This window comes from Balaenoptera musculus, chromosome X (assembly GCF_009873245.2).
Source record: "Balaenoptera musculus isolate JJ_BM4_2016_0621 chromosome X, mBalMus1.pri.v3, whole genome shotgun sequence".
In the NCBI taxonomy this organism is placed as follows: Eukaryota; Metazoa; Chordata; class Mammalia; order Artiodactyla; family Balaenopteridae; genus Balaenoptera; species Balaenoptera musculus.
The window spans coordinates 11,576,597-11,720,775 of NC_045806.1; the positions used below are offsets into that span (position 1 = coordinate 11,576,597).

At 38.9% G+C, this 144,179-nt stretch overlaps 2 protein-coding genes across 4 annotated transcripts; one reads left to right on the plus strand and one right to left on the minus strand.

Moving 5' to 3' along the window:
* Positions 1-22,879: 22,879 nt before the first annotated feature.
* On the minus strand, positions 22,880-44,738 carry FANCB (FA complementation group B). Of its 2 annotated transcripts, none has more exons than XM_036840035.1 (9): positions 44,628-44,738; positions 37,051-38,100; positions 34,286-34,438; positions 33,349-33,435; positions 27,912-28,040; positions 25,383-25,549; positions 24,472-24,914; positions 24,114-24,351; positions 22,880-23,414 (listed from the first exon to the last, which is right to left on the minus strand). In XM_036840035.1, exons 2-9 carry the CDS (start codon positions 37,981-37,983, stop codon positions 23,000-23,002), a joined length of 2,565 nt encoding a protein of 854 aa, XP_036695930.1. In that variant the 5' UTR covers positions 37,984-38,100; positions 44,628-44,738; the 3' UTR covers positions 22,880-22,999. The 2 variants fall into 2 exon arrangements, with proteins under 2 accessions (XP_036695930.1, XP_036695931.1); XM_036840036.1 differs by having other exon boundaries at positions 22,881-23,247; positions 44,628-44,730.
* Positions 44,739-45,066: 328 nt separating this feature from the next.
* On the plus strand, positions 45,067-107,616 carry MOSPD2 (motile sperm domain containing 2). Of its 2 annotated transcripts, none has more exons than XM_036840212.1 (15): positions 45,067-45,204; positions 45,364-45,433; positions 59,770-59,925; positions 61,557-61,643; positions 63,571-63,725; positions 67,147-67,207; positions 69,488-69,526; positions 74,785-74,909; positions 89,372-89,548; positions 90,350-90,462; positions 92,858-92,954; positions 93,739-93,835; positions 94,227-94,356; positions 104,382-104,484; positions 105,088-107,616. In XM_036840212.1, exons 1-15 carry the CDS (start codon positions 45,196-45,198, stop codon positions 105,223-105,225), a joined length of 1,557 nt encoding a protein of 518 aa, XP_036696107.1. In that variant the 5' UTR covers positions 45,067-45,195; the 3' UTR covers positions 105,226-107,616. The 2 variants fall into 2 exon arrangements, with proteins under 2 accessions (XP_036696107.1, XP_036696108.1); XM_036840213.1 differs by having other exon boundaries at positions 45,088-45,204; positions 106,693-107,548.
* The last annotated feature ends 36,563 nt before the right edge of the window (positions 107,617-144,179 follow it).

Sequence of the window (144,179 nt, forward strand, 5' to 3'; positions counted from 1 at the left end):
AAATTGACAGGAACACAATCATAGTAGGGGACTTTAACACCCCACTTTCACCAATGGACAGATCATCCAAAATGAAAATAAATAAGGAAACACAAGCTTTAAATGATACATTAAGCAAGATGGACTTAATTGATATTTATAGGACATTCCACCCAAAAACAACAGAAATACACTTTCTTCTCAAGTGCTCATGGAACATTCTCCAGGATAGATCATATCTTGGGTCACAAATCAAGCCTTGGTAAATTTAAGAAAATTGAAATCGTATCAAGTATCTTTTCCGACCACAATGCTATGAGACTAGATATCAATTACAGGAAAAGGTCTGTAAAAAACACAAACACATGGAGGCTAAACAATACACTACTTAATAACGAAGTGATCACTGAAGAAATCAAAGGGGAAATCAAAAAATACCTAGAAACAAATGACAATGGAGACACGACAACCCAAAACCTATGGGATGCAGCAAAAGCAGTTCTAAGAGGGAAGTTTATAGCAATACAACCCTACCTTAAGAACAGGAAACATCTCAAATAAACAACCTAACCTTGAACCTAAAGCAATTAGAGAAAGAAGAACAAAAAGAACCCAAAGTTAGCAGAAGGAAAGAAATCATAAAGATCAGATCAGAAATAAATGAAAAAGAAATGAAGGAAATGATAGCAAAGATCAATAAAACTAAAAGCTGGTTCTTTGAGAAGATAAACAAAATTGATAAACCATTAGCCAGACTCATCAAGAAAAAAAGCAAGAAGACTCAAATCAATAGAATTAGAAATGAAAAAGGAGAAGTAACAACTGACACTGCAGAAATACAAACGATCATGAGAGATTACTACAAGCAACTCTACGCCAATAAAATGGACACCCTGGAAGAAATGGACAAATTTTTAGAAATGCACAACCTTCCGAGACCGAACCAGGAAGAAATAGAAAATATGAACAGACCAATCAAAAGCACTGAAATTGAAACTGTGGTTAAAAATCTTCCAACAAACAAAAGTCCAGGACCAGATGGCTTCACAGGTGAATTCTATCAAACATTTAGAGAAGAGCTAACGCCTATCCTTCTCAAACGCTTCCAAAATACTGCAGAGGGAGGAACACTCCCCAACTCATTCTACGAGGCCACCATCACCCTGATACCAAAACCAGACAAAGATGTCGCAAAGAAAGAAGACTACAGGCCAATATCACTGATGAACATAGATGCAAAAATCCTCAACAGAATACTAGCAAACAGAATCCAAAAGCACATTAAAAGGATCATACACCATGATCAAGTGGGGTTTATTCCAGGAATGCAAGGATTCTTCAATATATGCAAATCAATCAACGTGATACACCTTATTAACAAATTGAAGGAGAAAAACCATATGATCATCTCAAGAGATGCAGAGAAAGCTTTCGACAAAATTCAACACCCATTTATGATAAAAGCCGTGCAGAAAGTAGGCATAGAGGGAACTTTCCTCAACATAATAAAGGCCATATATGACAAACCCACAGCCAACATCGTCCTCAATGGTGAAAAACTGAAACCATTTCCACTAAGATCAGGAACAAGACAAGGTTGCCCACTCTCACCACTATTATTCAACATGGTTTTGGAAGTTTTAGCCACAGCAATCAGAGAAGAAAAAGAAATTAAAGGAATCCAAATGGGAAAAGAAGAAGTAAAGCTGTCACCATTTCCAGATGACATGATACTATACATAGAGAATCCTAAAGATGCTACCAGAAAACTACTAGAGCTAATCAATGAATTTGGTAAAGTAGCAGGATACAAAATTAATGCACAGAAATCTCTTGCATTCCTATACACTAATGATGAAAAATCTGAAAGTGAAATTAAGAAAACACTCCCATTTACCACTGCAACAAAAAGAATAAAATATCTAGGAATAAACCTACCTAAGGAGACAAAAGACCTGTATGCAGAAAATTATAAGACACTGATGAAGGAAATTAAAGATGATACAAAGAGATGGAGAGATATACCATGTTCTTGGATTGGAAGAATCAACATTGTGAAAATAACTCTACTACCCAAAGCAATCTACAGATTCAATGCAATCTCTATCAAACTACCACTGGCATTTTTCACAGAACTAGAACAAAAAATTTCACAATTTGTATGGAAACACAAAAGACCCCGAATAGCCAAAGCAATCTTGAGAAAGAAACACGGAGCTGGAGGAATCAGGCTCCCTGACTTCAGACTATACTACAAAGTTACAGTAATCAAGACAGTATGGTAGTGGCACAAAAACAGAAATATAGATCAATGGAACAGGATAGAAAGTCCAGAGATAAACCCATGCACATATGGTCACCTTGTCTTTGATAAAGGAGGCAAGCATATACAGTGGAGAAAAGACAGCCTCTTCAATAAGTGGTGCTGGGAAAACTGGACAGCTACATATAAGAGTATGAAATTAGAAAACTCCCTAACACCATACACAAAAAGAAACTCAAAATAGATTAGAGACCTAAATGTAAGGCCAGACACTATAAAACTCTTAGAGGAAAACATGGGAAGAACAGTCTTTAACATAAATCACAGCAAGATCTTTTTTGATCCACCTCATAGAGTATTGGAAATAAAAACAAAAATAAACAAATGGGACCTAATGAAACTTAAAAGCTTTTGCACAGCAAAGGAAACCATAAACAAGACCAAAAGACAACCCTCAGAATGGGAGAAAATATTTGCAAATGAAGCAACTCACAAAGGATTAATCTCCAAAATATACAAGCAGCTCATGCAGCTCAATAACAAAAAAACAAACAACCCAATCCAAAAATGGGCAGAAGAGCTAAATAGACATTTCTCCAAAGAAGATATACAGATTGCCAACAAACACATAAAAGAATGCTCAACATCATTAATCATTAGAGAAATGCAAATCAAAACTACAATGACATATCATCTCACACCGGTCAGAATGGCCATCATCAAAAAATCTAGAAACAATAAATGCTGGAGAGGGTGTGGAGAAAAGGGAACACTCTTGCACTGTTGGTGGGAATGTAAATTGATACAGCCACTATGGAGAACAGTATGGAGGTTCCTTAAAAAACTAAAAATAGAACTACCATACGACCCAGCAATCCCACTACTGGGCATATTCCCTGAGAAAACCATAATTCAAAAAGAGTCATGTACCAAAATGTTCATTGCAGCTCTATTTACAATAGCCAGGACATGGAACCAACCTAAATGTCCATCGACAGATGAATGGATAAAGAAGATGTGGCACATATATACAATGGAATGTTACTCAGCCATAAAAAGAAACGAAATTGAGTTATTTGTAGTGAGGTGGATGGACCTAGAGTCTGTCATACAGAGTGAAGTAAGTCAGAAGGAGAAAAACAAATACAGTATGCTAACACATATATACGGAATCTAAGGAAAAAAAAAAGGTCATGAAGAACCTAGTGGCAAGACGGGAATGAAGATACAGACCTACTATTGAATGGACTTGAGGACACAGGGAGGGGGAAGGGTAAGCTGGGACGAAGTGAGAGAGTGGCATGGACGTATATACACTACCAAATGTAAAACAGATAGCTAGTGGGAAGCAGCCACATAGCACAGGGAGATCAGCTCGGTGCTTTGTGACCACGTAGAGGGGTGGGATAGGGAGGGTGAGAGGAAGGGAGATGCAAGAGGGTGGAGACATGGGGATATATGTATAGGTACAGCTGATTTACTTTGTTATAAAGCAGAAAGTAACACACCATTGTAAAGCAATTATATTCCAATAAAGATGTTAAAAAAAAAAAGCAAAGAGGAAAAAAAAATAAAATAAAATAAAAATACATACAGCCAGGTTCTACCCTTGACCATTCTGATTCAGGTCTAGGGCAAGTCTAGGCATGTGTGTGTGTGTGCACACGACTCCAGTGATTTTGATTCCCCACCTTTTAAGAATCATTAAAAAATCAAAACCTAAGTCCTGTTGACCATACATCCTAAATATCTCTGCAATATACTTCTTCATTTTTACCTTTGCCAATTTAAAGCAATACTTCATCATCTCATGCCTAGACCACTCTAGCAATCTCCTTGTTGCTCTTCTTAAATCTACTCTTTGTCCCTTACAATCCAGCCTCCAAACAGCTAACAAGGCTATATATGTAAAATAAAAATCAGACTGTGCCACATGCCAACATAAATTCCTTCAAAACTTCCCGTCTATGATTCCTGAACACTGATGCACTGACGAGTGCCAGTCCCTACGTTTCCATTGGTGTGTTGCACAATGAGACTGAGAAAAAATAAGCATGGTGATTTTTTTATGAAACCAAATTTATTCAGTTTAAATTATCTGCATTCTATGATTATATATTTAGCACCAATATGTTATGTTTTATGAAATGATGGTGGCATGGGTGCCATCTCTTAACATTAATTTTACGTGGTAAAACAAAAAGATGTCAAATCTATGCTGGTCTCCTCAATTGTAAAAATTACACCCGCTCACATGATCAAAGCCTGGGAACCACTGATTGAAGAATTAAGTACAAGCTTCCTAATGTGATCTGTGATATGGAAATCCCCTAGTACCACACAAACACACCAAGGTTGGCTCTTTACTTGAATTTGTTAAAACTACATTTCATTCATTAACATTTTCTTTTTAAAAAATTTACACTAATATTAGTTAAGTACCAGTTATGTGCAAAGTACTATGCCAGATGGGATAAAAAGGTGATCAAGACAGAAAATGGGCCCTGCCCATAAGGAAGTTAAGCGTACTGGGGCTTTTAAGTTTTGGAGTCAACAGCCCTGATTTCAAACTGGAGTTAACTATAGTACCTGCCTATAATTAGTTAGCTATTAAATTACAATTATAGTCACTGGAAAGAAGTACGGTGTGCTACAAATCTACACACCAGGGGAACTTGGCCTGGTCCTCGAAGGTGAGAGGTTTCCATGAGGAAGTGAATTAAGAACTGAGATCTGAAGGATGAATGGGCATGAAACTAGGTGAATGAAGAGCAGGAATGAAGAGACAGCAGCACAGATAATGGGAAGAGCATGTGCAGAATATGAGATGGGAAGCACAAGGCTGTGCTTGAAGAACTGATGGGCTGTCGGTGACTAGCGCCCACGGGGACAGGAGCAGAATCCTAGCTAGGTTCATGAGGAAGACCAGGCGACACCGGACCTCACATGTCACATATGGATTCTGATCTTTATTCTAAAAGTAATGGGAAGTCGCTGAAGGGACACTGAAACAATGGAAAGATGATGACAGAATCTTATATTGGATTGGCCAAAAAGGGTCATTCGGGTTTTCCTGTAACATCTTATGGAAAAACCCGAATGAACTTTTGGGCCAACCCAATACTTTAACACTAACAACCATCGGCTTACAGTCCTATGCAAACATCATGCTGTTGTACTTTTCACTGCCTTTATAATAACCTACCCTCCTTCCTCCAATACACTCTTGATTTTTCAATATTTAAAACTAACGTAATGGATAAGTGTTGCATTAGTTTCCTAGGGCTGCTGAAACAAAATGCCACAAACTCAGTGGTTTAAAACAACAGAAATCTGTTTCACAGTTCTGGACGTTAGAAGTCGGAAATCGAGGTGTAGGCAGCGTCATGCTCCCTCTGAAATCTGTAGGGGAATCCTTCCTTGCGCCCTCCTAGTTTCTGGTGGCTTGCTGGTAACCTGTGGCATTCCTCAGCTTGCAGCTATGTAACTCCAATCTCTGCCTACATTGTCACACTGCAGTCTCCCTGTCTCTGCCTTCACATCTTCTTATAAGGACACCAGTCATACTGGAGTAGGGGTCCACCCTACTCCCGTATGACCTCATCTCAACTGATCACATCTGTAACAACTCTATTTCCAAACTAAGTCACATTCTGAGGTACTAAGGATTAGGACCTCAACGTATCTTGGGGGGGATGGGGGGAGGACACAATTCAACCCATAACAAATACCTATGTAAAAACATTTAGGTAGTAGTAAACAGGAAGCAGTGAGGTCTCCCTCTCATAACCCAGGCCTAAGCCAATCACTACAGGATATTCGGTGACCACAGACCATTTCAGGACTGAATGTGGGTAGTAAGACATGAGGGGAGATGTTCCTCACTCTTCTGTAAGCTTTCTCCCTCTGGACTGAGTGGTGTGTAGACGTGTACACCTTAATATCCTGCTGAGCTGCCTAATTAAACCATCTCAAGCTTGCACACCTCCCACCAGTTACAATAACCATGACATCTCCTTCACCGGTACGTTTGTTTTGAGTTGGATGTTCCTTTAATATAAGTCCTAATGGATAAAGGGTGTCATCTGACATTGTACAATCATTATCTTTCCATTGTTTCAGTATTCGGAGTAATTCTTCATGGTTACAAATTAAAGAAAAGACACCTTTCCACAATGATTATGGACATAAGATATCGAAGATAACCTAAAGTGGGAAATGTCAAAGAAGAAAGTAAGATTAAGCTTATGTATTCCTTGGTTTTCCTTTCATCACCAAAGATGTTGGGATAATGCAGGGCAATATACTTCTGGGTAGGATTTATATCAATGGAAGCACAATGCCAGCAGAGATGGATGACCTTGTAGTTAGCCATCCAGAAAACACATCAGACTGTAAGGATTTTATGGAATGGCAACAAGATGATATTTGGAAACTTGAATTTTCCCCAACACAAAAGTCTTGACTTTGACAATACCATAAAGTTGCTTATCACCTTGCCTTTCAGAGTGTGGTCCATGAACCAGCAGCATCAATATCACCTGTGAGCTTGTTAGACATGCAGTCTCAGGCCCCACTCTAGACCTGCTAAATCAGAATGTAGAGTTGAACAAGATCCTCAGGTGATTTGTATATACATGAAAGCTTGGGAAATAACGGCATTATTACATTGTGAACAGAAAGATGACAAAGAGAAGTCTGTGAAGACATGTCCCCTGGAATGGCCAAGCTGATTTGCTGCTTGTTGTAATGCACTGGCTCTAGCTATACATCAGAATAACCGCGGGAGCTTTTACACTGATGCTAAGGCCCAAGGCAGAACCTAGACCAACTGGATCAGAATCTTTGGGGTGAGGCTTAGGATCAGCAAAGCCCTTTAAGAAGTCCTCAAGTAATTCTTATCAAAAACCATGGCTGAGAATTATTAGTGTAAAGCAAGGGCTAGGGAGAGGAGGACTGAGAATTCATGTTTAATGAATATAGAGTTTTGGTTTCACAAGATGAAAAAGTTCTAGAGATCTATTGCACAACAATGTGAATATACTTAACACTACTGAACTGTACACTTAAAAATGATTAAGACGTAAATTTAATATTATGTGTTTACCAGAATAGGCAAAATCATTCAGATAATCAATTTTAAATTATTTGCTTTACTATACACAGATATGTTATTTGAATTTTTAGAATAAATTTGGTTTTCTAAAAGGGTTTTGAATGTAATTATAGTATGGGTTCACCAATACAGTAAAACCAATTTTTCGATCAATAAATATTTCAAAATTGCATGATTTAAATGCTTTAGACCACTTTTTACTGTCCCAAGTGCTCTGGTTTGAACATCTTTCTTTGTGTATACGTATCTCTCTGGGTCTTTCTTCATGGGGCAGCAACAGGTCTGGTGGAGGATCCCTGAATCATCAGGCAAAATTCCAGTATAATACCACTTAATCCACAACCGCCCCAACATGAATATCCTTAGAGTTTATCAGATCCCCGAAGAGTCCTCTTATGCAAAATTAAGAACTCTTGCTTTCAGATGGTGTCCCTACTGGGTACAGTGCCCCATAAGGGTATTCCCATGGGACCCCAGGAATACTTTTATGAATTAGTATAGCATATAGCTCTGTGCCACTGTCTCTCCCATTAAGACTGCAAGCTTTCTGAAAGCTGTGGAGAGTCATATTTATCTTTAGATCTCTAGCACCTACTTATATATTTGGGTATGACAACGTATTCAATGAAACATCAATAAACACATGACTGGATGAAAGATCTCCATATCCTCTTCCACTTCATACACTATTGATATTTTGAAAAAGACAAAATGTTTTCTATAGGCACATCATTTGGAAGGATTAGAGCACACAAAGGATGAAAAAGGAAAACAGAATTCCACTCCTTTTCTTCTCAAGTGTTGTACTCATGTGGAATAAAGACGTAAGTTTTCTAAAAGGGCTAACTTTTCCTGGAATTCCAAGCTCTACTGCAGTGACTCCCAGCCAATGACAAACACTTCAGAGAATCTTAAGACTTCCTAGAGATGTCTCAAAGACAAGTTACTTAAGGGTTATTTAAAGAACTGACACTTTCATTTAAGAAACCCCAAAATATAAATGAGCAATGGTAAATGCAATAATTCTGGAGAGTGATAGTTCTAACAAAGACAACTGAAAGGAAATAAGAAAGAGAGACTCAGGTATTTAGATATAGTTGGAGGCAGGAGTCAAGAGATAAAACTCAGCTGGGGCCAGCAATCACCTCTAAGAACTCGCTCATTATAGGATTTAAGACAACATGGCGCACAGCAAAGGAAACCATAACAAAATGAAAAGACAACCTACTGAATGGAAGAAAATATTTGCAAATGATATCATCAATAAGGGATTAATATCCAAAATATATAAACAGCTCATACAACTCAATAACAAAAAAAACAAAAAACCTGGTTAAAAAAAAATAGGCAGAAAACCTGTATAGACATTTCTCCAAAGAGGACGTGCAGACGGCCAACAGGCACGTGAAAAGATGCTCAACAACGCTAATCATCAGGAAAATGCAAATCAAAACCACAATGAGATTTCACCTCACATGTGTCAGAATGACTACCATCAAAAAGAACACAAATAACAAATGTTGGTGAGGATGTGAAGAAAAGAGAACCCTAGTACACCATTGTTGAGAATGTAAATTGGTACAGCCACTGTGGAAAACATTATGGAGGTGCCTCAAAAAATTAAAAATAGAACTACCATATGACCCAGCAATTCCATTCCTGGGTATATATCAAAAAAAAACCCAAAAACACTAATTCGAAAAGATACATGCACCATTATTCATAACAGCATTACTTATAATTGCCAAGATATGGAAGCAACCCAAGTGTCCATCAACAGATAAATGGATAAAGAGGATATGGTGTGTGTGTGTGTGTGTGTGTGTGTGTGTGTGTGTGTGTATACATACACATAATGGAACATTACTTAGCCATAAAAAAGAATGAAATTTTTCCATTTGCAACAGCATGGATGGACTTGGAGGGCATTATTCTAAGTGAAGTAAGTCAGACAAAGACAAATACTGTATGATATCACTTATATGTGGAATCCAAAATAATACAGCAAACTAGTAAATATAACAAAAAAGCAGCAGACTCACAGATATAGAGAACAAACTAGTGGTTACCAGTGGGGAGAGGAAAGGGGGGGAGGGACAATATAAGAGTAGGGAATTAAGAGGTACAAACTATTATGTGTAAAACAAGCTACAAGGATATACTGTACAACACAGGGAATGTAGCCAATACTGTATAACTATAAATGGAATATAACCTTTAAAAATTGTGAATCACTAAATTGTACACCCATAACCTACATAATATTGTACATTAACTATACTTCAATAAAAAATATTAAAAAAAAAATAACATGGCCCAGATCATATAAATCTTTCACCTTTTAAAAAAAAAAAAAAAAAAAAAAGGCCCACATTTCCCGATATCTCAATATTAATAAATTTATACTTTTATTGAACTATACATTTTTTGTAAATTTTTAAAACAGTAAGTGCATTTTATATAAAAAGTGCATTTAATATAAAACTGTCAGAAGACATGGCACTATATTATTACAAATTGACTTTATTACAAACTGACCTTTGCTCTTTCACCACAAAGAGCATAGTGGTGAAAAAGCAAAGGTTCTGGAGCTACAATGGATGTCAATCTTGGCTCTGTTCCTTACTATAGCTATATGACCCTGGGTGTAGTATTAAACCTGTGTGGGTCTCAGTTTCTTGATTTGTAAACAAGAGATAGTTAATAGAGCACATCTTATAGAAGCATTGTCTAATAAAACTTTCTGAGACTAAGGAAATGTTCTATTCTGTACTGTCCAAATAGTAGCCACTAGCCACATGTAGCTATTGAGCATTTGAAATGTGGCTAATGCAAGTAAGAAACTGAATTTTTAATTTAGTTTTAATTCAGTTAAATGTAAATAGCCACACAAGACTACTGGCCATGTCCTGGAAAGCACAGTTTCAGAGAGTTGTAAGGATCATATGGGGTAAGCATTCAAATCAATGTCTGACACACAAAAATCAATGTTAGCTACTGCTATTGCCCAGCACATCACATTATAGAAAACTAGTACCCAAGTGCAGATTAGTTTTCTTCAACTCTTTCCCTAAATTTTATGTAATCATTTTTCCTACTACTTATAGTTCCAGACTAACTCTTTCCCCTTCCAGGTGGCACTGGCTTCAGGAAACACAGACCAGTCTGCACACCAAGCCCCATCTCCCCTTGTTAGGCTCAACACATGTACTATATGGTCACTTTCTCTGAAGGTTTTGAAGACTGTCAGAACACATTTGGTCCTGGCTCCCTTCGGATGGTACCCGCTGCCTCCACTCCCAATGTTTTGACTACACTTACCAGAATCTTTCAAGTGTTAGAGCATATTCATTTCCTTTTTGGATAACGTATAAGAGGATTTTATTGTCACACTTGACATAACCAAATTAGTCATTCTACACCTTAAAACATTTTATCAGACTTATAAAAACTACACTAAATATTTCCATCATCTTGTTTTTTGTATGAGGCTACAGTGAAGTTTAGAAAGGTTATCTTTTGCTCCCTGGTATATATTAAAATGCAACTACTCATGTTCTAGCACATATTTGTTACCTTTAAAAAGGCTGCAAGCTCTAAATCAATAAGGCTGCTCATCTCTTTTGATATAGCAATACTACTCTATTTCTAAAACAGTCCCATAATATCACATTTGTTTTTCCTAGCACAAAGACTCCTAGAACAATCAAAATTGGTAAAGATTCCTTTCTCTTCCCATTGGAGAAGATATAGCTGAGAATATGAGAACAGCTGTCAGAAGAGAATTACAAGACTGAATTCTCCTGCTATCTAAGTAACACAATAGATGTGGTCCTTACATTTATAATTTTATATTCTAAAACAGGAAATATGGAGAAATAGGTTAAATAATCTGACATATATCTCTAACCCAATGAGGAAGGCATCATTAAACAAGTGCCCTGGTGTAATACCAGAGGAAAGCTAAGGAAGACAGAAAAGATAAAGAATTTTAAAAAAAATACAGCTTATCTCAGATATAAACTACTATCAGGTATGAATTAATTTGAGTTGTAAACTTAAAAAAAAAAAAAAAGGAAAAGACAAAACAGGAAAGAAGCCTAGCAAGCCACTGCCCAGAAATGAACTGTGGGGAGTGGGGGCAGGGAGGGGCAGCTTTTGCCTACACGGCTTTTAGCAGGTACAAGCACCCTGCTTCTGTAGGAAACTCTTCCTGTCCTGGGACTGCACATGTATGGACAGTCAGCTTGGTTCTCTGGGATTCTTTATCCCATTTCAAGCAGTGAGAAATGATTTCAGCTGCAAGTAACAGAAACCTTGACTTCTGTCACAAGGAATTTTTTTTTTTTTTCCTGAAGTAATGGTCAGTCCCAGGAAAGGGTGAGCTTACATTCGATTCAGTGACACCATAAAACAATTTTTCAGTCTACAGTGTCAGATTCATTCTAAAGCCTAATTTCCTGTGATTCTAACTCTCAACTTCTCAAGTTAGGGCCAGCTACTTCCAGCGGGACAGGAAAAACCTCTTCCTAATTGGACTGAGGGGAAGAACCAAGCCCTTCCCCTCAGTCTGATTCGGCCCAATTTAGGTTTTGTGCCCAGCCCAGTAACGGCTGCCTGGGAAATGGGAAATGGGAAATGTCCTGGGAATGCCTGGGAAACGTCCTGCACTAACTGGCTTAGACTAGTCAGGACTAACCTCTGGAACTGGGGATGGAGTCCACTTACCCAGTCACATGAATGGTGGGAAGGAAGTTTCCTGAGCAAAATGAGAATTCTGGTATGAGAAAAGGAGGAAATCGATGTGGACCAGGCAATCAACCGATTGCATCACACTTACCTCCCACTCCTGGCGGACTTGGTATCTAGCGCTAAATGCTTTGGCTGGTTACTAAGAGTATGTTTTACTGGCCCATAACACTGCTTATACTTTGTGGGTAAGTGACTGCTGCTGTGGGGAAATGGATAATCCAAGATGAAGTTAAAGATGCCAAAGAAGTTTCCTAGCTGAACTCAGGACTATTATGTTGACCTCCAGTTAGGCACACAGGCACTTGTCCAGTATAGCTGCTCACAAGTGTAGCACAGGAAAAATCTGCATAGTGAGGGCACAGCAGGTGTCTGATTTTCTGCCCTTATGAACATTCACTACCTGAATAGTGCCTGCTACCCTACTGAACAAAAAGGCAACACAGGATTATTGAAATAAGGTCCTAGGAAATGGCCATACTATTAGCACTGTGAAGATACTCAACACAGTAGGATTTTACAGGATAGGGCTATTTTGTAGAGGCGGTAAGCAATTCAAGTCAAAAACTGAAAACAGAACAAAGCTTTGAAGGATTCAATTAAATACACTGTTTACAGATCAGCATTCTTTCCATTGCACCATACTGTCTTTAGCAGTAAAAGCCTCAAGTTCTCCAGAGGACATTACCCAAGAAAGAGCTCTCACTCTCAAATTCTTAGGATGTTAAGTAATGTTTTCACATTTTGAATACAAGAAAAAGGATACCTTTCAACATCTGGTATTAGCCAAGTTTTGGGGGGGGGAAAAAAAAAGAAAGGATACAAAGCTTTGCTTTTATTGGGAAGGGCAGGCAAAGAAGTTAATTGGATCTTTTCCTTCCTGAGACAGGGAGAAAACTGAGTGGTCAATTCTATGTAGTACAAAGAGATGTTATCAGGACAATAGAAGATTCATTTGTACATTATTAGAATTCTTAAAGGGTCTGCTGATTTCAAAAAAATGTCTAACAAGGTTACAGGATCAAGTTGCTTACATGCACCCCCTTAATTTGGTTTAACTTTTTTTTTTTTCATACTGGGGACAACATTAATGAGCTGCTATGAAGGATTAAACCATATATATGTATAGGTATGAATATTACTGTGGGGGGGGTTTGTGTGTGTTTTCAAGCTGTTTGGTATATAGTTGATAGTCAATAAATGAATGTTACATTTCTTCTTCCTTCCCTCAACCTAGTCACAAAACTGAATAATGTCCTGCCAAAGCTGGCTGGCACACATTCCTTACTCAAGGGATCAGGAGGCCAATGCAAAGTTTTGTGTCTGAAAACCGTGGTGGGCTCTGTTCCAAAACAAAACTCATTTCTACTTCAGCAGGGTGGATTTGAGAGGACAGGATTTCTGTTTTTCTTTTTTTTTAATTGAAGTATAGTTAATTTACAATGTTGTTTTAGTTTCTGGTATATAGCAAGGGGATTCAGTTATACATATATATATATATCCTTTTTCATGCTCTTTTCCATTATAGGTTATTACAAGATATTGAATATAGTTCCTTGTTCTAAACAGTAGGATCTTGTTGTTTATCTATTTTATATATAATATTTTGTATCTGCTAATCCCAAACTCCTAATTTATCCCTCCCCCACGTTCCCCTTTGGTAACCATAGTTTGTTTTCTATATCTGTGGGTCTATTTCTGTTTTGTAGATAAGTTCATTTGTATCATATTTTATATTCTACATATAAGTGGTATCATATGGTACTTGTCTCTCTCTGTCTGGCTTACTTCACTTAGTATGATCATATCTAGGTCCATCCATGTTGCTGCAAATGGCATTATTCCATTCTTATTTATGGCTGAGTAGTATTCCATTGTGTATATGTACCACATCTTCTTTATCCATTCCCCTGTTGATGGACATTTAGGTTGCTTCCATGTCTTGGCTATTGTAAACAGTGCTATGAACTTTGGGGTTCATGTATCTTTTCTTTTTTTTTAAATTAAAAAAAAATATTTATTTGGTTGTGCTGGGTCTTAGTTGTGGCAGGCAGCCTCCTTAGTTGTGGCATGCGAACTCTTACTTGCAGCATGCATGTGGGAATCTAGTTCCTTGACCAGGAATCGAACCCGGGCCCCCTCCATTGGGAGCATGGAGTCTTAACCACTGCGCCACCAGGGAAGGCACCAGGTAGGCACCCTGGGGTGCATGTATCTTTTCAAATTAGAGTTTTCTCCAGATATATGCCCAGAAGTGGGATTGCTGGATTATATGGTAGCTCTATTTTTAGTTTTTTAAGGAACCTCCATACTTTTCTCTGTAGTGGCTGCACCAATTTACATTCCCACCACAGTGTAAGAGGGTTTCCTTTTGGGAACACAGGTTTTTGAGGACAGTCTCAGATCGTTTATGAAGTGGTCAAATGAATATGATTAAAGAGGCAAACACAATTGAATCATGAGAGCATGGCAAGGGCATCATTTCCTCAAACTCTGACTTTTCTACTCTGTAGTAAGTAGAAAAATTATACTGGAGGAGAGGAACCAAGATGGCGGAGTAGAAGGACGTGCTCTCACTCCCTCTTGTGAGAACACCAGAATCACAACTAGCTGCTGGACAATCATCAACAGGAAGAAACTGGAACTCACCAAAAAAGATACCCCACATGCAAAGACAAAGGAGAAGCCACAATGAGATGGTAGGAGGGGCGCAATCACAGTAAAATCAAATCCCGTAACTGCTAGGTGGGTGACTCACAGACTGGAGAACACTTATACCACAGAAGTCCACCCACTGGAGTGAAGGTTCTGAGCCCCACGTCAGGCTTCCCAACCCGGGGGTCCGGCAACAGGAGGAGGAATTCCTAGAGAATCAGACTTTGAAGCCTAGTGGGAATCAATTGCAGGACTTTGACAGGACTGGGGGAAACAGAGACTCCACTCTTGGAGGGCACACACAAAGTACTGTGCGCATCGGGACGCAGGGGAAGGAGCAGTGACCCCAGGGGAGACTGAACCAGACCTACTTGCTAGTGTTGGAGGGTCTCCTGCAGAGGCGGGGGGTGGGGGCTGTGGCTCACCGTGGGGACAAGGACACTGGCAGCAGAAGTTCTGGGAAGTACTCCTTGGCGTGAGCCCTCCCAGAGTCTGCCATTAGCCCCACCAAAGAGCCCAGGTAGGCTCCAGTGTTGGGTCGCCTCAGGCCAAACAACCAATAGGGAGGGAACCCAGCCCTACCCATCAGCAGTTAAGTGGATTAAAGTTTCACTGAGCTCTGCCCACCAGAGCAACAGTCAGCTCTACCCACCACCAGTCCCTCCCATCAAGCCTCTTAGATAGCCTCATCCACCAGAGGGCAGACAGCAGAAGCAAAAAGAACTACAATCCTGCAGCCTGTGGAACAAAAACCACATTCACAGAAAGACAGACAAGATGAAAAGGCAGAGGGCTATGTACCAGATGAAGGAACAAGATAAAACTCCAGAAAAACAACTAAATGAAGTGGAGATAGGCAACCTTCCAGAAAAAGAATTCAGAATAATGATAGTGAAGATGATCCAGGACCTCGGAAAAAGAATGGAGGCAAAGATCGAGAAGATGCAAGAAATGTTTAACAAAGACCTAGAAGAATTAAAGAACAAACAAACAGAGATGACCAATACAAAAGCTGAAATGAAAACTACACTAGAAGGAATCAATAGCAGAATAACTGAGGCAGAAGAACGGATAAGTGACCTGGAAGACAGAATGGTGGAATTCACTGCTGCGGAACAGACTAAAGAAAAAAGAATGAAAAGAAATGAAGACAGCCTAAGAGACCTCTGGGACAACATTAAACGCAACAACATTCGCATTATAGGGGTCCCAGAAGGAGAAGAGAGAGAGAAAGGACCAGAGAAAATATTTGAAGAGATTATAGTCGAAAACTTCCCTAACATGGGAAAGGAAATAGCCACCCAAGTCCAGGAAGCGCAGAGAGTCCCATACAGGATAAACACAAAGAGAAACACGCCGAGACACATAGTAATCAAATTGGCGAAAAATTATTGAAATCAGCAAGGGAAAAACGACAAATAACATACGAGGGAACTCCCATAAGGTTAACAGCTGATTTCTCAGCAGAAACTCTACAAGCCAGAAGGGAGTGGCATGATATACTTCAAGTGATGAAAGGGAAGAACCTACAGCCAAGATTACTCTACCCGGCAAGGATCTCATTCAGATTCGACGGAGAAATCAAAAGCTTTACAGACAAGCAAAAGCTAAGAGAATTCAGCACAACCAAACCAGCTCTACAACAAATGCTAAAGAAACTTCTCTAAGTGGGAAACACAACAGAAGAAAAGGACCTACAAAAACAAACCCAAAACAATTAAGAAAATGGTCATAGGAACATACATATCGATAATTACCTTAAACGTGAATGGATTAAATGCTCCAACCAAAAGACACAGGCTTGCTGAATGGATACAAAAACAAGACCCATATATATGCTGTCTACAAGAGACCCACTCTAGACCTAGGGACACATACAGACTGAAAGTGAGGGGATGGAAAAAGATATTCCATGCAAATGGAAATCAAAAGAAAGCTGGAGTAGCTATACTCATATCAGATAAAATAGACTTTAAAATAAAGAATGTTATAAGAGACAAGGAAGGACACTACATAATGATCAAGGGATCAATCCAAGAAGAAGCTATAACAATTAAAAATATATATGCACCCAACATAGGAGCACCTCAATACATAAGGCAACTGCTAACAGCTATAAAAGAGGAAATCGACAGTAACACAATAATAGTGGGGGAGTTTAACACCTCACTTACACCAATGGACAAATCATCCAAAATGAAAATAAGGAAACAGAAGCTTTAAATGACACAATAGACCAGATAGATTTAATTGATATTTATAGGACATTCCATCCAAAAACAGCAGATTACACTTTCTTCTCAAGTGCACACGGAACACTCCAGGATAGATCACATCTTGGGTCACAGATCAAGCCTCAGTAAATTTAGAGAAAATTGAAATCACATCAAGAATCTTTTCTGACCACAACGCTATCAGATTACAAATGAATTACAGGGAAAAATACGTAAAAAAAAAAACACATGGAGGCTAAACAAGACGTTACTAAATAACCAAGAGATCACTGAAGAAATCAAAGAGGAAATCAAAAAATACCTAGAGACAAATGACAATGAAAACACGATGATCCAAAACCTATGGTATGCAGCAAAAGCAGTTCTAAGAGGGAAGTTTATAGCTATACAAGCCTACCTCAAGAAATAAGAAAAATCTCAACTAAACAATCTAACCTTACACCTAAAGGAACTAGAGAAAGAAGAACAAACAAAACCCAAAGTTAGCAGAAGGAAAGAAATCATAAAGATCAGAGCAGAAATAAATGAAATAGAAACAAAGAAAACAATAGCAAAGATCAATAAAACTAAAAGCTGCTTCTTTGAGAAGATAAACAAAATTGATAAACCATTAGCCAGACTCATCAAGAAAAAGAGGGAGAGGACTCAAATCAATAAAATTAGAAATGAAAAAGGAGAAGTTACAACAGACACTGCAGAAATACAAAGGATCATGAGAGATTACTACAAGCAAGTCTATGCCAATAAAATGGACAACCTGGAAGAAATGGACAAATTCTTAGAAAGGTATAATCTTCCAAGACTGAACCAGGAAGAAACAGAAAATATGAACAGACCAGTCACAAGTAATGAAATTGAAACTGTGATTAAAAATCTTCCAACAAACAAAAGTCCAGGACCAGATGGCTTCACAGGTGAATTCTATCAAACATTTAGAGAAGAGCTAACACCCATCCTTCTCAAACTCTTCCAAAAAATTGCAGAGGAAGGAACACTCCCAAACTCATTCTATGAGGCCACCATCACCCTGATACCAAAACCAGACAAAGATACTACAAAAAAAGAAAATTACAGACCAATATCACTGATGAATATAGATGCAAAAATCCTCAACAACATACTAGCAAACAGAATCCAACAACACATTAAAAGGATCATACACCACGATCAAGTGGGATTTATCCCAGGGATGCAAGGATTCTTCAGTATATGCAAATCAATCAATGTGATACACCATATTAACAAATTGAAGAAGAAAAACCATATGATCATCTCAATAGATGCAGAAAAAGCTTTTGACAAAATTCAACACCCATTTATGATAAAAACTCTCCAGAAAGTGGGCATAGAGGGAACCTACCTCAACATAATAAAGGCCATATACGACAAACCCACAGCAAACATCATTCTCAATGGTGAAAAACTGAAAGCATTTCCTCTAAGATCAGGAACAAGACAAGGATGTCCACTCTCACCGCTATCATTCAACATAGTTTTGCAAGTCCTAGCCACGGCAATCAGAGAAGAAAAAGAAATAAAAGCAATACAAATTGGAAAAGAAGAAGTAAAACTGTCACTGTTTGCAGATGACATGATACTATACATAGAGAATCCTAAAAATGCCAGCAGAAAACTACTAGAGCTAATCAATGAATCTGGTAAAGTTGCGGGATACAAAATTAATGCACAGAAATCTCTTGCATTCCTGTACACTGATGATGAAAAATCTGAAACAGAAATTATGGAAACACTCCCATGTACCACTGCAACAAAAAGAATAAAATACCTAGGAATAAACCTACCTAGGGAGACAAAAGACCTGTATGCAGAAAACTATAAGACACTGATGAAAGAAATTAAAGATGATACCAACAGATGGAGAGATATACCATGTTCTTGGATTGGAAGAATCAACATTGTGAAAATGACTATACTACCCAAAGCAATCTACAGATTGCAATCCCTATCAAATTACCAATGGCATTTTTTACGGAACTAGAACAAATCATCTTAAAATTTGTATGGAGACACAAAAGACCCCGAATAGCCAAAGCAGTCTTGAGGGAAAAAAACGGAGCTGGAGGAATCAGACTCCCTGACTTCAGACTATACTACAAAGCTACAGTAATCAAGACAATACGGTACTGGCACAAAAACAGAAACATAGATCAATGGAACAAGATAGAAAGCCCAGAGATAAACCCACGCACCTATGGTCAACTACTCTATGACAAAGGAGGCAAAAATATACAATGGAGAAAAGACAGTCTCTTCAATAAGTGGTGCTGGGAAAACTGGACAGCTACATGTAAAAGAATGAAATTAGAACACTCCCTAACACCATACACAAAAATAAACTCAACATGGATTCGAGACCTAAATGTAAGACCAGACACTATAAAACTCTTAGAGGAAAACATAGGAAGAACACTCTTTGACATAAATCACAGCAAGATCTTATTTGATCCACCTCCTAGAGTAATGGAAATAAAAACAGAAATAAACAAATGGGACCTAATGAAACTTCAAAGCTTTTGCACAGCAAAGGAAACCATAAACAAGACGAAAAGACAACCCTCAGAATGGGAGAAAATATTTGCAAACGAATCAACGGACAAAGGATTAATCTCCAAAATATATAAAGAGCTCAGGCAGCTCAATATTAAAAAAGCAAACAACCCAATCCATAAATGGGCAGAAGACCCAAATAGACATTTCTCCAAAGAAGACATACAGATGGCCAAGAAGCATATGAAAAGCTGCTCAACATCACTAATTATTAGAGAAATGCAAATGAAAACCACAATGAGGTATCACCTCACACCAGTTAGAATGGGCATCATCAGAAAATCTACAAACAACAAATGCTGGAGAGGGTGTGGAGAAAAGGGAACCTTCTTGCACTGTTGGTGGGAATGTAAATTGATACAGCCACTGTGGAGAACGGTATGGAGGTTCCTTAAAAAACTAAAAATAGAATTACCATATGATCCAGCAATCCCACTACTGGGCATATACCCAGAGAAAACCATAATTCAAAGAGACACATGCACCCCAATGTTCACTGCAGCACTATTTACAATAGCCAGGTCATGGAAGCAACCTAAATGCCCATCGACAGACGAATGGATAAAGAAGTTGTGATACATATACACAATGGAATATCACTCAGCCATAAAAAGGAACGAAATTGAGTCATTTGTTGAGGCGTGGATGAATCTAGAGACTGTCATACAGAGTGAAGTAAGTCAGAAAGAGAAAAAGAAACATCGTATATTAACGCATATATGTGGAACCTAGAAAAATGGTACAGATGAGCCGGTTTGCAGGGCAGAAGTTGAGACACAGATGTAGAGAACAAACATATGGATACCAAGGGGGGAAAATCACGGTGGGGTGGGGATGGTGGTGTGCTGAATTGGGTGATTGGGATTGACATGTATACACTGATGTGCATAAAATTAATGACTAATAAGAACCTACAGTATAAAAAAACAAACAAAAAAACAACTAACACTAAACTTTCTTTGGGTTATTTGTATGGAAATATGTTAATATAAATGTTTCAGACATTACATGAAATTTCTAAAAATCTTATATGTTCTGGTATAATGTTATAAGTCATAATTCTAGTTATTACTTTAAAATGTGTATCTCAGAAATAACTAAATTTCCTTGTCAACTGCATTATTACGAACTTTCATCAGATCTTTAACCGTGGTCATTTTTAAGTCTTTTGTCATTTACAGACAGTTCTGGGTGTACTGTGATGCTTTTGCAAAAATGTTCCTATAAAAGGGTTTCATCTTCAGGGAATTCATGGAAAAGACTCTGACAAGTACAGGTTTCTGGTAACTGACTGTACTGCTGAACTGAATGAATAAGCATTTTCAGAACTCTAATGAAAAACTGATGAATTCATAAAAGTGCTAACAAAAGATCAAGATGAAAAAAAAATTAATTACATGGATCTGAGTGAACTGATGAGGATGATTATAATTTTGTGACTTTCTGTTTGAATTAAAAAAAAAAATCCCACAAGGACTCAGAGGCAAAAAATATACAAATCAATTTTCACTGCAGAGTAAAGGAGCTGTTACAGTGGAGGATTACTGGACTGAATGTCAATATTATGACATAGTATGAGTGTGTTTCGTGTTCGGTAACTGCAATCACTGTTGCTTTTGTTGTAGTCATCCATTTACAATGCTTGGTGTCAGTGTATTTATCTCTTGTAAAAATAAAATACAGTGTGTGTGTGAAAAAATAAAAAGAAAAAAAAGAAAAAAAAATTATACTGGAGTACAAAGCTCACTTGTAAAGAGGTTATTTGGTACATACAGATTAATACCTTTTGGTTGCTTTTATAAATAAAAAATAAGCAATATGCTGTTTTTTTTTTTTACTATCCTAGCTTTTCTATAGATAAACTATTAAACTATTACAATTATATTCTGTTTAGTGTTTTGACAGCCTCCATTTTACAATTTAGTTCCTATATTTTCTACCTGGTTGTTCTTTCAGAACATGTCATGGGAAGTTTCACTACATCTACTGACACACATTGCTTTCAGACTTCCACAATTAATCCTGAAATTATCACATTTTCATTTCCAGAAAGTCTGAAATATTTTTCATTGAGATTTCATAGAAATCGAGCTATAGAGTTATAGAACTCAATTTGCAATGGATTACTAAAAAAAGAGGTAGCATATTATATGGACAACCATAAAAACCGAGACAAGACAGTAATAACCTAGCTTCTCAAAAACCCACTTGCATCACCAGATCATTAGGGACAAGCACTTCTGAGGCACGGGGTGGGGGGGATTAGCACTTCACTGCTGCAAGTGTGAAATACCGCTTTCTATAATCATCTTTATGTCTTTCAACTGAGACAGAAACTTCCATCTCACTTACGGATTTTAGAGCAAAAAGGATCAGAAACATTCTTTTTGGCCCATATCCTTTTGTGTCTTTTCCCTTCTCCTGACATTCTCTTATTACTTCAGAATTCTTATTTTTTCCAAAAAGAAAAGAGAATAGGTTGAATTTTTATCCCTTTGAAATGCCTCATTGGACCCCTTAAAAATCACTTAACTGAAGTGAATTTTCACTTATTTTTAAACTTCTCAGTCCCTAAGGAGTGCCATATTCTTTAAGTTACTTTAGTTAGGATTTTACATTTTAGCTTTGCCTAGAGTTGGAATTTCAGATGGCTTAAAGGCAATTTCAATTTTTTAAAAATAGTGGCCTGTGAGGTATGCTTAGCCTTTTGAAAGAGAGATGCTTTTCAAAGAAATGCCCCCAAATTTTCACATGCCTATAGACTTACGCAATTTCATAGAGGCTTTCTAAGAAAATTTAATTTAATAAGGGTTTCCACCATAATGGTCTCACCTAGACACTCTGCCATTTAAATTTCCACAGGGGCTTGATGTTTACAGAAACTTCTGAATCGTGACAACCTTGTTTATCTGTTTGAAGCTCATTTTTATATGCTAGGTTTTACTAAGCAGAGTATAATAAAAGGGCTATTTAAGGTTTTTTGAAGATTTAGAACAAAATATGGTTCCATCACCTATGTCTTAAGTGGAAACACTAAGGCAGGATTTCTCCACCCCGGGCATTACTCACATTTGGGCTGGACCCTCCCTTGTCGGGGGCTGCGCTGTGCTGTGTAGGAAGTTTAGCCACATCCCTCACCTCAACCCACTAGATCTGAATAGCACCCCTCTCTTGCCCTCCCCACCTGCCACTACTTCTGACAACCAAAAAATATCTCCAGACATAGCCAAACACCCCTGGGAGGCAAAATGAGCCCAGGTGAGAAGTGCTGCTCTAAGGCATGCTATTTTGTGCATCTTCAAAACCAAAGATTCTACAGTAAGCCTCAATCTTTATTTTTACAGAGAAGGCATACAATGTAAGATGAAAACAAGTAGGACCAAAACACTCTGGCAGGGAAAAGTATTCTAAAATATAACCAAGCTGAGATTGTAATTATAAATCAGTCACTTTCTGGGCAGCAAGGTCTGATTTCAGCTGAACCTCAGCTAATTTCAAAGTCTTTTCTCTGTAAAGGGCACCACTCACTTTTAGGTTCGTCCCCAACATTTGCTCCTTTTCTCTCTGAAGTTCTTTTCTGTAGGGATGGATGCTTTCCTCTATGTCTGATAAGGCAGCCACATCACCACTACTCTTTTCTTTGCTTGCTTCACAACTCTGCACCAAGTTGCTTTCAACCTTAACTAAGGCAGAAGAAAAAGAACCAAGGGTAACCAACTCCTTCTCCAAAGCTAATGCCAAATGACCAATTAGGAAATCCTCACTTCCTAATTTTAGATATTTGAAGAAACTGTTTATAGGGAGAACTCTGCTGAGATTATGAAGGCACTGGAACAAAACTGTTTGATTCCTGGAATAAAAAACCAAACACAATATTACACAACTTAGGACAGTGCAAAATGGTCATGTACAACATACTGTAGTAATCAATTAATATTCATTTCTAAACTCTCTAGTAATCATCAGAACCAATAATGCATTCATGTGGTCACTGACATAATTCAGACTGTAGCAATCAAATACAGTCAGCCCCCTGGTTGGTTGAATTGCAGATGTGGAACCCATGGGTATGGAGGGCGGACCATACTATGCCGTCTTCTAGGACTTGAGCATCCGTGGATTTTTGTGTCCACTGGGGTCCTGGAACCAATCCTCCATGGATACAGAGGAACAGCCGTATACATATCCTAAACCAACTCAGTATTAATCAGGTTGCTTCCTGATTAAAGTTCTTTCTCTGAGTAATACGATCAAAATTATATTTTTAAAACTTCATTGTGGGGGAGCAGTAAGGGGAAATCTTAAAGTCATTATTAGGCCCTAATCAACCCCACCAAAAAGCCAAAAACAAACATAAAATCAAAACGGCTTCAGTTTCTAAATGAGACCACCTGTTCATTCATGTTGTACCAGGCGATGACCTGGACATGTCCCACAATGGTATAGAACACTACCACGGGGATCCCTGTTGACACACACACACACACACACACGCACACGCACACACACACACACTTCCCTGGACCAATTCCAATTTGATGTGCATTACCTGGAATAGACTATTAAAATCCCTTCAAATGGTGTTCTTTGTTTCCAGTTGAAGAGTGTCCCATAGAAACTTCCTGGCCTTTTGCAAAAGCAAATTTCTGGAAATTCTTTGATAACTTCACATTCCATGTGTTCTAAGAGCCACACCTTCATTGAAGTCAGAGCATAGCTGGGTGATATGATTTGAAAACAAGCTCTCTGCCAGGCCGCAAGAAGCGCAAAGAGATCTTCCATGTGTTCTATGGCAAAAACATGTCACAAGTGCTGTCATTAAACTCCGCCCATTATCACATAAAGGGAATTCTTAACATTTTCTGATTCAATTAGGTATATGATTAAAAAGGACCCACAAAAATTACCTATAGGTTTCTTCTTTGGAAATGTCAGCAGGTATTTCCCACTTGAAAGATCTTCTAGACTTAAAAAAATTCTGCCACACTGAACATAACGAGTTGCAGAATGGTTACCATTCTCTCTCTCTCTAATTTGTAGCAGCACAATGCAACAAAAATTACTGAATGCTAAAAGTGGTGAAAGAGATGTTACAGCAGTAATCATCTGCACATACTCTTTCTCAGATGGTTGTACACAAACAATGCTTTCCTCTTTCTCTTCCTCTTTCTCACTCTCAACACTCAACTTGATTTTTTTTACCGCTGATCCTATTTCATATGGCACTGAGCCTGGTACTGGGGAAGATATCCTACTCAACTTGATCACCCTATTTTGACACTTAATGAGCGGAAAGCTGGAGTTAGGGGCTTGATCCATTGACAGCGATAAAGTCACATGATTCAGGGACCTGTAAAAAATACAGAGCTCTGTTTACTCTAAAAGCTCATTCTTTAAAATCAAACAGATGATTAAATGCCATACAAACAACAACCAAAAAGTTTTATTCTCTCCTTTCCTAGGAAACATCATTTCAAATGTAAAATATATCAGAAAATGAAGTGTAAAAGCCAAACACATTTTTAAAGATTCTGTAATAGCACTTCTCTTGAAATAGGAAAGCAAAGACATTATAAATATGCTGGACTTAAGGAAGTAATTTTTTTAGGAGAAAGGAAAGGTAAAGTAATGCCTGTATTTTATTTTTGAGGTAGATTTTTCTCCTTTCCTCTTAAACAAGAAAAAAAAAACTACTAAGTTTTTAAAAGAGTCGATTTTGGTAATTATTTAGAATGAAATACCTCCATGCACTATATTTCTGTTGGACAGTGCTGTTGTAGAGCATCAAGATAATGTTATCATGTTAGAATTTACTTACACCTTCAAAGAAGATGTGGTTTTCACTCCAACAACCAAGCTATCCTCTATTACACGATACCATATCTTCTCTACCAGCTGTTCTGAATCTTGAAAATTATCTGATAACTTTTCATCAAAGGTATAGACAGGATTTTCTTCTTCACCACAAAGAGTGACAAGACATTCCTTATGGAAAAATGTTTAAATAACTGATTACAAAAAAAACAAAACAAAACAACCTGCCAAATGCAGCAAAACTAAAAAAAATAATGTAAACCAGCTTTTGGCTGGGCCTTACGGCTTACATATTTTAAAATAAATTATCATCAATAATATACTATAGATTATATATAATTCACTAAAATAAAACTTATAAAACATACAATTAACCATCTACTTGGATCAAGAAGCATGGCCTGACTGTAAACAGGGCTCTGGGTACCCAACACAGAGCCAGCAGGGATGTAAACCTGGAGTCCATTTTGAAAAATAATCTCACAATACGTGCTCAAGGCATGCTGAGAACAATCCAATCTTTATTTTAGCAGTGACAACTCTAAAATGTAACTGGAAACTTTTGTATGAATAACAGTGATTAAACTATCTTAGGACAGCTGATCGATTATTGCTAAAATTTTCTTCTTTTATTTATCCTTTTTTAAAAAAAATTCTAGTAGAGTTGATGCTAAAATTTTCTTCTTTAAAGTCCAGGCCACACTCACTTATTTCCGCACACATATGGATTTATAATAGAAATGGAAATAGGAGGAGGAGTAATGATAATAATAATACACAACACTTACTGAATGCTTGCTATATGTTAGGCACTGTTCTAAATGCCATTCATGCGTCAATTTGTTTAACCATCACAGTAACTCTAGTACCCTAGGTCGGTAGTATTATTATCTACATTTTCCAGATAAGGAAACTTGAGGCATAGGGAGGTTAGGTACCTCGCCCCAGGTCACACAGTTAGCAAGACTCAGCTGGAATCTGAACCAGAGGCAACTGCTTCCAGAGCCCATGTTGCATATTAACCATTACTCTATACTGCCCCTCTATGTGGTAATTACTGAAAAAAGATATGGGCACTTACATTACAGTGAACGAAACATGTTCCTAGGAATCTGACACTTCTGCCAGTAGCTGTCAGATTTGAGGCAGGCTATTCACCTGAAACCCGCAGAAATTTTTATTACCTGCCAGAAATGCTCTTAAAGTTAACAATGTAAAGGGCCCAAAACAGTGTCTTGCACGCAGTGGCTTCAATGCATTAATTTCTAACATTTCTTCCCCTTTTCTAACACCAGCAAAATCACCGGGGTCAAGTGGGGAAGGGAAATGGGAAGACTTTGAACAGTGACTTTCTACAAGGACTCGCATTAGGTTTCCCAGGAGATGAGAACAGTAATACAGAAATGCAAGACGATGTGCTTTTGTTTTTTATGTTAATGGAATAATATTTTGGGCCAAAATCATCATATGGCTAAGACCGAAGTACAGACACAAGGCAAAGAGCATTACAAGAACAGTAAATCTTAAAGGAAGTCAAAGCAAGGCACTAGAGTGACTTGAGGGAAGAAAATGTAACTTCAAGTGTGTCTATGTCCAGTTTTTCTTGATTTATCTGTAACTCTGTTATGCTATCTTTCTCTGTAGGGAACAAATGTGCATAAATCCTATTTTTTATGAAGTCAAAGCAGTTTTTGCTCACTTTCTACATTACTATACTGGCATAAGTAACTGCAAGGTACCTGAAGAGGTTCTTACGATGGTCAACCACAAAGGAAACGAGAGTAAAATTATAAAAAGCAGATATGAGGACTAGAAGAGCATAGCAATTTAGGGACATTAAGTAGAGGAATAAATATCCTTAGAAATGAACCATGCAACAGACTAAAAGAATAATTATATTAATGATGAAATTATGTCACCATTAATACAAGGTAAAATAATACTCAGTATATTCTGTTTAAGAAGTCAGAAAACATATACAATTGCCCCTTGAACAAAAGGAGTTTGAACTGTGCAGGTCCACTTACATGCGGATTTTCTTCAATAGTAAACACTACAGTACTACTTGATCCCCAGTTGGTTGAATCTGCAGATGGGGAACCAGGGATACAGATGGCCCACAGTAAAGTTACTTGTGGATTTTCACTGCGTGTAGGGTCGGCGCCCCTGACCCCCATGTTGTTCAAGGGTTATCTGTAGTTCACTTAGGAGTAATTTCTATTCAAACTATACAAATAAAACAGTTTAATATTTAAACCTTGTTTAAACAAAAGGACTTGTTCCCCGAGGTTCCTGATAACTGAGATTTTAATATCCTACAGAATAATCCGCAAATTGGTAAAATATTGGCTTTTTAACCAAATAGTTTTCAATGTCATAAAAGCCCACCATTACATAATCCCTGCCACTTTGCTTCTTGATCCATTGTGCAGCATTTTCTAATATATTCCAATATTCTAATTTAAAGAACTCTTCAATAGCTTGTAGGTTTTCAATTCATAAAATGATAAAATGGTCACATGATCAACTTTACCTCCTCTGCACTTGATGTACTATCATCTTTCCCTTGAAACACGTTCATTAAAGCCTTGTAAGATTTTGAAATAATTTTTTCCTTAAGCAAGAGATGCTGCTGTAATTCCTGAACAGAAACCAAACCAACCTGTAGAGTATAAAGAAAAATCATTGCCAGAGATATAATTTCAAATGAAACCGAACGTACCAATAATACGTAAGTATTTTCTCCAAATTTGCTTATTAATTCATTTTTCTATAGACAAGTAAAGAATACATCTCAAAGCAAAACTATTTTATTTACAAATTTTGAGTCTCTAATTACAAAGGAAAATAAACACAGCAAATAATTACAATAGTTTACATATCAAATTGAGAGAATGCCAATGTATTTGCATCTGTTTCACTACTGAGTTAAGTAATGAATCAATATGAATATGAATAAGTCCAATCAACATTAATAAAAAGCAAGGCCTACCAACACTCCTACTCCAACAAGAAAACTGTTTTTCTTGTTGAAATAATTTCTGCTTCAAAAAGCAAGATGTATCATTATGAACAGAAATGCTTACTTTTGATTTGATACTGCTTGAAATCCTCTGTTCATATGACCTTCATAGCAAAATTTTAAAGGTAACATGTAACAGATCCCAAACTGTCACACGTTAATTGTTGTGCAAATAAACTCAGTGCTCGGGTCCAGTCTTAACTACCGGGGGTAAAAATTGGCTCTGAACTGGGCATACAGCAAACCGTTCCTCTTATTATACCAGGTAAATAGATTTCAGCACTAAGGATGAAACATTCATGAAATATATTTTACTCCTGAAAATTTAAAAAGAGTCGCGTCACTGAACATTTAGAAGCTGTTTCATTTCAGATGGATATCTGAGACTGTTTAAGTATTAATCCAGCTTTTAATATAACATGTTTTTCTAGACTGAAAAAAAACAAGATGCAACCTCTATTTGCCTTTCTTTTAAATTACATTTTAAGGCAGATAAATTCTTTTTCCTTTTATCAATGAATAGAAGTTGGAGAGTAAAGACTGAATTCTATCTTCCCTCGGTGCACAAAGTATGTAAAGTGTCTACCTAACATTTTAAAACTTCATCTGTTAGCCTAGTTCTGAGGGCTCCACGTCATTCACGTTCCATCATTCATTAGTCGAGTAACTCATGACTGTGGGGCCGTGAGATGTACCTGTCTGGGGTAGAGAGCCAAGTCTGAGGCTGCTGGAGGGGCAGGGAGTGGAAGAGAAGGATACCCGGGCAGACTGACAATGAGGGCACCCTCAGAAATTATCTGTGGTCTCTCTTCCCTACTCTCTTCAATGTGACCCCCACTCCAGGAATAAATCGTGTGTCATTAGACTACTTAAATATTCTATGTTGTTACAAGTTTTGTTATAAAATTATGAAAATAAGCCCAAGATAACAAATTTAAACAACATAAAAAGACATCTCACCTTCCCTTCCTAGACCCTCAATCCCATTTGCACAGCCAAAAGATTGCTTACCTTTCCAGAACTTTTCCATGTATATGTTAAGGTATGCTTTCATTCTCCTCCCCGTAAACAAAACCTACCCCAAACCAAATACAGGAGCACACTGCACTGCGTGACACCGAATCTTGCTTTCCTGTTCTTATTGTGATCTCTTTCATATGTGCAGAAGAGTGTGCAAGACAAAAAAGCAGTTCATAGACTAATGATGAAGTAGACACCCCTGGAACCACACCCAGGTCAAAAAAGCAGCACTTTAGGAGCAGCCCATGGGCCCTCCCCGATGGAGAACCTCTCTCTGCCGGAGGCAACACTACCCTGGCCTTTCAGGATAACTTCCTTGTTGGTCCTCATCATTTTACCACCATCATATGAACTCCTAAAGAATATGTTTAGTGTGTGTGTGTGTTGTGCTTCTGAGCTTTTGTAAGTGGAATCGTTCTGTATGTAATCGCTTTTCGAGTCGTCTATTTGTCGCTAGTAGCTGTAGCTCGTGCCTTGCACTGCTCTGTAGCACCCCATCGACTCACTACACCAGTTCCCCTCTCCTTCCTCCCGCTGATGGACAGTTGGGTTATACCCAGCTGTGGAGCATTACAAATAATGCTGCTGTGAACATTCCTGTACATATGCACAAGTGTCTCCAAGGTCCTGGCCTCTCCTTATCCCCTCCAACAAGTGGCTGGAAAATAAACTGCATGGGGAAAGAACAGTGAGCCGAACTCTAGTTCTAACTCTGCAAGCCACCTCACATTTCTGGCTCTCCATCTGCTTCCTCGTATGCAAAATGGCGGAGAGGGTAGATTTGTTCATCTCTAAAAGGCCTTCCAGCGCTTAGAAATGTTTTGAGCCACATTGAGAGCTAGTGGTAACATGTGGATACTTGAAACAACATGGACGCTCAGCTATCTCTTAGTCCCTGCCTTCGTATGTCCCTGCCTTCCCTCTCTGTTTCTTTCATATTTTCCTTCTTTGTCTCTGTTGATACCTTCTAGATAATTTTTCTAACAGTCCAGTTTGCTTATTTGCTCCACATCTCTTTGAGTCAACTGTTAAACTCATCTGTTGTTTTTTTTTAATTTCAATTTATTTTTAGTTTATAGAAATGGTTATTTTCTGTGAATAATTAATCATGATGCCTTGTTTCTTCATGTGCTTAGTTATTCTGTAGGTGGCTCATTTTCCTTAAAAAATTACTTGTGAGATTTAGATATGGGAACATATGTATATGTATAACTGATTCACTTTGTTATAAAGCAGAAACTAACACACCATTGTAAAGCAATTATACTCCAATAAAGATGTTAAAAAAAAAATTACTTGTGAGATTCAGAAGAGACCTAGGATAAATGTGTATTCCTAGAGAGGATTTTATGTTGTTTCTGCCAGGTGACTAGGGCACTCTTGCTTTATGTTAAATACAAACGCTCCCAGGGCAATAGTAGCATCAGTGTTCTGCTTGTCTCCCTGGGTTCCAGACTTTAGAGTTTGGCCCGCTAATTTATTCTCATATTTTCAGCTTTTTGAAGCCTTTAAGAAGATTTTAAAAACATATTTCATCTATCATTTTAAGTTGTTTTTATCATCAGAGTTGATCCAAATAAATTAAGTGACATGTTACCAGAAGTGGAATTTCTAAAAGTCATGCTTTCATAAATTAAATTATTTTGGCATCATTTAAAAATCAGTATAAAGAGGTACCTTATTCTTTCTGACAGCTGCATAGTATTCCATGGTTCAGTTATATCATAATTTATTTACCATACTCCTAATGATGGATATTTAGATTTTGATTGAACTTTATTAATACTACTTAAACGTTCCTGTAAAATCAGCTTTGCTTACATGTATAAGTATATGTTTAGAACAGATTTCTAGAAGTGAAACTGCAAGAGTAAAAAGATATGTGCAATTCACATTTTAATAGCTATAACAAGTTTCCTTCTGAGGAGGTTGGACCACTTTACATACTCAACAATACTGTTTTAGAATGCCTATTTATATTAAGAAAATTAATCCTTTGTCAAATATGTTCCAATTTCTTTTTATATAATTTGTCTTTTTATTTTACTTTGTTTGCAGCACAAAAGTTTTTAATGTAATCAATCTTTTCCTTTATGGTTCTATGTCCATTATGTTTTATTTATCTACTGTTCACATTCACATCTAATATGTGTTCACTAAGCATTTACTGAATTCACTTTAATATTAAAATACTTGCAAAAAAAACTTTTAAAGGGCCTGCAAAGTACAAATATTTACTATCTGGCCCTTCACCAAAAAAGTTTGCCAGGGATAAAGGAAAAAGATAAATGACAACACAAGGAAACAGACAAATCAGAAAGGAGGGACAACTGGCCTGGCCTCCTCATTAGTGTCACTTTTTTCAAAAGGGGGAGAGGGCATAATTCTAGATAAAAAGACCAATGAGACATATAATAATCAAGTGCAAGTGTAAACTGATTGGATCCTGAAAAAAGCAGCCATATAAAACACTTTTGTGGCAACTGAAGCCACCGGAATATGAACTGAATAGTAAATAAGATTAAGAGATTATTATACTAACTTTCTAAGTGAATAATGGTATCGGGGTTACATAGGAGAACGTCTTTATTTTTAGGAGATTCCTGCTAAAACACATAGGAGTGAAGTATTAGAATATATGCAACTTTCAAATGGTTCTGCAAAAATGTACAAATACATGTACATACACACACACACACAAGCAGAAACAGATGAGGCAAATGTGATTTTTTATAAAATAACAATAGTTGAATCTACATGGGGACTAGAGATAATCACTGTTTTAGTCTATGAATTTTCTGTATATTGGAAAATTTTTATAAATGAAAAAAGGCAGGTTACATAAGAACAGGCATCGTATAATCACATTTCCATGTAAACTTGCATATATTCATTAAAAACATCAACAAGAATATGCAAGTCAAAGTGTTAAAATTGGCTATATCACAGTAGTGGAATCATAGGTAATTGTTAGTGTCTCTTGAATATTTCTTGGCATAGTCTGAGTATTTTGCAGGGAATGTGTGTTACCTTTGTACATTTGGAAAAAAATCAAAAACTTTTTTAGAGAGCTTTGTATGGAAAACTTGAAGGTAAACTGATCATGTTTAGAGCATGTCATGATTCATCATATTTGCTGCTCCTTTAAGAGTTATGGTATATTGATCCTAAAAACTAGGAAGAATGTGTTTTCACAAGTCAGCCTCTATTTTATCTTATAAGGCTTATTAAATTTACATAATCTTACGACAAAAAGGTATCATGTTTAGATGACACATTTATAAGTAATGTCATAATAGCTTTTACAGAGGTACCAAAAAAGGAAATAGATCCTTTGAAATAAAGGTTTCCCCACTACCCAAAAGTAGATCATGCCTATGAAACCTTTTGAAAGCCATTATGAAATGATGTAAAGCAAAGAAGCAATTACCTTAGGACACATCTTGCTAAGGGATGCACAAGATAAATGAGAGATAAAGCACAGGTGCTCACAGACACAGGTCAGAGCTATGGCGGCTGGATGCTGAGATGCCGAGCGCAGTTCCCAGGAAGGAGCTTGGTGGGGCCATTCTCGCTTCTCGGGACGCGCGCTGCCTCTGTAACCAGCTTCTTGCAAAACAAATGCTGAGTGCTATTTTCACTTTCGCCTGTTTTCATAAAAGCGAGTCCTCTTTGGATTTCTTTCGGTTAGCAAAAACAGGTGCTAACGTAGGTCTTTCGTAAAAGCAAAGTGGCATAAAGCAAAGCGGCATAAAGCAAAGTGGCGTAAAGCGAACTTTCAAAAAGCAGGGGATATCTGTACCATATTTTTCCCTCCCAATCACTCAGTTTCTTATACTTCAAGGACCTTTCTTTCAATGTTCTTTCCTTCATTTAGAACAGCACTAATCCAAAAAAGCAAAAGCAAAAACCAAACAAAGACACTAACTTTCAATCTTCTTTCCAGAGGTGGAACCACCAAATAATTCTTTTTGTTGTCAAGTAAGTCATCTTCATTGTAATCCAATGTTTCACTCTAATAAATAAAACAATACACTACAACTGAAATTTTGAAATAAATTGAAAATTCTTAAGATTAACAAAATACAATTAAAGTTTATCCAAAAGGCAGTGTGCCACAATACACATTGTTATATAAAAGACAAGATACATATTTTCCCCCTCATCTTCTCATAACTAGAAAAAAGAAATTATTATTTCCACTATTACCACCCACCTAACATTTGTATACTGCTTCAAAAGTATCAGCTTACTAGGCTTTTATAAAATCCCTTAACTAGAGAAAATAAGAATTATCCTCATTTTACTAATGGGAAAAAAAAAACAGAAAAAAAAAAACTGAGGCTCAGAGATGTTTTATATAGATCTGAAACTTCCAGAGTATTATTTTCCTTATGCTCAAAATCTTAAGATATTATGAACTGTTACTTCTTTTAGTAAAGCAGTTTCGCTTTATTTTGTTCCTTAATTAATCCAATATTATCATGTTTATTGGTATAAAATGTGCTTTTCAGAAGCAATGATAAAGTTAATTTACAGTATTATTGTCACTTGAGTGAATACCAGATATACTATATTCCAAATTTATAACAAAAACACCTACACTAATATGTATAAAAGAGATAACTAATAAGAACCTGCTGTATAAAAATAAATAAATATTTTTAAAAAGTCAATTTGTATAACATTTGTTGAAAGAAGAGTCACTGTACTATTTAAAAGATTCAATGTATGTATTTTTAAAGTTCTAAAAGCTTACTTTAAGTATGAAATCAAAAATATTTAAAGGGTAAGTCAAAAACTTTAAAGTGCTCAAATTTTCTAAAATGTTCTTAAGTAATGCATAAAAAGTAAACAGAACTTACTGAATAGTTTAAGTTGTCCAGGTCTGTTATTTTAAAGGAACTGAGGCAATCTGAATTCAAGGGGTCCTTAAAAAGTAGCAGTACTTGTTCAGTTCCAGTTCCAAGAAAGTCATCTATCAGTACTGAGCTAACTTTCTCCCACTTAGCAGCAACCTGAAAGAGAGTGGTAAAGAAGGAATAGAGAAAGAAAAAAATCAGATGAGAAGTAAGCTAAAGCCTTTTGTTGCACGTAGTTCTAATTTGTCATCTACAATCTTACAAACAAGCAATGAAAATGGTAGGGTAAACACTGAAAACGAAACTAAAATAAAGATATTGGGAGATGAGAAGACATAAGGAGTCATCAATTTATAAACAGCAAGGTACTGAAATTTCTTTATCAACATTTGTCCAGGGACTGTCACGTTCCTGATTTCTATATTAAAATTTTATAATTTATAAATTCTAACACTTCTCATGACTAATTCTAGTGAAGATTCTTTCTCTAACTGGTTAATTTAAGGATGACCCTCACTCCCATAAGCCTTAGTGGATATGTATTTATAATCAAACCAATTAAACAAAGAATTCAGTGGCATTAGGTAACTAGACGGTACTAGCAAACACTTTAAGAGCTCTCAAAGCAGAATAACGTTTAAGAGTCCATATGAAATTAATTAATACCCTAAACTCTGGTAGGACAGAACATAGTCATTATGAGGGGCACAGAAAGGGAGGGATCCTAATAGTGGGGCACCTAGAATCATCCTAGCCTAATGAAATGATTTCTTAAGTTTATACAAGAACGTGAGACCCCAAGTTTAAAACAGAAGACGACTTCTTAAAGATCCATAAAGCTGAAAGCTTCCAGATTGGTCCCCTAGAAAACTAACACCGTGGGGATCAGAAACCCCTTCTCCCTCAGGCAGAAAAGCTGAAACTCCCACTTAGAATCCCGCACGGATACATCCTCCCCTAGGTGGAGGGTAGCCGGCATTAGAGCAAGAACATAAGACTCTCAATCTATATAATGAAATATCAATCTTTCCCCTATAAGGTTAATTCCAAAGCAGTGATTTTTCACTCTTGCAGGGAGAAAGCTGTAAACTCATATCCTCCCTTCCTCCCACTGCCCCGCCATGAATAGCATAGACTATAATGAACCATGTGAAGAGACACTGGTAATAAGAATGTGCTCAGCACGCAAACACCATAGAGCTGTGCACGCATGCATGCACACACACGCTTGCAATCTCTAGCTCTACAATAGCGCCATCCAAAAGAAATATACGTGAGCCACAAATGCAAGGCACATATATAACTTTAAATTTTCCAGTAGCCAATAAAAGAAAGTTCTCTAGTAGCAGTAAAAAGGTGAAACTTATTTTATTTAATCTATCTAAAATATTATTTCAATGCAATATAATCAATAAAAATTATTAAAGAGATATTTTATTTCCATTTTTTACTAAGCCTTTGAAATCTGGTGTGTATTTGACATGGACAGCACGTTCTAATTCACACCAGCCACATTTCAAATGTTGAATCGCCACCTGGGGCTAGTGGCTACCGTATCAGACATCGCACCTCTAGAACATATTAGCCTCTTTCTATCTACAACACACCACTATCTGTTTCACATATACTTGACAATGATCTCAATTTTGAAATGTCTGCTACATAGATACTTGTCAAAACTTGCAGAGACAATTTCTTACTTGTGGCATGTGGGATCTTTAGTTGCAGCACACGGGATCTAGTTCCCTGACCAGGGATCCAACCCGGGCCCCCCCGCATTGGGAGCACGGAGTCTTACCCACTGGACCACCAGGGAAGTCCTGTGATAGAAATTTTAATTGAGCTTCTAATTAAATGGACAGGGCACATCAAGTAAGGCAGTATCTGCTTTTTTTCCCAAAGCAGCACAAGAACTTAAAAGGTTGTATAATGTACTAAAAAAACTACTTTGGAAGATCTTAAACTATAAACACTTCATATCACATAACTGAATGTGCTGATAAACATCTTAAGCCAGGAGGACGCAATGTTAACAAAACACCAGGGTCAGAGAAATATTATCGTTACAATCCTCCAGTTGCCTTTTCGTTTTCTGCACCTTTTTACTCGTGATTGAACGCTCAATACCATTGAGTATTTTAAAGCAATTTCCCAACCTTACATTAAAAGACATGAGTACATGTAGATAAAATGTGAATGCTTGCTCAAAGGACAACTCTGAGTTTCAAAATGTAACATAATGAAATTCTCTAAGCAACGGTTTTTAGAAAAATTAACACATCACTTTTCTCTGGAGAACAATTATTTGTCTCTAAAGGGACAATGACAGCTTTCAAGGAATTCCTCTAGATTTTATTTTAAGTTTAAAACGATAATGACCAACTTTTAAAAAGCTCAACGACTGATTTGAGTTTTCTAGAAAGGTTTATGATCTTATTCTAAGTAAAAATACAAAGCCAATTATTACCAATTAATGAAAATTAGAAAGTTATAGTAAAAGACAAATAAATAGATAATAATTGTAGTTATGTATTTATGTATTTCCAAAAACTCAAGGGTTTTATGACTCAAAATCGCAAGGCAAAATCTTTATCAAGTAATATTCAGATAATTTTAAGAAAAAAGAATGATGTAACATATATGATTTTCTTTTTAGTGCAGCACCAAAAATTGATTTGGATAATAAGACTCCAGGATGAATCCTCTGAAGCACAGGGATGCTTAGTTGGTCTAAGACTATGCCAACTGAATGATTAAAAGTACCATACCTGAAAGTTCTTTTCCCAAACAGCACAAGCATCACTGGACCTAAAGGATATGACGAAAAGGAGGTCTCCTCCACCTGAATCCATAAGTTGAACTGCACAAGGATCTCCAAATGGAAGCTGGCACACACTTTTAGGAGTCCCATTTTGGAATGAAATCAGCTGATTCTTTTGAGTAAGAGCAATCAGAGACACTCTTAACTGGTTGTTGACAATCTCAGTTGCACAGACATGCACACATGCTATCACACTGGTATAAACAGGAGGGATAATGTATGTATCATTTATTACTTCTCCCCTTTCAAGGGAGTATACACAAAATTGAGTATTCCAAGTTGCATAATCTGATTTTGAAGGCTGTGGGGTACATCCTTCCTCAGATAAGTAACATGTCTTTCGTCCTAACAAAACCATACCTACATTTTCAATCTCCCCTGCCCACTCAATAGAGGAAAACTTAATGGACACAGTAACAACTTTGCCAGTTTGGGAAGAGATATAAAATAATGTTTGGACATGTCTCCATAAAACTAAAGGGCCATTAAGGACCCTTATGCTGTCCTTCAACTCATAGAGTAGTCTAAAACTCAAACGCTTTTCAAATTTATTGGTACTGTGAAGAAATAGTAGAAAATATCTGAAAATGTTAGTCTCTTTAATGCACTGTATCATAATATAAGGCAGATTAATTCCAGTTCTGAAATCTGAAACACAGTCGCAACCCATAATTTTTAAATGAGAGTATTCTTCTTTTATGCTAAAGAATCCAGTGGATTTCTGAACAAATACTCCTGTTCCTCTGTCAAATACCATTCTTCTGACATGTAACACAGGTGTTTTTGTAGGCCCTTCATCTACAAAATTTCCTTTAGACAAACGAAAAACAAGGACTTCTCCATTATAACAGAAGAGCCTTTCTTGTTCATTAGATGACATTGCTTGTTTGCTAGTAAAGCCAGAGTATCAAGTCCAATTTTCGAATGTAAATCGATTCCAGTTGATGCTTCTAAACCTAAAAATGAAATGAGGGAAACTGCCATCCAGTAGGCAGAGCTGAAAAGAAAACACATGTTTTTGTTAGAGAACTATCACATAGGTAACTATAAACTTTGACATTTTTAAGCTTTTCATGCTATTTTAACAATGTCACGCTTATCAAAAAACTGTATCCCAAATATTATTTCTGTACAGCCCTTAAAAAACACAGTTTGCAAATAATCGCACCACAAAAGATAACCGAATGTGTTAACAGCATCTATTAAAAGGTGTGGGTGCTCTATTATAAGGAACTGCACACATTCTCTCTGGCTCAGGGAATTTCTTAAGGGTTCTACTTCTGTCTCTCAAACCTACCGACCTAATCTGGTTTCTCCCTCTCGGCCTCAGCTCCTCTACAATGACAACTCAGTCAGTCAAGGATTCAAATTAGAGCACTCCCACAGCCCAGGCGCTTGGGCTCCTGCTTCCCTGAGAAAGGAGTTCGAACGGACTCGATGGCCAAAATGAAAGCCCAGAAAGAAAAACAGGAGATGCTGTAACATGGCTTTAAAAAATCTCCATAAGAGTAACAGAAATAAATCTTAAATCTTACTTTGCAAAAACTGCAGTTTTACACCCTAAGGAAGTGACTATCCTCATTCAAAGTAGAAGAAAATAGAGATTATAGAGGATCTATAAAATAGAGGATCCTCTATAAAACAGAGGATTAAAATAGAGTATCATTATTATAATGAACACAAGAATTAAATAATATCTATCAATTATTCATGCTTATTATATGCCAGGTACAATACATGCATTATTTCACTTAAAGCTCACAACTAACTCTTTTAAAGTAAGTATTCTTATTATCCCATCTTATAAACAAGAAAACCGTATTTTAACAAAGGTCAGAAAATTCTTCCAAGCTGACAAAGCTAATCAGCAATGGCACTAGATTTGGAAGAGGGGCCCATGGCTCCTGAACCTACACTTTTAACCACTACAGTGTCCTGGCACACATTCCCTTACTCTGAACACTGGTTATAAGAAAGGCAACTTGAGAGAATTAGTAAAGTAGAATACAGAACAAAGGAACACCCCCTCCACTGAACACATGTAAGAAAACATGTAAGAAAAAGATGTTGATGTCTCTTTATCCAGTGGCTATATATGCTGAGTCACTCCTGTAACAGTTACCAAATGCTTAGCATATGCTAAGAACCGTGCACCTTTAGAGCACCCTCTGAACGTTGGGCCTGCCTTTTACTAGATGTGTGATCTATGGCAAGTTACTTAACCCCTTCGTGCCTCACATCCACATCTATGTAATGGGGTGTAGTAACAGTATCTACCCCACAAGGTGCTGGAATTAGCTAATACAACTCACTTGAAACAGAAGCTGGCACACAGAAAGTGCTAATAAAGTGCTACTATCATTCTCATCATCATGGCCGGCTCTGGCTCATACAGTACCTAATCTTAGAAACATCAGAATAGTTGCATACTTAATGGTCTGTGAATGCTGAAATCTCTCTCATCACTCACTATAAGTAACTCTAACTCATGCTCTCTCTTTTCTCTTATTTGTGGATCACTTACACCAGGAAAATAAAGTACTTTAGAAATAAATGAAAACTAGGTCATATACAAGGAAGTAATATTGTTTTCCTGTTTCAAATGAGAAGCAAACTCCAAAGGCTTAGGTTCTGTTCTTTTAATATAAAAATCTACCAATAGTCGAATTAGAAAAAAAATCACTGAACCATAATCTATAAATTTAACTTAATATAGCCTGCATTTTATTGAAATGACTTGATTTAGAGGCAATTCTACTTAAAAGCAGACTAGATTAGTCAGCATCTACATTCGAATTGGAGATGCTGCACCTTATTGTCTAACTTCCAAATACATGTGGTTTTAAAATACGCTCACAGCAACTAAGCCCATGCGCCACAACTACTGAGCCTGCGCTCTAGAGCCCACGTGCTGCAACTACTGAAGCCCACACACCTAGAGCCCGTGCTCCGCAACAAGAGAAGCCACCGCAATGAGAAGCCCATGCACCGCAAAGAAGAGTAGCCCCCGCTCGCAGCAACTAGAGAAAACCCGCGTGCAGCGACGAAGACCCAATGCAGCCAAAAAAATAATAATAAAATAAAATATGCTCACAAATTTATTTGAAATTCCTTCCATCAAGAAGGAATTCTCCTCCCCTTGAGTGAGGCCTGGTCATTATGACTCACTTCCAGCCAACAGAATACAGCAGAAGACTGAGTGACAGAGCATGGGGGTTTCCTCAGTGACCTCTTCCTTGGCTCACTTGCACAGGGGAAAGCCACCTGCCGTATCATTAAGACACTCGGGCAGCCCCGCGGAGATGTACACATGGCAAGGAACTGTGGCTTCCTGCCAACAGCCAGCAACGGACTGAGGCCTTTTGCCAAGACATGTGAGTGAGCCTTCCAGAGATCCCATCTCCCAGCTCCAGTCAAGCCTTTCTGAGCAGAACCACCCCGCTAAGCGGCTCCCAAATTCCTGGTCCTCAGAAATTTTAAGTTAATAAATGTTTGTTGTTTTATGCTGCTCAATTTGGGAGTAATTTGTTATGCAGCAACAGATAAATACATTCCTCTATGGCATTTGGGGTTTTTTTTTCAAATCGATAATATTGTTTTTGAGAATTTCAAGAAGTATTAGTGAAGTAACTGGAGATACTAGATCATAATACAAACTAGCAGAAGCCAGTTTCCTGGCTTGTTGTTAAGCAATTCATGCAAAGATCTGGGACAATAGGTACCCCAGAGTAGTTTCAGCTTCATCAGTAAAGAAGATAGGCAGGGTAACCAAAGGTGTGGCTTTTACTTATGAAACTACGTTTTACTTGAAAGGAAATACACATATTGGTTATATTACATCAAAATGTATGACTACTAATTTATTTCAAATTTCCCACAGACATCTCAGACCTCTTAGAGGACTTCTAAGAAAGTTTCCTTTTTTAGCACTAAATGATATATTCTTTTTTTAGCATTATATATTGTAAATATAAATTATATATTCTGAGGTAAAGATCTAAGAACTCATTGTCTTTTACTACCTACTCACTTCAAAAGGTGTTCAGATTTCTTAATACTAAAAACAACCAAAAATACCTTCTGTCCAGGAAAGGATTTTGTTATTTTAATAGTAAATGTCACAACTAATGTGTCATCAACACAATGCTCTTGTTCACCAACACCCAAGTGTGACAGGAGTAAGGAGGATCTTAGTGGTAAGACCACTAAGTAAAAGGTTACAGAACCGCCCCCTTCAAAAAACTTTGGAGTATGTATTGTTGCACCTTCATAAAGTAGTGAGTTAGGAAAATCAGGCCCCTTACATTCTATTCTTTTAATGCTATCACCAAGTTCCTTAACTTAGAAACTTCTTTCTTCCAATTCTCTGATCCAACTGCCACTACGATGAATCAGGCTTTCATCTCTCATTTACGTTGCGATAAAAGAAGCCCTTTAATCAGTCTTCCTTAATCTAGTCTCTCTCCCCTCTAATATATCCATTCATTTATGCTACCTCAGTTATTGTTCTAAAACACAAACTTGACTGGGTAACTGTCCCCTAATTTAAAAGCTTTGCATGCACTTACCGCCACTCCCTGCCACCGCCCAGATCTACGATCTATGATCCCTAAACTACTACCTGGAAAGACAGATGCGAAACAGTGTATTGAACGTATGAATGACATAGAGATAAACGGGTGCAAGCCACTGCTAAAAAGCTTGGCATGGCATTCAAAGCCCTATTATAATCCTAACCCAACATGCTTTTAGCATGAGCTGTAGGCAAAAAGCAAAGTTCTTCTCATGGACTTAGACTCAAATAGATTTAAAAAACATAACTGTTACATAAAAGGTCATTTTTTTTTATTTTTAAATACTACTGCAAAAACATGCACATTTTTAAGATAAGTTACTCTAAATGGACCATCTTCAGGGTTAAAAATTAGAAACTTTAATATATTTATAAAGATAAATTTTTTCCTCAAACTTTCTGTAATCTCAAGGCTTACTGAATTCACGTATCTGTGAACACCTGTTTTATTTTATACTATGCAACATCTTTTTTAAAAGTAAAAGTTCTGAGTATATGTTCATAAGACAAATCTTTAAGGCTATGGAATAAGTGATAATGTTCTTTTTTCAGATAGAAATAATCTGGAAACAAACCCAGGTTCAATTTAGAGGTTCTTAAACCAATATAAACAAGCCTTGATTAATCAAATCAGGACACCAGGCTTAGTATTCCAGCCTATTAGTCACTTGACTTTTTACTTGGTACTCTTATAACAGTGGCTGCAGAATAAAACAGGTAACTCAAACCAGTTAAGTTTTACCTCCTGTTTCAGCTCTGGAGGAGGGTGGGGGAGGGAGGGAGGGAGGGAGGGAGGGGAGATTTGGGTGCAGATTATTTGCAAAATACTAGGTAGTTAATTTGAGCTTTTCCTGTTCTGTATTACCACACATCAAAGTTGACTGTATATATTTTACATACAAAATGAAAACAGATGTGTGAGTATACTAGAAAAACAATACATGCTAACCTAAATATAGTAGATGGGCAACGAATTATCACCCTTCTCTCCCAGCCTCCCACCAAGTAAACAATGTTCCTGTTCAATGCTAATAATAACATTTGGCATTATAAATTTCAGAACTCTTAAATAAACTACAAGTCTGGTTCAGGAAGATCCTAAAAGACACTATATTACCTGCAAATGAAAGCTATAAAACTCTAAGAAACCAATCGATAGATTGCGACCAATGGAAAGTGTCTTTGGAATCCTACCTTTGGAAAAAAGATAGAATTAAGACTCCCAAAGAAAAACTTCACCTAATAATATTAAACATAAACTTATGAGCGTAATACCCATAGATATCATTTTTCCAACATATAGGACATTGTTTACCTAAGTAAATTAACTTGGCTACAGAATGGGTCCACTGTTAAAACTTTTTCTACCTATATACCTAGGTCATTTGTTGGGGCTTGCCCAGAATCAATCTCCCCTTTCCCAACAACACTTAGTGTACCTGAAATGTAGATGAATGTGGGGGGATGGTGATCCACTAAGAGAATCAGGAAAGATGAAATTAAAGGTTATTGATACCATACTAAGGAATTCTAGCTTTCTCTAAGCAATGATAAATCACTGAAAGATTTCAAAAATAGAAATCACAGGATTGTACTTCTGAATAATAAAGATCCTGGTGACAGTGTTGAAGATGGGGGAGTGAATTGAGATTGGAGGAGGAGCCATCTGTTAGAAAATCATTACAAGTACTTAATTAAAGGGAGACTTTGGGAGGCAATTTGGCAGTAAACAGAAATGCATATACTCAGCAATTTCATTTCTAGATATGAACCCAGAGAAATAATCCTACATAATAGTGCACAAAGACATTGCTCTAGAATGTTCACTTTGCTGTTATTTGCATTTTTTTTTAAAAAGCAAAAACTTCAATGACCAATAGGGGAATGAATAAATACAGATGGAATATCATACTACAGTTAAAAGGAATGAATTAGATGTGTATCATTGTGGCTAGACTTCAAAAGTCAAATGAAAAAAATTAAGTTGAAGAAAAATGTATACCGTAGCACATTATGTATCAAAATCAAAACACATAAAACAGCATGATATATTTTGTTTACCTGCAATGGCTGTATTCCCTGACTGCTTTCTCTATGCCAGGCACTGTTCTAAGCACTTTGGACTAACTCATTCCTCATGACGTCCTTATGCTGTAGGCAGTATTATCCCATTCTACAGATGGGGAAACTGAGGCATGGAGTTTAAGGCCTACAGATAGGAAGTGACAGAGCCAGGATTCAAACCTAGGCAGCCTGGTCCAAAACAAAAAAAGCAAAGGTGCAAAGATTCATGCCAAATCCCAATGACTGTTGATTTTGGAGAAGAGGAATATCAGAGTAGGCGAGTGGAGCCAGAGAGAGACTTTAGCCATATCTTAAATACTATTTCAAGGACGTATTCAAATACTTATTAAACAGTGTTCATTTTTCCCCCATAAAAAAAAGTGAAGATATAAACAAAATTTGGGGCAAAAGAGTGTCCATCGTGGTTGACTACGGCTGGTGGGAATATGGGGGCCGTTCTTAAAATTTCTTGGTAGTCTTCTGTTGCAAAAACCAAAAATGTCTCCAGACATTGTCAAATGTCCCCCGGGGGGGCAAAATTGCCCCGGCTGAGAACTACCTTACTTAAACCGTAAGACGCTTTACATCTTTTAACTCTATATACCTGTCTTAAAGATGTCAAAGATATATCCTCTGTTAAGTATTTCACCCTCCAAGTGAGAAAGATGCTGCAGAGGTGAAGAAAGTGTCAAGCGAAATAATCCCCGAATAGAGTAAGCACTTGGAGTAATCTAGTTATCCTTCCAGAGAAGGGTGGGCACAGGCCCCGGGAAGCCCACTTCCTTCGCGCTCTTCCGCAATAAAGGGACTTAGGGGAGCAAAACCCTGCGCCGCCGTCGCCACCCCCTCGGCGAAGGCTGGGTCAGGGAACACGCCACCGGCCCTACCTCAGCGTGTGAGGCTCTAGCACACCGCGGCCGCCACGTCCCCGACGCCGAAAACCCGCTCAGCACCAGACGGCTCCAAACCTCCCGCCCGCGCGCTGCATCTTGGGAGGCCCAGGCCGGAGGCTGCGTCCAGCGCAGAGGAGGCGGAGCCTGCCTAGCCGGCCAGGACTCGGTTGCCAAGGGAGGCTGAGGAGGCGGGGCCTCCGGGGAATGTTGTGAAAGCGAATGGCAGGAGGAGCTAGCCCGGGCTGAGCTTGAAGAGGGAAGCGCCCGCGATCCGCCGGCTGGCGGGGGCGGGTCCGCAGTGCAGGAGACGTCGGGGGGCGGCGTCCGAACGGGAAGTGAATGGGAAGCCAGGTTGAGGGCCTGGTCCCGCCTCCATTCCCAGGCGGCCGCGCCGGATTGGGCGGCGTGGCGGCGCTGCTGCCCGCCTTCCATTGTCACGCGACCGCCTCCACCTCCCGCCCTTCCCTCTTTAGCTCCGGGCCGGCTTGGCCTGTGATGAGATAGTCGGACTGCAGTCGTGGAAGTGGCGACGGCAACTGCAATCACGTCCACGACCGCGACCATGGCCGAGGTGAGGAGCGGACCGCACCGCTGCCGAGCCCCTCCAACTCGGACCCCGAAGCCGCCTCTGAGGCCCGGGGGCCGCGCGCCCAGGTGCAGGTGGGCTGGGCTGCGGGGAAGTGGGATGGTGCGCGTAATGTCTAAGCGTCCCTTCGTGTCTTCCTTATAGTATCAAGCCCAGAATAAAGCCAAGCTCATCTCTGACGTGCGACGGAGGTTCGAAGCTGAGTATGTGACAGGTGGGTACCGCAATCTCGGTGTTGAGGCAGGTGTGCAATGAGCGTCCCCAACTTTGCTGGGGTGTTTGCGGGAGTCTCTGTGGGAGGCGTTAGGGACCATTTCGATCCTCACGGGGTTAGGGACCGTGCCCTCCACGTTTCCCAGGTTTTACTTTCCGTAATATGGCAAGGACACTGCTCCAATTGGGCAAGTGATGCGTCCATTGCTTCCTAAAGGGTTAACGTAAGTTGGAAGTGTTTTGAGCGTCTCGAGTTTATGGAACTTGCAGGACACTTGTTAGGCCCTCGGCTCAGGTGACACTGTTCCTCTGATGACCTTTCACCAGCAACAATCGAGAAAATGAACCTGGAAACAGCTGTAATACTACTCACGTGTGCTTAATTGGGGATCTGAATTCCTCGGCCATTTTGCCTAATTCCACTTCCTACAACCCAGCAGGCTCCCCACGAAGTAGGCCCTCTCGTGCTGGAGCAAGTTCTTATCTTTTCATCCCACACTGTACGTAGCAAAGTACCTGTGAGTCCAGAATTGATTTATTGGGTGAACGTTCTGTGTCCAGATGTCACAGATAACTTGAGTAGTCCAGTATTTAACTGATGATTTAATCTTTGTAATTAAAGATTACAGTAATTTTCAGAAGCCTGCAGGATAATGTATTATAAATATGGAATAAGTAGTCTAATCCAGATCCTGCCACTTACTAGCTTGCTTGTCTTCTCTGAGCCCCTGATTCCATAAGTGTGAAATGTGAATAATTAGGTTAGGAGAATTAAATGAAAAGGCATATATCAAACTGTGTAGCATGGGGTTAGCATATAGTAGGCTCTCAGTATTTTTGCTCAGTAGTCTTTTTGGTTATGTGAAAGTTCAGCTTCTACATCTTGACTTTAGTGCTGAGCGGAGGTTCCCTACAGCTTTAGACTGCCCTAAATGGTATGTCAGTTAATAATCTAGAACAAATAAAGAAATCTGTTCGGAATAACCTAGTCAGTAAGTCTTTTCATCCCTCCCTGTCAGTTTTCTTCACATTCCAAACTTTGTACCAGAGAGTTGCAAAAGCACTTGATTCACTTTTAGCCCAGAGATCTCATTTCTAATAAGACAGCTGGTTCCAGTAAAGAGAGAATTCTAAAATTGCTTTCTGTAGAAATGTAACTCTTAGAGCTACATGGTTTATAACATTGTAAGAAGTAACCCAGAACTTGACCTAATGAGCTAGTGCTCCCTAATGGTCATTTACTTAGGCCCAAGGGAGGAAGCAGGATATAGTCATGGAATTTAGCGATAGATAAGATCTTGAAGGTCATCTTGGTCCAACCTTCTCATTTTTACAGTGAAGAAAGTGAGCTCTAGAGAGATGAAGTGATTTGCTCAAACGCCCTAATGTTAGTAGCTAGGCCGGGGCTGGTGCTCAGGTCTTCTGAATTCACTCTAGTAATCTTTTTATGCACGAGCTGGATGAGCTCCATCCTCATCTGTTACTACTCCTCTTGCTTAGTACAGATTTCACCACTGCCCACAGTAAGAAACGTATTATACGTTGTAACTTAGTACACACATGCACACACATAACTGAAGCAAAAGTTCATTAAAGAATACTTATGCTGAAAACCTATGACTCCCTGATACAATGACCCACAAAGTTGACATCTCAACCTACAAATGTGACCCACAGTTTGAATAACATGACCAGCCACACTGCTGCTTTTATGCACTTCAGATGGACTGAGTCTGTTTCCATCTCGGGACCTTTCCACTTCTCTCTGCCTGGAAGGCTCTTTATAGGGAGTGAGCATGGCTACGTTCTTTTCTTTTCCGTCTTGGTTTACATGTATCTGAGAGGCCTTTGCCAATTATTAAGTAGCCTCTCTGTCTTGTCTCCTTTACGGCTCTTAACCATAACCTGTAATTCCCTGTTCATTTGTTTCCTTATTGTTCATTTCCTTCAGTAGAATGTCTGTGGGTCTGGGGCAGCCTGTGGTCCTTGAGGGCAGGGTCTGACTCACCTCTGTATACTTAGCTCTGAATACATAGTCATTGATTGAATATAGCAATGCTTAAATACATACATATGAAGATGAGTCCAAGTCTAGATTAAGAGCTGTTCTGACCGTCTCCCCCCCCCCCACCAAAATCTGGCAAAGAGCAGCCCTCACAAAATGTCTCCTGAAGACTAGTGTTACTTCAAAGTAAAGCACTGTCTGGCATTAAATATAGGGAGGGTTTTGTCACACCTGGGTATGTGTGAATGTATGTGGGTCAGTTATCTGCATAGCCATTGCAAATATTAATTTAATTAATTTAAAGACTTGCATTGGAAAGGAAAATAAAAATTCTTTAAAGACTTTCTCCCCTTAAAGTTTCAGTTGTTTCCTGAAATACAGCACTGGGTAAAGGTAGAGTAGGAAAGTGGTGAAAAGGGTTTTTTGACTTGCCTGTGTTCTCCCTTTCAAGTTTACTTTTTAGAAATTAGGTGTTGAGAAACATCCACTTTCCTCCTTCCTCTGTCTTTCATTTTCCCCTTTCTCTTACTGTTAACAATATTTTGTTTCAGACGAGGCTTAAGGCAGACTTAAGCAAACATGATGTTTTTCCTAAAGGAAAATATTTATTATTTGCAAGTATGTCGCCTTACACACTGGCTGTACTCCAACACCTCTTTGGGGAGTAGGTTCTTGGGAATTCCGAACATGTTTTTGTTTCCACAGAAATTAAGTTACCAATTATGGATAGATTTGTAGCTGCAAAAAGAATAAAATCTAAGTCCATAATTGTTGTAGCACTACTACTGTTTCTGTCCTCATTGTTTCTGTAAGAAATTTCATGCTGAGTCTCGACTGAGAAACATTTTCCCTTCTCTGTTCCTCCTTCTTGTGGCCAAGGAAAGAGACTAATCCCTTGTGACAATAATGTATTCAGTTCCTCACATACTTACTATGTGCTTAATTCTGGGAAGCTGTGTCAATATTAGAGAAAGAGCCGAAGAAGGATAGAGCCCCTTCCTGAACTACTGCAATCTAGTAGAGTCATTAAAACAGCTCTATCAAGAGGAATGAGTGCTAAAATCATTTCTGTACGAGTCAAAGAGCAGGAAAAAATCACATCTAGTGGGGGTGACTGGGTTAGCACCGAGTTAGAAAAAACTTCTTAGAAAAGGTGGTGTTTCGCAAGAACTTTGGAAGATGCTAGAATTCGGCTAGGTAGAGAATGTGATCCAGGTGGCTCAAATAGTCCAAGCTGAGATGCTTAAGTGAGAAGGTGTGGGGCTTGTTCGGGGAAGCCATAGGAAGTCCGCTTTGATGAGCCTTAAGGAGGGTAAGCACACCTGCCTAAAAACAGTGGGAATATAGTGTAGAGAGCCTTGGCCACCAAAGCGATGCATTTGTACTTTATTGAGGTTTAAGAGCAACTGAGAGGTTTGTGGGTTTTGTAATTTTAGGTTTGTTTTCTGACTCTATAAGTATATGAATTCATTTAAATAAATTTGGGTGATACCAGAAACAGTCTGGAGAATCTCCCTTAAGCTTATCATCCAGAGATAGCTCTTCTAACAGTGGGTGCATTTTTTTCTGGCCTTTTTTTCTATACATTAAAAAAAATAGTTAAAAGATCATTCTGTATGTAGTTTTTCTGTGTTGCATTTTTTTTATTGACATGATCTTATTTCCCCATATTACGAAGTAAGCCACGTTTTACATTACTACTTAATATTCAGTTTTTTAAATAAAAGAGAATTTTCTTATGTTTTATCTGAAGTAGTCCCTTTTGGACATTTAGATTCTTTCCAGTTTTTTGTTAATACAATATTTTGCACAGTAGTTCAGATTTTTTCCTTCAGAGTCATGTGTAGAAGTAGAATTGTTGGTTTGAAGAGTGTGAATATTTTAAGATACTTCATATGTATGCTTAATTCTCCTCCATACAAGTTGCACCACGATTCATTCCCACCAGCACATATGAAAGTGTTAGTCTCAGCACAGCCTTAGGACCATTTAACTCATGCCTCTTTGTTTGCATTTGATTACTAATGAGAATAAACTTCTTTTCATATGTTTACATCCATTTGTAGTTTAAAAATTTTTTTTCTTTAGTATGGCTTTTAAAATTGCTTTGGGCTTTTCTTATTTATGTCACTTTGACTTTTTTCCTTTTTTGAATGTATTCAAACTTATCCATTCCTTTGTGGTTTCTCCCATTGCTGTTAAGTTTAATAATTGTCTCTCGTCCAATAACTTTTTCTAGTCTTTTTGTTTTGTCTTGGCCTCTTATTTTTAATTTTGAAATATCTTTTATGTACAAAATGTATAAAACATGAATGAAATAAACACCCTTGTACTCACTATTCAACAAAAGAAAAAGAACTTTGTGGGTATCCTCAACCCGGATATTCACAAGGCAGCTGCTTATCCTACATTTGCCGTTACTCATTCTCTTGCTTTTCATTAGCTTTACCACCTGTGACGTACTCTATTAAGTTTACCTCTTTTTTGAACTTGAAATATCAATAAAAGCTGAATATTTTTTTTTCCATGACTTGCTTCTTCTGTTGCTCAAGAGTCATTCATACTGTAGTTGATTCCTTTTTATAGCTGTGTTGTAGCTCACAGAATGAAAATACCAGTTGATGGATTTGGGGTTCTTTCTAGATTTTACTATTATGTACAATGCTGCTATAAACATTCTTAGATATACCTGGTGCCTAGACTTTCTCTAGGGCAGTGGCTGTCAAAGTTGGTCTAGGAATTATAGTTCCTTGAGCCCATTTCAAGGGGCTTGAGACTCCAAAACTATTTTCATAATAACACTGAAACATCATTTTCCTTTTTCACTGGCATTCTCTCACAAGCATACAGTGGCGTTTCGCAGAGGTTACATGGCATGTGATGATATTGCTCTGACAGATGACAGAATGTGTGCTCGTGTGTCCTTATATTTAAATTTTTTCTGTTATAATACCTAATATAGTAACTACCAGTAAATATAACCCATATAAACAAACAAACTCTTTAGAGCCCTCAGTTATTTTTAAGAGTGTAAAAGGGGTCTGGAGACCAAGAAGTTTGAGAACTGCTGCTCTAGTTTGTAGCCAACAGTGAAACGGGTGGGTAGTAGAATAGGCACACGGTCCACTTTACTAGATAATGCCAAACTAGTTTCCAAACTGATTGCATCTGTTTTCATTTTAACCAGCACTTTTTGAGTGTCCTTGTTTTTCTACACCCTGAAATCTGGCATTGTTAGTGTTTTTTTAAATTTTTGCCCATCTGATGGGGGTGTTGGGATATCTCATTGTGGTTTTTTTTTTTTTTTTTTTTTTTTTATTTTTGGCTGTGTTGGGTCTTCGTTGCTGCGCGCAGACTTTCTCTAGTTGAGGCGAGCGGGGGCTACTCTTCGTTGCGGTGCGCGGGCTTCTCATTGCAGTGCCTTCTCTCATTGTGGAGCACAGGCTCTAGGCGCACAGGCTTCAGTAGTTGCGGCACAAGGGCTCAGTAGTTGTGGCTCACGGGCTCTAGAGCACAGGCTCAGTAGTTGTGGCACACGAGCTTAGTTGCTCCGCGGCATGTGGGATCTTCCCGGACCAGGGATTGAACCCGTGTCCCCTGCATTGGCAGGCGGATTCTCAACCACTGTGCCACCAGGGAAGCCCTCATTGTGGTTTTAATTTGCATTTCTTTAAGTACCAGTGTGTTTGAGCATCTCTCCATATCTTTATGGGCCATTTGGTTTCTGCTTATGAAAATCACTTCTTCAGGCTCTTCTTGGCCCTTTGTTCCTCCATATAAATTTTAGAATCAGTTTATCATGTTTTTGCAAAAAACCCCCAAAAAACAAAACAAAACCTCTTTTGGGATTTTGAGTGGAATCATGTGAAATCAGAAGATCAGTTTTGACATCATCATGGTTAAATTTTCTAAGAACCTGGTATACCTATCTGCTGAACTCTTCCTTCTTGAAAGATTTATAATTTTCTCCATAAAGGTTAACCCATTTTTGTTCAGTTTATTTCCAGATACTTTATATGTTTTATTTTTGTGGTGGTTTAAACAGTATCTCTTCAGAATTTATTTTCTAAATGATTGTTGCTGGTTTATAGAAAGTACATTTGACTTTTTTACATTAATATTGGACTCAACCTTACTGACTCTTATTAATTTCAATAAGTTATCTCTAGATAAGTTGTATTTCTATGTAGACAAAAATATCACCTTGAAATAATGATAGTTTTCTTTCTAACTTTGCAATTTTTAGAGCTTTAAGTGCTTCTGTTTTATACTCACTGGAACATTTAGAACACTGCTGAATTGAAGCATTGATAAAAGCCTACTTGTCTTATTCCCGGTCTTAGAGAGATACCCCCGAACACGATCTCTGTAGATATCTTTTATCAAAATGAAGAAGTTTCCTTCTATTCCTGCTTTGCTAGTTTTGGGGTTTTGTTTGTTGTTTTGTTCCCATCACAGTTGAGGGTTGAATTTTACTAAATGCATTTTCTTCATCTATTGAACACATTGTATCTGATGAAATGTTCACTTGGTTTTTCGCTTTTAATCTGTTAATATGGTAAATTATATTAATCAGGTTTTTAAAATATATTGCTGTAGTCGGTTAGCTGATATTTTGTTTGGGCGTGTTGCACCTGAATTGAAAAATTGGCCTGTAAATTTCTTTTCTTGCACTTTTCTTGTGTGACTTTGACATCAAAATTATGCAACCTTCATAAAATGAGTTAGCAGTGTTTCCTCTTTTCTACTCCCTAAAAGGTATGGTCATTGTGGAGTTCTAACCTGGTTTCCCATAAATCACCCCTCCTCCAATTGATTATTGTTGTTTTATATATCAGTGGTTGCTTACATACCATGTATTTGCCAATATCTTTATCTATCATTCTTTAAGTTTCAGATCTTTTATCTGGTAGCATTATTGTTTCATCTTAAGTATAACCTTTAGATTTTCCCCTGGTGAGGTCTTGGTGGTAAACTTAATTTTGAAAATGTCTCTATTTTCTCTGTTTTCTTTAAATTATGCAGTTAACCTTGCAGAATGCCTTCGTCTTATTAGGCTGACGGAGACAAAGTAGTTAGAGAAGTAGAAGAACTAGGAAATGTTAGTATCATAGATGATCTCTGAGAGGAGAATTTCAAGGACAGGAAGATCAGTGAATAGAAGGAAGCTCTGTACGTAAAGGTACATAAAAACGGGATTGTTCTTGTCAACTGCCCTCTCTGGAAAGGAAGGGTGTAAGGAAAATGGCATTTAAAGTGGAACTAGTATAGCTGATTGACTTTGTTATAAAGCAGAAACTAACACACCATTGTAAAGCAATTATATTCCAATAAAAATGTTAAGAAAAACAAAGTGGAACTACACTCCTGGACATTTTACATAAACTCTCTAGATTATGAACCATCCAAGGGATCAGCTCAGGCTTTATTCATCTTTGCGTTTTAAAGTTCTCATGATCACAAGAAGAGGAAAAGATGTGTTAAGAGTTTATCAATTTTTGTCCTTAATACATGTCTAAAAATATCAAGCCTCTGATAATAGAGAGTATAATATGATGTTGTAACTTTATGTGGGTAGAATATATATTTGTGCTCTTGGAACTTTTGCAAACATTCACCACATATTAAGTCATAAAGGAAGTCTCAGAAATTCCAAAGCAGCTAGATCATACAGACCATATTCTCACCCCATTAAGCAACTAAATGAGAGGTAAGGTACTTAAAAAGAAATCAAATGTTAGGAAACTAAAATAACACCTCTAAATAACCCATGGGTTAACAACTTTCCAGCAATGTGTGTAATTCTTACTTCTGCTAAATAACTCGTAGGGTAAAGAGGATATCACAATGGAAATTACAAAATACTTAAAAGCTGAGCAAGAGAATATCTGTGGTCTCACTTTCATTTATTAGAAAACAAGGCCCAATAAAAATCAGCTAAAGATTCAATTCAAGGAGCTAAAAAATGAACACGAGTAAATTCAGAGAAAGTAGAAGGAGAAAAGAGCAGATATTCATGGTATAGGAAAGAAAGATAGTAGGTATAATAAACCTAAGTTGGCCTTTTGAAAGGACTAATAAAATAAACAAACCTAGGCTGACTGATTAAGAAGACAGGGAGAAGGCAAACACATACACTAGGAACAAAAAGCAGATAGAATTATAGATGTAGAGATTTAAAAAATCATAAGAATTCAATGACCAGCTTTATCACAGTAAGTTAGAAAACTTAGACTAAGTGGAAAACTTTCTGGAGAAAAGAAAAATCATGTAAAATTGTCTCAACGAGAAGTAAAAAACCTAAATGCATCAATGACTATTAAAGAAACTGAATTGGTAGTCACAGACCTCTACCACTCTTCCCACCCCACCATCACAAAGGCACACACATACACATAAGGCCCAAGGTCTTTTGTTAGCCCCAGGAATACAAAGATAATTCATAATCAGAAAATGCAGCGGAGGAATTTACCACGTTAACAAAATGCTTCTCAGTGAAATTTTTGAACGGGCACAGTTCACAACCAAAACTATATAAAAAGATACACATTGCAAAGTGTCTTACATCTCTTGTGCCTCTTCACTCCCTCTTCCTTCTTTAGCTAGCCATATTTGTTTTGTTTCTTTTTTCTATATTTGTTTAAGCAAATACAAACATATTTGCAGTAACCAAATTAAATGAGGGAAAATGTTTATTTCAGTAAAGACAGAAACCACACTGGCTATAATTCACCTTTATGAAAAACAAACAAAACTTTTACCAAACAAGATAAACTTTCTTAGCTCTGAAGTGTGCCTTCTAAAATTCTACAGCAAAGGTCATGGTTAATTATGAACCTTCAAAATGATTCCCAGAGTGTCAGGAAAAAGACCGTGACCTACAATATTATTTCTGTAATTCTACTGGGTATAAAATAACCTAGTTATCAATATGGCAAGGAATATAAGAGGTATAACGTTTGCCAGTCTTGTCATTATTGGCTCATGGTAGCAACACAAAAATCTCTAGACTGCTTAATAATCTGATAGAAGAAATACACAACTTTTTTTCTTTTATGGAGAAAATTGTAAAGTATTATTAAAGAACATTGAAAACAAGAGATAAAAAAGGGAGATAAGTCATCCAAGATATAATATCTCGTACATATCCAGCATATGAATTCAGCTCTTCAAGGATAGGAGGTGAAGCACAAAGCACCTCCCCTCTCTACAACAGACCAGAGGTCAGCAAAGTCCTGTTGTCATTGTTGTTGTTTTTTAATAGCCCTTGAGCTAAGAATATTTTTTGTATTTTTAAAGTGTTGCTAAAAACAAAAAAAAGAGGAAGAATCGGCAGCAGAGGCCATATGTGGCTTCAAAGTCTAAGATACTTAGATGTTTACCATCTGGCCCTTTACCGAACAATTTTGCCAACCCCTGTGATAGACCCGTAGTTCTCAAAGTGTGGTCCCTGGGGCAGCAGCAGCATCCTGTAGGAATTTGCTGTAAGTGCAGATTCTGGGATCCCACCCATGAATTAGACACTCGAGAGGTGGGGCCCAGTTATCCCCGTTTTAACAAGCCTTCCTGCTGACTCTGAGAGGTGCTAAAGTTTGAGAATCGCCGCTATAGGCCAATGGCTTAATCCCATCGTAGATGATCACCTGTCTCTCAGTCTCTCACCAGCTAGCTTCACAGGAAAGAGGAGATGCAGGGTAGGTTGTGGCCAACCAGCAGAGGATGCCCTAAAGGGAATATTTCGTTATTTCAGCCTGATCACGCCCATTGTTGACATTTACATGGTCCAGCCAATAGAAGTGGTCCATCCAGTACAAATGCTCTTCCCGGGTCCCACCAGGACTTTAAGTGCATCAGTGCTCAGAGTTGGAGAAATAACAGATGCTAAGAGGTTTTAAACTACTGTTGGTGTTTGATAGCTGTATATTTGCTGCTTTTGAACAGTATGCCACCCAGTTCATAACTGTTTTCTGGTTTTCATTGTGAGAATAATTTTGTATTTTTTCAACCTTTTTATATGAATTCTAGGCACATTTATAATAACTATAATATACTTTCAAGATTTTCTCAACCGACTAATAGGTCAATTAGAATTTAATCTTCTGTTCATAGGGAGCATTCTACCTTATGTTAATGAAAATTCATTGGTATTGTGTTTAAAATTTTCAAAGTGCCCTTGATCTTCATTAGACTGTGGATAGGCAGACCTTATCTCCATTTTACAGAGAAGAAAATCAAGCGCAGAGTGACTTGCTCAGTCTTCCTGTACATAGTTTGTAGTAGCAGGGGTCTTCTGATTTCATCACTCTGCCCGGTATCCTGAATCTGGCTATGAATTTTTTTCACACCTGTTAACCTTAAAACACAGTTTCTGGCTGGTTGGTAATTTCACCAGCCAACAAATGCAAGAGAGAAAAAGAAAAGTTAATAATGGAATTCTCTGTTTTATGAGTAAGCACTGTATTCTGTTTATCCTGCAACACTTAAAATTGTGTATGTGAGAGAGAGCGTGTAGGAGGTGAGCATGCACACGCAGGGAAGAGAGGAAGAAACAAAAAGCTGAGAGGTCATCTTTACCCTGGAACATTTAGTCCTGTCTAAATAACCCAGAGGTGAATTACCATTGCCATTTATCTAGTTCTTTCTCTGCAAAATTAGGAACTTTCCACTTTGTTTGGTGGGGATACACTGTATAAATATAAGACCAATTTACAGAGCAAAATTTATGGAAGAAGAAATAAATAGTAGAAAGAGACAGTGAACCATATAGGTGTGGTGATAGTTCACTGAGGTTTCTTAACAGAGGAGTGGCCAAAAATGAGCTTTGAGCTATTTTGAACAAATGTAAGGATGAGGCTTAAAAGTCCGCCACTTGAGATTAATGTTGGTTTGTGATGAAGTTTTCCCTGGTCCTCAGCAAGATGGAAGTAATAAGGACAAGGTATTATGAGACTATACACGTATATATCTGTGTATAAGGCAGATCTCTTCCTCATCTCTATGCTTTAATCACTGAGAGGTAAAGTCTTTCAAAGTGATGTGTCTTAGGTGGGAGGGAGGGGTGTGCACACATGTGTGTTTTGATATCTTCAGATACCTTTTGAGTGTACATCTTTAGCTTCTTCCTGTAACATCTGGATTTACTGAAGGACTGGTTTTCAGAAAACTCCCTAACACTTGAGGGTTCTGTGGAGGGGAAAACATTTTCCTTTTACCCTTCTAGGTTCTTTGACTGGCCTAATAATTAAATTGATATAAGACAGATGAACCGGAGAAAAACAAAAGTTTAATAACGTGTATCCACTGTATACGTGGGAGAGACCCAGGAGAACTGAGTAACTCTCCGAAGTGGCCCAAGCCACCACCTTCAATACCATCTCCAGCTAAAGACAGAAGATGCTAGGGTGGGGAGTCAGTTATTAGAGGTGACCAAGAAAAGCTCAGTAAACAAGGGTATGGTTGTGCAGATTTATGTCCTTGCCTTTCCCATTGATAAGAGTTTCTGGAGATTTCCAATCATTCTCCTCTTCCTGTTACAGAAAGGGAGGCACTTACAAATGGAGACTTCCCTTATACATGTAAATGTTTCTTATAAAAGGGTGACTTTTACTCACTCTAAAGGCTCCTGTATGTGCTGTTTGTTAAAAATATCAGCCTAAAATAATCAGTATGCCAAAGAGGTATGGTTTGGGCTGTGTAGTTTGCTTCCCCTCAGTTCAGTTGTCTGGGAGCTGTGTTTGAAAGCAGCAAATTGTGTTGTCATAAGCAGTTATTATTACACTTGGCCTTGTGGTCCCAGGCCAAGTTTTCCTTACCTTGAATGCTCAGTTTTCTCTCTGTTTCTCCCTGTGTGTCCTTCTGTCTCTCCCTCTCCTCCCCTCAGCCCTCTTCTCTATCCTCTTCTGCCCCTACTTTTCTCCAGCCTCTCTCCCTCCACCCCTACGTGACCTCCTCCCCAATCCTCTCTTGCTCTGTCTTTTCTAGCTGCTTCCATCTCTACCTGTCTCTAGCGGTAAATGTTTAACAACAGGTGTCTCATATGTAAGTACATGTCCTATTAATAACAATAATTAATCATTTTAATCTAAATGGAGATTTCTAATTTCAAAGATCTGCATCCCTAAAAGCTATCCAAGAGCAATAAGCTTTACATTTCTTGGTAATGGGCACTGTCTTGTTTATGGTATCCGTAGTGGTAATATCAGCAGTGGTAGGAATAATGATAATAACAACAATAATGTTTGATTCTTCTTCTTATGGCTGATATTTTTTGAGTTTTCACCACTTGCCACGTGTTGTGCTGGGGAAGTGGTAATCTGCGGACCCTTGGAGATGCCCAGGACTCTTCAGGAGCCCATGAGGTCAAAGCTGTTTTCACATTGATACTAAGAAGCTTTTTTCCCTTTTTCGTTTGCTCTGATTACACGGAAGCAACGGTGGGCAAAACTGCTGCCTCCTTGGCACTCTCAGTTAAAACTTTTTTTTTAAGTCAGTTTTATTTTAGAAAGCCCCCGATGAAGCAGTAAATTTTATTAAATCTTGACCCTTGAGTACATGGACTTTAAATGTTCTGCGTAACAAAATCAGGAAGTACACATTAAATACTTATGCGTATTTGAGTTGCTAGCTAAATTAGTCACATTTTTCATGGACCACCATTTTTATTTGAAAGAACAACTGTTAAGTAAACTATGGTTATTCAGACTGGGGTATTTGGGAGAAATTTTCTTGAAGTCAGACAGTAATTTCAAGGAAAACACTATATTGATCCAGTGGAGAGAGCTGTCCAGTGGCCAAACTGGATGATCTGACTTTAGGGGTAGGTGCTCCCAGGGTCCTTTTTGCTGCTAAATAGTATATAAATTCTTTTATATCTCAACTCATGTTTATAAATCATAATTAAAGAAAAGTTGTCCTTTGAATACTGATGAACTTTTGAATAGACAGAGCTAAAATACCATTTTCCAAGGTTTACCTACACCAGAACCACTCATTGTAAAGATTAGAAAAATAGAGCCCAGATATTGAAAGCCATATCCAAGGTAACACTCTACAAATACATGCTTTATGGCCTCATCTTATATTTTATAGTGCTTGAAACTTTCAAGTACTTTCATATATACATTTTTCTCTGATCCTCACACAACCCTGTGAGTATCTAAAACAGTTTAAAGATAAAGAAATTGGGACTCAAAGAAGATAATTCCATGGATGCTCTTTATATTTCCCCGCCCTTTCAGCTATTATCGCTGAGGGCCTGGAATAGCTCAGAACTACTGGAGAGGAGAGAGAATCTATACAATTTGGCAACTAACTAGGGGCAAAAAAAAAAAAAAAAAAGAGATGAAGGAGCCAGGCAATTTTCTGAAGTTTCTTCCTTGGGTCCCTGGGAGGGTACCATTGACAGAGAAAATAAAAAATAGACTCAATCAACAAATGTTTCCTGAAGGCCTTTTCATTGGCACTATGTAATCTGCTCTGGGGGCTTCTTAGGATGTATATAGACTGTGCTGTTACGATCTCTATATGGGAAGATATGGCATAAACACGAGTAACTCTGATTCAAGGGTGCTAAGTGCGTAGTTTAGGTCCTGTAGCTATTCACAGGAGGGAAGGAAATACTTCTAGACCCAGGGAAAATTTTTATGGAAGAGGAAGCATTTGAAAGGAGTCTTGCAGAATGGTAGAATTTGGATGTGCAAAGGTGGTTGTGAGGAGACAAGGAAAATTCAGTTACAGAAAAATAGAGCGGGGCGTGGAAGGAGGATATAGAGGTATGTAGAGGTTGGTGAGAACACAGCATGTGTGTAGGTGGATAATGAGAAATTATTGGCAACAATTATTCCAATGAATTATGGGAAATGTTGACTGCTACATACATAGTTTTCCATTTTGTATTTAGCTCATTTTCAAAAAAGACACTTGGCAAACACATGTCTTTTTAAGTACAACCTAGTTCTTTCTTTATACATAAAAGTTCATTTTTCATTGACTAGGGTGAGTATTTTAAGTTCAGATAACATAATCGATCTTCCCAGATGTTGGTTTATGGTTTTAGAGGGTTATGCAAAATATTTTACTATGGTCTTATTTTTTAAATCTGTGGTGGCTTGTCTTAAAATAAAGCTGCAATTTTTAGATAACTTTATTCTAGTCACACTTAGAAATTCCATCAATCCTTTAAATTGCATTTTCCTCTGAACTGCATCCCTGTGTCTATCTTCAAGTAGCTTAGCTTTATCTTCCAGGTCTTTCTTCTCCTTTGGTATTAGTGTTGGTTATCATTCACTGCTGAATTTATCTCACTTGGATATTTATTACTGTTTTTCCCCTAGATAAGTCAGATAAGTATGATCCACGTGATGTTGAAAGACTACAACAGGATGATAACTGGGTTGAGAGTTACTTATGTTGGAGGCATAATGTTGTAGATGAAACATTGAAGATGCTTGATGAGAGTTTTCAGTGGAGGAAAGAAATGTCTGTCAATGGTAAGCTGTTCAATTTAACCTTGACCGTGTACTATATCCCCTGCATAAATGTTACTATTTTACACTTATAGCGTATTTGCAGATATTCTTGGCAGTCATCATAAATATCAGAATATAATGTTTTATAAAGACCCAGTAACATTTGAAAGGAACATCTTATGAATAAATCTTAAAATAGGATTATTCATAAGGAAATCAGATCACCAAGGAGCAGAATCACAGTCAGATTCTTCACTCACAGCGGAGTCTCCTATTCTGTGTCTATTTGGTTTAGAACCATTAAAATACCAAGACAGCATCTTCACTACTAGGCCTAGAAATAAGGGGATACCATTTGCCTGTTTTTCTCAGTTGTTGCCTGGTGTCTGTCTCTATTCCCAGAATTCCTTGTGCTAATAGGTGCTCCATGTGGAATTACTAGATGAATGGGAGTCCCCAAAAAGCAAGCTTATCCCCAAGGATGCCTATAGCAGCCTCCTCTTAACTTCTTGATTTCAAGGCCCAGTTCTAGATTGAAATTCCCCACCTCCCCAAAAAAGGAGTTTTAAATCTTAGAGGGGATTTTATAATAGTGTTCAAGTAAATGGAGAACTCTTTTCAGGAGAGGTTACCCATTATCTCTCTCCTCCTAAAAAACTGAACAGGAAGAAACTGACACAACTACTAGTTTCGATGAGGTATAAAGAAGGATTTCCTGACCTTGAGGATTATAAACTCTGGAGTGACTGAGTCTGGAGACTTAATACAAAATAGTCAACAAATAAATCCAGAGCAGATACTCTCCCCAGTCATCCTACTTGGAGAAGGAATCTGTCAGAAGGAGAGTATTTAAAAAATAATTTGATTGGAAATATAAAAACTGTAGGTAATTTCAACAGTGAAGCATTTATTAAGCAAAGAAATGTAAACCTGATGTTTCTAAATCATTTAAGTACAGAATAAACCTTTAAACTCAACAATTGTTTTCTCTTACATAGAATTGCTAGTTTCTAGTAGCAGACAGCAGAGAGATGATGAAAGGTGGGTGGGGAAAGATAAAGAAATCTTTGAGAGTTCTCGGAGAAGTACTGATGAATGACACAAAAGCCTTGACATTTGCTGCCTTGCTGTGTTGCTTCTCGGCCTCACTAGAGAGTGGACCTCCTGCTGAAGGATCTAGCATTTTTCTTGAAGTATTTCCCACCTGCCCCAAGATTATAAATGTATTAGACTCTACTGGTTATCAAACTTTGATTTCTTATACCACTTCTGAGGCTATAATGTGGATATTTACTGCCATGTTCTTTTGAAATTGTCCAATCGTGATAATATTTGTTTGCAAGTCATTATGTGAAATACAACTAGAACATGAAGATGTGTCTACATCATAATGGCTGTTATGTAAAAGGAAATGGATTTTTTCCATTTCTGTCATCTGTGTCTTTATGTAGTTTTTTTTCTACTTAGTAAGAAACACCATTTTTTATCGTCCGAGGTTCTTTCCAGATGTTTGCATAAGCTTTTTCTTTTTTTAATAAGTTTATCTTTTTTTATATCAGAGCTACTATATTAACAGTAACCTTTATGTTGTAAGTTTTCTTTTTAAAAGGCCTCTAAGTTACAATTACTCATCAAACTTTATCACTTTTTAGACCTGACTGAAGCCTCCATTCCCAGGTGGTTATTGGAAATTGGTGGTATTTATCTCCACGGTTATGACAAAGAAGGCAACAAGTTGTGTAAGTATAATGTATGTACTGGCTTTTCAGGATTTTGAGATGTAGCCATCCATCTCAACTGAATTAACAATAGGCAGAGCTTTCTACGTATGTACCACACGTCAGGTTTCCTACAATAGGGATTGTTAGGGCCAGCTGGACCAAGCGTCAGATACTTAGTAGTTGAATGTACCGTTTGCATCATAATAAAGTAGGCTGTAAAGGCAAATGCCACATCCCATCACACAGCCAAAATGATGTAACTCAGAGTCATTATCTTCTTTCTAATTTACTGATGTTAAAATTCAACCCAGTATCTTTATGGAAAATCTTTTTGATAGTCACTAAGGGTGGCTAAATGGACCAAGCCGGATTTTGGGCAAAGGGGATAGAGGAATAACTTGGTTTGTACCAATGCTGGGACTCAGCAGGAGTGTCAGAGCCCCATCCTGAGCAGATGTCCTGCCAAGGCAGTTTCCTGCACGGTCGTGCCCGCCTTGCGCACCCCATGTGTGGCCCGTGGTTGGCTCCTGTTGTAACAGTACTCTTGCGATGGTCCAGCCACCGCAGGGGGTCTTCCAGGTCCCCGACGGAGAGGGGTAAGGGACTGAATAGCACCGTGAGTATGGGGTCAGAAGGACCAAGACAACTGATGGTTGCAAGATACTTTATTTAGAATCTACTGAATCTTATATAGACGGAAGAGGAACACATTATTAGACAATGAACCCATAGAATTGCTTATCGTCTCAGTTCAGTCACCACCATGGACGTCAACGAGTTTACAACGACCATCCTTGAACATTATCTTCCCCTAACCAGGCACACACACAGCCCCCAGCCATAGGGAACAACCAGGACTCTCAGTTCCCTGAGGTCTCCTGGCCTGAGATAGCTTTGCTAATCTCTTTTACATCCCTCAGGCCTGGGAAAAAGAGTGCATTCCAAGTCAAGGGTAAGGGCTTTGCTTTTTGTGAGAGACATACTGTCTCCTCCAGGAGTTACCTCCGGCTAAGACTGCATGCCTCCCACATACTCTCGTAGCATTTTCCTCCCATTGCTGGCTCCTCCTCCTCAATCTTCCTTTCCCATTCCTCTTATTCCACCTGTACCTCACATGTGCTTCCCAGGCTTTGTTCCTTTCTTGGCCTCTTTTACTTTCCAGCTGATGCAGTCTCCTTGGGTGATCTCAAGTACCTTGGCACCTTCAGCTGCCTTCCCCCCAACAGCGGTGACCCCAGGCTGTCCCCAGGCCACATGCATGTACACATCCAGCTGCCCACCGCATTGATGGTTGGCCGCCTTCAGTACAACACACAGCTGAACCACATGCGTCCCACCACCCGCCCTCCCTGTACTCCCAGCTCGGGCCCACAGCCATCGGCTCTTCCTCTGACAGAGCTTCACTTTAGCCCCTCCTCTAATTTCAGTAGCACTTCCTCAGTTCACTCCCAACCCCTACCCCCTTAGCATTTCATGCAGAGTCCTTCAAGCCCCGCCTGTCTCTCTGTTTAGCTGCTCCTCACCGCTGGTCACATTTTGTCCTAGCTGCCACCACTCTGAACGGTTGCCAGGCTCCGTCCCCACACACAACACCCGCTCATGCTGCCATCGTGCTTCCGTCTGGGCTTTTCCTCTGGACGGAACATTTTCCTAGTGCTCTGTTTTTTTGTTAAGCACAGTGTAGAGTACTTTTAGGTTATTACCAAATATTGTTTTTTCCCTTACTTACTAAGGGGGGAAGTGTATTTTCTAAGGGGGGAAAATAGTTTACCTTTCTGCTACTCTTTAAGGTTCCCAAGTATATACTATTTCGAAGAGATGTTTTTAATCTGAGAAACAAAATAAAGACAAATGTCAAGGAAAAGGAATGATATAATATATGCATAAATAATATTATAATGCCATAAATATTTTTTCTTATTTTTATCTTATGACCTGCTTAAAGTCTGGATCAGGGTGAAGTATCATATAAAAGACCATAAGACCATATTGGACAAAAAGAAGCTTATTGCGTTCTGGTTGGAACGGTATGCTAAGAGAGAAAATGGGAAACCTGTAACAGTGATGTTTGACCTGTCAGAGACTGGAATAAATAGCATAGTAAGCATTTTTCATTAATTCTAAATCATTGTTTATCATGGTATCCTCCCTCTCTCCTGTCCTTCCTGCCACTACCCCCTTGACCAAGTAGTCCTATAAAATAGAGCTAACCAAGTCATGTTTGGGATTTATTTCCGCCCCCTGCATTGTGAGTGAAGTCAAACGTGGAATATGATTTGCAGAAACTTAAATGTGCTTCAGTATTTGGCATTGAAACTGTAGATTTCCTAGAAATGTTCCTTGTCTGATACACAGGATATGGAAGGAAGACGTCGAGGCTGACAGGGTAATGAGTAGATGTGGTAACAGTGAACTTTTCTATCAGAGCTAATAATACCCTATACAGCACCTCCCCTGTGCCTGGCGCAGAGTAATGCACTCAGGAAATGTGGAGTACAGTAATGTACGCTCTCCAGCGTACCATTACCCGCATGCCATGTTTTGCAGTGGCCAGATGTTCACCTGCATTTTTGCACATCCAGCACTTTGTGATTTTGTTGAGGTTTTTTGTTTGGTCGTTTAGGTTCACTTTCTGTTTGATTTGGTTAGCTTTGGAAACCAGTTTTCTTCAGGTGATTTTGCCAAGCTTAAAAAGTAAATAAAACCTACCGGTCTTTAATTTGGGCCCTTGTGACCTTAGTGCTAACTACAAACCCTTCAGCAGCGATGGGGATTTGTTGGCGCATTTATTAGAGCTGTTGTCTCTAACACTCAAAGCTGGGCTAATTCTGGTAGCAGTGAAGTGGCGTTCGGAGATGTGCGTGGGGCAGTGTTGAAATCTTTTTCAAAATCCAATTGGCAAAGTATGTTAATATCCCTGAAGTGTTCGTATTCATACTCTTTGCCTGGTAACTAACTTCTGGAAATCTATTCTAAAGAAATAAACCTGAGTATAGAAAAAGTGTACATCAAAATGTTTTTTCAGAGTGTCATTTAAAATGGTGAAAAATTAGAAAAAATGTAAATGTCAACACAGTGAAGTGGTGAATTATGGTGTATCTAATTGATGGAGTATGTGTAGCTATGTAAAATGGTGTTTGTAAAGAATTTGTAGTAATATTGGAAAATAGCTTTTTTTTTTTTTAACAGAAAAGGGCGACAGGGTTATATCATAGTGATACATAGCCCCCAAAAGGGAAACCTTAGACATTAAAAAAACAAACAAACAAAAAACAGGCTAGAGTTTTTTTGGGCAGTGGGACTACAAGTTTTTTTCCTTCTTTCTTTGTCTCTAAGAGTCATTTGCCCTGGATTATTTTTTCAATCTAGTTTCCATGTCAAGGAGTTCTAGATTACAGAGTAAACCATTTTATACCCAAAACATGAATCAAAATGCCTAGATAAATAAATATTGCATAAAAATAAATTATGATTCTGTTATCCTTTATGTATGATTTATTAACCCAGAATCATAAAAAATAAATCTTAATGTTTTTTATTGACAAATACAGGGGCAAGGAATTGAGCTGATTATTTTTCAAGCTACTTATATACTATTTCATTATCTTTAATTTATAAAGTTTATTTGCATTACTAAGTAGTTAAATCATTAATGTTTTCAAATACTAGAATCTTACTGAATTATGTTTATACATGACCCTCGTAATTCAGAAAAGATTTAAGTCAACCTTTAAAGATGTATACATAAGTGCAAGTCAAAATTTAAATTATTTACTACAGTTAGGCCACTAATTTGGCTTTAAGCTTGCCTGAAAGAAATGGAATCATTTAAAATTACTCAGTGAACACAACATCGTAAAGCAATTATACTCCAGTAAAGATAAAACAAATAAAATAAAATAACTCAGTGGACATACTTTAAAACCAGCATCTTAGGAGAAGTGTATCTATTGCTGATACTTGAACCAGAAGAAAAGTCTTTCTTTTTTTTTTTTCTTTCAAGTTTTATTCTTTAATTTAAAAATTTTATTTATTTATTTATTTATTTATTTATTTATTATTTTTTGGCTGCACGCATGTGGAATCTTAGTTCCCCTACCAGGGATCAAACCCGCACCCCCTGCATTGGAAGCGTGGAGTCTTAACCATTGAACAGCCAGGGAGGTCCAGAAAAGTCTTTCGTGGGTCTTCAAAGGGAAGACATTTTACAAGATAATGAATAGCATCCTTGAAAACATCCTCACAGAATGCAGAGCAATGGGTTTCATGGAGCTTCTTTATGTAGTACCCACTAATACACGTACACCAGTGGCATCCTATCAAATCGACTTGAATTAGCAGTAATTTGGGATTTTATAAGCAAGGTTATTCAATTAAAGATGAAAAGAATATTGGACAGAGACTTTTGGGGCAAAGTCTGGAGGCCACAGATCATAGAATAGGTAACCAAATCTTTACATAACTAATTATTTTGAGATATCTTCTTTGACTCTTACTTAACTACAAATTATTCAACTCTGTGCACAGTGGATATAATGATTAGTTATAAAGGTATTATTATATGCTAGGATTTATCCCATAATAAATACGTAATATAGTTATGGTTGCTTATTTTCAGTTTATTAGCGTTAAAGATGCTACAACTCACATGCTAGGAATAACTTTATAGACTCAGATCTCTAGGGCAGCTCACCTTTGAGTAACTGATGGATTTAAGTTTGCCTGGTTGTATCTTTCATCCTACAGTCCTTGTAAGATGGCTGATCAGTAAGTCAGCCTGTGGTCAGTGGAAACACACAGAATGAAATGATCCATGTGAATAGTAACCCTAACAGTTTAGTTTCATGTTGCTGTGTTCAGTGCAGTAGAACCAATAGTCGGCTGTGTCTCCTAGAAATTGAAGTCAATGAACAACATTTAAATATAAACTAAAAAACTCTAATTCTTATTCTGGGTTCCTACACAAGAGGAAAGAAGCTAGAAGTGAAGTAGATACAGCAGACCAATATGATCAGATTAACTGTTGTATAAAAGATCAATAAAATATATTTTATTGACTCTATTATGAGGTATAGAAATTAGGTTTAAAAAACAAACATATCAGAATTAACATGCATATATATTGTCGTACCAAGTAGTCAGGTTGTAAACTATATACTTGTTCTAATCATTCTTTAATTGTTCAACAGATTTTTAGAATTTCTTTATGGGGGTTCCTCTTTAGATCCGTTTTATAATGCCACATTACCTTAGCAGCCTGAAGTATCTAACTAGTCTGAGGTAACATGAATGATGTTTAAGCTAATTTCTTTAACTCAGTTTTAGGACTGATTATTATAAGTAGCTTAATAACTTAAAAACTAACTCCTGGGAATATAAATATTTATTTATGAGCTATTTTTAAAAGAATTTAATAATTACCTCATTTATATTTAATAATTTATCACCTTTAGAAATATGCAATCTAAAATTCTCTAATGTGGACAGTCTTAAAGATTTAAATGTATAATCTTTCTTTTAGGACATGGACTTTGTACGCTTCATCATCAACTGCTTTAAGGTTTATTACCCTAAATACCTCTGTAAGTAACTTCCTCCTTTATAAAAATACAATATAGCGAAATCGTAGACAGTGTCTAAGAATTGTGGAGCTTTGTATTATTTTAGACTTTAATACCTGAGACATTGTTTTCTGGTGAAGAGCTTAAATGTGTTCTAGAAGTTGAAGTACATATCCTAGTAGGTACAGGAGAAATTTTTCATAAATAATCATTGTCCTTTATAGTTAGTTTTAAGAGTTCAAGTTATAATCTGTGTATATGCCATCCTATCACACACACACACACACACACACACACACATGTAGAGATGTAAAAACATACATTTATTTCCAAGATTATCCCATTTTTACTAATTTTTCAATTGAGAAATTAATTTTAAATATTATTTGGAACTTCTTACATGCAAGAAACAGATGAGCGGTATTGGTAAGTAAAGTATACTGTGTGATAGGCAATACTCATACATAAAGTACATTGTGTTTCTAGTTGCTGTTTTTAAATTGTCATTAAGAAAACACTTGACTAGTGTGCACGACATTTGAATCTGGCATTTGGAGTTTGTTTTTAATTGTGACTCTTCTATTAATTACCTGAATGAAGAACTCCTAAATCTTATATATTCATTTTTGACTGAATAGGTTTATATGATGGCTTCCCCCTAGGAAAATCAAGATGCCATTCCACATAAACAGTCAAATATTTTTAAAAACCCCAGTGGGTTGAAAGTGAAGAGACAGAAGAGAGGCAACAGGGACATCAGAAATGGAAACTCACAGGTCTGCCTGGGCACACCCCTGGCAAATACCACAATTAGCATCTTTGGGGACTTGTGACTCAGGTGACACTAAAGCATGAAATGCCTAAGTCATTTTATTTTGATGTGCTTTCACATTAGTGTTAATGTGATGTGAGAAACAGACAGAAAGCATGGTGGATATGAAGGATCAGTGCCACTCCTAGCCCTGTGCTCTCGTGTCTTCAGAGAGAGTGTTCATGAACATTTTTAGGAAAAAGGAATGTCTAGTTTGGGGAACCTGTAGGATCTGCTGTTCCTTCTGAATTCTTCCTGGATCTGGCATATACCCTGATTCATTAAGACTTGCTGAGTGGTACCAGTCATTGGTCAGTAGGGAATCACTGCCCTGTATTATTAGATTTTTTTCTTTCATGTACAAAATGAAAATAAAATATCCACTTGTTTATTGAAATATCCAAAGGGGTTTGTGAAGAGCTATTTATAAAGAGCATAAATATTACTATTACTCTATAAAACACATCTAAGATTCTTTTGAGAAAACTATTAATAAATTCATGGGTCTATATAAAGATGAACTGAACACTGTCATTCCAAATAACTAGAGATAATGTATTTATTCTAGCTACATAATGTTTTGCAGACATTGAATTTTATAGAATCTTAAGTTGATCATGTTTCAAAATTTGTCATGAAATATAAATATTCTTAAAATCTCAAGTCCAAATCTTTTTAGGCATATCTCAGATGAAGACTGAGGTATTGAGCACCAGGGTACCTCTTTGCAAGTACCTTGTTCCTTACATGTACATTATTTGTCCTACATTAATATAATCATTCTAGGAAGTTCTCTGTTCAGGGAAGAATGAAATTATGTTTTGATTCATCTGGAATAGAAGAATGAATTTGTTATCAAAAACCCCCTCTGTGGGTTCTGATTCTTTCTCACAATTGTTAATAGGGTTGCTTAATATCTTCATCTAAGTGTACAAATAAAATTTCTGTATACTTTGGAATTATTGGCTTCCTGAGGCTCATAATATTAAGAAAAGTTGAAATAATTTTTCTTTCTTAAAACATAATGGTTTATTAAAAATGGGGCAACTGTCAGAGTGGGTTTAACAATATAATATCTAAAAAACTAGAATTGAAGCCATAAATTAGACATTGAAATCATTTTAAAGCTCAGTGGACTTTAGCACTAATATGACATGCCACATCCAGAGTTTCCACTTACCCACTTACTATTTTTTTTGGTACCTTTCTGCAAACAACGAAAGCAATAAATGAATAAAAGAACACGCTATTTGCCAAAGGGCAGTGATAGTACATTATTCATTTCACACAAGCCATCCTCCTAGGTGAGCCCCTCACCATTGTGAGAAGTCAGTTTAGTTCTAGCACCACTCACACTTTACGGAATTAAAACTGAGTCATCCATCTCAGTTTTTAGATACATTTAGATCACTAGTTTTTTTTAGGCCAGGTATAAGTGACTACTATTGTTGTACTAAGACACAGACAATGAATTTTTTTTCATCTTTCAGCAAAAATGGTGATCTTTGATATGCCTTGGATAATGAACGGTGAGTATATTACTTATACTTTCCTAACATAAAACGTCTGATTTTTTTTTTCTTTGCCAATTTAGCCATATTTCTATGGTTGTTTAAAAAAGAATGTTATTGTGTTTGGTGTGTAATTTTAAGAGGCTGGAGCTAGAACACGCAAAGGCTGTTCCTAAGCAAACTGGGCTAACATTGTACCCCCAGGCTCTGGGGATACCCATTAGTCTTGTCTAAAAACAGTTTTAAAATGTCAGTCATTCAGGTAAAACTATAGCCAGAAGCCTGTTTGTCATCTACAGATGGGATATGTCACAGAATGCAGACCTTGGCTAGGTTCTCTCATGGGCTTCAGGTGTTGAGGAAGAAAATGGGATGAATCTAAAATTTAGTCCAAATCTCTATAGTCACATAATCCTTAGGACAGTCATGGTATATTTTTTGGCCAAAAAAAAAAAAATTTTAAACCGTTGAAAAACATTCTTTAGCAACTCGGATGTGGTTGTAAATTTAATGTTATTTTCAGAATGTGCATTTTCATTTGTGTTTGCCAATCAATTGTTAAATAGAAAGCAGTAGAGAAAACCAATGAAATCAAAACTCAGTTCTTTGAAAAGTTCAACAAAATTGACAAAACTTTAGCTAAACTGATGAAGAAAAAAAGATTCAAATTATTAAAATCAGGAATGAAAGAAGAGACATTACTACTGACCTTACAGAAATGTAAAGGATTATAAGGGAATACTGTGAACAGTTGTGTGCCAAGAAATTAGATAATCTAGATGAAATGGGCAAGTTCCTAGAAAGACACAAACTATCAAAATGGACTCAAGATTCTGAATAGAAGTATAAAAAAAGAAATTGAATTAGTAATCAAAAAACTTCTCACAAAGAAAAGCTAAGACCCCAAATGGCTTCACTAGTAAATTCTACTAAACATATAAAGAAAAATCAACACCAATTCTTCTCAAACTCTTCCAAAAAATAGAAAACACTTCCCAACTCATTTTATGAGGCAAGTATATCCCTAATAACAGACATCACAGAAAAAGAAAACTAATATTAGACTAATATCCCTTATGAATATAAATGGACCAGCCCTCAATAAAGTAACAAACTGAATCTAGCAGCATATAAAAAGGATTATATACTATGATCAAGTGGGATTTATCTCAGAAATGCAAAGTTAGTTCAACATATGAAAATCAACCAGTTATCCAACATATTAATAGACTAAAGAAAAAAAACCACATGATCATCTTAATAGACCCAAAAAGTATTTGACAAAATCCACTACACTCTCCTGATAAAAGCACCTAAGAAACTAGGAATAGAAGGTGCAAAGAGTTGGGACAACTGCAAAGTTAGTTGGATCACAGTAGTTCACACAAGACTACCCTCACTTATGACACCAATTGTAAGTTCAAGCGGTTTCCAAAACTACCCTCAGGTTTACTAGAATCATTCACAGAACTCACTGAAAGCTATTGTACTCACAGTTATGGTTTATTACCAGGAAACAATTCAGATTAAAATCAGCCAAGGGGAAAAAAAAAACATATGGTAGAATCCAGGGAAGTACCAAATGTGGAGTGTGTTACTTTCCCGTCATCAGTATGTGACAACGCTCATGAAGTATTTTCAAACAGGGAAGCTCACCCAAACCTCAGTGTTCAGAGTGTTTATTGGGGCTCCATTTCCTAGGCCTGATCAGTTTATCACATGGTTCATCTCAGTCTCCAGTCTCTCCAGAGGTCTACAGATACTGTGTGACCCAAAGCCCCCACCCTAAATTGTATTGTTCCAGTGTGACTCAGGGTCCCTAGGCAAACAAAGACACTCCAGCAGGCATGAAGGTTACCTCCAGAAGCTGAGGGTAAAGGCCAGACCTTTCTTTGGGTAAAGTTAATTTTTCACAGAAGAGAATTTCCTCACCCCAATAAAGGGCATCTATGTAAAACCAACATCTATGAAAACCCACGGCTAACATCATACTTAGCAGTAAAAGAATGAATATTTTCCCCCTAAGATCAGGAACAAGATAAGGTTGTCAGCTCTTACCACTTACATTGCCAGGGCACTTTGGCAAGAAAAAGAAATAAAAAGTATCCAGATTGGCAAAGAAGAAGTCATACTATCTATATATGCAAGTGACATCTTCTATATGGAAAATTTTAAGGAATACACACACACAAAAGCCTATTAGAACTAATAAATGAGTTCATCAAGGTGGCAGGATACAAAGTCAATACACAAAACCAGTTGTATTTCTGTACACTGGCAATCAATAATACAACAATGAAATTAAACAATTCCATTTATAATAGCATCACAAAGAACAAAATACTTAGAAATAATAAAAGAAGTTGAAGACTCATATGCTGAAAACTACGAAACACCATCAAAGGAAATTCAAGACCTAAGTAAATACTCATCTCTTGTTCATAGATTAGAAGACCTAATATTGCTAAGATTCAATGCAGTCCCTGTCAAAATCCCAACTGCCTCCCCCACTTTTTTTTTTTTTTTTTACAGAAATTGACAAGTTTGTCCTTAAATTCATATGGAAATGCAAGAGACCCAGAGTAGTAAAAATAATCTTGAAAAAGAACAGTGAAATGGCAGGACTCAACACCTCTTTTTTTTTTTTTTTTTGGCTGGGTTGCGTCTTAGTTGAGGCACACAGGATCTTTTGTTCTCATTGCAGTGCACGGGCTCTTTGTTGCAGTGCACAGGCTTCTCTCTAGTTGTGGCGCGCCGGCTCCGGAGTGCGTGGGCTTTGTAGTTGCGGCATACGGGCTCTCTAGTTGTGATGTGTGGGCTTAGTCGCCCCGCAGCATGTGGGATCTTAGTTCCCTAACCAGGGGTTGAACCAGCGTCCCTTGCATTGCAAGATAGGTTCTTAACGACTGGACCACCAGGGAGGTCCTGTACCTCTTGATTTTAAAACTCACTACAAAGCTATAGTAATTAAGATGTTGTGGTGTGGACATCAGAATAGACAAATAGATCAGTAAAACAGGATTGAAAGTCCAGAAATAAACCCTAACATTTATGATTAATTGATTTGTTAACAATGGTGCCCAGACAATTAGGTGGAGAAAGATTAGTCTTTTTAATAAATGGTACTGGGACAACTGAATATCCACATTCAAAAGAATGAAGTTGGACCTCTACCTTCCATCATATACAAAAATTAACTCAAAATGGGTCAGAGTTAAAATTATAAAACTCTTAGAAAAAACCATAGGAGTAAATCTATATGACTTTGGAGTAGGCAGTGGTTTCTTAGGTATGACACTAAAAAAGCACAAGCAACAAAAGAATAGATATATTGTATTTCATTAAAATTGAAAACTTTTGTACCTCAAGGGACACCATCAAGAAGGTAAAAAGACAACTCTCAGAATGGAAGAAAATATTTACAAATAAGACATCTGATGAGGGACTTAGGTCTAGAATACATAAATAACTTTTATAATGCAACAATAAAATGACAAATGGCCAAATTAAAAAGGGTAAAAGATTTTAATAGACATTTTTCCAAAGAAGATATGCAAATGGGCAATAAATACATAAAAGATGCTCAACATCATTAGTCGTTAGAGAAATGCAAGTAAAAACCAAATGAGATACTACTTCACACCTACTAGGATGGCTGTAATCAAAAAGACAGACTAAAGTAGAAAGTGTTGATAATGATGTGGAGAAATTGGAACCCTTATACATTGCTGGTGAGAATGTTAAGTGGTGCAGCCACTGTGGAAAAACAGTTTGGCAGTTCCTGAAAACATTAAACATAGAATTACCATATGACCCAGCAATTCCACCCCTAGGTATATCCCCAAGAGAATTGAAAACATATGTCTACACAAAGAGTTGTACACAAATATTCATGGTAGCATTATTCATAATAGTGAAAAGTGGAAACAATCCAAAGTTCATCAATTGATAAATGGATAAACAAATGTTACATATCCATAAAATGGAAAGTTATTCAGCCATAAAAAGGAATTAAATACTGATACATGCTACATCACAGATGAACCTCAACATGCTGAGTGAACAAAGCCAGTAGGAAAAAAAAACACATGTTGCATGATTCCATTTATACAAAATGGGCAAATCCATAAAGACAGAAACTAGATTAGTGGTTGCCAGGGAATGGGAGAAGGGAGGATAAGGAGAGATTACCAGTGGGTGCAGATTTCTTTTCGGTGTGATGACAAGTGTTCTAAAATTAGATAGTGGTGATGGGTTACACAACTCTGAATATACTAAATAAAAACCATTGATGTGTATACTTTAAAAGGGTGAATTTTATGATATGTAAGTTTAATCTCCATAAAGCTGTTATAAAAAGTCAGATTTTGCACTTCAGTTAATTCAAGTAGCATAGCTTCAAACATGTCAACTCAGACTTTTTAAATTGAAATTAATGAAAATGTAAATGTTATGTAAAAAAATTTTAAGCATAATTAGCCAAAGTAAAAATGCAATTTTCTGAACTACTGTTTAATGTTTATCATGCTGTTTTATTTCCTGATTTTTTTTCATTGACGCTTTTGCAAATTTAATGCTGGATTTCTCTTTTAATTCCTTTAAAGTGTGCTTAGAAAGTCATGATGGAAACGAGGTTTAAAAGTTTAAGTATAAATCAGAATGGCATGACAGAACAAAATTGTAATTACTAAACAGCTGTGTTTGATAACAGTTTATTCTTGCAGGTTCTATAAGATCGTCACAGTTCTAAGCTGCAGGGCTTGGGAGAAAGGCACAGAAGTTTAGGCTTAGGATGGAAAGTCTGGGTCTGGCTCACGCATAATGAGGAAGCCTGCTTTTTTCTCTTCCTGACTTCTCATTTGAGAAGGTTTTTCAGATTGGGGGTTTATCAGAGAGGCATAAGGCAAATGACTCTTCTCATACTATTGTACATATTAGTGAATCACAATGCTGTTTGATTCATTGTCTGGAAATCTTAGTAGTTGGGATCATTGATGGATTGTACAGAGGCCAAAACCCTGATAGGTTTATTAATGAACATCAGGATAATTTAATCTTCCTGAATCTTCCTGGAACATTTGAAACCCATAAGGGACATTCAAAATGTAGATGCCTACAGAGATTAGAGAATGTGAATTAAGTACTGTGCCATGGAAAAAGACATATTAACAGATTTTAGCCTGAACTAATTTCAGAGGACGTGGGTTAGCACATACAGTAAGTAAATCGAGAAAGAGAATGAAAGGAATTTAATGAAGTGACTGTTTTTTCTTCAGCTGCTTTCAAAATTGTGAAATCCTGGCTTGGTCCAGAAGCAGTGAGTTTGTTGAAGTTTACAAGTAAAAATGACGTCCAAGACTATGTCAGTGTAGAATACCTGCCTCTTCACATGGGCGGAACTGTAAGTACAGTACTTGAAACCTGTTTCTAAAATAAGACTGGGTCATGGCACATGAGGCTGTATTCTTTCCTCAAGGAAAAAGGAAAAGCAATATCTTACCATCCTAAGAAAAATCATAGATACCCTAAAATAGCAAGCAGTGTTACAGACACTTTTTATTTAAGTTTTCGAGGTGTTAAATTTTTATTTGTGAATAGGTCATGTCTTTACATGGTTCTAAACTGAAACCTATGGAGTAAAAGTATTCAGAAACAAGTATTCAGTAAAAAGTCTTTGGACTGCTATGCCAACCACACTGTTCCCCTCCCTAGTTTCATTTCTTATTTTTATTTCCAGGGATCTTTGTTACCTATATAAGCAACTATAGTAAATATGCAGTATATATATAAGCAACTATAGTATATATATAATTCTTTCTCGCTCCCACCTGTTTTAAAAAAGTAGTGTATTTATACACTTGTGTATCCTGCTTTTTTCTTCACGTCTAACAGATCATTCTAAATCAATATGTGATAAGTTGTCTTACTCTTGTTTATGGCTGCATAGTATTCCAGTGTCTAGAGATGAACCATAAATTGTTTAAGGAATAACCATAAGTTATTTAATTTCCTTTTGATGTGTCTTTAGTTTGCTTCCAGTTGTTTACTGTTGAACAGTTTTTAATTTAAAATGTAATATATACTGTCATTTCCATTTTTTGGAAATGATCTTACTACTTAGAAGTAAGAGACCAGGAGTAAGTAGATATGTGTTAAATTTTTAATACTCCATAACAATGAAACATATTTGGATAATGACTTTTTAAAGTAAACTGTGAAACCTATGGATTTGGTATGCTTTGGGTTAATTTGATTAATAATATTTCAATTATTTGATTTTTACAATCTACTTTGTACTGGCAAAATTGTTTTCAACTAGAACCAAAGGACTAGCAAAATGAAAAGTTTTGGTGTGTGCTTTACTTTGTCTTCTTTCATTTTAAAAAAGTTGAACCAATATTTTTTGGGGGGAGTTATCAACCTTTTATTTTTACAATACATCTTTTATTTGTACAATACATCTGGAACCTATCAAAGATCATCTCAGCGACTGAATAAAATATCTAAACCACAACTTACTCTTACTCTCCACGAGGATGGTGTGTTATACAGAAAGTTCTCAGAAAGTTCTCAGCAACTTTTGGCAACCAGCTAAAGATGATTTTAAAAAGGAAAAAAAAGAAAAGAAGAAATAGTACAAAGTCCCTAGACAACACTTATGATCTGAGACTCAGATTTATTTTAAAAGATAACAAATATATATTATCCTTAGGTCTGAGATTCTGTTTCCAGACTATCAGAACTCAACATAATTCTCCACAGAACTCCCAACACACTTCAACTCACTGCAAGAGAAACTGAGTGGGGTGGGGGTAACAGAAAATTAAATTTTTCCTATACAGACATGCACAATTATTTCTTCAGCCAAATTGGACCTTAAACTGGTTACAAGTATCTTGATTCCCAGACATCTGAAAAACCAAATGAAAAGTCTCTATTATTACTGAATGATGGTCATTAAAGATGGCTGCAGAGATGTTTCTTTTATCCCCCTTAAACATCCAATTATTTCTGTCTTTTTTTTTAACTTTTATTGGAGTATAGTTGCTTTAAAATGTTGTGTAAGTTTCAGGTGTACAGCCAAGTGAATCAGTTATACATATATATATACGTATATATCCATTCTTTTTTTTTTTTTTTTTTTTATATCCATTCTTTTTCAGATTCTTTTCCCATATATTACAGAGCGTTGAGTAGAGTTCCCTGTTCTATACAGTAGAACAAGCGACTGAGCAAGTCCTTGTTACTTATCTATTATATATATAGTAGTGTGTATATGTTAATCCCAATCTCCTAATTTATCACTACCCCCATGTTTCCCCTTTGGTAACCGTAAGTTTGATTTTGAGATCTGTGAGTCTGTTTCTGTTTTGTAAATAAGTTCATTTGTATCATTTTTTTTTTTTTTTTTTAAGAATTTCACTTTATTTATTTATTTATTGGCTGTGTTGGGTCTTCGTTTCTGTGCGAGGGCTTTCTCTAGTTGCGGCGAGCGGGGGCCACTCTTCATCGCGATGCGCGGGCCTTTCACTATCGCGGCCTCTCTTGTTGCGGAGCACAGGCTCCAGACGCGCAGGCTCAGTAATTGTGGCTCACGGGCCCAGTTGCCCCGCGGCATGTGGGATCTTCCCAGACCAGGGCTCGAACCCGTGTCCCCTGCATTGGCAGGCAGATTCTCAACCACTGCGCCACCAGGGAAGCCCTGTATCATTTTTTTATTAGATTCCACATATAAGTGATATCATGTGATACTTGTCTTTCTCTGTCTGACTTCACTTAGTATGATCATCTCTAAGTCCATCCATGTTGCTGCAAATGGCATTAATTCTTTCCTTTTATGGCTGAGTAATATTCCATTATATATATGTACCACATCTTCTTTATCCATTCCTCTCTTGGGCATTTAGGTTTCTTCCATGTCTTGGCTATTGCAAATAGTGCTGCAGTGAACGTTGGGGTACATGTATCTTTTCAAATTATGGTTTTCTCTGGATATATGCCCAGGAAGTGGGATTGCTGGATCATATGGTAATTATATTTTTAGTTTTTTAAGGAACCTCCATACTATTCTCCATAATGGTAGTACAAATTTTCATTCCCACCAACAGTGCAGGAGGGTTCGCTTTTCTCCACATCCTCTCCAGCATTTATGGTTTGTAGATTTTTTTTTTTTTAACGATGGCCATTCTGACCAGTGTGAGCTGATACCTCATTGTAGTTTTGATTTGCATTTCTCTAATAATTAGTTATGTTGAGCATCTTTTAATGTACTTCTTGGCCATCTGTATATCTTCTTTGGATAAATGGTCTATTTAGATCTTCCGCCCATTTTTTGATTGGGTTTTTTTGTTTGTTTTTTGTTTTTTTTTTTTAACTGCATAAGCTGTTTGTATATTTTGGACATTAATCCCTTGTTGGTCGCTTTGTTTACAAATATTTTCTCCCAATCTGTGGGTTGTCTTTTTGTTTTGTTTATGGTTTCCTTTGCTGTGCAAAAGCTTGTAAGTTTAATAAGGTCCCATTTCTTTATTTTTATTTTCATTTTTATTACTCTAGGTGGTGGAACAAAAAAGATATTGCTTCAATTTATGTCAGAGAGTGTTCTGCCTATGTTTTCTTCTAAGAGTTGTACAGTATCTGGTCTTACATTTAGGTCTTTGATCCATTTTGAGTTTACTTTTGTGTATGGTGTTAGAGAGTGTTCTAATTTCGTTCTTTTACATGTAGCTGTCCAGTTTTCCCAGCACCATTTACTGAAGAGACTGTCTTGCCTCCTTTGTCCTAGTTTAGTTGACCATAGGTTGGTGTGTTTATTTCTGGACTTCCTATCCTGTTGCATTGATCTATATTTCTGTTCTTGTGCCAGTACCATAATGTTTTGATTACTGTAGCTTTGTAGTATAGTCTCCAGATCGCTTTGGATATTTGGGGTCTTTTGTGTCTCCATACAAATTTTTAAATTTTTTGTTCTACTTCTGTGAAAAATGCCATTGGTAATTTGATACGAATTGCATTGAATCTGTAGATTGCCTTGGGTAGTGTAGTCATTTTGACAATATTGATTCTTCCAATCCAAAAACATGATATATCTTTCCATCTGTTTGTGTCATCTTCAGTTTATTTTATCAGCATCTTATAGTTTTCAGAGTACAGGTCTTTTGCTTCCTTAGGTAGGTTTATTCCTAGGTATTTTATTCTTTTTGATGTAATGGTAAATGGGATTGTTTCCTTAATTTCTCTTTCTGATCTTTCATTGTTAGTGTATAGGGATGCAAGAGATTTCTGTGTATTAGTTGTGGATCCTGCACCTTTACTGAATTCATGGATGAGCTCTAGTAAGTTTTCTGGTAGCATCTTTAGGATTTTCTATGTATAGTATCATGTTAATCTGTAAACGGTGACAGTTTTACTTCTTTTCCGTTTTGGATTCCTTTTATATCTTCTCTGATGGTTTTGGAAGTCCTATACACAGCAATGTACAAAAGTGGTGAGAGTGCACACCCTTGCCTTGTTCCTGATCTTAGAGGTAACGCTTTCAGCTTTTCACCATTGAGTATGATGTTAGCTGTAGGTTTGTCATAAATGCCTTTTATTATGTTGAGGTATGTTCCCTTTATGCCCACCTTCTGGAGAGTTTTTTTTTAATCATAAATGGGTGTTGAATTTTGTCAAAAGCTTTTTCTGCATCTATTGAGATGATCATATGGTTTTTATTCTTTGGTTTGTCAGTTTGGTGTATCACACTTACTGATTTGCGGATATTAAAAACCCTTGCATCCCTTTGGATAAATCCTACTTGATCTTGGTGTATGATCCTTTTAATGTATTGTTGGATACAGTTTGCTAGTATTTTGTTGAGGATTTTTACATCAATGTTCATCAGTGATATTGGCCTGTAATTTTCTTTTTTTCATCTCTTTGTCTGGTTTTGGTACCAGGGTGATGGTGGCCTCATAGAATGAGTTTGAGAGTGTTTCTTCCTGTGCAATATTTTGGAATAGTTTCAGAAGGATAGGTGTTAACTCTTCTCTAAATGTTTTATAGAATTCACCTATGAAGCCATCTGGTCCTGGAGTTTTGTTTCTTGGGAATTTTGTAGTCACAGTGTCCATTTCAGTACTTGTGATTGGTCTGTTCATATTTTCGGTTTCTTCCTGGTTCAGTCTTGGAAGGTTTTACCTTTCTAAGAATTTGTCCATTTCTTCCAGGTTGTCCATTTTATTGGCATAGAGTTCCTTGTGGTAGTCTCTTGTGATCCTTTGTATTTCTGTGGTGTTTCTTGTAATTTCTCCTTTTTCATTTCTAATTCTATTGATCTGAGCCCTCTCCCTTTTTTTTCTTGATGAGTCTGGTTAAAGGTTTATCAATTTTGTTTATTTTCTCAAAGAACCAGCTTTTAGTTTTATTGATCTTTGCTATTGTTTTCTTTGTTTCTATTTCATTTATTTCTGCTCTGATCTTTATGATTTCTTTCCTTCTGCTAACTTTGGGTTTTGTTTGTTCTTCTTTCTCTAGTTCCTTTAGGTGTAAGTTTAGATTGTTTATTGGAGATTTTTCTTATTTCTTGAGGTAGGCTTGTATCGCTATAAACTTCCCTCATAGAACTGCTTTTGCTGCATCCCATAGGTTTTGGATTGTCGTGTTTTCATTGTCATTTGTCTCTAGTTATTTTTTGATTTCCTCGTTGATTAATTCAGTGATCCATCGGTTGTTTATTAGTATATTGTTTAACTTCCACGTATTTGTGTTTTTTTACAGTTTTTTACTTGTAGTTGATTTCTGTCTCATAGCATTGTGGTCGGAGTAGATTGTTGATATGATTTCAGTTTTCTTAAATTTACTAAGGCTCACTTTGTGGTCCAGCATGTGATCAGTCCTGGAGAATGTTCCCCGTGTACGTGAGAAGAATGTGTATTCTGCTGCTTTTGGGTGGAATGCTCTATAAATATCAGTTAAGTCTATCTGGTCTAATGTGTCATTTAGGGCCTGTGTTTCCTTATTGATTTTCTGTCTGGATGATCTGTCCATTGATGTGAGGTGTTAAAAGTCCCCCACAATTATTGTGTTACTGTCAATTTCTCCTTTTATATCTGTTACCGTTTGCCTTATGTATTGAGGTGCTCCTAAGTTGGGTGCATATATATTTACAATTGTTATATCTTCTTCTTTGATTGATCCCTTGATCATTATGTAGTGTCCTTCTTTGTCTCTTATAACAGTCTTTCAAGTCTATTTTGTCTGATATGAGTATTGGCACTCCAGCTTTCTCTTGATTTCCATTTGCATGGAATACTTTTTTCAGTCCCCTCACTTTCAGTCTGTATGTCCCTAGATTTGAAGTGGGTCTCTTGTAGACAGCATATATACGGGTCTTATTTTTGTATCCATTCAGCCAGTCTATGTCTTTTGGTTTGAGCATTTAATCCATTTACATTTAAGGTAATTATCTGTATGTATGTTCTTATTGCCATTTTTTATTTTATTTTATTTTTTTGGCCGTGCTGCATGACTTGCAGGATCTTAGTTCCCCAACCAGGGATTGAACCCGGGCCATGGCAGTGAAAGCACCAAGTCCTATGCACTCGACTGCCAGGGAATTCCCTTCTTAATGCCATTTTGTTCATTGTTTTTTGCATTTGTTTTTGTACGTCTTTTTTCTCCCCTTCCTCTTTTGTTCTCTTGTGATTTGATGACTTACTTTAGTGTTCTGTTTGGATTCCTTTTTCCTTTTTGTGTGTCTATTGCAGATTTTTGGTTTGCGGTTACCATGTTTTGATATAGCAGTCTATATACAAATAAGATTGTTTTAAGTTCCTGGTCTTTTAATTTCAAATGCATTTCCAATATCCTGCATTTCTACTTCCCTCTTCTCATGATTGATGGTTTTGATAGCATATTTGTGTGTGGATTATTTCCTACCTTTACTGTTAGTTTGCCTTTACCAGTGAGCTTTTCCATTCATAATTTTCTTGTTTCTAGTTGTGGCCTTTTTTTCCCCCATCTAGAGAAGTTCCTTTAGCATTTGTTGCAAAGCTGGTCTGCTGGTGCTGAATTCTCTTAGCTTTTGCTTGTCAGTAATGCTGTTGATTTCTCTGTCGAATCTGAATGAGATCCTTGCTGATAGAGTAATCTTGGTTGTAGGTTTTTCCCTTTCATCTCTTTAAATATATCATGCCACTCCCTTCTGGTCTGCAGAGTTTCTGCTGAAAAATCAGCTGATCACATTCTGGGAGTTCCCTTGTATGTTTTGTTTTTTTTTTTTTACTTTGCTAATGTTGTTTTATTTATTTATTTATTTTTTAATCAGTCATCAATTTTATACACATCAGTGTATACATGTCAGTCCCAATCGCCCAGTTCAGCACACCACCATCCCCACCCCACCGCGGTTTTCCCCCCTTGGTATCCATACGTTTGTTCTCTGCATCTGTGTCTCAACTTCTGTCCTGCAACCCGGTTCATCTGTACCATTTTTATAGGTTCCACATACATGCGTTAATATACGATATTTGTTTTCCTCTTTCTGACTTACTTCACTCTGTATGACAGTCTCTAGATCCATCCATGTCTCAACAAATGACTCAATTTCGTTCCTTTTTATGGCTGAGTAATATTCCATTGTATATATGTACCACAACTTCTTTATCCATTCGTCTGTCCATGGGCATTTAGGTTGCTTCCATGACCTGGCTATTGTAAATAGTGCTGCAATGAACATTGGGGTGCATGTGTCTTTTTGAATTATGGTTTTCTCTGGGTATCTGCCCAGTAGTGGGATTGCTGGATCATATGGTAATTCTATTTTTAGTTTTTTAAGGAACCTCCATATTGTTCTCCATAGTGGCTGTATCAACTTACATTCCCACCAACAGTGCAAGAGGGTTCCCTTTTCTCCACACCCTCTCCAGCATTTGTTGTTTGTAGATTTTCTAATGATGCCCATTCTAACTGGTGTGAGGTGATACCTCACTGTAGTTTTGATTTGCATTTCTCTAATAATTAGTGATGTTGAGCAACTTTTCATGTGCTTCTTGGCCATCTGTATGTCTTCTTTGGAGAAATGTCTATTTAGGTCTTCTGCCCATTTTTGGATTGGGTTGTTTGTTTCTTTAATATTGAGCTGAATGAGCTGTTTATATATTTTGGAGATTAATCCTTTGTCCAATGATTCGTTTGCAAATGTTTTCTCCCATTCTGAGGGTTGTCTTTTCGTCTTGTTTATGGTTTCCTTTGCTGTGCAAAAGCTTTGAAGTTTCATTAGGTCCCATTTGTTTATTTTTGTTTTTATTTCCATTACTCTAGGAGGTGGATCAAAAAAGATCTTGCTGTGATTTATGTCAAAGAGTGTTCTTCCTATGTTTTCCTCTAAGAGTTTTATAGTGTCCGGTCTTACATTTAGGTCTCGAATCCATTTTAAATTTATTTTTGTGTATGGTGTTAGGGAGTGTTCTAATTTCATTCTTTTACATGTATCTGTCCAGTTTTCCCAGCACCACTTATTGAAGAGACTGTCTTTTCTCCATTGTATATTTTTGCCTCCTTTGTCATAGATTAGTTGACCATAGGTGCGTGGGTTTATCTCTGGGCTTTCTATCTTGTTCCATTGATCTGTGTTTCTGTTTTTGTGCCAGTACCATATTGTCTTGATTACAGTAGCTTTGTAGTATAGTCTGAAGTCAGGGAGTCTGATTCCTCCAGTTCCGTTTTTTTCCCTCAAAACTGCTTTGTCTATTCAGGGTCTTTTGTGTCTCCATACAAATTTTAAGATGATTTGTTCTAGTTCCGTAAAAAATGCCATTGGTAATTTGATAGGGATTGCATTGAATCTGTAGATTGCTTTGGGTGGTATAGTCATTTTCACAATATTGATTCTTCCAATCCAAGAACATGGTATATCTCTCCATCTGTTGGTATCATCTTTAATTTCTTTCAGCAGTGTCTTACAGTTTTCTGCATACAGGTCTTTTGTCTCCCGAGGTAGGTTTATTCCTAGGTATTTTATTCTTTTGGTTGCAGTGGTACATGGGAGTGTTTCCATAATTTCTGTTTCAGATTTTTCATCATCAGTGTATAGGAATGCAAGAGATTTCTGTGCATTAATTTTGTATCCTGCAACTTTACCAAATTCATTGATTACCTCTAGTAGTTTTCTGGTGGCATTTTTAGGATTCTCTATGTATAGTATCATGTCATCTGCAAACAGTGACAGTTTTACTTCTTCTTTTCCAATTTGTATTCCTTTTATTTCTTTTTCTTCTCTGATTGCCATGGCTAGGACTTCCAAAACTATGTTGAATAATAGTGGTGAGAGTGGACATCCTTGTCTTGTTCCTGATCTTAGAGGAAATGCTTTCAGTTTTTCACCATTGAGAATGATGTTTGCTGTGGGTTTGTCGTATATGGCCTTTATTATGTTGAGGTTCCCTCTATGCCCACTTTCTGGAGAGTTTTTATCATAAATGGGTGTTGAATTTTGTCAAAAGCTTTTTCTGCATCTATTGAGATGATCATATGGTTTTTCTTCTTCAATTTGTTAATATGGTGTATCACATTGATTGATTTGCATATATTGAAGAATCCTTGCATCCCTGGGATAAATCCCACTTGATCGTGGTGTATGATCCTTTTAATGTGTTGTTGGATTCTGTTTCCTGGTATGTTGTTGAGGATTTTTGCATCTATATTCATCAGGGATATTGGTCTGTAATTTTCTTTTTTTGTAGTATCTTTGTCTGGTTTTGGTATCAGGGTGATGGTGGCCTCATAGAATGAGTTTGGGAGTGTTCCTTCCTCTGCAATTTTTTGGAAGAGTTTGAGAAGGATGGGTGTTAGCTCTTCTCTAAATGTTTGATAGAATTCACCTGTGAAGCCATCTGGTCCTGGACTTTTGTTTGTTGGAAGATTTTTAATCACAGTTTCAATTTCATTACTTGTGATTGGTCTGTTCATATTTTCTGTCTCTTCCTGGTTCAGTCTTGGAAGGTTATACCTTTCTAAGAATTTGTCCATTTCTTCCAGGTTGTCCATTTTATTGGCATAGAGTTCCTTGTGGTAGTCTTTTGTGATCCTTTGTATTTCTGTGGTGTTTCTTGTAACTTCTCTTTTTTCATTTCTAATTTTATTGATTTGAGTCCTCTCCCTCTTTTTCTTGATGAGTCTGGCTAATGGCTTATCAATTTTGTTTATTTTCTCAAAGAACCAGCTTTTAGTTTTATTGATCTTTGCTATTGTTTCTGTTTCATTTATTTCTGCTCTGATCTTTATGATTTCTTTCCTTCGGCTAACTTTGGGTTTTGTTTGTTCTTCTTTCTCTAGTTCCTTTAGGTGTAAGGTTAGATTGTTTACTTGAGATGTTTCTTGTTTCTTGAGGTAGGCTTGTATCGCTATAAACTTCCCTCTTAGAACTGCTTTTGCTGCATCCCATAGGTTTTGGATCGTCGTGTTTTCATTGTCATTTGTCTCTAGGTATTTTTTTTATTTCGTCTTTGATTTCTTCAGTGATCTCTTGGTTATTTAGTAACGTATTGTTTAGCCTCCATTTGTTTGTGCTTTTCACGTTTTTTCCCCTGTAATTCATTTCTAATCTCATAGTGTTGTGGTCAGAAAAGATGCTTCATATGATTTCAACTTTCTTAAATTTACTGAGGCTTGATTTGTTACCCAAGGTGTGATCTATCCTGGAGAATGTTCTGTGCGCACTTGAGAAGAACGTGTAATCTGCTGTTTTTGGATGGAATGTCCTATAAATATCAACTAAATCTATCTGGTCTGTTGTGTCATTTAAAGCTTCTGTTTCCTTATTTATTTTCATTTTGGATGATCTGTCCATTGGTGTAAGTGAGGTGTTAAAGTCCCCCACTATTATTGTGTTACTGTCGATTTCCTCTTTTATAGCTGTTAGCAGTTGCCTTATGTATTGAGGTGCTCCTGTGTTGGGTGCATATATATTTATAATTGTTATAGCTTCTTCTTGGATTGATCTCTTGATCATTATGTAGTGTCCTTCCTTGTCTCTTATAACATTCTTTATTTTAAAGTCTATTTTATCTGATATGAGTATAGCTACTCCAGCTTTCTTTTGATTTCCATTTGCATGGAATATCTTTTTCCATCCCCTCACTTTCAGTCTGTATGTGTCCCTAGGTCTGAAGTGGGTCTCTTGTAGACAGCATATATATGGGTCTTGTTTTTGTATCCATTCAGCAAGCCTGTGTCTTTTGGTTGGAGCACTTAATCCATTCACGTTTAAGGTAATTATGGATATGTATGTTCCTGTGACCATTTTCTTAATTGTTTTGGGTTTGTTTTTGTAGATCCTTTTCTTCTGTTGTGTTTCCCACTTAGAGAAGTTCCTTTAGCATTTGTTGTAGAGCTGGTTTGGTGGTGCTGAATTCTCTTAGCTTTTGCTTGTCTGCAAAGCTTTTGATTTCTCCATCAAATCTAAATGAGATCCTTGCTGAGTAGAGTAATCTTGGTTGTAGGTTCTTCCCTTTCATCACTTTAAGTATATCTTGCCACTTCCTTCTGGCTTGTAGAGTTTCTGCTGAGAAATCAGCTGTTAACCTTGTGGGAGTTCCCTTGTATGTTATTTGTTGTTTTTCCCTTGCTGCTTTCAATAATTTTTCTTTGTCTTTAATTTTTGCCAATTTGATTACTGTGTGTCTCGGTGTGTTTCTCCTTGGGTTTATCCTGTATGGGACTCGCTGCGCTTCCTGGACTTGGGTGGCTATTTCCTTTCCCATGTTAGGGAAGTTTTCGACTATAATCTCTTCAAATATTTTCTCTGGTCCTTTCTCTCTCTATTCTCCTTCTGGGACCCCTATAGTGCAAATGTTGTTGCGTTTAATGTTGTCCCAGAGGTCTCTTAGGCTGTCTTCATTTCTTTTCATTCTTTTTTCTTTAGTCGGTTCCACAGCAGTGAATTCCACCATTCTGTCTTCCAGGTCACTTATCCGTTCTTCTGCCTCAGTTATTCTGCTATTGATTCCTTCTAGTGTAGTTTTCATTTCAGTTATTGTATTGGTCATCTCTGTTTGTTTGTTCTTTAATTCTTCTAGGTCTTTGTTAAACCTTTCTTGCATCTTCTCGATCTTTGCCTCCATTCTTATTCTGAGGTCCTGGATCATCTTCACTATCAGTATTCTGAATTATTTTTCTGGAAGGTTGCCTATCTCCACTTCATTTAGTTGTTTTTCTGGGGTGTTATCTTGTTCCTTCATCTGGTACATAGCCCTCTGCCTTTTCATCTTGTCTGTCTTTCTGTGAGTGTGTTTTCTGTTCCACAGCCTGCAGGATTGTAGTTTTTCTTGCTTCTGCTCCCTTGTATGTTATTTATTGCTTTAAATATTTTTTCTTTGCGTTTAATTTTTGTCACCTTGATTAATATGTGTCTCAGGGTGTTCCTGCTTGGGTTTATCCTGCATGGGACTCTCTGCACTTCCTGGACATGGGTGACTAATTCCTTTCCCATGTTAGGGAAGTTTTCAGCTATTATCTCTTCAAACATTTTCTCAGGTCCTTTCTCTCTCGTCCTTCTGGCATCCCTTTAATGTGAATGTTGGTGCATTTAATGTTGTCACAGAGGTATCTTCGGCTGCCCTCATTTCTTTTTGTTCTTTTTTCTCTATTCTGTTTCATGGCAGTGATTTCCACCATTCTGTCTTCCAGCTCATCTGTTCTTCTGCCTCATTTATTCTGCTATTGATTCCTTCTAGTGTATTTTTCATTTCAGTTATCATATTGTTCATCTGTGTTTGTTTTTTCTTTAGATCTTCTAGTTCCTTATTAAACATTTCTTGTATCTTCTCGGTCTGTGCTTCCATTCTTTTTCCAAGATCTTGGATCAACTTTACTGTCATTACTCTGCTTTCTTTTTCGGGTAGATTGCCTATCTCCACTTCATGCAGTTGTTCTTTTGGGGTTTTTATCTTGTTCCTTCATCTGGGACATAATCCTCTGCTGGTCTCATTTTGTCTAACATGCTGTGTTTGTGGTTTCTGTTCCTCAGCCTACAGGGTTGTAGTTCTTCTTGCTTCTGCTGTCTGCCCCCTGGTGGATGAGGCCAGTCTAAGAGGCTTTTGCAGGGAATTCCCTGGCGGTCCGGTGGTTAGGAGTCCATGCTTTCACTGCTGAGGGTGCACATTCAGTCCCTGGTTGGGGAAACTAAGATCCTTCAAGCCACACGGTGTGGTCAAAAAAAAAAAAAGCCATTTATTTAAGAGGCTTGTGCAGGTTTCCTGGTGGGAGGTACTGGTTCCTGCCCATTGGTATATGGAGCTGGGTCTTGTCCCTCTGGTGAGCAGCTGTGGGCTCAGGAAGACTTTAGGCAGAATGTCTGCTAATGGGTGGGGCTGTGTTCCCACCGTGTTGGTTGTTTGGCCCGAGGCATCCCAGCACTGGAGCCTATAGGCTGTTGGGTGGGGCCAGGTCTTGGTGAGAAAATGGCAGCCTCCAGGAGGGCTCATGCCAATGAGCACTCCCCAGAACTACCACCAGCAGTGTCTTTGTCCCCACAGTGAGCCACATCTGCCTCCCGCCTCATAAGGAGACCCTCCAATACTAGCAGGTATGTCTGGCCCAGGCTCCTGTGAGGTCACTGCTTTTTCCTGTGGGTCCTGGTGCTCATCAGACCTTATGTGTGTCCTCCAAGAGTGGAGTTTCTGTTTCCCCCCAGTCCTGTGGAATTCCGGTGATCAAACCCTGTTGGCCTTCAAAGCCAGATGCTCCTGGGGGCTCCTCCTGATGCCAGACCCTCAGGCTGGGCAGCCTGATGTGGGGCTCGGGACTTTCACTCCTGTGGGAGAACCTCTGCCATCTAATTATTTTCCAGTTTGTGGGTAGCCCACCCAGCAGGTATTCAATTTGATTTTATCGTGATTGCACCCCTCCTATCGTCTCGTTATGGCTTCTTGCCTTTGGATGTAGAATATATTTTTTGGTAGGTTCCAGTGTTTTTTTATCAATGTTTGTTTAGCAGTTAGTTGTGATTTTGGTGTTTTCATGAGAGGAGGTGAGCTCATGTCCTTCTACTCTGCCATCTTGTCTCTGCCCTCAATCAGAAATGTTTCATTTTGGCGTGCTCAATTTTTGTCAATATTTTTATGCCTTCTAGGTTTCATGTTTTACTTAGAAAAGGCCTTCCCTTACTTAGGTTTTGTGTTTTTGGGGTTTTGTTGTTTTTTTAATTCTCCTATGTGTTGTTCTGGAGCTTACGTTGTTTTTTAAAAATATACACACACATTTAAAGCTTTTATTCATCTGAAATTTTTTTTGGTGTAAAGAATGAGCTAGGGACTTCCCTGTCGTCCAGTGGTAAAGAATCCACCTTCCAATGCAGGGGACACGGGTTCGATCCCTGGTCAGGGGACTAAGATCCCACATGCTGCGGGGCAACTAAGCCCGCACGCCACAACTACTGAGCTCGTGTGCCTCAATGAGAGAGCCCTCATGCCGCAAACTACAGAGCCCATGCACTCTGGAGCCCGCGCACCACAACTGCAGAGCGCATGCGCCACAGCTAGAGAGAGAAAACCCACACGCCACAACTAGACAGAAGTCCGTGCGCTGCAACGAGAGATCCCACATGCCACAACTAAGACCCGACACAGCCAAAAAAATAAATAAATTTTTCTAAAAAAAAAGAATGAGCTAAAGATCCAATTTGGTTCTTTTACAGATGGCTGGCCAGTTGTCCCACACCACATCCTTTTTCTCCCTTGCTGTTTCGAAATGCTTGCTTTGTTTTAAATTTCACTGTCTAATTAACTCTGTTTTCTTGGCCAGAGGAATGGATTTTAACTTTACTAAGAGAATTATTTCTCCACCCACCTCTTAGCAAGCTGATACAAAATTCTTTTCTCTCAGGATCCTTTCAAGTATAGCTATCCACCACTTATAGATGATGACTTCCAGACACCGTTGTGTGAAAATGGGCCTATTGCCAGTGAGGATGAAGCTTCAAGTAAAGAAGATATAGAAAGTGATGGCAAAGAAACCTTGGAAACAATTTCTAATGAAGAACAAACAGCTCTTCTTAAAAAGGTAATTTTCACAAAAAAAATGAAATTGAGACAAAAGCTGTGACCTAGCCCCAATTCTACCACTAGCTGGCTATGTAATTTTAGGTAATTCACTTAACTTGCTGCCCTTCCACATCTTTGTACGTAAAAAGAAAGAGGAAGGATGGCACTAGTTGACTGGTAGTGTGCTACAGTATATAAAAGGTTGATTCCCTGCTTTTGTATAAAAATTGGCTAAACACATCTTAAAAGAATCCTTTTATCTAAAATATTTTTTATCTATCTAAAATAAATAAAAAGTAATTAACTGAAAACATTACCTTGATCTACTTTCTCTTTTTCATTTTTAAAGAACACTTAGTTATGTTTTTATGAGATATCAGGGACTTGATAGAGGGATAAATATATTGCAATGTAGAACAGATTTTAAAACGCTTACAAGGGAGGGGAATTCCCTGGTGGTCCAGTGGTTAGGACTCTGTGCTCTCACTGCTGAGAGCCCTGGTTCAATCTCTGGCTGGGGAACTTAGATCCCACAAGCCGTGTGGGGCAGCCAAAAAAATAAAAATAAAAACTCTTAAGGGAAAGACCATGTTACATTTTCTAAAGGGGCCTGTTTACATAGTAGGCACTCAAATATAGGTTAATCATCAGGTTACTATATGTTAAATATATAATTTAGATATAATAAACCTATGTTAAAGATTGTAATTTGGATTGAGTCACTATAATGCTTACTTTTTGACCTAATGAACTTCCTGTCAGTGTGAAATTCAGTTTCTTTATCTTTCTTTCTTCATATATATATATTTTTTGTCTTTAGGTTAACATAACGGAACCTACTTCCAAAGCAGAAGAGAATGAAAAAGTTGATTCCAAAACGAAAGCTTTCAAGAAACCATTGAGTGTGTTTAAAGGGCCCTTATTACACATCAGGTACTAGTTGAGGATTTTATTAGCTGTGCTTTCATAATATATCTTGATCATTTTGAGGGAACTGCAAAATTAAGAAAACTTCTGGACTGTTTTTGAAACTGGAAATATAAAATTAAGGGTTATCTGAAGACTCACCTTGGTTTCCAGATATAGTGGATATTTGTAGCTACCTTTTTGTTATTTATTCTGTTGAGTGTGTTTAAAGGGCCTTTATCCCACATCAGGTAATAAGAGTGAATATTCATATATTAACAACAAATCTGAATGACGTGTATTTTTCTCATTTTACTGATAGTGTTTGACTTGCACAAGTTTGAGGTTGCCAGAAATGACACTGAAGTAGCCATTTATCAATTTGACCTTCCAAAAGCTAAAGCTGAACCAGAAAAATAGGGTTTTTACCAAAGCCAAATTTCAGCACATCTCTATTTTTCTTTCTAGGTTGTTCAATCCAAAAAAATTCAGTATTGTTTCCTTATCATTATGTAAAGACCTTTCTCACTAATGATGCTTTTGGTTGGTAAATCTGTACAGCCTTATGTTAATACTGCTTTACCAACTTTATTTAGTAATGGCCTACTGTATCATTTTCTATCCCTTTACTTGAAACCTTTCTATGTAACTGTTAAAGACTCATGAACAGTAGAGCCAGACATTTTAAACATCAAATCTGAAATTCTCTGACAAGATTAGTTTGTTTACATATATTTTGATTACTGTTCTATTTGGATTTATCTTCACCATCTGCATGAGTGTGTGTGTGAGAGGGAAGGAGGGAAACACATGTGCATGTTCTCTTTTCCATGGTTTTTCTTTGTCGTTCCCCCACTTTGGAATTTGTTTGTTTCCCATTTTTCCCTCTACTAGTTTGGAAGTTACTGTTTTTTCTCTGGAGGCCTGTCAAAACCATAGGTCCTGGCTTATAACTATCAACGTATGGCTAGAAGATCCGGCTAGGGAGAAAGCCAACTCTGCAATGCCCACCCATCCCTCCAGAAAATCAGTGCTTATCCTACACACACACACAGGGACCTAACCAACCTCTGTCTCCCTAGAGCTTTTCATGGTTTCTGTGCTGGATACTGAGAGCAGTTCTGAGATCCATAACCTTCCTGTCTTTTCTGTGGTATATTTCAGATTGGGTTTTAAAAAGACACCAGCAACCATGCTAATTTATGTCTTGTCCAAAGCTGGGCACAGCTCTCCTGGGAGAGCACTTATTTTAAAATTTGTGTTCTTTACATGAATAAATGTCTCTGATATGCAGATATTCCTGATATAAAATGAATCTATTTAAAGGTGGAGCTCAAAGTCAAGGGCTATCTGAAGAATTCACCTTTTTATCTAAAAATCACAGTCCGGGTTTCCCTGGTGGCACAGTGGTTAAGAATCCGCCTGCCAATGCAGGGGACACGGGTTCGAGCCCTGCTCCGGTAAGATCCCACATGCTGCGGAGCAACTAAGCCTGTGTGCCACAACTACTGAGCCTGCGCTCTAGAGCCCGAGAGCCACAACTACTGAAGCCCGTTTGTCTAGAGCCCCTGCTCTGCAACGAGAAGCCACCCAATGAGAAGCCCGTGCACTGCAACAAAGAGTAGCCCCAGCTCACCGCAACTAGAGAAAAGCCCATGTGCAGCAACAAAGACCCAATGCAGCCAAAAATAAAAATAAATTTTTTTAAAAGTAAGTAAATAAGTAAAAATCACAGTCCTTTGCATTATTTGGAGGCACCCGATTTGGCTCATGTAATTAAACTACACAAACTTTGCTTGAGTCTTTTTATTTTTAATATACAGTGGCCAGTAATAGTAAAATTTGCATTTTGAGCCTCACTGATTTTTTGACAATTTTTTCCTGTAGTTCCCACCCCATACTTTGTGTTTATCTCCTTCCATATTACTTAGAAAAAACCTTTCTATAGTCAGGACTTATTCTTTTACTTAAATACATCCCTGATGATCTTTTTAAGTTATACTCTTTTCTGTTGATGTATAAAAATGTGCCCCATTCTAATGTTTGTAATTAGGTAAAGTTGAAGCAGGAATTTCTTCTCTGATTTTTATCTATCAATCAATCACCTACCAAAGAGTTTTAATAAATAAACCTTAAGGTGGTGCTGATTATAGGACTAATTCAGAATTCCTAATTCACTCCTGTTCTTTCCTATTTTGCTTTTAGATCTTGGGGGAAACCATAGGACATTTAAATAGCGTGCATTGAATCAGTAAGATTAAAATACAAAATATATTAGGTAATTGTTTTGTAATCTTCTTTGATGAAATCTCTTTATACAAATGAGTGTAAAATATTAACCAAATATTTTTCTTCAAGCTGATGATTAGATTGTCATTTATTCTGAGCAATACCATTGGCTTATGCTTTTGTTGCCACCTAGCCCAGCGGAAGAACTGTATTTTGGAAGTACAGAATCTGAAGAGAAGAAAGCTTTAATAGTGTTGACAAATGTAACGAAAAACATAGTGGCATTTAAGGTAAATATCTGAAAGACATAAATTATGTGTGAAAATTGAAAGATTGATAATTTTGAACTTGCACAGTATTTTTATTTATATTTTTAGGCTTATACTGCCTTCTATCTCTAACCGTGTGTCACAGCTTATCTAAAATTTTCCGAGGTCTGTATCTTAGTCTTTAATGTGCAGTAATAGGGTACTGTCCAAATTAGTCCCAGGATTTAATGTTTGTTTTTAAAAAAAAAAAAAAAGAATCACTTTTCATTGTATGAATAATTTAATTCATAGAGAGAGTGAAAAAATAAAACTATAAAATCTAAAGTGCATTTTCCCCCAAAAGTGTGGTATATTCTGGAGTATAGTTTATACTGGATACTAACCTGACAGACACTGAGCATTAAGTGTAACAGGACTGAGCCCACCACTGCCCCATACTGTAGGGTATTCCTTCCTTAAATCATCTACTTCCTAGTGTCCTTTGATTACTGCTTTTAAATTTCTGGACACTATTGTAACATGTGTTCTAATGTGTGTTGTTTTTTGAACATGAATTATTAAATTCAGGTGATTAACAGGATAAATATTTAACAGTTGGATTTCTTTTTTTAATTTAAGTGACAGACTGATGAGTGTTTTTTTCTACTCGATTGAGATGCTTTTTTCCTGCAGATGGGAAAATATATATTCTATACATAACCACCAAGATTGTTTTGTAGACTTTATTAATGATTTTTAAGTCATTTTAAAGCCATTTGCCCCCAGAGAGTGTAAAGGTCATGTGACTACTGTTTTTTATAAACAGGTGAGAACAACTGCTCCAGAAAAGTACAGAGTCAAGCCAAGCAACAGCAGTTGTGACCCGGGTGCATCAGTTGATATAGTTGTGTCTCCCCACGGGGGTGAGTTGTCACCTGGCTGGCCACAGTGGGGTGTTATGGGGGGCCTGGGGCTGGGTGATGACTCAGCAAAGCTGGACTGGAATCTAGAAATTAGCAGGGTATCAGCAAGTCACCTCGCCACACTCTGGGCATCTGTTTTCTCACCTGTAAAATGAGACGGGTGAATGGCTGTCATTAAAACAAAATTTTTTTTAACAACAAGTAGAATTGAATTTCAAACAAAAAAATTCATCTTCTTTAGGAGAACTTTTTCCTTTTTTAAGATAGTTCCATATTATTCTTTTTCCTTAGTGTTGTTTTCTAGAATAATGCCTAAGCCACATAGCCAACCCTATGTCCCTTTGTAAAGGTTCCTGTTTGTTATATAATAAGTTACCTTTTTGGAATGCAGGTTTAACAGTCTCTGCCCAAGACCGTTTTCTGATCATGGCTGCAGAAATGGAACAGTCATCTGGCACGGGCCCAGCAGAATTGACTCAGTTCTGGAAAGAAGTTCCTAGAAACAAAGTAATGGAGCATAGGTATGCTTTTCCCTTACAGGCTCTCAAATTGCAATGGGAAAAATCCCAAAGAGGAATGCACCTACACGGGCTAAGCAGGCATCCCTTCCTCCTGGCATTTGGCAGATATCTAGGCTTACACTGTGGGCCCCAACCCCTACAAGGCTCTGGGGTACCCAGGTGAATAAGACCTGGAGTTTCTCTAGGAGATTTGCTTGCCAGCCTGTGCAAGAATCTGGATGTGCCAAAATTACAAACACAGATTTTCTCTTACAGCAGTTACCTTTGTAGGAATGCTCACCTTATGTACTAGAATGTTTGCTGCAGTGAAACATTGTTTCACAGAAATTGTTTGTAGTTAGTGAAAAATGGAAAAGAACCTAAATGTTCATCAGTAGAGTAATAGTGAAATGCATTTGAGAAGGAGTACTCTGAAGCCATTCAAAAGAGTGTAGTACGTCTGTTTGTTCTGATACAGGGAAAAGACATCTGTGATATACTATTAGGAAAAGAAAAAAACCTACTCACAGAAAAATATGTATGACAATTATCCTATTTAATAGAAAACCCTGTGACTAATATAGGCATACACATGTATGTCTGTGCATGTGTGCAAAAAAGATGTATAGAAAAGAGGAGGAGAATAGAGAAGAAGGTTGGTTGTGGGGTTTTTTTCGGAGCGTGCCCAGTTTTGCCCCCCAAGGGACGCTTGTCAATACCTGGAGACATTGTTGGTTGTCATAACTGGACAGTGGGGTGCTGTGGGCATCTAGTAGGTGGAGACCAGGGATGCTACTCAGTATCCCACCATGCACAGGACAGCTCCCCATGACGAAGAATGATCCGGCCCAAGATGGCAGTGGTGCCAAGATTGAGAAAGCTCAGTTGAGGGTAGTTAAGGATGGCCACACTGATGACATTTGAGTAGGACCTGAAGGAAATGAGAGTAGGCCACATAGATAATGGGGAAAAGAGCTTTGCAGGTAGAGGGAACCATAAATGAAAAAGATGTGTGCTTGGCCTGGGTGAGGAACAGCAAGGAGGTCAGTGTAGCCTGAATCCAGTAAGGGATGCCAGATCATTGCCATAGTGAGAACTTCTGATTTTGAGAGGAGAGACCATTAGTTGGTGCTGAGCAGAGCCATGAGGTGATCGGCTTGTTTTTTGTTTTTTTTTTTAAAGGATTACTCTGGGAGGCTTTGTAGAAAAATAGACTGTGGGCAGACATAGGTGAAAGAGTGATACTGAGTTAACAACACTTAGACTAGCGCTGGCATATAGCAAGTTCTATTTAAGTGTGTTACCCTTATTTATTCATTTAGTCACTAAAACAACCCTAGGTCATAGGTAGTTATTTTTCCCATTTTATAGACGAGAAGCTGAGAAACCTAGTAAGGGTTGTGGTTGAGTTGAATCTTCAAATAAGGAGTTGAAAGAATACAGATGTGGCTGGAACAGAGTGTGAGAGGATCCATAGTAAGAAAAGAATGTTGGAGGCAGACAGCACCCAGAGGAGCAGCTTGGGCACCATTGTAAAACCACTGGGAGAACGTCGACCTGGTCTGAAATGCCTTGGACAAGATTACCCTTTGCGGGCAATTCATAGAGCGTAGGAGAACAAGAAGAATAAGAATGGGCCTGGGAAGACGAGCTTTATTTCCTCTAGGCTAGGTCTAACTTGTACCCAGCGAGAGAGGGTGAAAGTTAGACAGACAGAGCTCAGAGGAATATTTAGTAGCCAAATGAAGGAGGACAATACAGGGAGTCAGGAGGGAAAGCAGTAGGTGAGCTGTGTCATTAAGGCCCAGGTTAGAGTGTGTTTCACAAAGTGCTGCCAATGTCAGTCAAGGATGAGGTGTGAGAGCTGGCCATTGCTGGTGACCTGATGGAGATAATTGATGACCTCACGGGGAACACTTTCAGTTGGTAGGAGCCAGATGCCAAAGAAACAGAGGTAGGAAGACTTCTGGAGGTTTGGCTTGTTGGGGAGGGACCAGGGTCATAGTTGGAAGGAAGACTGTGTTGTTGGGAAGGGGTTGTTTGGGATTTTGTAATGGGAGATATTTGAGCGTTGTTTAAAACCATAGTAAGGACCATTTCAGAAGGAGAGGCTGACCTTACAAGATAAACCATTGACAGTGAAATTCCTGAGAAAGTTAGAAGGAACAGAACCTGAAGCCGAGGTAGGAAGGAACACAGGTCTAGATAAGGCTCATGCCAGTTGTGACGTGTTTTTAGATGGAGTAGACGTTTAAATTTTCAAGTTATGTTTCAGGAGGGCCTACTTTTGAAGTTCTTACGAAACAGTACCTCAAAATTATGGGGTTTTTTTCTTTCTTTTTGGTTTTGTTATACATGAGTTGCTTTGTAAATCAACTTCTAATGGCTTGCTGTTCTGTAACTGTCAAAAGAGAATCACTTACCTCACAGAAACAGGGAGACTTGGTGGTTTGGTACTGAAGGCCCAGGTGAAAGCACTGCCTCCCATCTAGAAAGGGTGGTTTCCTTCACATCGTAAGATCAGGTGAATTCTACTGAGTATCATATAAAAAACTTTTCTTAGGTTATTGAGCACTGTGTGTAATCGTGTTATTTATACCTGCATTAAGAAGCTGGAGGATGTAGGAAAGGAAAAATAATTTTCCCTCTACCCTTCTAAGTTCTTGGCTGAGACCCACTGTAATAAAAGACAGACGAACAGGAGAGAAAAAGAAGTTTCATAACATGGATACCTCCTGTATATGTGGGAGAGACCCAGGAGAACTGAGTAACTCTCCCAAATGGCCCAAGCCACCACGTTCGATACCATCTCCAGTGATAGACAAAAGAAAGATGTTGTGGGGTGGAGGAAAGCTATCAGGAAAAGCACAGTAAACAAGGGTAAGGTTATTATGCCAATTTAGGCAAATTCCTCTCTTCTTGAGGTCCCCAAAATATTGAGGTTCCTGAGCTTGCCAGGAAGTGACTTTCCTTACTCACCTAGTAAGGCTGTCTGGAACCCTGTAAGCAAGGTACCAGGTCAGTTGTTTCCAAGGGTCTTTAGTTCCTTAAAGCCATCTGGTCATATCCGACTTGATGCATTTCATTTTCAAATATGACATTCAAGTCAAAACCTTGATAATACAACCATGTTTCCAATTGTGTCCTGTTACAAGGAGAACAGATTCTCATTGAACTTGTGCAAATAACTATATCACCATGAAAATGAGAATATTCACTAAGAGTTTCTAAATTCTGGAGGGATCAGGTATGGAGAAAAATTGTCTCAATTCTGCTTACAAAGGTAAAATTCACCAAATTGCAGTAAATCATAGATAGCTTAAGAGGAAAAGTTTCCCTTAAATCTGGAGAAACAAAACATGTTTCAAACAAAAAGTCATAAAAAGTATAATCATTCTCATCAATTCATTCAATCCCATGTTATTAATTTTTTTTCTGCTTGAATTCAGTTTTTTCCATTAGTTCTGGAAATTCTTACCCAGCTCAGTTTTACAATCTTCAAGTTATCAGAAACCTGTGTTCTAGAGTACTTGTCAGAGTCCTTTTTGTGAATCTCTTTGAAGGTGAAACATGTTTCTATACAAATACAATCAAGAAGGTTTAGTATTCTTATTTGACAATGTGTCCCACGTAATTTAACATATCAAATAAGCCTAAGTGGTTTAATATCTTTTTATAAAGAGAGAGAACACATCTTTTGAGATGTTCCAGGGGCCCTGGGGAAAATCCCAAAGTTAGTTTGAGGTCAAAAAGACTTCAGTTAGAATTTGATTTGGGGAAGTTTGTCAAAAATATCAAAAGGTTTTGGACGCTTGACTAAATAGAATCATAAATCATTATGAAACAATACTTAATTATCCAGTTAACCAAAGTGACAGTTAAAAACATTTCAAAGGCAAATACAGAAGGTCACATAGTTGCGAGCAAAACTTAGCCTTAATCTTAAAACTGAGTCTTTTAATCAAAGACCTGATGATAAAGATAACATGAAGCACAGGAAATTATTTTGATAAAATGCAAAATCTTTGCTTTCTAGGCAGATTACTTAAAAAGGTAAAGAAAAACCTTTCACAATCTCTTATCAGGAGCAGACCAGACCAACAGCCCATTAAAACTGTCCTCTTAGCAAAAAAAGAAAATTTAGTTTTATGTAATTACACTAAGCTTATTAAGCTTATTTTTAAAACCCTTAAAACAAATTTATTCAATTTTAGCCAGCTTGACTACACAAGGTAAAATTTTCTCTTTCTCTCTTCCCAACTTTCTGTATCCAGTTAGTTTGTCCTTTATTCTCCTACTTTCTACTCTGAAGTAACTATAGCTCTACTTTAGGATAAAATCACTTTCACTTCCCTTAACAAAAATGCATCTCCCTACTTCTCTTGGCCAAAAACACATCCTAATTCTTATGTACAGGGTTGATATACTTATTTCTAGTCGTTTTAATAATCCTTAGAAACCTTACTTCCTAGGGAAAACTAATAAATAAGCATTTGCAGTCTGTTACACCAGCATTCTTTAGATTGGCAAATTTATGAATATATTTCATAACTTCTAGAAATTATGAATATATTTCATAATTTCTAGAAGTAGATACTTCCTCATAGTATTTCACTGTGGCACAAGATATGTTTACTAATATACCCAAATAGCTTTCATTCTGTAATAAGAAGCCAAAAGTAGATAAACCTATGTGTAGTAATTAATGTTTAAGTATTTTATCTTATTTGGAAATGATCTAGATATTCAGTGAATTTCCTATCATTTAACTGAGCAAAACTCTAAAGTTTCAAGTTACCAAAGACATTTGGAAAACTGTTTTTAAAGATATACCAATAAAACATACTCATTGCTGATAAGTTCACCTAACTTTTATCTCGCTGACATGTATCTAAATCACTTGCTCCCAACAATTGTTTAGACTCTTCACACAAACGCCAGGAGACATTACGCAAAATCAGCCATCATGCCAAGGCGGTGTTCTTGCTGACAAATTTTGTAACAGAGATAACATGAACTTATTTGAATAGTAAGCCCAGGTAGAATAAAGGTTGCATGTCTCTATTATATCTAATGTTGCTAACTCTGAAGACCTGCCTGTCTAATTAAACCAACCAATTAACCCAGTTTGTTTGTTTTCTATTGAAGTATAATTGATTTACATTATATTAGTTTCAGGTATTCAACATAGTGATTTGATATTTTTATAGATTATACTCCATTTAAAGTTATTATAAAATAATGGTTGTATTCTCTGTGCTATACATTACATCCTTGTATCTTATTTTTTTACATCTTTATTGGAGTATAATTGCTTTACAATGGTGTGTTAGTTTCTGCTGTATAACAAAGTCAATCAGCTATACATATACATATATCCCCATATCTCTTCCCTCTTGTGTCTCCCTCCCTCCCACCCTCCCTATCCCACCCCTCTAGGTGGTCACAAAGGACCGAGCTGATCTCCCTGTGCTTTGAGGCAGCTTCCCACTAGCTATCGATTTTACATTTGGTAGCGTATATATGTCCATGCCACTCTCACTTCATCCCAGCTTACCCTTCCCCCTCCCTGTGTCCTCAAGTCCATTCTCTACGTCTGTGTCTTTATTCCTGTCCTGCCCCTGGGTTCTTCGGAACCTTTTTTTTTTTTTTCTTAAGATTCCATATATAGGTGTTAGCATACAGTATTTGTTTTTCTCTTTCTGACTTACTTCACTCTGTATGACAGACTCTAGGTCCATCCACCTCACTACAAATAACTCAATTTCGTTTCTTTTTATGGCTGAAGAATGTTCCACTGTATATATGTGCCACATCTTCTTTATCCATTCATCTGTCGATGGACACTTAGGTTGCTTCCATGTCCTGGCTATTGTAAATAGTGCTGCAATGAACATTGTGGTACATGACTCTTTTTGAATTATGGTTTTCTCAGGGTATATGCCCAGTAGTGGGATTGCTGGGTTGTATGGTAGTTCTATTTTTAGTTTTTTAAGGAACCTCCATACTGTTCTCCATAGTGGCTGTATCAATTTACATTCCCACCAACAGTGCAAGAGGGTTCCCTTTTCTCCACACCCTCTCCAGCATTTGTTGTTTGTAGATTTTCTGATGATGCCCATTCTAACTGGTGTGAGGTGATACCTCATTGTAGTTTTGATTTGCATTTCTCTAATGATTAGTGATGTTGAGCATCCTTTCATGTGTTTGTTGGCAATCTGTATATCTTCTTTGGAGAAATGTCTCTTTAAGTCTTCTGCCCATTTTTGGAATGGGTTGTTTGTTTTTTTTGATATTGAGCTGCATGAGCTGCTTGTATATTTTGGAGATAAATCCTTTGTCCGTTGCTTCGTTTGCAAATATTTTCTCCCATTCTGAGGGTTGTCTTTTCATCTTGTTTATGGTTTCCTTTGCTGTGCAAAAGCTTTGAAGTTTCATTAGGTCCCATTTGTTTATTTTTGTTTTTATTTCTATTTCTCTAGGAGGTGGGTCAAAAAGGATCTTGCTGTGATTTATGTCAAAGAGTTGTTCTGCTTATGTTTTCCTCTAAGAGTTCTATAGTGTCTGGCCTTACATTTAGGTCTTTAATCCATTTTGAGTTTATTTTTGTACACAGTGTTATTAGGAAGTGTTCTAATTTCATTCTTTTACATGTAGCTGTCCAGTTTTCCCAGCACCACTTATTGAAGAGGCTGTCTTTTCTCCATTGTATATTCTTGCCTCCTTTATCAAAGACAAGGTGACCATATGTGCATGGGTTTATTTCTGGGCTTTCTATCCTGTTCCATTGATCCATATTTCTGTTTTTGTGCCAGTACCATACTGTCTTGATTTAACCCAGCTTTTATTTACCAAAGAAAGATTATCCCAGATCATGTGAACTTGAAAAAAATTTGGGGTTAGTTTCTACATTTCTAAGAGTTTTAGGAATATTTAATTTGAAAAGCACTTATTTTTCTTTAAGCCAGTTGAATAGTTTTTATGAATTAATCTTGGCGGTACCATTCAGAGGTAGAAAAATATCAAACATTTATAACATACATATATAAACACATGTAAACATACAGATGCAAACCAGAGACCTTATAGCTTTGGTTCCAAAATTTTAGCCATGAATTAGGTACAATGACAAAACTCACTAGCTTATAAAAGAACAGTTCGATCTGAACTGTGTTTCTGGCAGTTGGAATAAGTTTACCTACTTAGAGTGCTAAAGCTTTTTTTCTTTTTAAACTGATATTTGTGTGGGGGGGGGTTTTGTTTTGCTTTTCTCATTTGCCCAATTTCAAAATAGCTCCTTTTTTTTAACTTCTGATGAGCTTCATTTTCCTAAAGTTTGCATTTCTAAGAGCTGGCTATCAGGTCCTAGAGAAGGTGGGGTAGAAAATTTATATCTCAAAGGGACAGAGAAAGTAAGTTTTTTTCCTGGAGTTTTGGGGGTACTTTACCTATTATCAGAGGTTTAGAGTAATTAATTACCATTTAAATTTTTTCGTACTTTTCTAAGTACAAAACAGTTCTGTTTCCAGTGACCTGGTCTTTTATAATACCTACAAGTATTTTGAGATAAATAGGGCAGGTTTTGGAATGGTTAGAATAGGTGAACTTTGAATTGCTTCTAGAGCTGAATTTCTGGTTTTGTGAAGATTTGCAAGACAAAGACAGTTGCTTTTAATTCCTCAAAAAATTGGATTGCAGCCTGAATGACATCAAGGGACTGACCTGCCCATCCAACTACATTTTCTTCACTTTGCTTTATATCAGGGAGATTTCCAGTTAAGATGGAAATCAAATGATTTCTGTGTTCTGGAGTTTCAGGGCTTAATGCAGCATGCCTTTACAAAGTCTGTATAAAGCGTTCAACAAAGGCCTTTGAATGCTCTCCTTTTTCTGAGTGCACAATTCAACCTTGGACCAATTCACCTTAGGGGAAAAAGACCCTACTATTGCTTCTGTCAGCCCCTGAATACTGGCCTTCAGCTGATCCATTTCCTGATAATTTGGGAGGAATTCTGGTCATGCTGCCCGTGTGAGTGTGCCTGTTTTCCCTAGGGGGCCATCTGGCTTGTCTGATAACTACAGTATAATCATGGGTGTGAAGAACACCCCTTAGCAGCCAATCAAGGGCCCTGTGAGTGGGGAACTGAATGGCCACTGATCTTTTTAACTCTTCTCTAAATTTGGTAGATATCTTCTGAAAGTGGAGGTAAAAAGAGCTTTGTAATTTCATCTTACTAAGGACGTCCCTAAGGCTGGCCACCATACTCCTTCATGTCCTCCTTTCAAGTTGGTCTTTCCATAGATACCAAGAAGACAGTTGTTTAGGCTGAGAGCTCTCTAAAAAATGTTTGAACACAGAAGTTTTTCCAATTCAAAAGATCCATCATTTGGCCAATGATGAGGAGTAGGATCTTATATTAATCTCAATAGCAACTCAAACCTATAAGCCTTTTTGTGGCTTAACCATGGATGCAAGAGGCATCCCGAAAGGGGGTGCAAAAGATGCAGCCCTCACAAGATTCAGAAAGCTCACTCCCAGAGTTAGCCTAAGAAAGCAAAGACCTTCATTGTCACAGGTGGTAAGAATGGGGTCGTGAAAAGTGTCTCCAGTTTCCCATAAGAATGTGATATGCCTTCAGTTACAAACCTGCGACACTGGGTAAGCGCTACTGGAATAGGACTTTTCCAGCCCTAAATAAGACAAGAAGGTTGAGACGACAAGGGGCCCTCATGACAGACACCCACGAGAGCCGGTACCATCGGAGAATGCTGCTTATCAGTTAGTGTCTCGGATCCCCAGCCTATTCAGGTGGTCGCCAGACGCACGCAGACACATGCATCATCCAGCTGGCAGAGACCAGACAGAATATTCTAACTGGTCATAAAGCCAAGCTCTCAAGACAGAATAAAACAAAAGGAAAATCTCATCTGTCCTATGGTTCTCCTTATGACAACACAAAAGACAGAGATAAAAGAAAACAATGACCATCTCTGGGAGGAAAGAGGACCAGTAGAAGACAAAAATACTCATAACAAAAATCTCTACCAAAGTCACAATACCTAAGGAACTAGCTGACACAAATATTTTCTCCTGCTAATCTCAATTTGGAAAAGAAGGGACAAGGTGAAATTTTTACCTTCCTGTCTGAACTGCACCAGACTGAGATCCAGGAGAGCTGCCTTTGGTAAGAATTCTTACTCTTCTCGGGCTTCTGCCAGTTTTCCAGAATCCCATCTGCAGGCTCCCAAGTGAGTATGGTATCTCAGCAGCTCCCATGGTAGGTTGCCAAACTGTAGGAGAGGAAAAATAATTGTCCCTTTATTTTTCTAGGTTCTTGGCTAAGATTCCCCCCCATCCCCCCGTAATCATAGACAGATGAACAGAAGAAAACAGGAAAAAAACAGAAGTTTCATAGCATGTATACCTCCTGTATACTTGAGATACCCAGGAAAACAGTAAAACTTCCCGCAATGGCCCATGACACCACCTTAAGTACCACCTCCAGCTAAAGAGAAAAGATGATGTTGGGGGTGAGGGAGCCAGTTCTGGGAGGATGGCAGGAAAAGCACAACATACACGGCTAAGGTTGTCCTGCGGATTTAAGTCTCTGCCTTCTCCATTGATAAGAGTTTCTAGAGATACAAAGTCATCCTCCTCTACCTGGCAGAGAGGGAGACACCCTTACAAATGGAGATTCCCCTTGTAACTGTACATGTCTCACAAAAAGGTAACTTCTATTCACTTTTCAGAGCTTTTACTGAAAAGTGAAAAAGCTTTCCACTTTTGTCTGCTTTTTCTTAAAAAATAACCAGCTCAAGATAAACCTTGTGCCACAGAGGCACGTTTTGGGGTGGCAAATTCTGCTCCCCTTCAAAGATACACACACACTGAGCTAGCTGCTCCCTTAGGTATATCTGGGGAGAGGAATGAGTACTTTCACCTCTGTTACGTACACTTCTGTGTTTAACTTTTTTCATTTTACATTTTACTATCCAAAAATTCATTAAAAACTTTAAGAAGTTATGTTTCCTTTGTACTTTCATAGGTTAAGATGCCATATTGTTGAGAGCACTAAGCCAACCACTCTTACATTAAAAGACCATGCCTTTAACATGTCAGAGAAAACCAGTGAGGATCTCTATCTACAAGTAAGTGTTCTTTCTTCCTAACTAAAAGTCTTTAATGTTAATCAACATTAGAAATCCATTTTTTCCCCACTGACATAAAGAAAACCTTTGGCGTAGACATGACAGAAATGCTCTCTTCTTTGTGAAGGGAAGCCAGATCAGAAATGGTAAGTGGTGAGTTACTTTTGGCGATCTTCTAACTAACTTTCTGAAAGCTCTGGCTATTTCAATTTGGGCTAGGGACATTATAGCAAAGCGCATGGTGCTTTGGGGGGTATCGAAGAACTTGATCTCATGGAAAAGGTACCATGTAGTGCATTTAAATTTGAAAAAGGTGGAGGGGCTCTCTTTCTGAATAGCTGGTTTCAGTACCTCCAGGAAATGATTGCTTTGTTCCTTTCTCAACTAGAGAATTAGACCTTTTCAAAATGAGAATAAACAGATACACATCCGTTCACCAACCAAATCTAATTCTGCATTGCATTTCCAGCTCCCAGCCTTTCAGAGTAGATGGACTCTATCCCGTAAATGTTTGTGGGATTTCTAATATTCCTGTTTGTCATGCACATGATTATTGTACTGTTTTATTGATACAAACCTTTCATCCTTTTTTCCCCTCTTTAGCTCAATCGTTTACTAGAAAGCAATAGGAAGCTTGAAGACCAAGTTCAGCGTTGTATCTGGTTCCAGCAGTGGCTGCTTTCCTTAACAGTGCTCTCGCTTGCTTTTGTCATCTCTTTCTTCTATTTGTTGTACAGTTAAAGAAGCGGTGCTCGGTAGGAAACATGGCTTTTCCGTTCACTAGTTGGAAAAAGTAACACCCAGAACTTCTCCACCGTGCTGAAAGTGTCGCACATCTGTGCTTCCTCCAAGGAAATGTACGGCATTTAGGGGGCGAACTGAAACATGTCTTGAAAATAAACTGTTAGAATAAGGAAACGCTGAAGGTGTTGATTATAAGAGACTATAGGTAGTTAGTCAAGTAAGTAAAGGCATATCTGTTGTGTGACTTAATAGAGATAATTTATTTTTCCCTTTTGATTTAGTACTTTTAAAGCTTGTTTTATCATGTATATATGTTAGCTGAACGGAAAAGTAACATGCTTTGTTGCAGCCAAAAACTGTCATCTGCTTTTTTTTTTTTGACAGAATTATTATAGCTGAGCCAACTTATTAGCTTTTCTATACTATGTATATAGAAGAACATGTATATTGAAAAAACATACAGAGTAATTTCTGTAACCATGACTTTGTAATTTTGAGAACTACTAACAGATGCTAGTCGATGTTCTTTTGGAATGTACAACTACTTAATGCCAAACCACCTTTAGCCTTTGTTTCTTATCCGTCTTCCTTAACGGCCTGCCTGCCCTTTATTAATCTCAGACTTTTTAATGAACACTCACTCTCTCATTTAGCTAGGATTTGGGGAACTAAGTCTGGTTGGATTTTCTCTAAATTCTGTCAGTCAGTAACGTCCAGAAGAAGAAACTCTCCAGTCTTTTTTTACGCAGTTTCACATTGCTCTCTCTGGCTGGACTCGGACCCTTTTGCTTCACTTATTCTAAAGGCCTGATCCTCCACTGGACCCCCTTCACCCTCCTTTCTAAATGAAAGGAGTTAGATAAAATTTTTTTGAAAAGTAAGTTAGTTTTTGAGATGCATAGCAGTATAATTCATTTACATTTCAATTCCTTGCTAAAATCAGCCACGAGAAGGGAACTTGACGAAAGACTGGAGTATCGGTAAGGGTGAAAAAAAAAATCGAAAGTGTCACTTCTCCGTTTAAGAGTGAAAAATACTGTAAAAACTTCAGACCAGGGTTAATTGACTCACTTGATATATTCTGCCTTTGTCACAGCAATACTGAGGACGGTTCCTCAATTCGTAACATGATACACCTCGCAGGAGCAGAGCCTAATAAAAGTAGTTTGTTTTCTCATTTAATATAACCAGTTTCGGTCCATGTTGGTTCACATATAAATCTACTTTATATGAAGGAAAAAAATAGTCTGCCTGTAAAATAAATTTTGCGTTTTGATTGAGCCATGTTTGGAGAATGTTTTATTCTGAGGTTGTAGTGTTGGCGGCTTTCACCTTGAGAACGTGATCCAAAACGGCATTGTGAAGAATGAAAAAATAGAGTTCCTTCAAAATTGGCCTAGGAAATAAAACCTTAAATGGACACTGGTCTGATACTTTGTCTTAATTTGGGTTTTTCTGTTTCAGTTTGCCACCTCCAGACGTGAAAGTGACTGCAGCCCACCCTAAGTACTGTCCATAGTATCTCCCTGTGTGTGTGCACAGTGGTTTCCCCTTATATGTTAGATTCCTGGCTTTGTTATAATCTAATCCCAAAGTATCTGTGTATGTGTTTTGTTCTTCAGCAAATAAGCAAGGAAATAGTCAAAATTGGAAATGTATTGTCCTAACGGTGTCCCTTTAATGTTTCACATGAAAATTACATTGACTCACTAAAATGTTTTTCCCTGATGTCTGGCCAGTTGAATTTAATAACATTTCTTGTTAACATTTGTGTGTCTATTAAATGTGACTAAGCAAAATTTACTGAAAATTAACCATAAAATCAAAGGCATCTAAACTTTTGTACTTGTCTTAATTGATCACATACATTTACATTTGATTTTACTGTCTTCATTTGATTTTATTTAATCACATTTGTATGATTATTTTGAGTACGCTATAACTAATTTTATTTTTTAATATGTCATTACCTGTTCATGACCAAATTACCAAGGACGAACGTTCAGATTTAAATTATTTTCACTTGGAATGGAAATTCATAGAGTTTCCATGAAAACATTAATGAAATATCATTATAGGCAAGTAGCCTAAAAATATAATTGCTGGTAAACCTAGCCTCAAATTTCATAATATACCATAACTGTTTTTATATCTTGCCACTAATTTTGACTGGATTTAATAGCACTTTATTGTACAATTGCAAAAAAAAAAATATATTCCTAGAATTGTTGCCGGTGTAATTTCTCTAATATTCTGGTGCTTTTCATATATTTTCAGTATTTTTATTACTATATTGGTATTTTCTTTGTATAAATTGATCAAAAGAACATGTTTTCTATTTTAATATGTTTTAGAAAAATAATTACATTTATGCAATAAATATCATCAGGAAAAACCTCTGGTCTCTAATTGATAAAGCATCTTAAAAATCAATGCTCAGGTTCACTCTGACCTTTCAAAGATCACATTAATTTCTTCTGGACCTACTTACCTTTTTATAAGGACGGCACCACAAACTTCCAAAGACACAATTGTGTCCTCAGGTGAACCCGTCCTTTGTGTGTCCTGTTTCTCCTCGCCCCTGGGTCAGGGTCTGGCTGCTCTTCAGGGGAGCTCTCCATTTTCCCGACTTAGCATTGGCCTCACTGTCACAGCTGGGGGCTCCATCACAGAACCTATCACTAGAGTGGCCACACGTGTCAGAATTGCCCTACAGCCCCCAATCCTAGTACCTATACACCTGCCTGCTGACAGGAACCTGCGGGAAGCAGGCTGACAAGAAGTCCTACCTGGCTGCCGGGCGCATGGCAGGTGGTCCCGGCGAGAAGGCACCGGAGCACGGGACGTGGGTGTGGTTCAGGAGGGGCGGCCCCGGATAGTGATGACAAAGGCCCTGGGGATTGTTGGTGCGGTTCCCCTCGCCACTGGAAGAGACAACTCCCAAATGCAGCTCCATAAAATAGAACGAAAAGGACAGGTCCATCTTCTAAACTGCAAAAGAGGTCGAGACACAAAACCATGGGAGAAATTCAAAACAGAGCCACAAAAACAGACCGGTAACCTACCAAGGAGCCCCACACCTACCCAGGACTCTGAGGGTGTGGCCTCCTTTCCCGAAAGATGCAATTTTCTAGGAAAGAGCTCCTGTGTGGGGAAAGCTCCAGCTAGAAAAGGATCAGTTACTTTACAGCAACCCAGCTCTTCTCTAAACTTTACCAGCAGCTTGAGGTTTCTTGATGTCAGAACAACATGGGTCCCCAGAAGCATAGGGCTCCTTTTCTCCCTGGCCCAAGGGCACGGAATGGAAGTCCTCCCATTTGTCCCAGCTGAGGGAGTGGTGGTCAGGAGTGACGGCTCTGAACGAAGACTGCCCGGGTTCAAGTCCCCTCTCTGACATTTGCTACCTGTGTGACCCGGGAATGTTAATTAACCTCTTTCAGCCTCAGTTTCCTCATCCCTAAGTGCCTCTGATATCAAAGTACAACTTCCCAGGATGAGTGTGAGAGTGAGAGGAAATCTTGCATTTAAAAGCAGCCCCGGAGAGGCTAGCCTGGCTTTGCTGATGTTGCCTCCAACACCTTCCATTCCAGCTCCCTAGAACTTTTCACACTTGGGTTGATGTCCTGAATATCCCATCTCACTCAAAGCCAAATGTCAGTTCTCCAAACTTTTCCCTGCTTTGTACTCCCATCCTTGCCTTCTTGGTACTTCACTCTGAAATCTGGTGCCCAGGTCAAGGGACGCATGTAGATGGCCGGTGATGATCCACTGCCCTGAATCCTGTAAAGGAGTCTGGGGAAGACTTGGCTTGATGCTTCCTTCCACCATTGCACCCACACCCCGTCATAACACCACACCCACACCTGGAATTCATCTTGCAATATTCCACCCATAACAGTTTCCCCTTACATTTGTAACAATTCCATAAAAATATCACATAGGATCTTTCACATCTTCGTAACAATTTCATCCTTAACGCTGAATATAATTACTTCCCTCTAATGTCCAAAGATTCTCTTCCCTACCCTACTCATGTCCCCTGCCGTGCAAAGGAAAGCCAATCTCTTGCACGTGTTAAAATATTTGAGACAACTGGTTCAACTGGCAAGAATACAGAGGAACATCTCTCTGACCCATAGGAACAAGATCATGCACACTTTCAAGTCTTTCTAGAGTGAGAATTTGAGTGATCCTTGAAATTACCAGTTGTTCGTGTTCCTTTGTCTGAATAATGTGAGAATACCTGATAAGACCTTGTGTTTTACAGATAAGGAAATCAAGAGCCTGAGAAATAATTCTTTTTCCCAAGGTCACAGGCTAGTTGGTTTCAGAGCCAAGAGTTGAACTAGTCTCCCAAGTCCACTGCTTGTTACAACCACTCAGAACTGCCACATCTGAGTAACAGGTTACAATGTTGAAAGGACAGCTCTGAGAACTTTACCTACCCTAAACAGCAGGAGAGGAAAAAGAGAAGGTAGAATACTTGAGAAGCAGAGGTGACAAAACACAAATAACCACTCAAGACCCTTGGTTGGAAACTTACTTGGTATTCTAAGCTACAGACAGAACTTACTTTGTGAAAGGTTTGAAACGTACAGGTTAATGTACTGTTTACTTTGATGGAGGGCTGTGTTGTGCAGCATCAACCTTCTGAGAGGTTTATCCATCACTCTGTAGAAGGGCACCTAGTAGGGTGTGTCGCTACTAGTTGTCACAGCCATAGTCTAGTCACCTCAAGGAGTCATGTGTTGAATACAATCAGATCATAGAAGTTTTCTATTGCCACGTAACAAATTACCACAAAGTTAGCATCTTAAAACCACCCAAATTATTTCATAGTTTGTGTGGGCTGAGTCTGGTACAGCATGGCTGGGTTCTCTGGTCAAGGTCTCACAAGACTGTCAGCCAATGGCATCCTCCGTGGAGGCTCAACTGGATAAAGATCCACTTCCAAGGGCTCACCTGATTAGATCAGATCCACCCAGGACAAATCTCCCTTCTGATGAACTCAAAGGTAACTGATTAGAAACATTACATCTGACAAATCCCTCCTTCTGTGTAAGCTTACCTAAATCATGGAAGGGTTATCGCATCACATTCACTAGCCCCAGCCCCCACTCAAGGGAAAGGGTTATATAGAGTGTGTGTTGGTAGAACCTGCAAGCTCATCCAATCTGGCCCCCTCACTTTGCAGACCAGGAGACAGAGGGTCAGAAAGCTGAACCCAATCTTACCCAGTCTGACTGACTGCTTTGAATTCCCAGATGTCCTCACATGAAAAGAAATAGACTAGAACTTCTGTGTTACGCATCAAATGATAGTCGTGGAGGACAGTATGTCTCTATCCTGGTTGGCTTTCTCCAGTCTCATAACTTCAGTGCACACAAATATTCAAACTTTTATAAATCATTTGTTAAGGGAAAGTATGTCTCCACTATTTTAAACATTGATTCAATCATAAACACTCGAGAAACATTCTCACGATGAGTTAATGTACTAGGGCAAAGAGGACTTCCAGTAATTGTGTGCTTTTGTAAACGAAGCTGTAGTGAAAAACAATTCGTTTTTTTTTTTTAACTTTCCTTTTTTTTTTTTTTCCGAATAATCCATTTCAGTTAGTTTATTTAAATTAGTGTTCTCGGACATACATATGCTCTGTTAAGGTAGCTATGAGAAAAGATTAAAACTAAGAAAGGAAAAAAATCGTTTTCTTATGGAGACTTGCATCATGATTCCCAGCATATTTACTGTCTAATTTACTTTGTATCAAAGTCCAGTGCCTTGAATTCTATTATTCCAAAAAGTCCCCTGCAAATTTTCAGGTCATTATAGAGCAGTGTATGTATATGTGTGTTGAAAATGTCACTAGCTTTTGTTAGTCACCCAAAACTCCTTCTGCATGGATTTGCTATTGCCCCATGAATTCAAACTTGATTTTACCTTCTATGTATGTTTCTGATGCCAAGAAACTTTAAAACTACTAATATTATGACTGTCCCCTTTTGTAGGATCTGGGACTATAACAAACTAAGACGTGAATCATTTGTCTTTCCCATGCCAATATTCCTCTCTCTTTTCTGCAGCAAACCCTCACCCTAATATTGTCATACAGATTCATTCAGTAGAACTTACTATTTGCAGTTGAATTTGCCCTGAACTGCTTTCACCCACTAACAGGCAAATGTGCTTGAGTCAAATACCAAATCACTGTTCTCAGGCATAAACTAAACGTCAAAAATGTGTTTTAGGTACTTTTCCAATACTCCGTGACTCCAGCTACTTCCTTTTGCAGGGGTGGAGAGGGAGAAGGTTATAATTAGGGGGAATAACAATGGTATGATGCAGTCTACCAAAATTTAAATTTTTTTCATGTGGCTGAACTAATAAGTTGCTTAAAAGGAAACTGATGTAAAAAGCAAAGCTTCCTCGTAAACCCAGTATTTACTGCTCTGAGATCTCTTAAACCACTTAAGATCTTAGTCATTAAAGGTGGAGGTGTACCTTATAGAGGAATTATATCTTAAACTCAGTGCTTAGGGTAGAATTGAGTATAGTCAGAATTTTCTTTCCTAAATTCATTGGGAAGGTGCCAAAATAGAGATGGATATAGTAACCATATCTTGGTGAGTCCAAACCTTTCTAACACCAGATAAAGCATTTGGTTTGCTTCATAGTGTGTGGCGGGGGGGGGGGAGGGTCATGTAGTATAATAAATATATGTATTGTCTTTAAAACTAGAATCACCATCAGCAAGATTCTCTTAAGAGACACAAGAGAATTGGGAATGAATGAAAGGAAAACATTCATATTTACCATTCTATATACAGTGGAATAGACCATCTTGATTCTAAGAGTTGAGAGCCAGATATAAGTGAGGTTGCTCACATAGTTAAGGCCAAAATCAGAAGTAAAATATGGGCTTCCTCTTAGACAAACCTCTTTAAGAAGGGTCCTCACCACATCTCCACTTCCACCTTGCTCCTTGCTGTCTCACTCCATCCTAGTGTCTATTCCCATCATTCTAGCAAAACAGTACTTGCTAAGGTCCAGCAACGACCTCCTTATCACTTCTTCCACTGCACTTGCTTCAGCCTGAATCCGAAGTGAGTTCTTGCAGCAGCATTTGGCTGTATCAACCACTAGGTTTCTGAGACAACAAACTCCTGCTTTTCTTTTCTCCCACTTTAGTGTCCTTTACTGGCTCACCTTCCTCCACCAAGTCTTCAAGACGTTAAAGTTAGAACTGGGCTCTCTTTCCTTTCTCTCCATAGGTGATCTCCTCTACACCCAGGGCTGCAATTAGCACCAGCAAGCCATTAACCCTTCGATATTCTAACCATACCTCCTGTTCCAGGTCTAGATATATGTATCCATCATCAACTCAGCAGTTCCAGGTGTCCATCACAAAACGTCAAAAAACAACTCATGATCCTCCCCCAGACCTAGTTTTCCAGTTCCTATCTCAATGGATGGTACCACCCTCCATCCATGTAAAACCAAGTACCCCTAAAACTGAGTTCCTCTGCTGAGTTTATGATTAACCTCTCTGTCTAAAACTTTATTCCCTTTCTTGTTCCACACCTATTCCCCCTCAAGATTTAGGAGTATCAAGGAAAAGGGAGGATTGTAATCAAGCAGGACCCTATGGGGCCTTCCTGGGACAGACATTCCCCCCTGCCAGGTCCTCTGCCTGCCTCCTGTTTATAGAAAAACTTTAGCCTTTTAGGCCTTCCCCGAGTTACAAAGAGCAAATTTAATCAGAGGAGTGAGAAAAAGCAGAAACAAAGGGAAACAAGCAAGACAAAATAACAATAGTTCAGCTATGGAACAAATTTAGTTCCTCCTCAAGGACTATAGAGAATATTCTGAGCCATATCCTTGAGCTGTTTTGCAAATACTGAAACTCCCACCAGGTGGAAGAAGTTAACTGCATGTTAGCCACAAGCACATAGACCCTAGACCAGTTGGAACCAGATGGTTGATGATGCTGAGTCCCGATTACCTCACCACCAACCAATCAGAAGAATGTCCACGAGCTGATCACACACCCTAGAACCTTCTCCCTCACCTCATCTTTAAAAACCTTTCCCTGAAAGCCAACAGGTCTTTTGAGCCTTAGCCACCCATACTCCCTGCTTGGCCTTGCAATAAATGCTGCACTTGCCTTCACCACAACCCAGTGTCAATAGATCGGCTTTACCGCACGTGAGCGAGCAGAACCCAGTTTGGTTCAGTAACACATTTACACCAGCTAGAAACCTGACCTTCATCCTTGACCGTACAGGGCCCCTCCCCTCTCCACTGCCATCCCCCTTCTTCAATCCACAGCATCTCTCACCTGGACTTCTGCAACAATCTCAGGCAGTGTCTGGGCCTCCCCTCTGACTCTCTGCAGTCATTCTTTCATATTGTAGTCAGGGACATTGAGGACTCTTTGAAAATGCACATCCTATCATATCACTCCCCAGGTTAAAACCTTAAGTGTCTTCCATGGCTCTCAGCCCATGATTAAATTTCCTAACTTGGCCTACAAGCTGCTGAAGGACGACCTTCCCAGCCTCATTTTCCCCCTCTCTCTCTCCCTCTAAATAGTCTGGTTCCATCTCTATGCCTGGAACTTCCCCCCATCCCAACCTCCCACCTTCACCTCTTCAAGGTGGCTCTCAGCTCCTCATTTGTTCATAAAAGGTACCTCTCTGCACACTCTCACCACTTTTCTTCAACATGGTATTGGAAGTCCTAGCCAGAGCAATTAGGCAAAAAAATAAATAAAATAAAAGGCATTCAAGTTGTAAATGAAGAATAAAACTGTCAGATGACATGATATTATATATAGAAAACCCTAAAGACCCCACCAAAAAATGTTAGAACTAACATATGAATTCAATAAACTGGCAGGATACAAAATCAATATACAAAAATATGTTGCATTTCTATACACTAATAATGAACTATCAGAGAAATTAAGAAAATAATCTCATACACAAGTGCATCAAAAAGAATAAAATACCAAGGAATAAGTTTAACCAAGGAGGTGAAAGACATGTACAGTGAAGCAGTATCAGTGAAAGAAACTGAAGAAGACACAAATAAATGAAAAGATATTCTGTGCTCATGGATTAGAAGAATTAATACTGTTAAAATGGTCCATATTGCCCAAAGCAACCTACAGATTCAATGTAATCCCTACCAAAATTCCAGTCCATTTTTTCACAGAAATTGAACAAGCAATCCTAAAATTTGTATGGAACCACAAAGACCCTGAGTAGCCAAAGCAATCCTGAGAACAAAGAACAAAGTGGAGGCATAATGCTTCCTGATTTCAAACTCTACTATAAAGCTATAGTAATCAAAACAGTATGGTATTGGCATTAAAAACAGGCATAGAGATCAATGGAAAAGAATAGAGAGCCCAGAAAAAAACCCATGCATATATGGTCAATTAAGTTATGACAAAGAAGCCAAGAATATGTAATGGGAAAAGGATACTCTCTTCAGTAGATGGTGTTGGAAAAATTAGATAGGCACATGCAAAAGACTGAAACTGGACCACTATCTTACACCATACACAAAAGTTAACTCCAAATTGAACGTAAGACCTGAAAGACTTGAATGTAAGACCTGAAATCATAAAACTCTTAGAATACATGAGGGTAAGCTCCTTGACAGTGGTCTTGGCTATGATTTTTTGGATTATAACACCAAAAATCAAAGGCAATAAAAGTAAAAATAAGCAAGTGGGACAACATCAAGCTAAAAAGCTTCTGCACAGACAAAAAAAAAAAGGCAACTAGCAGAATGGGAGAAAATATTTGCAAATCATATATCTGATAAGGGGCTAATATCCAAAATACATAAAGAACTCATACAACTCAATAGCAAACAAACAAACAAACAAAACAATACAGTTAAAAAATAGGCAGAAGATCTGAAGAGACATTTTTTCAAAGATGACATACAGATGGCCAGTAAGCAAGGTACCTTAGGTCAACTGTATAAGGCACATGAAAAGATGATCAACATCACTAATCATCAGGGACATGCAAATCAAAACCACAATGAGATATCACCTCACACCTGTCAGAATGGCTATCACCAAAAAGACAAGTAATAACAAGTGTTAGCAAGGATGTAGAGAAAAGAGAACACTTATGCACTGTTGGTGGGAATGTAAATGAGTGCAACCACTACGGAAAACAGTACAGAGTTTCCTCAAAAAAAGTAAAAACAGAACTACCATATGATCCAGCAATTCCTCTCCTGGGTATTTATCCGAAGAGAATGAAAATACTAATTCAAAAAGATATACGCACCCCCATGTTCACTGCAGCATTATTTACAATAGCCAAGACATGGAAACAACCTGTGTCCACTGGTGGATGAATGGATAAATACAAAATATATACACAACAGAATATTATTTAGCCATAAAAAAATAAGAAATCTTGTTATTAATGACAACATGGATGGACCTTGAGGACATTATGCTAAGTGAAATAAATCAGATAGAGAAAGACAAATACCATATGATCTCACTTATTTCTGGACTCTTAAAAAAAATCACCAAAAAAATGAGCTCATAGCTACGGAGCATGGAGGTGGAGGGTGGGTGAAATGGGTGCAGGGGTCAAAAGGTACAAAGTTCTAGTTATAAAATAAATAAGTTCTGGGGATGTAATGTACAACATGGTGACTACAGTCAATAATACTGTATTGGATATTTGCAAGTTGCTAAGAGAGTAGATCTTAAAAGTTCTCAACACAAGAAAAAAAAATTCTGTAACTACATGTGGTGATAGATGTTAACTAGATTTGTTGTGATCATTTTGCAATATATATCAATATTGAATCCTTATGTTTTACACCTAAAACTAATATAATGTTCTATATCAATGATATCTCAAAAAGAAAAGGCCTCTCTCTTTCCAAGGACGTGGTTGATCAGTTTCCACTATCAGATGTTCCCATGATACCACCATGTTTTCTTCATAGCACTTATTGCTGCTTATATTTAGATATTTATGTGACTTTTTTTAAAACTGAAGTATAATTTACAATGCTTTGTTAGTTTCAAATGTACAGCAAAGTGATTCAGTTATACATATATATATGCACATATATATATTCTTTTTCAGATTCATCTATTTTATATATTAGTGTGTATATATTTTTTTGTTTTTTTAATTTTTGGCTGCTTTGGGTCTTCGTTGCGGTGCGCGGGCTTCTCATTGCAGTGGCTTCTCTTGTTGCGGAGCACAGGCTCTAGGCGCGTGGGCTTCAGTAGTTGTGGCTCGCGGGCTCTAGAGCGCAGGCTCAGTAGTTGTGGCGCATGGGCTTAGTTGCTCCATGGCATGTGGGATCTTCCCAGACCAGGGCTCGAACCCTTGTCCCCTGCATTGGCAGGCAGATTCTTAACCACTGCGCCACCAGGGAAGCCCTATAGTACTGTGTATATGTTAATCCAAAACTCCTAATTTATCTTCCCCCCACCACTTTGGTAACCATAAATTTGTTTTCTATGTCTGTGAATCCATTTCTGTTTTGTAAATAAGTTCATTTGTAACATTTTTTTAGATTCCACATATAAGTGATATCATATGATATTTGTCTTTCTCTCATTTACTTCACTTAATATGATGATCCCTAGGTCCATCCATGTTGCTGCTTGTGTGACATTTATTAATGACTTTCTCCCCATTAGACTATAAACTCCACAAGGAGAAGGGATGACATTCACCCTCCAGTCCCTAGCACCTAGCACCTACCTGCCACACGGGTGGAGCCTACTTGATGAAGGAATTAATTCCTTAGCTTTAAAAAATAGACTCTTCTGAAGTTCAAGGTTAGCCTTTCCCTTCCTCGTTTCTAGCTTTTGTTAATTAAGAATTAATTAATTGTTCATGTCAATTAATTAACATTTACCAAGCACAGCTTTAGGCAAAGCATGTAACTTGGTGGCATAGGAAAAATATCAAGTAAAAGAGACAGTGGCTGTTCTCAAAGAACCTAGAATAGCTGGTTTGCAGCCCTGAGGGGAATTATAGGTCAGCAAGGCCATTGTCTTTCCAAGCGTCACAATGATGGAATTCCTTCCGTCATTCGTCATGGGCTCACTAGAGCCGGACAGTGTTCAGGCTCACCCAGATGTTGAGTGAGCAGGGAGCTTCCCCGAGCTTTTCTTACCCTACTCGCATCTCAGCAGAAATGACTATAGCTTCATTAATATCATGCCCGAGCAGTTTCTCAAGTGCTGCTTTCTCTCTCCATAGGCCTGCATTTCCCCCCAAGGAGACCCCTTAGAATACTAATTCTATAGTTTACTCTGGGCCAAAAGGTTTCCATCGTCATACAATTTTGAGAAACACTATTAAACAAAACTGAAGTTTTCCCCCATAAACTTTCTCAGACTCTTTAGTGTACTAATGTGCCTGACAAATCTCTGAGAATATTATGTATTTCCCCAATTTTTATAACCATGGAATCCTCTTTTCAAGCAATATATTTTGGGACTAAGTATCCTAAGAATACACTTGGGAAAACATTGTGTTAGGAGTATTAACACATGTTGAAGGGATCCTGTATGCCTGTAAGCCCAGCCTGCAACAGAAATTTGTCAGAGCCAAAGGTGACGCTTCCAAGTTAAAATGCCATGACACATGTAAATATAAAGATCTATACTGTTCAGCCTGGTATAGCTCTTTAGACTCTCATTTTCTAAATTCCATTTGTAAAAGTAACTGAATATGGCAGAAAGTGTATTTTAACTCAATGCTACCTGCACGCTCCAAGACCTTCCTGTGGATTTGCATTTCGATGTCCACTTTCCCCCCTATAGCTAGTTTATATTTTAGTCATGACCAGACTGCCTATGTCTGACTCTCCCTTCCTCCCTAACCCTATCTGGACCAATATTTGTCGGTTACATTTCTGTGGATCAAATATGTGAAACGTGTTTGGGACTCCCTTAGATGGAAGCTTATCATGAACAGCTCATAGCCCATAGGCAGCTATTACCTCCGGGAAACACACCCGCTTTTGTTGGCTTTCCTTCACTAAGGGCAAATCCAAATAGACCTCAAGGCCATTATGAGAATCCTAATTTAGGGGATTTCATTACAGCCACTAAATGTAAGTATGTTTCAAGTTAATGGCATTTTTCTAAGTATTGGCAGACTTGGATATAACTGCATATAATCCTATCATCTCAGCCTGCCTCTCTCCCTGTGTTAATGGCATTTCCTTTTTGAGTCTTCTTTTCCATCTTGATGTTTCTCTGAAGACAGAAATTCTGCTGAGTACTTCACTTCATGCCAGTAGTAGTTTCTTCTTCACTTACATCTTTGAATTTCAAAGGTTCTGGCACTGATCTTTGGCTACTTGTACCTATTAACCCTTCCATTTCATGGCTTAAAAATCAGTATACAGGGGCTTCTCTGGTGGCGCAGTGGTTGGGAGTCTGCCTGCCAATGCAAGGGACATGGGTTCGAGCCCTGGTCCAAGAGGATCCCACATGCCGCGGAGCAACTAGGCTTGTGTGTCACAACTACTGAGCCTGCACTCTAGAGCCCGCGAGCCACAGCTACTGAAGCCCACGCACCTAGAGCCCGTGCTCCGCAACAAGAGAAGCCACTGCAATAAGCCTGCGCACTGCAACGAAGAGTAGCCCCCGCTCGCCGCAGCTAGAGAAAGCCCGTGCGCAGCAATGAAGACCTAACTCAGCCAAAATAAATAAATATGTAAAAAAAAAAAAAATCAGTATACATTTTTTGTTCAAGGTTCAGGGGAGAATAAAAAGGTGACTGACTCCTGTGAGGTACCTGAATACAAATGCATTTTATTTACTCCAGGTACAATTTTCTCTAGCTATTGAATCTAATGTTCTTTGACTCAATTATAGGTGAAATTTCCACGTGCCTTTCCTTGCCCACAGGACTCATTATTCAATATTGGATTTGCCCGTCCTCCAGTAAAGAGCATGCATAATAGTATTAGACTGTTTGCCAGGCAGCCCCTAAACAAACACGGCTTGAATCAAATGGACTGCAAGTTCAAAGTTTTATGGTTTCAGGAAGTTACAAGAGATAGAAATCTGCTTTGTTGCCCCTCAACCATAAGCCTGGAAAAGCCAATCAATTATGAAGGAGCTATAGAGGCACCAAAGAAAATATCACTTCTCAAGAAGGACCTGGTAACCTGAGAGAGACAGAGACAGAGACAGCAAGCACAATAGAGAGTCCTTGGCCCTTTTCAAAGAGTGAGTTCGAAGGAATCAAGAACCTATGAAAAAAGAGCCAGAATCTGATTAAGAAAGGCTGGGCGGGGCTGAAGATTCTGCATTTCTAACAAGCATCTAGGTCATGCTGATGCTGCAGCTCCCGACCACAAGGCTTTAGAAATGTTACAAAAGACCATCTCAGGGCCCACAGCAGATCCCCTGCATTAGAAATTGCATATAGACACGATCCCAGGTGGTTCATATGCACATTAAAGTTTAAAAAACACTGATCTAAACTCCTTCCTTTTGCTCCAAAGTCCTTTTTCCTAAGGGCCTTCCCATTTTATTTGACTTTTCATCATTCCCTTGGCTGCAACAGTTTTGGTTAGAAGCTGTTATGCTCTTTTTATGGATTCTGGTAGCTAAATAGTTTGTGGCCATTTATAAGTGGGCTACATATGTATATTCTTTAAAATAAGCTAAACATTTATTGACAGTTCTCTAGGTACTGGGTACTGTGCTGGGCACAGTGTTACAAAGAGGAATAAGACGTGGGCTCTATATCCTCAGGGAATCACAGCCTTCGGATGGGGTGGCCCTGGCCCAGGTTTAACATATGGGGTATCACTTACACAAAAGGAGCTATTTTTGTCATGAAACTTATTCATTGTATACTCTGATAATTAAAAGGATGACACTGACATTTTCCAGCTGGCCGTGAGATCCATAGATTCCAGGTACATTTACCATAAGAAATCCTATACAAACCTGGTATATCCTGACAAAAACATTCCATAGGTAAGGACTCCCCATTAGCAAATACCATCATGAAGTCCAGCTAGCAAATCTACAAGATTTGCTCAGGTCATTTTCCCCTGGTGTGACCCCAAGGTGGGAAAAGCTGGATTGCAGATCAGCTGTTAACTCTTTCCTTCCCACTTATACAGCTGTGTCATGCTGGGAGCTGGCTAATGAAGCACACTGTTTAGAGAGTGTGGGCTTTTCAGAGGCAGAAGGACAGGAGAGGCAAATTTCTAAAAGACTTATGTGGAAAATAGTTGACCTTATTCTAACAAAACTCATCCTGGAAATGTAGCATCTGAAGCAGGGGAGGCATTCAATAAATATTTGCTGAATGAATGACAATGTAAATCTGCCTTAGGGGAAACAGCTTAGAACACTAACCATAACACATCCCTGCACTGGTCTTGAGGCAATTAATGATTACCCTCTTCCACACTGGTGGAAGCATACCCCTTGTGCAGGGTTCATCTTGCACAGTAAAAAAAAAAAAAAGGCAGGGTATGGCCTGACCTCTATTTGGTTGGGTCTAGTTGTTAGAACTGCTGGTGTAATCACTAGTAATAAGTGGCTCTAGGTTTATTCTCATTTCAAAAATTACTTTGATATTCAGCTTTGCAAAACGAATTCAGATGTTTAATGCTCCACTGAGAATTAACGGATTCATTTAATGTTTGAAACCCATTAGCTAAACAGAGTTTATTCTGGGGACCAATTATTCAACATTCTGAGGCTCTCCAAAGCACCTATAAAAGAGACACCTTAACAGGTGCCATTAACAACTTTCTACCCTCCAAGATGGTCCTCGGAAACAGAAAATACTAACCGAATCCTCTCCTGGCAATCGCTCCTATTAAGTATGTTTTCTTTGGGTGCTAATTAAATGGATTTTTGCTTTGCTGGATCTGTGAAATTACTCCATTTCTTATTTAGCTCCTTTAGATAACCCGTAACTCCACTACTTTGTCTCCTTTATTTTCTTTATATCAAAAAGGGATTCCCAGGGACTTCCCTGGTGGTCCAGTGGTAAAGAATCCGCCTTCCAATGAAGGGGATGCAGGCTCGATACCTCGTCAGGGAACGAAGATCCCACGTGCTTCGGGGCAACTAAGCTCGCGTGCCACGGCTATAGAGCCCATGCACCCTGGAGCTCTCGCGCCACAACTAGTGAAGAGAAAACCCACACGCCACAACTAGAGAGAAAGCCGCGCGCCTCAATGAAGACCCCGCGTGCCGCAACTAAGACCTGAGTTGCAACTAAGACCCAATGCAGCCAAAAAATAAATAAATAAACAAATAATAAATGCTTTTTAAAAGGGGGGGATTCCTGAATCTAGGGCTAGCTACCAAGTATTGCCAGGACTGGAGAGAAGGGCAGGGCTTTTAGATTATGATTAGAGCCAAGAAATGTCACTGGAAGGCAGATGGGGAAAGAAGAGTTGTTTTGCATACTATAGCAACCCTGCCTGTCACTTGTAAGGGGAGAGTAAAAGGGCAAGTTTGCATCTACAAATAGGTTCTACAAATAACCACTGAACAAAAGCAGCAACTCGCAGGCTTCGCTGCCAACACAACGATTAGATTCCTTCTTCCCAAGTGAGGAAAGTGCTTGGTTGTACTGGAAAGGGCTCTTGGCTCAAAAAGCCCTTTGAGTAGATGGTGGGATGTTCAGGATATTATGTGGAGGACGTGTCTCTCCAGGTTAGGAAATATAGGACCTTTGAAATTCACATAGGTCTGTGCAAATCCAGGCACCTCCCACAAATCCTCAGAATGGTTTTGAACTGTTCAAAACAAGACAGCAGGCCCCAAATGGAATTGCTTATGCTAAGCCTCATGTCACCGAACCAAGACTGAATTACATTTTCGGCTCTCCCAGAAACGGAAACTTAAACCAGTCGATAAGGAAATCACCTGATCAGCACTAGTTAGGTAATCCACGTGATAGACCTCTGCCATCCCCTGAAGGAAAGGAACCTTGCAATAACCAACCTGCTTTTTTGTCCAGAATGACTTCCTTGTTCCTGCTCCCTTCTGCCTATAAAAAGTCTTTCACTTAGTACAGCTCCTCAGAGCTCCTTTCTATCTGCTAGACAGGATGCTGCCCTTCATGAATCGTTGAATAAAGCCAATAAGATCCTTCAAATTTACTCACTTGAATTTTGTTTTTTAACAGAACTCAAAACGAGGCAAAGATCATACAATGACAAAGAATAAAGATACAGGACAAAATAAAAACAAATTGTGACTTACGTTAGTTATATGATATTTTGATACTTTAAAAATGTTAACTATCAATCATCAAAAAACAAAATTAAAAAGAACTGTCACTGGGGCTTCCCTGGTGGCTCAGTGGTTAAGAATCCGCCTGCCAATGCAGAGGACACGGGTTCAAGCCCTGGTCCGGGAAGATCCCACATGCCGTGGAGCAACTAAGCCCGTGTGCCACAACTACTGAGCCTGTGCTCTAGAGCCCGCAAGCCACAACTACTGAAGCCTGCACGCCTAGAGCCCGTGCTCCGCAACGAGAAGCCACCGCAGTGAGAAGCCTGCGTACAGCAACGAAGAGTAGCCCCCGCTCCCTGCAACTAGAGAAAGCCCGCGCAGCAACGGAAACCCAATGCAGCCAAAAATAAATAAAATAAATTAAAAAAAAAAAAGAACTGTCACTGGGTATTAACAAGCAGCATAAACACAACTCTAGCACAGTCTATGACATGTTGTAGACACTCCATGTTTCCATGGCCGTTCTAGCACTAGGGCCCTTTCATTTTTTTATTCATTATAGCCAAGATCTCAAAACTTGAGTTACTTTTCTGGTTCTTTAGTTAATGGACCATAAATAATGATACATCTCAAGTCTCTGTAGAAACTACTCAACTCCGCTGTCATACAGAGAAAGCAGCTGAAGGGGAGCAGAATATGCCACCCCAAAATGTGCCTCTTTGGCCTGAGGATTATTTTGAGCTGATTATTTTTAAGAAATAAAATATTCAGCAGACACAGAAGACTCTCCAGAAACATGGTAGAAGCTACTCTCTTGTAAAGGACATTTACATTTTTAAGGGAAGTCTCTATTTGTTAACATCTCCCTCTCTGTACCAGGAAGAGGATGACACTAAATCTCCAGAAACTCTTCTCCATGGAGAAGGCGCCCACTTAAGTCCGCATAACCTGACCCCTGTTGACCATGCTTCACTTCCTGCTAACCTTCCATAACTGGCTCCCTCCCCTCTCCAACATCTGCCTTCTGTCTTTAACTAAGTAGAAGACATTTAAAGTGGTGGCTTGGGGCCATTTCAGGGACTCTTACTCAATCTTTCTGGGTCTCTCCCATATATACAGGAGGTATACATTATTATTAAACTGTCTTTGATTACAAGGTTCCCAGCTGAGAACTCAGAAGGATACAGGGAAAAAATGATTGTTTCCCTCTACACAACTATATCTAAGTGTGTGACCTCACTATGATGCAATAAAACTTTCTTTACAGAAACAAGCAGGAGGCCACATTTATTTATTTATTTGTTTGGGGTTTCTTTTGGGTTTTTTTTTTGTTTTTTGTTTCTGGCCGTGTGTGCAGCATGCAGGATCTTAGTCCCCCGACCAGGGATTGAACCCACGCCCCCTGAAGTGGAAGTGCAGAGTCTTAATCACTGGACCGCCAGGGAAGTCCCAGGAGGCCAAATTTAGCTTATGGCCAGTAGTTTGTCACCCCCTGCCTTCGAGTATTCCACTGCCTAATCCATTGTTCTGCCCACCTCCAGTGTTCTTTCCCTACAACCTGTTCTCCTCACTGCTAGCAGAATGATCTTCCTGAAATGTCAACCTGACTGTGATGGAATTTTCCAGAGAGGTATGGATATCAAACATCTTCTTCCTCCCACTTACTATGTCATACAGTTCTAGTCTTTAGTTTAGCACATGGCAACCCAGAAAAACAAATACATCACCTAGCCTCCTTCACAACAAAGTGTAAATACGTAGCAAGTCCTGGCCAATGAACTGTATGTAGAAGTATGGTGTGGGATTTCAAGGAAGACTCCTGAAAAATTAGGAAGTGGTCCACTGACCTGGAGGGGAGATGTGATGGGTGGAATGTCAGTAGCTATCATGAGGATAGAAGTCAAGCAGTGAAAAAGACAAAGATAATAAACATAGTTCCTGGTGTTCTGTGGTAAGGAACTGCCATTCTAGTCTAGACTGCATATTGCTGTATTTTCTCTATGTGAGAGGGGTAAATATATATCTCGCTTAAGTAAATGTTGTTTTGGATTTTGTGTATGTACAAACACAACACTAAGTGATATATTAATGATGTGTCATTCTAGGCTAGTCATAGGAGGGCTTTCAGTTGCAAGTAACAAAAAAAAAAAAACAAATAGTATCTGGAGGAAGCGTCTCCTGACTTCGGTTCCACAGTCCAACAGATCAAGGCTAGCCTAACACTGGCCTTTCTCCCATAGTCAAGATGGCTGCCACAGCTCCAGGAATACCTCATTAAACGCAGAAAGAAACAGCCAAGGGACCTGCCGGCCACACATGTTATTTTAATCAGGAAAGCAGTAGCTTTCTTAAAGATCTCCACTGAGGTGCTCTGCCCTTCCTCCAGCAGCAAGGGAGTCTGGGAAAGTCAATATTGAGCTACGTGCACATCTACCTGGCACCTATGGCAAAGGCAGGCAAGAGTGCCTGGGGATACTAGTTTAGCCAACCTCCAGTGCCTAAAAACCTTGTAATCGTTACCTGTATCCCTGAGGATAAAGGCTCAATAAAAATTTCAGCCTTCCTATGTCTCAGAAGTGCTTCTCAGGCTCTACTGAGAATCCCCTGGGGTTCTTATCAAAACACAGATTCTGATTCAGCCGATCCGGGGTAGGGCCTGAAAGTCTGCCTTTCCAAAAAGTTCCCAGGTGATGCTAGTGCCACTGGTCCTTGGCACCATAGCTGGCATGGCAAGGGCCGACAAGGACTTCATGATCTGATCCCTGCATTATTTCTACAGCATCATCTTTTTTGCCTCTTCCCCTTCTACTCTCAACTCCAGCCATGCTTTACTTTCACTTCCCTGGAAGGGTGGTGACTGCTGACTGCCTCGCATGCAGTACCCTCTGCCTGAAACTCACTCTCTGCCTCCTCTGCTTCGTCCTGTGAATTGTTAGTCATGCATTGGGTCCTGCTGGATATCACTTCCTCCAGGAAGGTTCTCTGAATGCCACTACCCTCCTCTCAGAGGTGGAACTTCTTCCTCACTTATCTTTGGATCCCCAGTGCCCAACCCAATGCCTGGTACACTGTGGATTGTTGAACAAATACATGTTGAATTAATGAATCAATGAATGAATCAAAGAAACGATGTACTATCTACAAGACAAATGCTATTTTTCAGCGGGAGTCTTCACAGCCAGCTTTCTGGTGGATAACAGCTATAAATTATCATGCCAAAAAAACAAAACAAACAAACAAAATTATCATGCCTTTCCAAAGGCATGTACTCCTTTTAAAAATTAAATAGAAGTCACCAACAAAACCACTAAAGCTAACCTAAATCATCTTATTTATTTATATATTTTTATAAATTTATTCTATTATTTTATTATTATTATTTTTTTGGCCACACTGGGTCTCCGTTGCTGCATGCAGACTTTTCTCTGGTTGCAGTGAGCGGGGGCTACTCTTCGTTGCAGTGCGCAGGCTTCTCATTGCGGAGGCTTCTCCTGTTGCAGAGCACAGGCTCTAGGGTGCAGGCTTCAGTGGTTGTGGCATGCGGGTTCAGCAGTTGTGGCTCGCGGGCTCTAGAGCGCAGGCTCAGTAGTTGTGGTGCACGGGCTTAGTTGCTCCGGGGCCTGTGGGATCTTCCCGGACCAGGGCTCAAGCCCATGTCCCCTGCATTGGCAGGTGTATTCTTAACCACTGCGCCAGTAGGGAAGCCCTAAATCATCTAATTTAAAGGTGACGAAATGTTGAACATGATATAAAGACTTTAGAACAATTTCTTACTATGCTGCAATTACTTGATTCAATGCATTTTTTCTAAGTCGAACTTGCTCCAAATAAGTACTACTGAGGACTGAAGCCAGTCTACTGGTCATTACTCATCCATATGAGGTAAGTACAGAAATGGAGAGTAAGCATTTGGAAACCTTTTTGCCAACTTCATAGAGTAATTTTGTTTCATTTGAATCTAACCATTAAAAAATTGGTTTGTATTTTACGTCCTTTTGTTACTTTACTTTTTATAAGTAATTCATTTTTATTGTGTTTCAGAATGTCTTGGTTCACAATGGATTGGAAATGTTTTCAAAACCGGTTTTCTCTGCAGATCATTTGGGGACCACTCTGAAGTTTTCTCATCTGGGTCAGATCTAAAGCAGTGGTTCTCAACTTGGGGGTCATCCTGCCTCTCAGGGGACACCAGTCAATGTCTGTAGACATTGTTGATCCTCACAACTGCAGAGGAGGGGCAGGTCCTACTAGCATGTGGTGGGGAGAGACCAGGGATGCAGCTCAACAGCACCCCACAATGCACAGGACAGAGCCACCCCCCCCCACCCCCCGCCCACCAAGAATGATCCAGCCCCGAATGTCAGTAGTGTGAGGTTGAGAAACCCTGACCTAAAGATCTAAACCCACAATCTGAAGCCAGTTTAGGGCCTAAGACTTTTGTTTTCTTGTGCCTCTTCTCAGCTGGTGAGTTGCTTCTTCCCATCAGAACCACCAACAGAAAAGTCACGTGCTCAACATGCTCACAGGGTTAGACTTGATAATAATCTTCTGCCCTTCTTCTTCTTTGTGTCAAAGATTCTTCCCTCTTCCTGACACCCTTGATTCCTTCGAGGCAGAGCAAAAAGAGAAGCACAGTCTGATGATTTTGCTGCAAGAGGGCCTCATGACTCTTTTCCCCTCTCATCAGTTTTTTTTTTTTTTTGACAGCTGGCTCTTTGGTTTCTCAATCTTGCATTTAGAATGTGTGCGAGCGCTAATGTGAAAGCAATGCTTAGATGTTCATGTTACACAAAATCCTCTGCTGACCCTTCTGGCAACCATCTCGAACAGGACTAAATGAAAACTTTTCTTGTTGGACTTGCAGTTGCTGTTTAAGCTTCTTTGAATATAACTTTCCAAACACATGTCAATAGGCTCTCACAAGTTTTGCTGAAGAAAAACAGGAAGCGATGGATCTAAAGTTGTTCATGCTTATTTGCATTGCTCCGAGAAATCATTTCATTTCGGAGAGTTTTCATTCAATGACCTGAGCCTTTTTTCACTTTGGCAGGGTCAATGACTCTTTGAAGATAAACATGCTCATTGGCAATTGGGCCAATGCATGTGAACAACTGAACCTAACAGATTTCCTGAAGTTCTTGGAAATGAGGTCTTTGCAATCTTTACTGAAGCTCTTCTTAAAAATAATCTGCCCTCTGCTATTGCCTGGTATTTTTTTTTAAAATAAAGAACATGGTTGATTTTACTTTGTTGATTTATTAAAATGCTGCTCATAAAGCTTATATTCCATAATAAGAGTTCTGATTGGGATGCTATAGTAAGAACTAATACTTTTGGAGAGCTCACTATGTGTGGGTTACAGTGCTAAGCACTTTAAATATATTATCTCACTTAATCATTGTGACCAACCTACACAATATGTACTATCATTGTTCCCTCTTTACCGATGAAGAAAGTGAGGCACACAGAGGTGACAAGAGTTGGCCAAGCTTATAAAAGTAGTGAGCACTCGGGCTAAGATTCCAACCCAAGCGCAATGGATCCAAAACTGCGATTCTACCCATCTCCCGTCTTGCAAGGTGAGAGTCACTTAAACAAGAAATGCCAGTAGAATAAGAAATTGGAAGTTATGATTTGTGTGCTCTCAGGCTGGTCATGAGAAGCACCATGAAGAAACTAATGTAAATAAGTTCCGTACCTTTAGGAAATGCATCTTACCCATCCTTGTTTCTCCCACAGGCTTGCTGGGTACCATAAGAGTGCCTCTCACAGAACGAGCGGGCAGTCAGTATTGGGAGCGTTGCCCCACACTAGAAGCTGGTCACTCACATCCTTGTTCTCCACTCACTCCATCTTCACCCCTCTGTAATTTGCAAGTCTGGTCTGGAAGCAGTAGCTACGAAACCGGGCATTCTCTCCCCGGGAAGACCCTGAGGACAACCCATGAGCCACAGTCACACATCTGTGCTACGCTCTGTCACTATCTCTAGCTGCCTGTTCGTCCTCAGCAAGGATCGTGGAAGCTGATGTTCAAGGTAGATTAAAAGACAAAATCTTGAGCACCTTTGCTGTTCAGCCCTGGGACGGGAAGTCTCAGGCCCCTTTCCGCAAAAGAGGGGAGGGATGCTGAACAATGGTTAGGATTGCCTCCCCTCCCCCTGGTGAGCTTTTCATTCCTTCAAGTCAAGGTATCTAAAGTTTCTGTGGTTTTTTTTTGGTCTTTATTTTACTTATTTAAAAATTTTTTTTAAATTTTATATTGGAGTATAGTTGATTAACAATGCTGTGTTAGTTTCAGGTGTACAGCAAAGTGATTCAGTTATACATACACATGTATCTATTCTTTTTCAGATTCTTTTCCCATTTGGGTCATTACAGAGTATTGAGCAGAGTTCCCTGTGCTGTACAGTAGGTCCTTGTTGGGTACCCATTTAAAATATAGCAGTGTGTACATGTCAATTAAAGTTTCTTCCTCTCTTCTTCTTCATGTCGTCAGGACTATTTGTAGCTTAGCAGTCTCAAAATTAAAATCGCAGCTCAGAATGAGACCAAAGAGTGAGAATTACTTTTCAATGCCTCCCAGGACAGCCTGGGAACTTGCAGAAATGCAGATTCTCAGATCCCACCCAAGACCTACTGAATCAGACCCGCTAAGGGTGGAGGCCTGCAATCTCTGTTTTTAATGTTCTCCTGGTGATTCTGATGCACTGTCAAGTTTGAGAACCACTGGCATAGATTCATGATTCTCAACCCTGATTGCATATTAAAAATCACCTTGGGAGTTTTAAAAGTCCCAAATTCCAGGCTACATGCCAGACTAATTAGACTTTCTGGGGCTGAGACATAGGCATAAGAATCTCTTAAAGCTCTCCAGGTAATTCCAGTATGGAGCTGAGGTTCAGAACCAGTGGGTTGGCACAGGGTTCCTCAACTGTGACAACACTGACATTTTGAGGCAGATCATTCTCTATTGTCGGGGCTCTTCTGTTCGCTGTAGGATGTTTAGGAGCAACCCAGGGCTCTGTCCAACAGCACCCCTCTCTCAGCTGTCACAGCCAAAAGTGTATCCAGACATTAGCAAACGCCCCTGGTGGTGGAATGGAGGTGGGGGCAAAATCACCCCCAGTTGGGAATCACTAGGTTAGAGGTCATCATTCTCTCTGCAAGAATGATTATAGGCCAATGCACATCACAATTATCTGCAGGGCTTATTTGAAAAGCAGATTATTAAGCCCCAGCAGGCCTCCTGAATCAGAATCCTCCAGGAAATCAGGCAGCTTGAGTGTCTGAAATTCTCAAGTACCTTCAAGGTGGAGAACGACTGAATTGAGTATTTCTTCTTAAAGGCAAATTGAATTTGATGTTGGTGCTTAGGAAAGCAAAATTCGGCGTGTTTGGAATCCTTGTTCTTGATCACAGGTGGAAGTGAATTGATTTATGTTTCTTCCAAACATTCCAGCTTAGCCAGACAGACCTACTTGGAGAGTTTAGCCATATCCCTGATGTGCACTGAGATAAAGTAAAACTCTAAAATTTCCATCTGGGCTTCCCTGGTGGCACAGTGGTTAAGAATCTGCCTGCCAATGCAGGGGACACGGGTTTGAGCCCTGGACCAGGAACATCCCACATGCTGCGGAACAACTAAGCCTGTACGCCACAACTGCTGAGTCTGCGTTCTAGAGCCCGCGAGCCACAACTACTGAGCCCCCGAGCCACTACTACTGAGTCTGCGTGCCACACCTACTGAAGCCTGCACGCCTAGAGCCCGTGCTCTGCAATAAGAGAAGCCACCGCAATGAGAAGCCTGCACACCGCAACCAAGAGTAGCCCCCGCTCGCCGCAACTAGAGAAAGCCCATGCACAGCAACGAAGACCCAACGCAGCCAAAAATAAATAAATAAATTTATAAAAAAATAAAATTTCCATCTAGTGACAGTAGTGTCATGTTTTGTGTAAATGAGTATTTCAGCATCTGCACAATAACTTTTTATAGAGATTCTTGACTGTTAAAGGACATTTACTGTGAACGTCAATTCAGACATCTTGAAAGTCACAAATTACAGGGCGAGAGGAGTTTGCAACATTGATTCCAGTTTACTTAAGGGTATGAACAGCACTGATGACCATTTTTCTTAACAATTCTGGTCTTGGGTGTTCTCTTTATGGATGCTATCACCCCCTTAATTAATTTTTAAATATTTTTGGAGAGCTTCTCGGCCATGTTCCAAGCATGCATCTACTTCTGATTGCTTTTGCTCTGTCCATTGACTGTGTGTGCATGAAACATGCTTCTTGGTTTAATAAGAGCTGGCTGTGCCTCATCCTCCAGCTCCTGCCCATAATGTCACTTGGAATCATTCCTTCATTCGCTCACTATGCAGGGATAACTGTAATAACGAATAGATGCTTTTAGCGGAGCTTCAGACCTCTGACAAAGGTGTCATTTTTCTTTGGAAATTAGCAAAGACTTTACAAATGAGGCGGCATTTGGGCTGGCCTTACAGGATGAGAGAGAATTCATCAAGCAGCCAACAGAGGTCTTTTTCGAAGATAAATCTTACATCGTAGAGTAGATGAGAATCTGTTTTTGTGTGTCAAAGAGTCCACAGTACCGTGGCCTGAAACTAAGGGTGCCATTTTCCCAACGATTAAAGTCTGTTATAGGTACATTTAGCAACATAATTTCTCCCAAAGAAGAAAACAAATTGGAGAATGAAATATTCCATAATTTGAAGTGTTACAAAACCAGACAACAGGCCCCAAATGAAGTGGCTTATGCTAAGCTCCACATCACCAACCCAAGAGTTAATTCCAGTTTTAGCTCTCCCCAAAATGGAATCTTAAACCAGTCAATCAGAAATCACCTGATCAGCACTAGTTAGGTCACCTGCCCGAAAGGAAAGTCACCTTGCAGTAACCAACCTGCTTTTCTCCCCTATGTAACTTCCTTGTTTCCACTCCCTTCTTTCTGTGAGAGTCTTTCATTTTTTCATTTTGTACAGCTCCGCAGAGTTTCTATCTGCTAAATTGGATGCTCAGTTTGAATCACTGTTGCTTAAATAAACTCAAATTCTTTAATAAGCCTCAGTTTATCTTTTAAGAGTTCGAACACAGTCATGTAAAAGTTCGAATTAGGCCAGAAAAACCCAAAACAAAACCAAATCCACCAAAAAGGCCATACATGACTCAGAAATTCATTTCATTCCAGCCCAGTGATTCTCAGCTGGGGGGGGTGATTTTGATCCCTAGGGAACATCTGGTAATGTCTGGAGACACTGTGTGTAGTCACACCTGTGGAATGTGTAGATCCTAGAGACGCTGCTAAACATCATCCGGTGCAGAGAAGAGCCCCACCAGCCCCCATACAAAGAGTGCTCCAATCCAAAAGGTCAACAGCGCCGAGGATGAGAAACTCGGTTCTAGCCCACACCGTACGGCTAAGGGGACATTTATTTAAACTGCCGTGCTTGGTCGAATGGAAATCAGTCCTGCTCTGCTCTTTGTTCCTTAGACAGTTTAAATGATGACATGTAAAATTTACCTTGTTCCGCCCTCACTGCTGCACAGTTCCATCTATCAACAGGGTCCTCATGAACTTAGAACACTGCACACTCATGTGAACTTAATAATTTGAGTTGAGGGAAAATAAGGTAAGAATCCAAGGGTGGGGGGAGAGCATCGTGACTCCAAGGCTGGGGGCCCATCACTGTTGGCGCAACATAAATATTTATGAAAGTACATTCCACCGCGAGTGCGTGTGTCTAGAAGAGAATTGTTTCACGCGGCTGTAAGAAGAAGCAAGGTTTTCTAAATACAGCCTGTATTATTTGAAATGAGTAGCCTTACATTTGTGCCAGGTAGAAATAGCGCAAGAATTTCATATTCAGTCAGCAAACATGCAAAGAACAGGGGGTGGGGAACAAGAGTGTCTTTGTCTAAAACTCTATTCTTCAGTTTAGTAGTCACCAACCACATGTGGCTGTTGAGTACTTAGAAAGTGGTGAGTCCAGCTTAGATGTGCTATAAATACAAAATACATACTGGCTTTCAAAGACTTAGTCCGGAAAAAAGAATGCAAAATGTCTCAACAATATTTAGTTTGATTACAAGTTGAAGTAATTTTTCAATATACTGGGTTAAATAAAATATATTATTAAAATTAATTTGGCCTAATTTTGAATGGGGCTACTAGAAAATTTTTAATTTTGTATATATATATATATATATAAAATATACTAATATATTATATATTATGTATTTCTATTGGACAGCGCTGTTCTAAAAGCACACATTTCTTCCTGTCGTTGTTTTTAAATCCTACTGTGATGTTGCTCCTGAAAAATCTCAGAGTTCAAATTTCTAACAGATGTGCCCTTCAATCACCAGGCCACTGGTTCTCAACCCTGGTTGCACATGGAAATCACGTTGGAGACCTGTTCAAAATTAGTGATGCTTGGACATCCATCAGCAAAAACAAAGCAACAAAACTCTAGACCTAAATCCCATATCTTATACAAAAATTAACTCAAAATGGATCAACAGATTTAAATGTAAAATGTCCAACTATAAACTTGTAGAAGAAAACAAAGGGGAAGAGTTTCAGGATCTAAGGCTAGGCAGCAAGTTCTTAGACTTTATACCGTAAGCACCATCCATAAAGGGAAAAATGGATAAATTGGACTCATGAAAATTAAAAGCTTTTGTTCTGTGAAAGCCCACTGAAGAAGACAAACTACAGACTGGGAGAAAATATTGGCAAACCGCATATCTAGACTACCCAGAGAAGGCTCAAACTCAACAGTAAAAATACAAATCATCTAATGAGAGTATGGGCAAAAGACATGAACAGATTATTTCACTGAAGGAGGATACAGAGATGGCAAATCAGCACATGAAAAGACATTCAACATCATCAGCCATTAGCGAAATGCAAATTAAAACCATTGCACTGGAATCTACAATGATCTCAATACAAATTTCAATTTTAAAAAGTACTACCACCCCCCTTCCCATCCTCCCACTCCTCTAGACTCTGATTTAAGTGGTCTAGAGTATGGCCTGGGCATTGAGAGTTTAAAATCTCCCCCTCGTGATTTTAACGTGTGGCTAAGGTTAAGGACAATTCTTCGGGGATAAAGAATGTAGCTTAATAGGAATTGATAAAATAGAGCCTGAAGGCAGGTGAGGGAAGGTACTGACTTGGAGCTTTCTGATTGAGGGTTATCTTCACACTCAGTTCCCAAATAAGAGAATGCGGCTTGTTCTCAGGATGTTTTATGTTCCAGCATAATGTCTAGCCAGAGATCCAGCTATTTCTATCCACCAGAAAGAACAGGATTTGGGCAACCTGACCAGGTGGGATTAAATTGTGATGCCTTCTTATATTCTCTCACCTTCTGAAACCGAGCGGGGCTTTGTGAGGTTCCCAGGCATGGAGGCCTCTTTTTGGTCCCCCTTTCTTGTAGGCAAGACACCAGCCTCCATGACCTTCCCTGAGTTCCAAAGGACACATTAGAACAGTTCCTAATCAAGGGAGGAACAGCCAAGAAACCACCTGAGGCAAGATTAAAGGGACCAGAGAAGCTCATCAAGATTAGGAGACCCACCACCTGAGAGCCTGCACACACCCTGATCTTGTCAGCAACCCCACCCTTGGGAAGCATTGCTATAAAACTCCTCAGCAAATCCTCCTGGGTTGGGACACATAGTTTTTCGAGGCAGGAGCCTGCTGTGTCCCCCTTTGCCTGGCAAAGCAATAAAGCTACCCTTTACTACTTCACCCAAACCTCTGTCTCCAAGATTCGATTTGGCACCAGTGTACAGAGAGGCTGTACTCTTTGGCACAAAGATTCTTTTGAGAGACAGCAGGCACAGGAAAAGATCTGAAGACAGAGTAGAAGTTACCTTCTTGTAGGGGACATTTACATTTACAAGGGAACTCTCTATTTGTAAGAGGGTCTCCCTCTCTCTACCAGGAAGAGAAAGATGACTAAATCACCAGAAACTCATCAGTGGAGAAGGCACTGCCTTAGTCTTCATAACAAAACTTACCCTTGTTTACCGTGCTTTTCCTGGTCACCTCCCATAACTGGACTCCCTCTCCCCACCACTTTTCTGTTGTCTTTAGTGGAAGGTGGTATTTAAGGTGGTGACTTAGGCCGTCTCGAGGCCACCTCAAGGAGTTACTCATTTTCCTTGGGTATTTCCCATGTGTACATGAGGTATACATGTCAATAAACTTCTCTTTGTATTTCTCTTGTTAATCTTTTATCACAGGGTCTCAGCTAAGAACTCGGAAGGGTTGAGGGAAATTATTTTTCCTCCCCTACAGCAAGGAAATTTGAGGACCACTGTTTTAGGCCACTGGCTCTCAACCTTGCCTGCAAGTTGGAATTACTTATGGGAGCTTTTCAGTATCCTGATGCCTGACAGCCAAAGACCCTGATTTAATTGCTCTGGGGTGTGGTCAGGTCAGCTGGATTTTTAAAGCTCCCCAAGGGCTTCTAACATGGAGTCAAGATTGAAAACCACTAGTTTAGGTATTCATCTTCCCTTATCTTCAACAGCAATATCCTTACGGAGCAGGACCCTGTGGGGCTCCTGAGCACAAAAGCCCTTCTGTGTCCCCCATTTCTTGATTACAGGAAATAGGCTTCATTCAGCCTCCCTGACCTTCCCTGAGTTCCAAGGAGCAGGTTCAAACCGATGCTAATTAGGGAAGGGAGGGGATGTGGAGACAAGGGAGGAACAGTCAAGAGAAACAACAGTGCAGCCTTGGGGCAGGGTCCTGTTTCCCCTCAAGGGACACACATAATATCTTTGAGCTGTTTAGCAGATACTGAAACCCCACCAGGTGGGAGAAGTTAACTGCATGCTGCCCACAAGCACGTAGACCCCAGACCAGCTGGAACCAGAAGGTTGATGATGCTGACGCCCACTTACCTCCCCACCAACCAATCAGAAGAATGTCCACGAGCTGATCACGCCCTCTGTGAACCATTACTATAAAACTCCTCACTACCCCCTCCAGGTCGGGACACACAGTTTTGAGGGCATTAGCCTGCTGTGTCCCCCTTTGCCTGGCAAAGCCATAAAGCTATTCTTTTCTACTTCACCCAAAACTCTACCTCCAAGATTTAATTTGGTGTTGGGGTACAGAGGCTGGATTTGGCTTCAATATCAGCTGTGTTTTGGCACACAGGATTCAAGAGTGAATGCTTTCATAGGTAGGAGAAAACTTTACAGGCTGGGGGGCAGGAGAGAACCCTGTCTGTTTCTCCAAAATCACTGATTACTTTACCTGTTTTTAAGGCTGGGCAACTTTTGCCACTTAGCCTCATTACCAGGGCATAGCACAATATCCCCTTTCCCTTGTGAAATGGATTCACCTATCCTGAACCCACAAGACCCTTCCCAACCACCCATCCAATGGCCATGTAAACTGCCTAAGTCAGTGGTTCTCAATTTGCTGCGTTTTAGAATCTCCTGGAGACTTTTAAAAAATACCAATGCCTGGCCCCCAACCCCAGATGGTCTGATGTAACTGGTCTGGGGTGCAACCTGGGCCTTGGGTTTTTGTTTTTGTTTTTTTTTTGTTTTTTTTTGCTGTGCCGCAAGGCTTGTGGGATCTTCGTTCCCCAACCAGGGACTGAACCCAGGCCCTCGACAGTGGGAACATGGAGTCCTAACCACTGGACCGCCAGGGAATTCCCAGGGCCTTGGGATTTTTAAGATTCTCCACGGATCCTAAGATTCAGCTAAGTTTGAAAACAATTGATCCAACTGAGATTTGATTTAGTGTTGGGAAACTGACTTTGCACCAAAAGATCCTAACAAAAATAGTCAACAAGGTAAGCAGGCATGCAGAATGTGTCGTATGTTCAAGCTAAGGACTCCTAAACAATGTGGTGAAGCGTTCATAAATGCAAAAGAGAATGCTTGTAGGTGAATCATTCCTGGGAACACCGTATTCCAAATCTAAGTTGCCCCCTCCCACAGCCAAGAGGCCTACAGTGTATCAGAGTCTCTGGCATGATCTATGCAGAGTTCACGCGCATGCCCAGTTCTACAGATGTGAAGGCAAAGTACTTCTTATGCAAAACAGTGACTCTCAACTCATCAACTCTCTACCTCCTGGTGGGCCAATGTTATACCAACATCAAATGCAAATTAAAGATAAACTAATTTAAGTCCTAACTGCCTCTACCTCATCTCCCGAGGGGGGCTGGTGTTTGTGATCACACCTCCAAAGCGGTGTGCCACCTGCGGACTGTCATTTTCACCAGACGTGCCTAATTACACAGCTTCATTTTGAAGCTATCCGCCTGCATTCATTCCCAGGTTCCACAGTAGTGGAAGACATTTTCCCCAGTTAAAATATCCTCTCTGCCCCTTTTCAGAGGACACTTTCAGTTTCCAGATGAGCATCCGAGAGGAGGTGCCACCCCTGGCAGCAATCTTTAGGGAGATTTGGAAGAGAAGTTTAAATAAATGTCATAAGAGAGAATCGGGTGTTTTGCACTGTGGTTAAAAGTCCATCCTCTGCCTGCAAGGGATGAATGCCAGAAGATGAGTCACACCGAGTGGGATGTGAATGTGAATAGCAAGGAACAGCATGTAACAGGGGCCTTCTGAACCATGGCTAAAGGCAGACAAGTGGGATGAAATCTTGCTGCCTCAGATTTTCTTGGGCTGAGCGATCTGGAAGCAAACACACAGAACATCTGGGAGACACTGTGGTGGTTTCGCCCAGCTGAGCCCCCTGGAAGCTCTCACCACATGCAGATGGAGATGTGGACTCGAGAAAAATGCGGGTTAGAAGGAAAATGTTACTTCTAAACTTCCCACTGGTTTGACATGGTCCTCTTCCCACACAAAGGGCAGTCTGTCCTGGGGTAAACAGATGACTCAACCAGGGAATAGAATGACTCTGTTAGGTTCAGCCGGGAAGCTCAGGAGATTCTGCTGGCAAACCTGTGTCTCCAGGTTACAGCCAGAAATAGAGAGACGAGAAGCAACTGCATTTCATGAAGCTCACTGGCTTTTCCATACTGAGTTTCAAATTCCAGTACAATTAAAAATCTATACAAGCGGTTCTCACACTTCAGCGTGCATCAGAATCCCCTGGAGAGCCTGTTAAGATGCACCCCCAGTGTTTCAGTGTTTCTGATTCTGCAGGTCTGTGCTAGGGCCTGAGAATTTGCATCTCTAACAAGTCCCCAGAAGATGCTGATGGGCCAGGGATCATACTCTGCGAGCCACTGCTCTGAGGACAACTCTGGGTATTTTTTAACCACAAAGGATGACTTACACATGACTCTGAGCACTTACACCCAAGTACCTCTTTCTTTGTAGATATTTGGGACCCCAGTAGGTCAAGCGAGCACAGGATTTGGAGTCACATGGAAGATGCTGACTGCGGATGCCCATGATGTGACTGGTGCGACAGCAACTTCTGGTTTCATATACGAAACAGCAGCTGACTGCAAAACAAGAAAAATAACATTAAAAAACTGGTGGGAGCGTACAGGGAAATACCAAACCCCACATGCAGAATGCAGAGTGTGTGTGGGACTGGGGAAGGACTCAGAAGATGAAGGGATGTTATTTTGTGGATGAGATGCTCATCTTTTATATGGAAGACAGACCAGCCTTGAGGGATGGAGCAGGAGGGTTTTGGTTATTTATTTACTAATTTCATGATTATTAATGCCCACAGGGTGCACAGGGTTGTGCTGAGTTACACATCTGAAAGAATATCATAGTTGGGAGGTTTGTGATGTTGGGATACGGTGCCAGTGGAAGTGGAGTTCATCTTCCCTGAAGATTTAAATTTGGGACTTGACCACTGTTTATTGGTCAGCCAGAGCTGGTTTTAGTTAGACTGTCCTAGATGCAGGAGAATGGATTTAATGATGTCTCAAGTGCTATTTCTTCTTTAGGTAAAGAGAGCATGTAAAGGAAAGTCAGTGCTTCAAGGGGAAGCTATGCTATGTCTATAGCTCACCCTTCCCCATGATCTCATTCTGAGTCTATGAAAGCTATTTAACAACTCTGTAAGCTGGAGATAACTGATAGCGAAACAATTATTGCCTATAGACATGCAAATGGAGGGTCCATCAACTTCCCTCCCCCATGGGAAGAAGGAAGAAGCTGGTTTTATCTCTACCATTCAGCAATACCATTCTGAGTTAGGGTGGACTCAGCAGGCTAAGGGCAAGGTCCCCAACAAGACTGCCCTCATTTCAGATGCCAGCTGCAAGTGTGGGGGTCCTCAAGCTACCAGCGCTTCTGACTAGCTGGCTACAAATTCAGGGAGGCCCACTACTCCTTCATGTTTGAGAATTCATGAGAATGACTCATGGAACTCAGGAAACCTCTATACCTAAGATTACAGTTTTATGATAAAGGATACAAATGAGGACCAGTCAAATGAAGAGACACATAGGGTGAGGTCCGAGAGGGTCTCAAACACAGAGCTACTGTGTCCTCTTCCCGTGGAATCAGGGCACGTGATACTCAGCACACGTGTGTTCACTCACCAGGAAGCTCACTGGAGCCTGGTGTCCTGAGTTTTTACTGGGGTCTCATTACATAGGCATCATTAATTGGATAATTGGCTACATGACTGGACTCAATATCCAGTCCCCCTCCACTCCCTGAAGGTCCAGCTGACATCACCTGGCTCAAAGCCCCAACCCTCTAATCACAAGGTTGTGTAACAGGGAAGAGCCAATGCTGACTGCATGTTGGATCTGTTTCTTTGACTTTAACCTTTGCTTCTCGTTGCTTTTGTTATTATAATCACTGTCTATAGCTGCAAGCATACATAATAGCCTGTCACAGGGAACCCTGCCCCTCTGCCTGACTGTTAAACCAAAAGGCCTTTGTTCAACTCAGAGAGAGACATTTTGACCCTGCCCACCTGTGAATGGCTGCAGAAAAGAAAAAATTAACACATTCCCTCCTATTTTGCAAGATAAACGGCCTTTTTACTTTACTTCCTCACCTCCTCCCCCTCTCTGTTCTCTAAAAGAAACTGGCGTCCAGACCCCAATAAGATGGCTTTTTGGGGACCATAGTCCGCCATCTTCTCGGTCTGCCGGCTTTCCGAATAAAGTCGCTATTCCTTGCCTCAGCACCTTATCTCTCCATATGTTGGCCTGTCGTGCAGCGAGCAGAGCGAGCCTGGATTCGGTAACGGTTGGTCTAATCACATGAGTCGTCTCCTTAGCATAAACCCAGTTGTGGTCCAAGGACCCACCATGAATAACAGACGCTTCAAACACTCAGGAAATTCCAAGGATTAAAATTTCCCTCCCGGGAACTACGGGGACAAAGGCCAGCCAAAGTATTACATGTCAGTCTCCATTTGCATATTCATTTGAATATTCTTGATCCATAAACGTGTCTGGTTTTCAGATGGATGGCTTAACTGGTTACAACATCACTGGGTTCCTTTGTTTTTAGTTTTAAAACTTAGGTATCTGTAGCGGGAGGACACTTGGAACTGATCTTGGATCACCCCATCATTTTGTGGTTAAGAACCCAATGCCAAGAGATAAGTGACATGCCCTGGGGCCTCACAGCCAGGTGAAGCTGACCTGGTGTTACCGAGACCAAGCTCGCTCTGCTCGCCACAGGACAGGCCAATAAATCAGAGAGGAGGTGTTGATGCAAGGAAGACGACTTTATCCGGAAAGCCCGCAGACCGGCAGACCGAGAAGATGGCAGACTAGAGTCTCAAAATAACGATCTTATCGGGGTTTGGATGCCAGTTTCTTTTATAGCACAGAGAGGGGGAGGAGATGAGGAAGTAAAGTAAAAAGGCCATAGGATTTGCAAATATCCCCTGAATGGCCAGCCTCGGGGAAGGGATGTGTTAATTTCTTCTTGCCTGTAGCCATTCACAGGTGGACAGGGTCCGGATGTTTCCCTGAACAAAGGCACTTTGGTTTAACATTCAGGCAGAGGGGCAGGGTTCCCTGAGGCAGGCCATTATGTATAGACAGTATCCTTTTAGTGAACAAAAGCAATGGGAAGCAAAGGTTAAAGTAAAAGAAACAGATCCAACATGTAGTCAGATTTGGCTCTTCCCTGTTCCACTGGGATTGGAATTTCTGCTTCCAGACTCAGACTCTAAGTTGTGTTTGTAGAAGGGAAAAATAATTTTCCCTCTACCCTTCTAGGTATTGATTCTTGGTTGAGCCCCGTAATAAAAGACAGATTAACAGGATAAAAACAAACAGCAGTTTAACAGCATGTATACCTCCTGTATACATGGGAGAGACCCAGCAAAACTGAGTATCTCCCCAAAAGGGCCCAAGCCACCACTTTAAATACCATCTTCAGCTAAAGACAAAAGATGTCGGGTTGAGGGGAGTGGGTTAAGGGGAGGTTTTCAGGCAAAGCACAGTAAACAAGGGTAAAACTGTTATGCAGATTTAAATTGATGCCTTCGCCACCGAGAGAGTTTCTAGAGATTTACAGTCGTCCTTTTCTTCCTGGTACAGAGAGGGAGACACCTTTACAAATGGAGATATCCCTTATAAATGTTAATGTCTCTAATAAAAGGGTAACTTCTACTCTGTTCTCAGAGCTTCTCCTGTGTCAGCTGTTTCTTAACAATAATCAGCTCAGAATAATCCTTATGCCAAAGAGGCATATTTTGGGGCGGCATATTCCGCTCTCCTTCGTGTTCCTCCTGAACAAAGTGTTCCCCTCCCTACCCTTCCCCAGACTCCCTGAAGAGAACACCACCCAAGGCCTGATTTACTCCAGTTAGGAACTCTCTGCTTGTCCTGTCTGACTCTTCCTTTAGATCAAGAACCTGTAACCGAGCAGAACCCCATGGGGGCCTTCCGCCAGGTCCTCTGCTTTAGCTCCTCTCTGAAGTACCTAGATGATAGCATTTGATGCAGATTTCCTGAGTCGTTTTGCAGATGTAAAAAAATCCTCCCCCTCTCCAAAAAATTGAAGAACTACTTGAGGACCATGAGCACAGAGCCCCAGGCCTCCTGGAGCCTAAGGACTGATAATGTTAACCCCTGTGACACCACCCTGCTACTGCACCATCAGCCAATCAGAGAATTGTGTACAAGCTGATCACAGACCCTGCGACATCACCCCTCACCTGGCTTTTTAAAGTGCTTTGCCGAAACCCTTCGGGGAGCTCAGGGCTTTTTAGGGCATAAGTCACCTGTCTCCTTGCATGGCCTGGCAATAAACCTCTCTCTGCGCCAAACTCCTACGTTTCAGTTTGTTTGGCGTCACTGTGTCTCTCGGGCGCACGAACTTGCGTTAACAAACCCCTTGGGGGTGAGTGTGGAACCTTGTCCCAATTGGCATCTACATTACCTAAGACAATTCCACTGGCACGTGGAATGTACTTAAAACTGTTTACAAATGTATAAATGATACTTAACACAAAAGTACGTAACTGAATAACAGCAAACAATGATGATTAACATTCATAGGACATTGGCTATCTGCATGCAAATAACTTTCCTTGCACTAACACATTTAAAACTCACATCAACTCCACGGATTAGGTACCATTATTATTATCGCTACTTTACAGTTGAGGAAACTGTGGTTCACAGTTTGAAAAACTTACGGAGACAGAAGACGGCAGAGCATGGTCCGTTTGCTTCTCGAGTTGAACTCAACCTCTAGCCCAGCAGTTCTCAAACTTGAGTGTTCATCAGGATCAGCTGGAAGGCTTGTTAAAACACCTGGGGTGGGTTGTGGAATTTGCATTTCTAGCAAGTTCTCAAGGGATAATGACGATGCAGGCTTAGAGTCCACAGGTGAACCACTGCTCTAGGCTTTGCCGGCCAACAGTGAATAAAAATAAACACAGGGCAACACAACCTAAGAAGAAATGCAGGCCAAGTTTTATACACCGCGAGCGATCTTCTTATACATTTTACATTTTTCCCAAGCAGACAGGAGCAACCCAGGTTTACTCTTTCATTGTTTATTAAGCGTATGATGGGATTGGGGCGGAGCGTGAAATTAAAGGAAAGGATGTCTTCTAGCGTTATTAGGATCTTTCAAGAAATGGGAAAAAATGCCAGTAACCTATTTCTGTGCATATTTCAAACCTGAAATACAGGACTGTCTTCAAATCAGAACATTATATCAATTGTGTGTTCTGAGAAAATGATACAGAGGAACAGAAAAAAATTATTTGAAACTCTTTTTCTTCCATCCAAGCTTGTGCCAAACAGGAAGAAGGTGCTGGTGGCGGTGTTGGGTACCTGCAGTGGCCTTTAGGGGAAAAAGTAGTCATTGTTTATCAGCCCAAGCCTTTTGTAACATAGCCCCCAGCTGTGACACCGTGGTCAGCTGCTTCTCTGCCGACCACGGTCCACACAATACCCCTAGTCTTGTTCAGTTTCAGGTGAATGGATCTGGACTGTTGGATTAGCTCTCAAACACGCACTGGAACAATCCTTTAAACAAGCGCCCACACTGACCAAGCAGGACTCTTTGGAGAGGAAGAGTGGGCTGTTTAAAGTGGTGGTTCTCGAACTTCACTGCAAAATGGCATCGCTTGGGGAGCTTTTATAAATCCAAAGCCTGGGCCCTAGCCCAGACCTATTACAATATCATCTCTGCAGGTGGATTCAAGCATTAGCATTTCTGAAGCTGTCCAGGTGATGCCAATGTGCAACCAAGCTCAAGAGTCAGTGTCCCGAAGGGCACTTCTAACATTTTAAATTGCATAGGATTCCCCCGGGGATCTTGCTAAAATGCAGATTCCAACTTAGTAGGTCTGAGGTGGGGCCTGAGATTCTGCATTTCTAACAAGCTCCTAGATGGGGCTGATGCCACAATGTATCTCAAGTGCAAGAAAAGCAGCAAAATGACTGGCAAAGTTGTGCTCCACTGAATGCAAAGATCTCCTGTTGCTGAGACCCTCCTGCTTGCCTGGAGTCAGAGCAAACCCCAGATAATGTCAGGAGGATGTCTGCTGTTCAGCCCCATTGAGCGTGTTAATATCCTGTCTTTGGTAAGGAGGCGAGGAAACTCCAGAAACAGCTGAAATACTAATTTCTCTTACCTAGCCTCACTGCATGAAATGCTCCGGATTTCCTGGCATAGAATATTGTGCCCCTCTGGATAGGCTGCTGGATTCAATGAGCCCTTAGCAATCCGATGTTTAGCATTGCTCAGTGAAATCAGATTTCAGAGGACAGGATATTCTTCCATATGATGTGCATCGGCCTAAGCCTTGCAAATGAATTTCTAAGTCGTCAGGCATTCCCCTTTCCCTCCACCACCAAAATTCTGTGAAATGTGTGATTTGCATTGGACATGTTATTCAATAACATCCCCCCCCTTCCTTCCCACACTAGCTGTTCACCAAATCCCATCATCTTCTTCCCTAGTGGTCTACCAATCACAGCCTCCTTTGCTCTTAGGTATGGTCATGTGACTGGACTGTAGCCAATGGAATGTAAGTAGAAATAATGTGCGTGGCATGCAGACCAGGCCCATAAAAATCTCTCCCCACGTGATCTTCTAAGTGCTCTCCCCTCTGCCAAGTTTGTGCAAATGAGTTCAGCAACTTGGAAGCCATGTGTTGCAGATGGCAGAGCCACAAGATGGAAAGGGAGCTTCCTGCCAATTAGGAACGCTTCTTTTTGACTTTATGGAGAAATACAGTTCTTTTGTGTTTGAATCATTCCACCTTTTGTAATTC

What these genes read in the sequence shown, in the direction of transcription:
- FANCB (XM_036840035.1), bottom strand. Translation starts at nt 37,983, where the DNA reads ATGTCATCTAATGAACAAGAAAGGCTCTTCTGTTATAATGGAGAAGTC. An exon ending in TTTGGGAAAAGAACTTTCAG is followed by an intron (nt 34,439 to 37,050) that starts GTATGGTACTTT and finishes ACTCTCTTTCAG; the next exon opens with GTTGCTGCTAAGTGGGAGAA. An exon ending in TCCAAAGAAGAAACCTATAG is followed by an intron (nt 24,352 to 24,471) that starts GTAATTTTTGTG and finishes TTTTTGCCATAG; the next exon opens with AACACATGGAAGATCTCTTT.
- MOSPD2 (XM_036840212.1), top strand. An exon ending in GAAAGAAATGTCTGTCAATG is followed by an intron (nt 59,926 to 61,556) that starts GTAAGCTGTTCA and finishes ATCACTTTTTAG; the next exon opens with ACCTGACTGAAGCCTCCATT. An exon ending in GTGAGGATCTCTATCTACAA is followed by an intron (nt 104,485 to 105,087) that starts GTAAGTGTTCTT and finishes TCCCCTCTTTAG; the next exon opens with CTCAATCGTTTACTAGAAAG.